Source organism: Rhinopithecus roxellana, chromosome 9 (assembly GCF_007565055.1).
Source record: "Rhinopithecus roxellana isolate Shanxi Qingling chromosome 9, ASM756505v1, whole genome shotgun sequence".
NCBI lineage: Eukaryota > Metazoa > Chordata > Mammalia > Primates > Cercopithecidae > Rhinopithecus > Rhinopithecus roxellana.
This window is the reverse complement of record NC_044557.1, coordinates 681399-821942: the sequence shown is the minus strand read 5'-3', so window position 1 is coordinate 821942 and position 140544 is coordinate 681399. Positions and strand designations below refer to the sequence as shown.

Below are 140544 nucleotides of genomic sequence, written 5' to 3'. Positions count from 1 at the left end.
GTAGCATTTTAAGGCTGAATGTGATAGAAGTCAGAATGTATAAACAGAAAATGTGCCAGGAATTTAGAAAAGAAATACCTCAAAGTGGGCCGGAAGAGATGGGGAGCATCTCATGAGGAGGTAGGACTTGATTGGGATATTGATAGATGAATGGATTGGATGCATAACAACTAATGGAAGCTGGAAGGATAACCTAGGTCAATAACAGCCAGAGCAAGTGTCACTGACATGATAAGAAAAAATAAATGTTTATCGGGCATCTACTAATACATGGGACTCTGTAAACCCCCAGTATACCAACAGGTGTATGACAAAGTTGGTGCCCTCCACTCTTGTTGGGGAGATACAATTTACGTGGTTGAAAGGAAAAACTCACTTTTCTCTCTCCTCTACTGTGATTCTCAATTCCGACACAAGATTGTATAGGGTTTTCCCCACACAATTAATTCAGTTATTTGGTGGACATCAGTTGGGTGTCTTAAAATTCAATAGATTATTATTTTTTTCTTTTCTTGAGACAGCGTCTCGCTCTGTCGCCCAGGCTGTAGTGCAGTTGCACAATCTCGGCTCACTGCAACTGCCACCTCCCAGGTTCGAGCGATTCTCTTGCCTCAGCTTCCCAAGTAGCTGGGACTACAGGTACGTGCCACCAGATCCGGCTAATTTTGGTATTTTTGTTAGAGACGGGGTTTCGCCATGTTGGCAAGGTTGGTCTTGGACTCCTGATCTCAAGTGATCCACCCGCCTCGGCCTCCAAAAGTGCTGGGATTACAGGTGTGAACCACCGTGCCCAGTTCAATTCAATAGATTCTGATACTATCTACCTGGAGTTAGCATCAAATTCCAGAGGTGAAGGACTCAGTTCTGCAAGACTGTATCCCACTTCAGATGCCAGTCACATATCCAGGGGTGTGACCTGCGCATCTGCTATAAACTGGGCGTTCCTACCACTCCTTCCTTGGGTTTGATAATTTGCTAGAACAATTTGCACATCTCAGGGAAATAGTTTACTTACTAGATTATCAGTTTGTTATAAAAGGATACAACTCAGGAACAGCCAGATGGAAGACACACATAGGGAAAAGTGTGAGGAAAGGGGCGTGGAGCTTCCATGGTCTCTCCTCCTGGTTCCCCCTCCCAGTTCCTCCATGTGTTCGCCAACCTGGAAGCTCTCCCAAACCCTTTAGTTAGGGGCTTTTAAGAAGGCTTCATTGCGTAGGCATGATGGACTGAAACACTGGCCGTTATTGATTAACTCAACCTCCACCCGGTCCCTCTCCTCTCCCTAGAGGTCACGGGTGGAGCTAAAAGGTCCAACCTTCTAATCACATTGTCAGCCCCTCCCACAACAAGTCAGCCATCCTTATGGGCTTTCCAACAGTGGTCTCGTTAACATAAACTCAGCTGTGGCTGAAGAAGTCTCATTAGGAATAATAAACAGTGCTCCTTTCACTCTACACTTCTTAACGCTTTGGAAATTCCGAGGGTTTTGTTTTATTTTTTTGAGATGGAATTTCGGTCTTGTTGCCCAGGCTGGAGTGCAATGGCATGATCTCGGCTCACCGCAACCTCCGCCTCCTGGGTTCAAGCAATTCTCCTGCCTCAGCCTCCCAAGTAGCTGGGATTACAGGCATGCACCACCGCACCTGCCTAATTTTGTATTATTATTATTATTATTTTTTTACTAGAAATGGGGTTTCACCATGTTGGTCAGGCTGGGCTCGAACTCCTGCCTTACCTCAAGTAATCCACCTGGCTCAGCCTCCCAAAGTGCTGGGATTACAGGTGTGAGCCACTGCATCCGGCCTCCAAGGGTTTTTACGAGTTCTGTGCCAGAAACTGGACAGAGACCAAGTCTATTTCTTATCATAAATTTCAATACCACAATGATAAAAATGTAGATAACAATAAAAGGTGACATGTAATAAGTGCTAATGACTGTTTTAGTAAAGGGTTACCCCAGGGGGACTTAGTTACCCAAACCCTGCATATTCCAAGGGTCTTCAGGACTGGGCCTCACTGGCTTCTGGGGTATGCATCCAGGCCCTTGAGTGTCCTACCCGGTAAGAGTATCTTTGTGGCTTAAGACTTTGGGATGCATCTATTAGTTTGACTTCTTGGGACTGGAGACTGAGCAGCTAAGCTCTGTTGTATGGGTACTGCATGACTGTGTAATCGATCCCCAATAAAAACTCTGGACACCAAGGCTTAGGGGGGCTTCCCTGGTTGGCAGCACTTCACACATGCTGTCACACACTGGTACTGAGAGAATTAAGCACTGTCTGTGTGAATCCACTCAGTGAAGAAAACTGGAATTTTGTGCCTGGTTTCTCCTGGACTCCACCCTGTGCCTTTTTCCCTTGCTGATTTCACCCCGTTGCCTTTCACTGTAATAAACTGTAACCACAAGTGTAACAGCTATGCTGAGTCCTGTGAAAGCCTGCAGGTGGCTTCAGAGACCTCCAACACACCCGTTCAATTAGATTCAGAGCTGGGTTTAGCAGGAAGATTCAGGCAAGCCCATTTTCAGCTTCCTTGCATCCCCTGAGGATTGCTCCTGCAGGGAGTACAGATAAGTGATCAGCCTCATAGGGTTGGGCTTGAGATCCCAAAACCTGGCTGCCAAGGTTAGTAGGCTCCTGCCTGGAAAAGAAAGTCCCCTTCCCATAGACTGTAATTCTTATGAGAGGTAGCAGAGTGATATGGTTTGGCTGTGTCCCCACCCAAATCTCATCTTGATTTGTAGCTCCCATAATTCCCACATGTTGTGGGAGGGACCCACTGGGAGATAATTCAATCATGGGGGTGGTTTACCCCATACTGTTCCCGTGGTAGTGAATAAGTTTCATGAGATCTGATGGTTTTATAAGGGATTTCCCCTTTCACTTGGCTCTCATTGTCTTTTATCTGCCACCATGTAAGACGTGCCTTTTGCTTTCCTCCATGACTGTGAAACCTCCTCTGCCACGTGAAACCGTGAGTCCATTAAACCTCTTTTTCCTTATAAATTAGTCAATCTCAGTATGTCTTTATTAGCAGTGTGAAAACAAGCTGATACACAGGGCATCTGAGTAGAGGTGATTGTGAGGAGGCTTGCAAGAAAGTTCATAGAACAAACATAGCCATCTCCTCTGGCTTCCTGTTTAGAAAAGGGTTTTATTTTGAGCCCCTGTGTTTGTCCACAGTCTCACGTTCTTCTTCAGGTCTTCTGATGGCTCCTTTGTCACCAGGTTCTAAAGACTGCTTGTCCCAATGTCAGAATAACTCTAGAGAACCCTCAGATGGCAGGTTTTAACTATTCTCAAAGGCATACTAGCATGAGGAGATAATTTATTCAGCCAACGTTCTCCCCACCCTCCTGAGCCTAAGACAATAATGGACTCTCATGTTATGGAGGTCAGAAGGCTTTGAACTACTAAAGCAAGACCACTGTCTTTGACCTTTCATACTAGTGGCTTACTTGAGACACAAGGATTTCTAGTGTACCCAGCCCAGGATGCTGACAGGATTTGGTAGAGAGACTGGTTGTCTTCTCAGCCTTTGTTCGTAATTGGCTTCCATACCCCACTATTGACTTCACACTCAAGATTCACTTCAACCTTTCTTGAAAGTTTTTTTCTATCCAAATCACCTCTTTTTTTTTTTTTTTTAATACAGAGTCTCGCTCCGTCACCCAGGTTGGAGTTCAGTGGCACGATCTTGGCTCACTGTAACCTCCTCCTACCGGGTTCAAGCAATTCTCCTGTCTCAGCCTCCTGAGTAGCTGGGATTACAGGCGCCTGCCACCAAGCCCAACTAATTTTTGTATTTTTAGTAGAGACAGGGTTTCACCTTGTTGGTCAGGCTGGTCTTGAACTCCTGACCTCAGGGGATCCACACGCCTCAGCCTCTCAAAGTGTTGGGATTATAGGCATGAGCCACCATGCCCGGCCTAAATCACCTCTTAAAGTTAGTTTCAGATACCTGGTTACTTTTATTTATGTATTTATTTATGTATGTATGTATTTATTTATTTATTTATTTATTTATTCTTGTGCTTTAGCCACCTGAATAGCTGGGACTACAGGGGCATGCCACCATTCCCGACCAATTTTTGTATTTTTTGTAGAGACAGGGTTTCACCATGTTGGGCAGGCTGGTCTCGAACTCGTGACCTCAGGTAATCTGCCCGCCTCAGCCTCCCAAAGTGCTGGGATTACAGGTGTGAGCCACCGTGCCTGACCTTTGTTTAAAGTATTAATGATTTAAAATGTTTTATTGTAAACATTTGCAAACACAGTAGGAAGAATTATGAGTCTCCTTATACCCATCATCCAGTGTCCATGATTGCATTGTAGGTAACCTTGAGGCTGCAGTGAGCAACGAAAATGCCACTGCACTCCAGCCTGGGAGAGAAAGTGAGACCGTGTCTCAAAAAAATAAAAAAAATAGGCTGGGCGCGGTGGCTCAAGCCTGTAATCCCAGCACTTTGGGAGGCCGAGGCGGGCGGATCACGAGGTCAGGAGATCGAGACCATCCTGGCTAACCCGGTGAAACCCCGTCTCTACTAAAAAATACAAAAAACTAGCCGGGTGAGGTGGCGGGCGCCTGTAGTCCCAGCTACTTGGGAGGCTGAGGCAGGAGAATGGTGTAAACCTGGGAGGCGGAGCTTGCAGTGAGCTGAGATCTGGCCACTGCACTCCAGCCTGGGCGACAGAGCAAGACTCCATCTCAAAAATAAATAAATAATAAAATAATAAAATAAAATAAATAAAAATGACAAGAGAATGACAATGGCACACTAGAAAATGTCTATTTAACACAAAAGGGCCTGGCATGGTGGCTTACGCCTGTAATCCCAACACTTTGGGAGGCCGAGGCAGGCGGATCACCTGAGGTCAGGAGTTGGAGACTTTTAATAGTCCAGTTTCAACAATGGGTAGAACAAAACAGAAGGTTAACAAGAAAACAGAAGACTTGAACAACACTACAAACAACCTAGACCTAAAACATGTCTATAAACCACTCCACCCAACAACAGAAGTGCATGCGAACATTCTCCAGTATAGGTCATAAAACAAGCCTCAATAAATTTAAAAAGATTGAAATCATATAAAGTATATTCTCCAACCACAATGGGATGAAATTAGAAATCAGTAACAGAAGGAAAGCTGGGAGATTAATAAATACATGGAAATTAAACAGCATACTCCTAAATAACCAATGGGTCAAGGAAGAAATCACAAGAAAAATTGGAAAATACTTTGAGATGAACAAATGTGAATATAACATAGCAAAACTTATGAGAGAAAGTAAAAGCAGTGCTTAGAAGGAAATTTATAGCTGTAAATGTCTATTTTGAAAAAAATAAATATGATCTAGCAATTCCACTTCTGAGATACAATTCAGTCCACAGCGGTGTGGCTTATATCAGATGACATGAAGTGAAGTAGCTGGCAGATATGGAGGGGGTGTTGGTGTGTTATGTATTTCTACATGGCTCTGTTTAACTAGGTGCCAGTTGTCTGTATTCACTTTCTTGCAGAAGAAACCACATATAAGTTATGCTCAAACTGTTCCCTAACATATCAACAGTATTGGAACAAATTCAGGTTTTCAAATCAAGCATTATAGCAGAACTGACTGAACCACCAGGATTTTTTGTAGATATTGACAGCTGATTCTAGCATTCACATGGAAAAGCAAAAGACCTAGAATAGCCAAAACTGTCTTGAAAAAGAACAAAGTTGGAATACTAACATTACCTAATTTCAAGTGTTATAAAGCAATAGTAATCAAGATAGTGTGGTATAAACATGGACAATCAGTGGAACAGAATAGAGGGTCCAGAAATAAACACATCTATATATGGACAACTGATTTTTGACAAAGATACAAATGCAATGCAATGAATAGTGCTGTAAAAATTGGATAAACACACGCAAAGAAGAAAGAAATTCAGAAAGGAAGAGAGAAACAAAAGAGCTTTAATTCATACCTTGCACCATATATAAAATTTAATGAAAAACTGATCAAAAACCTAAATGTAAAACATAAAATTATAACACTTCTAGAAGAAACAATAAGAGGCCGGGCGCGGTGGCTCAAGCCTGTAATCCCAGCACTTTGGGAGGCCGAGACGGGCGGATCACGAGGTCGGGAGATCAAGACCATCCTGGCTAACATGGTGAAACCCCGTCTCTACTAAAAATACAAAAAGCTAGCCGGGCGACCTGGCGGGCGCCTGTAGTCCCAGCTACTCGGGAGGCTGAGGCAGGAGAATGGCGTGAACCCGGGAGGCGGAGCTTGCAGTGAGCTGAGATCGGCCACTGCACTCCAGCCTGGGCGACAGAGCGAGACTCCGTCTCAAAAAAAAAAAAAAAAAAAAAAAAAAAAAAAGAAACAATAAGAGAAAAGTTTCGTGATCCTGGGTTGGGTTAGGCAAGTATTTTTTAGCTACAATACCAAAGTATGATCCATGAAAGACAAAAATAGATACATTTGATCTATTTTATCTATTTAATCAAAATTTAAAATTTCTGCTCCTTCAAGTCATTGTTAAGGGAATAAAAAGATAAGACAGAGTGGGAGAAAATATTTGTAAATTATATGTCTAATAACGGGCTTATATACAGAATATGTAAATAACTCTACAAACTCAGTAAAAAGAAAACAACACAATTTTTCAAGTGGGCAAAAGATCTGAACAGACACTTCACTGAAAAAAGAAGAGATAAATGACTGGCAAATAAAGCATATGAAAAGCTGCTCAACATCAGTAGTCAATAAGTAAACACATTTTTTTTGAGACAGGGTCTCACTCTGTCGCCCAGGCTGGAGTAGAGTGGTGTTCTCTTGGCTCAGGCTTACTGCAGCCTCCATCTCCTGGGCTCAAGGGATCCTCTCACTATCACACCTGACTAATTTTTTTCTTTGTTTTTGGTAGAGACAGGGTCTCGCTGTGTTGCCCAGGCTGGTCTCAAACGCCTGGGCTCAAGTGATCCACCCACCTTGGCCTCCCAAAGTGCAGAGATTACAGGTATAAGCCACCATGCCTGGCAGGAAATTAAAATTAAAAGACCAATAATCACACCAAGTGTTGGTGAGGAAGTGGAAGAACTGGAACTCTTTTTTTTTTTTTTTTTGAGACGGAGTCTCGCTCTGTCGCCCAAGCTGGAGTGCAGTGGCCGGATCTCAGCTCACTGCAAGCTCCACCTCCCGGGTTCACGCCATTCTCCTGCCTCAGCCTCCCGAGTAGCTGGGACTACAGGTGCCCGCCACCTCGGCCGGCTAGTTTTTTTTGTATTTTTAGTAGAGACGGGGTTTCACCGGGTTAGCCAGGATGGTCTCGATCTCCTGACCTCGTGATCCGCCCGCCTCGGCCTTCCAAAGTGCTGGGATTACAGGCTTGAGCCACCGTGCCCGGCCAGAACTGGAACTCTTATACACTGCTGCTGAGAATGTAAAATGATGCAACCACTTTGGAAAACAGTTTGGCAGTTTCTTAAAGAGCTAAACATATACCTACCATATGATCCAACTATTTCACTACTAGGTATTTGCCCAACAGAAAAGGAAATATATGTCCATACAGAGCCTTGTATATGAATGTTTATAGTAGTTTTACTTGTAATGGCCAATAACTGGAAACAATTAAAATGTCCATCAATAGGGGAATGGATTTTACTAGGTTAACAAATTGTGATGTATCTATAAATGGAACACTACTCAGCGACGAAGAGGAATAAACTGTTGATATACATAGCAATATGAATGGATCACAAAATAATTATGCTGGATAAAAGAAGCCAGACAAGGCTGGGCGCAGTGGCTCAAGCCTGTAATCTCACCACTTTAGGGGGCTGAAGTGGGAGGATTGCTTGAACTCAGGAGTTCAAGATCAGCCTGGGCAATATAGTGAGACTTCGTCTCTAAAAAGAAACAACAAAAAACCCACAACATAAAAAAAATAAATAAAGCCAGACAAAAATTAGTACACACTATATGATTCCATTTGTATAATGGTCTAGAAAATGAAAACTACTCTGTAGTGACAAAAAGCAGATCAGTGGTTGTCTGGGGAAGGGGATGAGAGTTTTGGGCAGGGGAGAGAGGGAGGGATCGCCAGTGGACAGAAGGAAACTGTACGGGTGATACATATGCTCATTACTTTGATTGTGGTGATGATGTCACAGGTACCTACATATATCAAAACTTATCAAATTGCACACTTTATGTAAGTGCAGTTTATTATATGTCACTTTAGCCACAATTTTAAAAAAAGATACTTTTACTTTAAAAAGCTCTTATTAACAAAGATTGCATTGCAGCATTATGTAATGAAAAGCTGTAAACATCTTAAGAGCCCAACAATAAGGGTATGGTTAAGCAATTATATCAATCTTTGGGACTACAATGTATCAATTGAGATGACAATTATTAGCCAGGCATGGTGGCTTGTGCCTGTAATCCCAGCTGTTCCAGAGGCTGAGATGGGAGAAGAGCTTGAACCCAGGAGCTTGAGGATGTAGTGAGCTATGATGGCGTCACTTCACTCCAGCCTGGGCGACAGAGTGAGACCCTGTCTCTAAAAAGATCCCAAAAGACAATTATTACAATCAGATAGCAACAACAAAGGAAATACTTGTATAATAAATGATAAAAGAATATGAAAGAATATAAAATTACATGGATGTAAGCCAGAGAGAATATGAAAGACAGAAAATAAATGATTTGTTAGGAATAATAAGAGGTGGTTAATTTTTCTTTTTCTTTTCTTTTCTTTTTTTTTTTTTTTTTGAGATGGAGTCTTGCTCTGTCATCCAGGCTGGAGTGCAGTGGCAAGATCTTGACTCACTGCAAGCTCCGCCTCCTGGGTTCACGCCATTCTCCTGCCTCAGCCTCTTGATTACCTGGGACTACAGGTGCCCGACACCACTCCCGGCTAATTTTTTTGTATTTTTAGTAGAGACGGTGTTTCACCGTGTTAACCAGGATGGTCTCAATCTCCTGACCTCGTGATCCACCTGCCTTGGCCTCTCAAAGTGCTGGGATTACAGGCATGAGCAAGAGGTGGTTAATATTTTTATCTGAATTTCCTCATGCTGGAGTGGAGTTAACATGGGAAGGAATATATTTTCATTTTTTGAACTTAGGGGCCTGTCCCCCTTAGCGACGTGGCCTAGGACACGGGAAACACAGGGACTTAGCTTGAGTAAATTGTTAGTGAATGCTTCTGGCTCTCACGAGGAATCCACATGGTAAGGGCCATGATTCCTGCTATTGTCAATGGTTTTCAAGTGCTTGCCCCAGCTGCGTGTTCTAAGCCTTTGTGTCCATCATCTCATTTAATGCTGACAACAATCCGATGAGATAGGTGGTTATTATTATTATCCTCATTTTATGTTTTTTTTAAATATTTATTTATTTATTTTTTGGAGACAAGGTCTGGCTCTGTTACCCAAGCTGGAGTGCAGTGGCTTGACTATAAGCTCCCTACATCCTCAAACTCCTGGGGTCAAGGGATCCTCCCGCCTCATCCTCTGGAGCAGCTAGGAATATAGGCCCAGACTACCACACCCTGCTTTTTTTTTTTTTTTTTTTTTTTTTTGAGACGGGAGTCTCGCTCTGCCGCCCAGGCTGGAGTGCTGTGGCCGGATCTCAGCTCACTGCAAGCTCCGCCTCCCGGGTTCACGCCATTCTCCTGCCTCAGCCTCCCGAGTAGCTGGGACTACAGGCGCCCGCCACCTCGCCCGGCTAATTTTTTTTTTGTATTTTTTAGTAGAGACGGGGTTTCACCGTGTTAGCCAGGATGGTCTCGATCTCCTGACCTCGTGATCCGCCCGCCTCGGCCTCCCAAAGTGCTGGGATTACAGGCTTGAGCCACCGCGCCCGGCCTTTTTTTTTTTTTTAATAGAATTGGATGGGGTTCTTACTATGTTGCTCAAACTGGTCTTGAACTCTTGGACTCAAGCGATCCTCCGGTTCTGGCCTCTCGAAATGTTGGGATTACAGGCGCGAGCCGCTGCCCCCAGCGAGCGTCTGTAACCTGCCCAACCAAGGTCACGCAAGAGGCACCGGTGGCGTCCATGTGTGGCGCCCTGACCCCTGCTATAGCTCTGTCTTCCCCATCCAGGCGGTCCCCCAGCACCCCTTCATTCCCGTCTCCAGGGGACAGGCTCTGCCCTGAGGAGATGTTAAGCACCCAGGGCAGGGCCCAGAGGAAGCCAAGAGCTCTTGGAGTCCGTGCACGCTAGGATTAGCCCACTGGACCACCTTGCACAGAGCAAAGAACGATGGAACTGCATATCCGCCGGCAGACAGTGTTCTCGGTGAGGGAGGAAAACTTGCCCACAGCGGGGCTGGCACAATCAAGGAAATGCAGGAACGGGCAGGAGGGAGGGGCGGGTCCACAGCCTTTCTTACCTGGAGGAATCCCTATGGAAAGGACAAGCCGGCCGGACGCGGTGGCTCACACCTGTAATCCCAACAGTTTGAGAGGTCGAGGCGGACGGATCATCTGAGGTCAGGAGTTCAAGACCAGTTTGGCCAACATGGTGAAACCCCGTATCTACTAAAAAAAATACAAAACTTAGCCAGGCGCAGTGGTGTGCACCTGTAATCCCAGCTACTCAGGAGGCTGAGCCAGAAGGATCACTTGAACCCGGGAGACAGAGGCTGCAGTGAGCCGAGGTCGCGCCACTGCACTCCAGCCTGGGCGACTGAGCAAAACTCCGTCTCAAAAAAAAAGAGAAAAAAAGAAAGGACAAGCAGCCCCACCAGCTGCGCACCAGCCCTCGCGCGCGCAGGTGGCTGCAGAAAGGCCCGGGCTCAAGGCGGTTTCAGCAGACAAGGTGACTGCGTTTTCTGGTGTCTGTCAGTTACCACGCCGGCATTGCTGACCGCCCACGTGGACCTGGCTGGCCCAGGCTTCTGCAAGTATTGGGGTGGGGTGTTGGGGAGTGGGGCGCCAAGCGGAAGTATTCCAAAGTGCAGTACGGGACACCCCAAACCTGCCGTCAGGGAGGTTGGTCTTCAGGTGAATTCGCCTTTGAAAGTGCCTGGCGGCCGAGCACGGTGACTCTTGCCTATAATCCCAGTACTGGCCGGGCGCGGTGGCTCAAGCCTGTAATCCCAGCACTTTGGGAGGCCGAGACGGGCGGATCACGAGGTCAGGAGATCGAGACCATCCTGGCTAATACGGTGAAACCCTGTCTCTACTTAAAAATACAAAAAACTAGCCGGGCGACGAGGCGGGCGCCTGTAGTCCCAGCTACTCGGGAGGCTGAGGCAGGAGAATGGCGTAAACCCGGGAGGCGGAGCTTGCAGTGAGCTGAGATCCGGCCACTGCACTCCAGCCTGGGTGGCAGAGCAAGACTCCGTCTCAAAAAAAAAAAAAAAAGAAAAGAAAATCCCAGTACTTTGGAGGCCTAGGCGGGTGGATCATCTGAGGTCAGGAGTTCGAGACCAGCCAGGCCAAAATGGCGAAACCCTGTCTCCACTTAAAAAAAAAAAAAAAAATTCCTGGCAGTTCCAAGGTTCTCTCAGCGGGGCACACTGGGATTCCAGAGGGTTCCAGAGGATGCTGGGGACTTGTGTCCCCGGTTGGGCATTGATCCCAGCAGTTTGTGGGTGTGGCACTGGCCTTTCCCCGCGTTTCTTGGGCTGGTGAGGTCTTCACACCCTGAACTCTCCCTTAGACACCTAAGTCAGCTGCCTTGCAAGAGCAGAATGCCTGGGCCCTCACACATGGCCTGGCACTCAGAAGAATAAATACCGAGTTCTGAGTCGAGGTGGGCCTCCCACAGCTGCCTGGGCCATCCCCTCTTTGAGACACACTCAGCACATCCCAGGGTTCCTGCAAAACTGGTCCCATCCCACAGCGCTGAAGCTGTCACGGGAACATGGAGAAGTGGATCTACCCCATATGGGAAATTTAGTAAATCCCCACTAGACTCCCCTGATCTACCAGTGGCCTTGTTTTCCTCCTCTTCCTCTTGCTTGTTTCTGTTAGAATCTCTCACATCTCTTAATGGCCTTGAGCAGATCAGTTCAGACCCCAAGGTTATACCCTCCCTTCGGTATAATCCTGCCTTTAGAAGGCAGTTCACAGAGCACACTTCCCTGGATACACAGCTGAAGGGCTTAGTTAGTAGTCCTCCAACGAAAGTGGATTTCTTTGGTCAGTGGGAGTATATTCTGTGCTTAAGAAAAATCAGCTTTTCTCCATTTTATTACAATTAAAAAGTGTAGCCTAGGGGTTAGGAGACTGCACTTTGGCATGAAACAGACCTGGGTTCACATCTGTGTTCTGCATTGATCTGTGGAGCCTTGGGCAAGTTCTCTATTCTCCCTAAGGCTTGGTTTTCTCTTCTGTAAGATGGGGATAAAAATCCCTACTTTAAGGTCAGCGAGGTGGCTCACGCCTGTAATCCCAGCACTTTGGGAGGCCGAGGTGGGCAGTTCACCTGAGGTCAGGAGTTCAAGACTGGCCTGGCCAACATGGTGAAACCCCATCTCTACTAAAAATACAAAAATTAGCCAGGCGTGGTGGTGGGTGCCTGTAATCCCAGCGACTTGGCAGGCTGAGGCAGGAGAATCGCTTGAACCCGGGAGGCAGAGGTTGCAGTGAGCAGAGACGGCACCACTGCACTCCAGCCTGGGTGACAGAGTGAGATTCTGTTTCAAAAAATAAAATAAAATAAAATAAAATAAAAAATTCCTACTTTTATGGGTTGTGGTGATGATGAATAAGATCATTTATGTAAAGAGCTTGGCACAGCTGGGCACGGTGGCTCACGTTTGTAATCCCAGCACTTTGGGAGGCTGGGGCTGGTGGATCACTTGAGGTTAGGGGTTCGAGACCAGCCTGGCCAACATAGTGAAACCCTGTCTCTACTAAAAATACAAAAATTAGTCGGGCATGGTGGCGCATGCCTGTAATCCAGCTACTGGGGAGGCTGAGGCAGGAGAATCGCTTGAACCCAAGAGGTGGAGGTTGCAGTGAGCTGAGATTGCATCATTGCACTCCAGGCTGGGTGACAGTGAGACTCCATCTCAAAAAGAAAAAAAAAAAAAAACACAGCTTGGTAGATGATAAGTGCTCAGTAAGAGTTATTATTAGCAGAGCTCTTCCAGAATTTCCAGAAGGTTCATTCATCACTAAAGTCCCCAGGAGGGAATTCAAGAAGCCACCATAGCCACTGTGGGTCATGAAAGGTTGCTGTGTAGCCTCTTCATTTCTCTGGCTTCCCAGGAATGTCTGCAGGTGAGAATCCTTATCTCACTATCCCACTTCAATCTTTCTTCCTAGCTCTTTGTTTAAATTTCCCTTTTGTGATGCCCCTATACTTTCTAATGTGTTCACTCTCTCCCTCCACAACCATGGGCACATATGAAGCAGGGAGTACCACTGGGCATTGTGAGGTTCACAGCCCTCAATTGTTCAAGGAAGGAGCTGGATACATGAAAGTCCTGATGCCAGTCTCCAATGGTATGTGTCAGTGCCTGTTAACATTTTCTGGGTCAGAGACCCTTTTAGAATCTGATGAAAGGTAGGGACTGTCTTTCTAGAAAGATATATATTCTCACATGCGCATGACACTTGCCTACAATCTCAGGGGCTCTTGGACGCAGGGAAGCCCATCCAGTGCCACTCAAGTGTTCCCAAGACCCAGGTAGCCCAGATGACACCTTCAGTACCTTCCCGGGCAGTCTCTCACAGAACTGCAGCAGCAGAAAAACAGACCTCAATTCTTTCCCCTTTTCCTGCCTTCCCTTTGTCAGGAGGTGCCAAGAGAAGGAAATAATAACTGCTCTAAGGGGATCAGGGAGAGAAAGAAACAAAATCAGGCTGAGTGAGGTGGTTCACGCCTGGAATCCTAGCACTTTGGGAGGCTGAGGCGGGTGGATCACTTGAGTCCAGGAGCTTGAGACCAGCCTGGCCAACATGGTGAAACCCTGTCTCCACTAAAAATACAAAAATTAGTCAGGCGTGGCAGTGTGCCCCTGTAAACCCAGATACTCGGGAGGCTGAGACATGAGAATTGCTTGAACCCCACTGCACTCCGGCCTGGGCAACAGAAAAAGACTCTATCTCAAAATAATAATAATAATAATAATAATAATAATCCAGCACTTTGAGTCAGGCTGTGAGCAGTGAGAAATGACCAAGCAGACAGGGGCATGATTTGTGAGCTTCCCGAAGATTCATGGTTTCAGTGAAAGATACATGGTGACCAAGAGAACTCTGCGAATTGCAGGAGAAATAGGGGTTGGAATGGGAGGAGGGGGAGAATGGCTTGGCAATGTTACTGGGGCTAAGAGGAAAAGAGCTCTGAAGATTGGTTACACAACAACGTCAGTGTATGTAACACTACTGAACTTGAATGTAAGACACTTAAATGCTGAGACAAAGTCTCACTCTGCCACCCAGGCTGGAGTGCAGTGGCACGTTCACAGCTTACTGCATTCTCGACCTCCTGGGGTGAGCCCAGGCCAGGCTAATTTTTAAATTTTTTTTAGAGATGAGATCTTGCTATGTTGCCTACGCTGGTCTCAAACTCCTGGCCTCAAGTGATCCTCTTGCCTTGGTCTCTCAAAGTGCTGGGATTACAGGCGTGAGCCACTGTGCCTGGCCTTTACCATAATTTTTAGTTACTGGCCATCACGTCCTCCATGAGAATGTTTAGGGTCTACCCTGCCAGACCTACCTTCTAGAAAGTGCAGAAGCTCAATGACAGACTTTGGTCTAGGGCCTGTTTTGTCAACGGTAAGTTGATGATGGTGTGATCATTGATGGTGCCAGTGGTGGAATTAGTGTAAAGCTATAGAAAATGGGTAAGTTTAATTGAAGGGCCAGGCACAGTGGCTCACGCCTGTAATCCCAGAACTTTGGGAGGCCGAGGTGGGCGGATCACCCTGAGGTCAGGAGTTTAAGACCAATCTGGCCAACATAGTGAAACACCATCTCTACTAAATATACAAAAATTAGCTGGGCATGGTGGGGTGCGCCTGTACTCCCAGCTACTCGAGAGGCTGACAGGCAAATTGCTTTGAAGCCAGGAGGCTGAGGTTGCAGTGAGCCGAGATCATGCCACTGCACTCCAGCCTTGGTGACACAGAGAGATTTGTCTCAAAAATAAATAAATAAATAAAATAAAGAAAGAAAGAAAAAGAAAAAAAAAGTGAGTTTAATTGGAGGGGCAGGAGGAGAGAGCACAAAGCTGGCCTGCAGGTGTATCCTGCCCTCTGCCTTTCCGGAGAGTCTCACGGGCGCACCCTAATTGGGAATCTGGAAGGTTCACATGGTCATTGCTACTTTCCAGTTGCATGACTTCTGAGGCAGCAGGTGGTGCTGTTTAGCAAACTTGGGTGCCAAGAAGAAGAAACCTGAACTTTTAACTTGAGACATTGGCCCCAGCACCCGGGTAACTCTCCCTTCCGTCTACCAGGCCAGAGGAAGGTATGGGAGGTGGGAGTCTTCTTCCTCTTTAAGCTCCTTAGAGCTCCTCTGCTGGCCCCAGGGAGGAGGGAGGGCTGAGATCTGTTTTCATGTGTGTTTCCCACGTGTGTTGGTATCCCAAACGTCTCTGGAATGCAGCTCAGGTGCAGCCTTTCTGGGAGGGGTGAGGAAATTCGAGGGCATCCTCACACACCCCTCTGTCGTCGACTGGGCTGACTCACCCTCTTCTCAGCTCAGGGTAGCTTCAACAGCTTTATGAGCTCCTCTTGACCCTAGGATTACCTCCTTTCCTTAGGAAGCTGGAATTGCTCTCAGGTTTCCAGGGCTCCACAGTAAAACAGACCAAACACTCGAAAAACCTCTACTTACATGCATTTTTAAATTTCAGATTTTTATCCAGTGAACTCAGGTTCCAGAACTGTGGTGCTTTCTGTGTGGGCAGAGCGTGGGATTAGGGAAGAGGTCTCCTTCTACCCTGGGGATCAGTATTTGATTGTTTCACTGGGCTTTGCCCCCAACAATGCTAGGATTCTGGGATGTGAGAACACAACATTGGTCTGGCAGCTTCAGCAAGTTTTAAAAAGCCCTGCACTCCAAAGCCCGTGGAACCTCACGGCACACTGGTGTCTCTCTTAGCATACCCCTGTGTCCCTACTCTTGTTTTCCCTTGGCCTTACTTTTCTCATGGTGTTCTAATTTATATTGTTTAACTTAATTTATGTGGTGTTGTAAACAACCTTAAATCTTTTTTGAAACAGGACAGGGTACAAAGAAATAGAAAGAAAAACACAGCGCTAAAAGGTTAGATGTTTTGATATTTGCTGAACCTTGTGCTGATGTAAGAAAATGACTACATCCCTCAGGAACCATAAAATCTAGAAGCCTCCAAGACTGGTGGGAGAGACATGAACTCCTTATGGGAAAAGACAGCAGAACCACATAGTCATGACTTTGGGCCCCTGGGATTCCCCATGTTTCCCCCGGGCATTTTTCTAGGGTTGCTGCTGTTACCACCAAGTTTTCGGGTGGGGTGGAGTGGGACGCTTTAACCATCTTGTCATTATGGATTCATGAACTTTCCCTTGATGCCCCTAGCAGAACTTCTAAAGCTCTGAACTCATAAGACTGAAACTTTATTATTATTTGAAGGGGTGGCCTGCCCCTCCACACCTGTGGGCGCTTCTCGTTAGGTGGAAGGAGAGACTTGAGAAAAGAAATGAGACACAGAGACAAAGTATAGAGAAAGAAAAGGTGGGCCCAGGGGACCGGCACTCAGCATACAGACGACCCGCGCCAGCACCGGTCTCTGAGTTCCCTTAGTATTTATTGATAATTATCTTTACTATCTTAGAAAAAGGGAAGTAGCAGGATAATAGGATCATCACAGGGAGAAGGTCAGCAGTAAGACATATGAATAAAGATCTCTGTGACATAAGTTTAAGGAAAAGTGCTGTGCCTCAATATGCATATGTAAACATCTCCATAAACCTTTTTAGTGCATAAAGAGCAGCATTGCGCTAGCAAGTCCCACCTTCAGCCCTAAGGCGGTTTTCTCCTTTCTCAGTAAACAGAACATACAATCGGGTTTTACACCGAGATGTTCTATTGCCCAGGGACGGGCAGGAGACAGATGCTTTTCTCTACCTCAACTGCCAAGAGGCTTCTTCCCTCTTGCACTAGTCCTCCTCAGCACAGACCCTTCACGGGTGTCAGGCTGGGGGGCGATCAGGTCTCTCCCTTCCCACGAGGCCATATTTCAGACTATCACATGGGGAGAAACCTTGGACAATACCTAGCTTTCCTAGGCAGAGGTCCCTGCGACCTTTGGCAGTGTACGTGTCCCTGGGTACTTGAGATTAAGAGAATGGTGATGACTTTTAACCAGCATACTGCCTTCAGGCACTTGTTTAACAAAGCACATCCTGCACAGCCCAAAATCCATTAAACCTTGAGTCACCACAGCACGTCTCTTGCAAGGACAAGGTTGGGGGTAGGGTCACAGATTAACAGCATCTCAAATACAGAACAAAATGGAGTCTCTTGTGTCTACTTCTTTCTATATAGACACAGTAACAGGCTGATCTCTCTTTCTTTTCCCCACAATTATTATTATTTTTTAGAGATAGGGCTTGCTCTGTCCCCCAGGCTGGAATGCAGTAGCATAATCATAGCTCACTGCAGCCTCGAAATCTTCAGCTCAAGTGATCCTCCTGCCTCAGCCTCCCGAGTACCTGGAACCACAAGCATGTGCCACCATGCCTGGCTAATTTTTTAAATTAAATTAACAATTTTAATTAACTTATTTAATTAAAATAAAAAAATTTAAAATTAAATTGTAGAGATGGGGTCTCGTTGTGTTGTCCAGGCTGATCTCAAACTTCTGAGCTCAATTGATCCTCCTGCCTCAGCCTCCCGAAATGCTAAGATTATTGCCATGAGCCACTGTGACTGGCTAGTTGATTCTAAAATGAATATGAAATGCAATGGTCCAGGTGGGGCACAGTGGCTCATGACTGTAATCCCAGCACTTTGGGAGGCTGAGGCGGTTGGATCATTTAAATGCAGAAGTTCGAGACCAGCCTGGGTAACGTGGTGAAACTCTGTCTCTACCAAAATTACAAACGATTATCTGGGCATGGTGGCACTCAGCTGTAGTCCCAGCTACTCGGGAGGCTGAGACAGGGGGATCACTTGAGTCCGGGAGGATGAGGTTGCAGTGAGCCGAGATTGTGCCACTGCACTCTGGGCTGGGTGACAGCATGAGACTCTGTCTCAAAAAAAAAAAAAAAAAAAAAGAAAAAGAAAGAAAAATTAAAAAAAGAAATGCAAAGATCTAAGAACAGCTGATAAATCTTGACAGAGGAAGTACAAAGCTGAAGACTTTACACTACTAGATATTAAGATGTGTTACGAAACTGTGGTAATTAAGACAGTATGGTATTGGTTCAGTAATAATGAAATAGACCAGGGAACAGAATAGAGTTCAGAAACATGATATTGACAAGCTGAAAGGGGAAAGCTGGGTTATTCAATAAATGGCACTGGGTCTATGGGATATTGTAGGGGCTGAGGAAAAACTTTCCCTCTACCCTCTGAAAGTTCACTGAAAAATCAACTCACAAAAGGCAGATTAGGAAGAGAAATGGCCTACAAATTTTTTAACATGAACAGGAATCTTATCAAAATATAAGATCTCAAAGAAAAATATCATTGATGCTTTTATACTATCTTGAAGTTACAGAAAGAATAGGGGCTATGCCGGGCGTGGTGGCTCAAGCCTGTAATCCCAGCACTTTGGGAGGCCGAGACGGGTGGATCACGAGGTCAGGAGATCGAGACCATCCTGGCTAACATCCCGTCTCTACTAAAAAAAAAAAATACAAAAAACTAGCCGGGCAAGGTGGTGGGCGCCTGTAGTCCCAGCTACTCGGGAGGCTGAGGCAGGAGAATGGCGTGAACCCGGGAGGCGGAGCTTGTAGTGAGCCGAGATCCAGTCACTGCACTCCAGCCCAGGCGACAGAGCGAGACTCTGTCTCAAAAAAAAAAAAAAAAAAGAAAAAGAAAAAGAAAAAAGAATAGGGGCTTGGATTGGTGGCAAAATAGGTTGTGGGAGGGAGAGAAGAGGGGACTGGCTAGCAAAGGTGTCTTGTTATACGGAGATCTCACAGGTAGGAGCCTTCAGAGAGAATAGGTGGTAAATGTTCCTTTCAGACCTTTAATGGTGTTCATCTTTCCTGGATCCAGGCAAGGAAGGACCTCAGAGAGAGCCTGACTTTATCACACAGATTCTCAACCGATGCAAATCTCCCTCATGAAAGACAGCTTGGGGCTGGGCGTGGTGGCTCATGCCTGTAATCCCAGCACTTTGGGAGGTCTAGGCAGGCAGATCACTTGAGGTTAGGAGTTCGAGACCAACCTGACCAACATGGTGAAACCTCATCTCTACTAAAAGTACAAAAATTAGCCGGGTGTGGTGGAGGGCGCCATAACCTCAGCCACTCAGGAGGCTGAGGCAGGAGAATTGCTTGAATCTAGGAGGTGGAGGCTGCAGTGAGCTGAGATGGTGCCCCTGCACTCTAGCCTGGACGACAGAGTGAAATTCCATCTGAAAAAAAAAAAAAAAAAAAAAAAAAAAGACAGCTTGGTAGGACTCCTTCTGTCCACAGGTCCTCTGAACAACCATCTCAAAATAGGCTGGTCAAACTAGGCTGGATGTGGTGGCTCATGCTTGTAACTCCAATACTTTGGGAGGCTGAGGTGGGAAGATCGCTGGAGCCCATAGTGCGCTGTGATTGCATCTCTGCACTCCAGCCTGGGGGACAGAGAGAGATGCTGTCTCAAAAAAGATTTAAGATTGGGCACGGTGGCTTACGCCTGTAATCCCAACAGTTTGGGAGACCAAGGCAGGTGGATCACTTGAGGCCAGGAGTTCAAGACTAGCCTGGCCACCATGGTGACACCCTGTCTCTACTAAAAATATAAAAATTAGGCCTGGCGCGGTGGTTCATGCCTGTAATCCCAGCGCTTTGGGTGGCCGAGGTTGGCGGATCACCTGAGGTCAGGAATTCAAGACCAGACTGGCCAATATGGCAAAACCCCATCTCTACTAAAAATACAAAAATTAGCCAGGTGTGGTGGCTCATGCCTGTAATCCCAGCTACTTGGGAGGCTGAGGCAGGAGAATCGCTTGAACCCAGGAGGTGAATGTTGCAGGGAACCGAGATTGTGCCACTGCACTCCAGCATGGGCAATGACAAAAAAAGCAAGACTCTGTCTCAAAAAATAATAATAATAATAATTAGCCGAGTGTGGTGATGCGTGCCTGTACTCCCAGCAACTTGGTAGGTTGAGGCAGGAGAATCACCTGAACCTTGGAGGCGGAGGTTGCAGTGAGAGATGGTGCCACTGCACTCCAGCCTGGGTGACAGAGTGAAACCCTGCCTCAAAAAAATTTTTTTTAATGCCAAAGTATATTTTGGAGTGAAATCTTTTGGATTCCTTCAGTATTCATATGGGGAAAAATGAATCTTGGTCCCAACAGATACTATTATGGTAGGGAAAATTTTGTGCTTCAATGGAAAACTGCATTATCTATAGCACATTCTCTGGATTATCTGATTTTGGTTCTGTGGTAGCTGTTTTACAGCTCTGTGTCTGGTAGACAATTGATAGCAATGCAAAATTCATAAAAGCAAATTGTCTAGTGGAGGGACACTCCCTGCCCCCTCCTCCAGAAAAACCAGCTTTGCCTCCATTTGCGTATTCGTTTCAATATTTCTGGTCTCTAAATGTGTCTATTCTTTGGATTCACCTTTGAACTGGTTGTAACACCTTACTAATTTTTCTTAATAATAAGTGAAATAAAATTTTAATGTGTTTATTTTCATGTCTGTATGAAAGTTCATAATTTTATCTTTTTTAAAAAACTAACTTTTGGGTTGGGTGCAATAGCTCATGCCTGTAATCTCAGCACTTTGGGAAGCCGAGGGAGGTGGATCACCTGAGGTTGAGTTCGAGACCAGCCTGGCCAACATGGCAAAACCCCATGTCAACTAAAAATACAAAAATTAGCTGGGTGTGGTGGCTCATGCCTGTAATCCCAGCTACTCGGGAGGCTGAGACAGGAGAATTGCTTGAACCTGGGAGGCAGAGGTTGCAGTGAGGTGAGACGGAGCCACTGCTCTCCAACCTGGGTAACAGAGCAAGACTCTGTCTCAAAAAAAACAAAAACAAAAACAAAACAAAACATTAACTTTTGCCCAGGAACAGTGGCTCACGCTGTAATCTCAGAACTTTGGGAGGCCGAGGCAGGTGGATCACTGGAGCTCAAGAGTTTGAGACTAACCTGGGCAATGTGGAGAAACCCCACACCTACAAAAACTACAAAAATTAGCCAAGCATTGTGGCTCATGCCTGTAGTGCCAGCTATTCACACTTGGGAGGCTGAGGTAGAAGGCTCACTTGAGTCTGGGAGGTTGAGGCTGCTGTGAGCCATGATCACGCAGCCTGGGTGACAGAGCAAGACCCTGTCTCAAAAAAAATTAACTTTGAATAATACAAAAAATTAAGTGAATTTCTAATATAAAGGTGGAAAGCAAAGCAAAATGCTTTTAGAAGACAATAAAGGAGAACATATTCATGACTTTGGGACAGCAATGATTTCTTAGCCAGGACTTAAAACCCTAACCATAAAAGCAAAGACTGATCATTTGGGTGTCATTAAAATTAAGAACTGCTTTTCATCAAGAAACACCACCAAGAGAGTGAAAAGGCATTCCACAGAGTGGGAGAGGATACTTGCATTACATTATAGATTTGATATCTCTATCTTTGTATTGACATCTACAAATCAATACAAAGACAGAAGAAAAATGGGCCAAAGATATGAATAGGCCCATCACGAGAAAATCATATCCAAACGGTGAAAAAGCTTAAGAAAAAGCATATAGCCTCATTAGTCACCAGGGAAATAAAAATTAAAACTATTGCACAGCCGCCAGAAGGGTGAAATACAAAAGACAATACTAAATGTCTTCGTCTGCTTGTGTTACTATAAGGAATACCCAAGTCTGGGTAATTTATAAATAAAAGAGTTTCATTTGGCTGCTGGTTCTGCTGGCCGTACAAGAAGCACGGCACCAACATCTACTTCTGATGAAGGCCTCAACCTGCTTCCACTCATGACGGAAGGCAAACAGAAGCCTGCGTGTGCAGAGACCATAGGGTGAGAGAGAAAGCAACAGAGACAGGGAGGTAGAAGCCTTTTTTTTTTTTTTTAAACAACCAGCCCAGGTTGGACGTGGTGGCTCACGCCTGTAATCCCAGCACTTTGGGAGGCAGAGGCGGGTGGATCACTTGAGGCCAGCAGCTCAAGACCAGCCTGGCCAACACAGCAAAACTCCATCTCTACTAAAAATACAAAAATTAGCTGGGCATGGTGGCAGGAGCCTGTAATCCCAGCTACTCAGGAGGCTGAGGCAGGAGAATTGCTTGAACCTGGGAGGCGGAGGTTGCAGTGAGCTGAGGTCACGCCACTGCCCTCCAGCCTGGGTGACAGAGCAAGACTCCGTCTCAAAGAAAAACAAACAAACAAACAAAATGAAAGAAAGCAATCAGCCCTCACAGGAACTTACAGAGCAAGAACTTACTACTTCCAAGACTGCACCAAGCTGCCCTGAGGTCTTGAGGGATCCGGCCCCATGACCCAAACACCTCCCATTAGGTCCCACCTCCGACACTGGGGATGACATTTTAGCATGAGGTTTGGTTGGGTCAAATATTCAAACCATAGCACTGAGGTTGACAACGACGTGGAGAAACTGGATCTCAAACATTGGTGGGAGTATAAATTGGTATAACCTATTTAGAAAATTGTTTAGCAATATCCCTTAGTGCTGAACATATACCCACCCTTTGATCCAGCAATTCCATTCTTGGGTGTGGGTGCACACTTATGTCTATGCACTGAAAGAGGAGAATGTAGAGCAATTTTATTCCCCATACCCCTGTATTCGCTTCCTGTGGCTGCTGTCACAAATTACCACTAACTGGGTGTCTTAAGACAAGAGACAGCCGGGCACAGTGGCTCACACCTGTAACCCCAGCACTTTGGGAGGCCAAGGTGGGCAGATCACCTGAAGTCAGGAGTTTGAGACCAGCCTGGGCAACACGCTGAAACCCCATCTCTACTAAAAATACAAAAATCAGTTAAGCATGGTGGTGGGCGCCTGTAATCCCAGCTACTTGGGAGGCTGAGGCAGGAGAATTGCTTGAACCTGGGAGGCAGAGATTGCAGTGAGCTGAGATTGTGCCACTGCACTGCAGCCGGGGTGACAAAGTGAGACTCCATCTCAAAAAAAAAAAAAAGACAACAGATACTTATTTTCTCACTGTCAGTTCTGGAGGTCGAAAGTCCAGAATGAAGGTGTCAGCAGGGCTGAACGCTGTCCAGAGGCTCTAAGGAGGTGTTGTCACTTGTGTCCTCTGGCTTCTGGTGGCCTTGGGCATTCCTTGGTTTGTGGATGCATCATTCTCATCTCTGCCTCCTCCTTCTCAGGGCTTTCTCCTCTTGTTTGTGTAGTCTCACTCTGCCTTGTTCTGTTAGGACACTTGTCACTGAAGCGAGGGTCCTTCTGGATAATCCGACATGATCGTCTCATATCAAGGGCCTTAATTTAATTACATTGGCGAAGACTCTTGTTATATATATAAAATTTATTTATTTTAGAGATAGGGTCTCACTATATTGTTCAGGCTGGAGCACAGTGGCTGTTCACAGGTGTGATCCCACTACTGATCAGCACAGGAGTTTCGACCTTCTCTGTTTCCAACCTGGGATGGTTCACCCCTCCTTAGGCAACCTGGTGGTTCCATGCTCACAGGAGCTTACCAGATTGATGCTGAACTTACTGCAAACACCAAAGCAGCCTAGTGCACTACAGTCCAGAACTCCTGGGCTCAAGTAATCTTCCAGCCTTAGACTCCTGAGTAGCTGGGACTACAGGTGCATGCCTGTATGCATGTGAGACTCTTATTTCTCACATGCCCCATAAGACTCTTATTTCTAAACAAGGCAGCATTCACAGATCTGAGGATTAAGACATGGACATATCTTCTGGAGAGCCATCGTTCAGTCTGCTGCAAGCCCTAGACTACAAATAACATGAATGTCTATCAGCTTTAGAATGGAAAATAAACTGTGGTATATTAATACCATGGAATACTATAAACCAATAGGAATGAAAAAATTATTACTACAGGAACAGCATTAGTGAATCTCATAAACATAATGCTGATTGAAAGAAGCTAGATTGGCTGGGCGTGGTGGCTCACACCTGTAATCCCAGCAGTTTGGGAGGCTGAGGTGGGTGGATCACCTGAGGTCAGGAGTTTGAGACCAGCCTGGCCAATATGGTGAAACCCCGTCTCTACTAAAAATACAAAAATTAGCCAGGCATGGTAGTGTGTTCCTGTAATCCCAGCTACTCAGGAGGCTGAGGCAGGAGAATTGCTTGAACGCAGGAGGCAGAGGTTGCAGTGAGTCGTCCAGCCTGGACGACAGAGCAAGACGCTGTCTCCAAAAAAAAAAAAAAAAAAAAGCTAGACCCAAATGTCTGATAAATGTTTGATTCACTTATGTTCAAAAATAGCAAAATGAAGCTGGGCGAGGTGGCTCACACCGTAATCCCAGGTACTTGGGAGGCTGAGGTAGGAGGATCACTTGAGCCCAGGAGTTTGAGGCTGCAGTGAGCTATGATCATGCCACTGCACTCCAGCCTGGGTGACAAATGAGACCCTGTCTCTTAAAAAAAAAAAAAAAAGCAAAACTTATGTATAAAGACAGAAATTAGGACAGGGGTAACTTTTGGAGAGGAGGGGGCCTGGGAAGGACTCACAGGCAGATTTCTGTAGGTGCTGATACTATTTCTTTACCTGGGTGGTGAAAATTCACCAAACCAAACATTTTGGTACACTTTATCTTTTTTTTTTTTTTTTTTTTTTTTTTTTTTTTTTTTTTTTGAGACGGAGTCTCGCTCTGTTGCCCAGGCTGGAGTGCAGTGGTGCAATCTCGGCTCACTGAAGGCTCTACCTCCTGGGTTCACACCATTCTCTTGCCTCAGTCTCCTGAGTAGCTGGGACTACAGGCACCCACTACCATGTCCGGCTAAGGTACACTTTTTCTGCATAGGATGGCTATAATACATTTTTCGTTTCATCCTCTTTCCTTTATTATAGCTATGCTACATTTTAATGAAGTTTGTTTTAAAAAAATCTTATTACTGGCTGGGTGTGGTGGCTCACACCTGTAATCCCAGCACTTTGGCAGGCTGAGATGGGCAGACCACCTAAGGTCAGGAGTTCCAGACCAGCCTGGCTAACATGGTGAAACTCTGTCTCTATTAAAAATACAAAAATTAGCCTGGCATGGTGGTGTGCACGTGTAATCCCAACTACTTAGGAGGCTGAGGCAGGAGAATCGCTTGAACATGGGAGGCGGAGTTTGCAGTGAACCAAGATCGCATCATTGCACTCCAGCCTGGGCAATAGAATGAGACTCCATCTCAAAAAAAGAAAAAAAAAAATTGTTACTATACAGGTGTGAGCCACCATGCCTGACTTACGATGAACAGATGTATTTTTAGCATCAGAAAACAAATAGATATAGATATAGATATAGATATAGATATAGATATAGATATAGATATAGATATATATGTGTGTGGAGTGGCACAATCTCAGTTCACTTTAACCTCTACCTCCTGGGTTCAGGCGATCCTTGTGCCTCAGCCTCCTGAGTAGCTGGGATTACAGGCACCCACCATCATGCCGGGCTAATTTTTGCATTTTTTTAGTAGAGACAGGTATTGCCATGTTGGTCAGGCTGGTCTCAAACTCCTGACCTTAAGTCATCCACTCTCCTCGGCCTCCCAAAGTGCCGAGATTATAGGCGTGCCCAGCCAAACAATAATTTTGAAATTTAAAGATAGAGATGGGGGTCTCACTATGTTACTACCCAGGCTGGTCTTGAATCCCTGAGTTCAAGGGATCCTCCCACCTCAGCCTCCCAAAGCGTTAGGATCACAGGCATGAGCCACTATGCTGGCCTAAACCTTATATTTTAGAAAGCTAATTATACACGGTGTAGTGCTAAAGGTGGCAAGGATTGAATGGACAGATGCTGAAGCTTTGCAAGTTATTTATGTCTGTTCTACTTAACTTGAACTGCCTTCTATTTACAAAGAATCAGGAGAACTAGAAATGGTGATAGAAAGGTGAAGTACTGGCCAGCTACAGTGGCTCATGCCTGCAAGCCACTGATTTGGGAGGCCCAGGTGGGAGGTCAGCTTGAGGCCAGGAGTTTGAGACCAGCCTGGGCAACACAGTGAGACCCCATCTCTACAAAAAATAAAAAAGCCGGGCACAGTGGCACATAGCTGTAGTCCCAGCTACTTGGGAGGTTGAGGCAGGAGGATCGCTTGAACCTAAGAGTTCAAGGTTGCAGTTGAAGCAGGAGAATAGGGAATTAGGGTAACTAAGGGTTAAGGCATAAGCAAAAGAACAACAGGTGCAGCCAGTTCTAGGCAAGATTAGGCAGCATCCAGGCCACATCCTCACTCCTGTGATAATACTTCAGACTCTGATTTGTTGTGTACCAATCCGTCATAGGGTATAACCAATGGAGGCCTCTAAAGGGCACCTGGGGTGTTACCAAATTCTTTTAGCTTAATAAAAACCCTAAAGAACATTGCAATCGGGGCTCTTGAGTCACTTGCTCGAGGCTGCTCCCACTCCGTGGCGTGCACTTTCACTTGAATAAATCTGCACTTTTGTTGCTTTTTCCTTTTGTTGCTTTGTGTGTTTTGTTCAATTTTTTATTTAATGCATCAAGAACCTGGACAACTCACAGTCAAGACTTCCCATCCCATAACACTGTGAGTGATGATTGCATCATTGAACTCCAGTTTGGGCGACAGAGTGAGACCCTGTCTCTAAAAACAAACTAACAGGCCGGGCACGGTGGCTCAAGCCTGTAATCCCAGCACTTTGGGAGGCCGAGATGGGCGGATCACGAGGTCAGGAGATTGAGACCATCCTGGCTAACACGGTGAAACCCTGTCTCTACTAAAAAAATACAAAAATCTAGCCGGGCAAGGTGGCGGGCGCCTGTAGTCCCAGCTACTCAGGAGGCTGAGGCAGGAGAATGGCGGGAACCCGGGAGGCGGAGCTTGCAGTGAGCTGAGATCTGGCCACTGCACTCCAGCCTGGGCGACAGAGCAAGACTCCATCTCAAAAAAAACAAAAAAACAAAAAAACAAAAACAAAAAAAAAAACAAACAAAACAAAACAAGAAACAAAGATGAGGTGCCCATTTCCTGCTTTTGAGATGATTCCAAGTGAATAAAGCAAGTCCTGAATAAAGCATAAGAAATCAACTAGGAAACAGAAGCAATCTGGCTAGGACAGGCCTAAAGGAGGGATTTGTGCAGTGGGAAGGGAAGGAAAGGGGTGCACATTTTCTACTACATTGTATTTATGGGATCCAGGGGTCTTCTTTGAGGGGACCTGACAAATTGGAAAGACAATACCTTTGCATTATCTATAACATAAGCTTTGTTCAACAAAGCCATGCTCTTAACAAGGTTGCAGGGGAAATGGTTAGCCACTTGCCTGTTGAGATCATTTTCTGTCCAGTTTTCTGTCCATGCCAAAGGCTTGCACGTCATTTATGGATCTACTTACCTTGAACTGCCTTCTATTTGCAAGCAATCAGGAAAGCTAGAAATGGCAATGCAGAGGTGAAGTACTGGCCGGCACAGTGGCTCGTGCCTACAAACCACTGCTTTGGGAGGCTGAGGCAAGAGGATTGCTTGAGCTCAGGAATTCAAGACCAGCCTGGGCAACACAACAAGACTCCTGTCTCTACAATAAACTTTTAAAAAATTGGCCAGGCATGGTAGTGTGTGCCTGTAGTCCCAGCTACTTGGGAGGCTGAGGCAGGAGGATTGCTTGACCCCAGGAGTTTGAGGCTGCAGTGAGCTGTGATTGCAGCACTGCGGGGACTGCAGTGAGTCTCAGGACAATGTGTTCTACCTTGGTGAAGGGGAGAAAACAGCCACCAAGGCGCCTGGGCCACGGTTTCAACCTCCACATTGCCACAGCTATTGGAGCAAGGGAAAGAGAACCCGATGTCAGGCACTTCGACCTCCCTGCTTCTCACTGACCCCACAAGGCAGGAAGCCCTTGCTCCTCAAACCTACACCTGGAAGGTGCCCACGGCCAACCAAGCAGGCAGGAGGCTGAGGCAGTTGGACACGGGGAAGCCCGATGCCTGTTCAGAGCCAGGTGAGTGAATCACCCTGTGTGGATGTTTGTCACCACACCCCAGAGTCTGAAGCAAAGCAGAAGGTCAAGGAGCCATTTCCAGTCCCTTTCTGCTCCTCCATAGGATAGCACAAGAGCCCACCTGGAGTCCCCAGAGATGGTTTCTGAGCTAGTGTCCCTGCAGCAGGGTGATCAGGGACAATGAAGGGCTCTGGGGGAGTGATTGCCAGGAGGGTTCTCTCCCTGGAACCCCTTTTCTCCTCTCCCCCAGCATGGCACCAGAGACTCTCCTATGCAAGAGGTGCTTCCCGCTGGCCTAGACACAGCCCTGCCTTCTCATCAGCTCTAACTGCACAGCTCGGCTGCCCAGGACCATCCAGGTGGCTGGGAGTCCTAGCACTCTCTGCTCTGCTGCTTTTGAAGTAGGACAGGTGTCTCACCTGTCCAGTCTAACCTGCCAGGCTTGTCCACGTGCTCAGAGCTGATTGAAACTCTTCCTCTTTCAGTCTGAGCTAGAGGCGGGGCAGGGTGGGAGGAAGGCGCAGCTGTCCTGTCCCGCCGCTGCACCCTGGCTGCGGGAGGTATTTACAAACACTCCTGGAACTCAGTGACCCTGTGCGGGTTCAGCCAGCCAGCATGGCCTGGCCTTTGGGAGCGCGGAGGGTCGGCCACGGTGGAGTCTTCCCAGGGCTGGCGGGGAGCCAGGGGCCTGCAGGGTGCCCGCCTTATCACTGCCCTTGCTGTTGTCCCTGTGCATCCCCTAGCCTGGATTCTGGGTCTGGAAAATTGGGAGAAGACAGTGACTCCTGGGCAGAGAGTCGTGGGGACAATGTGCTCTGGGCTGGCGGAGGGGAAAAAACAGCCACCAAAGCAGCTGGAGGCAGCAAGGCAGCTCTGTGGCACAGCTGGTGCTGGGGCTTTGGCCGCTCTCTTCTCTGAAAAATTTCCAGTTCCTGCCTTGGGAAGCCTCCACTCCTTTGAGCTAACCCTTGCCAGTGGCCAGTGTCCGATGAGAATGGTCTGGATTTCTCCTGGGTGGTGAGGCAGCTGTGCCCGCCTCCAAACTACCACATCTGCTTTCACCAAAGTCTATTTGCGTCTCACAGAAACTCAAACACATGAGGTCACAGGTCCTTCCCCACCCTCTTTGTCCTCTAATCCTTTCCATGAGTGGAAGACATGCTTTGTTTCATACTCAGCTGGGGAGGCTGTCCAGCTAGGCTTTATACCTTGTTCTCTTTACTGGGGGAGCAGCACTAAAAATGTGAGTGTTGGAGAGGAGGGGGGAGTAGAGCTGAAAAACTTCCTCCCAGGCTCAGTTGTTTGTTTGTTTGTTTTTAAAGATAGGGTCCCACTCTGTTGCTGAGGCTGAAGTGCAGTGGTGCAATCATAGCTCACTGCAGCCTTGAACTCCTGGGCTCCAGCAATCCTCCCACCTCAGCCTCCCTAGTAGCTGGGACCACAGGTGGACGCCACCACACTCAGCTAATTTTTGAAGTTTGTTTTATAGAGACAGAGTTTCAGTATGTTGCCCAGGCTGGTCTTGAACCCCTGGGTTCAAGTGATCCTCTAGCCTTGGCCTCTCAAAGTGTTGGGATTACAGGTGTGAGACGCTGTACCCCTACCTCCCCAGGTCAGTTTTGAACTGAAATCTGTGACTTTGTCCAGCTAGTGTGTAGTAGAACATTGGACAGGTAGGATAATCAAGAGGAAAGTGTATACCCTCTTATTTAATTCAGTACCGACTTAGAAGACACTCCAAGATGGGGAAGGGGTAGGCAGATTGGGGCAGAAGGCAGACAATCCCCAGGTGAAAATGAATGAAGGCATCTGGCTGTGACCTGCCTGCCAAGCTGTTGGCTGCTGGGCTCCTTCTGCTCATATCTCCCTTGCAATCTGAGAACAGCCTAACCAGGTCATTGCTCAAAGTTCTCTGAAGGCTGGCTCCCCGGTCTCACACTGTGGCATAAACTCCTTAGCCTGGTGTTCACGGTCTGAGCCCAGCCTGTCTTATTTCTGTCTTATTTCTACCACTCATTCTCAGTGGCCTCCTAAAGCATCCTACACTCCAGTCACAATGGGATATGTGAAACCTGGAAAGCCACGACTCTCTGGTCCCGTATCTTTGCATAGGCTGTTCTCCTGTTGTCTCCTGAAACTCTCTTCTCATATGTCTCCTCCTCTTTCTGTCAAATCTGATATATCCTTCAGGGCCCAGCTGAGCCCCTCCTCCTTCACAAAAATCCACCAACTTACAGAAATCGCTCTCTCCTCAAAACACCCAAAGCATCACAGTAATCAGGACTTTCTTTAGATGATGATGGAGTACCTTGGAACTGAGTCTCATTCAGCTTTGTGCCCTTGGTAGCACCTGGCACATGCCTGGCACAAAGCAAGTGCTCAATAAATTGTAACAGGGTCTCGCTCTATTGCCCAGGCTGGAGTGCAGTGACATAATCATAGCTTACTGTAGCATCAAACTCCTGGGCTCCAGTAATCCACTCACCTTAGCCTCCTGAGTAGCTGGGACTATAGGTGCGTACCACCATGCCTGGCTAATTATTGGTTTTATTTTTTATCTTTTTGTAGTAATGAGATCTTGCTGTGTTGCCCAGGCTGGTCTTGAAGTCCTGGCTTCAAGCGATCCTCCCACCTTGGCCTCCCAAAGCACTGGGATTACAGGTGTGAGTCACTGCATCTGGCCTCAAGAAGCCTTTATGGAAATTAATTGAGCCATAATGTTGAATGAGTATAATGGATCATCCAGAAGGGAAAATGGCACCAAAACAACATAGTTGTTAGGCTTTCTTGCCCCTTCTATGCCTGCTGGGTCCTTTCCCCCGCTCCTCCCATCACCTTTACATATTTCCAACATGGCCAGGTACAGTGGCTCACCCTGTAATCCCAGCACCTTGGGAGGCCAAGGTGGGCAGATCACTTGAGGTCAGGAGTTCAAGACCAGCCTGGCCAACATGGTGAAACCCCGTTTCTACTAAAAATACAAAAATTAGCGGGCATGGTGGTGTACACCTGTAATCCTAGCTACTTGGGAGGCTGAGGTACAAGACTCGCTTGAACCTGGGAGGCAGAGGTTGCAGTGAGCCAAGATTGCGCCATTGCACTCCAGCCTGGGTGACAGAGCAAGACTCTGTCTCCAAAAAGAAAAAGAAAAAAGAAAAAAAAAATTTCCAACATACTAAACAGGCCCTTCCCGCACTGCAGCTGGCCTCAGTGGCAAACCTGAGGCATACCTCTGTCTTCTAACTTCCTACATGGTAAAAGGAAACACTTGGTCCTCATGATTGGCCGACTTAACCTGCAAACTCTTCAGTTCAGTAGCACTTCCCGGGTACCTACTGTGTACCCAGGTTTGTGCTGGAGGCTGTGAAGGAGACAAGTTGAATAAGTCACCACCTGGTCCCTGCCCTCAGCAGGGCATAGGAAGTAAAATCTTGGAGAAATATGAGTGAACCCTAGCAGTGAGAGGTTGGCAAGGATAGTCAAGGGTACAACATAGAGGCCTGGAGGTAAAAAGTGTCTGGGCTACGGGTTTGTTTGTTCGGGAGATAGAGGAGAATGGGGTAGGGTAGGGCCAAAATGGAATGCCTTGAAATCTCTGTTCAGTCCGAAGATAATGTGGTTGCTGGTGAGGCACAGCAGGTTAGTGAAGCAATGTGCAGTGTGGACCAGAGGGAGGAGAGGCTGGAGACTGGAGGGACATGAGTAGCCATCCACGATTGGGTTTCTGTGGGTCTGGAAGAATCAAGAGATGCATTGAACAGCTGATTGGGAGTCAGGACACTGGGATCCCAGACCCAGCTCTGCAGAGGGACCTTGGACATGTCACTCCTCTCTTCTGAGCCTTTCCTTAACTGTAAAACTTTAAAACCTTCCAAGTGACCTTTCCAATCTGATGACTCAGTTGAACAGTTGAGCCTTTGAACTAGGGAAACGAAGGGAAGCAGCCAATCTATTAGGCATTTGGAACAAGAAAAGGACTGTCTGGGAGCCCAGGGATAGAGGCAGGGAGAGACTAAAGAGGGCCTGGCAAGGGAGAAATGGGGAACTGCGGGCTAGGGGCCTGTCACTGTCCCGATGTTCGATTTGGCAATCCCATTTTCAGTTCCTCCTTTCTTCCCTTTTTCTTTTTTTCTTTTTCTTTTTTTTTTTTTTTTGAGACGGAGTCTCGCTCTGTCGCCCAGGCTGGAGTGCAGTGGCCGGATCTCAGCTCACTGCAAGCTCCGCCTCCCGGGTTCACGCCATTCTCCTGCCTCAGCCTCCCGAGTTCACGCCATTCTCCTGCCTCAGCCTCCCGAGTAGCTGGGACTACAGGCGCCCGCCAGGTCGCCCGGCTAGTTTTTTTTTTTTGTATTTTTAGTAGAGACGGGGTTTCACCATGTTAGCCAGGATGGTCTCGATCTCCTGACCTCGTGATCCGCCCGTCTCGGCCTCCCAAAGTGCTGGGATTACAGGCTTGAGCCACCGCGCCCGGCCCTTTCTTCCCTTTTTCTAATTCAGCCTCGCCTTATCTGGTGAGGGGAGGGCAAAATAGGACACTCCCACATTGAACTCATGCCCCCCAGGATACTTTCACCTTTTCCGGCCCTCACAAGGTCCTCACCTTCCTCTGCAGCTGCCTTCCTCCAGAACAAGGCTTTCCAGCGGGAGAAGTAGGAAGTATAGTGAATTGGGTGGGCATCTTCCTTAGCACCCTCATAGTTACCAACTTTATTTTTTTGAGACAGGGTCTTGCTCTGTTGCCTAGGCTGGGAGTGCAGTGGCACAATCTCGGCTCACTGCACCTCGACCTCCTGGGCTCCAGAGATCCTCCAGACTCAGCCTCCCAAGTAGCTGAGACCACAGGCGCTTGTCACCACTCCCATCTAATTATTTTTAATTTTTTTTGTAGAGACGGGGATCTGGCAATGTTGTCCAGGCTGGTCTCGAACTCCTGGGCTCAGGAGAGCCTCCCGTCTCAGCCTCTCAACGTGCTGGTCATGGTTATTTACTGACAACTCACCATGAGCCAGGCACTGGGCCAAGAACTGTAATGCATTATTATTATTTTTTACAGCAATCCTAGGAGGTGCCTGTCAGGTGAAGAAATTGAGACTTGACGTTAGGTAACCCGCGCAAGGCCACGACTGGCGATGTGACCCAGGAAATGAGGTCTGACTTCCAAGTCAGTGCTTCGGCCAGCTCCTTCCCGCCGTGCGACCTTTGGCAGCTGGGGACCCCATCCGTCACCTACCACATCTCAGATCGGATTCTCGATGCACCCGCCCCTGCCCACGTGATTCCCCCGCCTGCCTGGCCGCGCCAGCCCAGCCTGCGGCGCCCGGCTGCCCGGAGCTGCCAGCTCTGCTGAGGCCGGCGGGGCGGGGCGTGGCGCGGCGCGGCGCAGCAGGTGGAGCAGGCGGCCCGGACAGGGGCGTGGCCTTGGCCGTGAGGGGCGTGGCCTGGCGGAGGTGTGGCCGGAAGCCTTAAAGTGGCCTGGTTGCCGGGGCGGGCCGTAGAGGCCGCCAGTCGCGGCGATCTTCTTCTCGCGTCTGGGTCATTATCGTCACCATGTCCCTAATGGCCTCGGCGGGCCGGGGCCTGGGGGCCGTGTGGTCCCCAACCCACGTGCAGGTGACGGTGCTGCAGGCGCGGGGCCTGCGGGCCAAGGGCCCCGGGGGCACGAGCGACGCGTACGCGGTGATCCAGGTGGGCAAGGAGAAGTACGCCACCTCGGTGTCGGAGCGCAGCCTGGGCGCGCCTGTGTGGCGCGAGGAGGCCACCTTCGAGCTGCCGCCGCTGCTGTCCTCCGGGCCCGCGGCCGCCGCCACCTTGCAGCTCACCGTGCTGCACCGCGCGCTGCTCGGCCTCGACAAGTTCCTGGGCCGCGCCGAGGTGGACCTGCGGCATCTGCACCGCGATCAGGGCCGCAAGAAGACGCAGTGAGTACGGGCGGGGAGGGGAGGGCCCGGCCTGGGGGCGCGGACCCCTCTGGCAGGGAGGTCTGGGCGCTGGACCCTTCGAGAGTAAGCCGGGCAGCAGCAGGGAAGGCCTTTCGGGACTGAGCCCTCGGCCAGTGCTGGTGTTCTCACCTGGCTTCCCCTTCTGCGGCTGTCCCGCCCAGCTCTCCCGGCTTTGGGGTTTTTTTGGAAGAAGGGGCCGTATCTGGGGCGTTTTTTTTTTTTTTTTTTTTTTTTTTTAGCAGAGTCTCTGTCGCCCGGGTTGGAGTGCAAATGGCAATGGCACGATCTCGGCTCACTGCAACCTTCGCCTCGCAGGTTCACGTGATTCTCCTGCCTCAGCCTCCCGAGTAGCTGGGATTACAGGCGCGCACCACCACGCCCGGAATTTTTTTTTTTTTTTTTTTTTTTTTGAGGCAGAGTCTTACTGTGTCGCCAGGCTGGAGTGTAGTGGCACGATCTCGGCTCACTGCAACCTCCGCCTCCCGGGTTCAAGCGACTCTCCTGCCTCAGCCTCCCGAGTAGCTGGGACTGGAGGCGTGCGCCACCATGCCCGGCTACTTTTTATATTTTTAGTAGAGACGGGGTTTCACCGTGTTGGCCAGGCTGGTCTCGAACTTCTGACTTCACGTAATCCGCCCACCTCGACCTCCCAAAGTGTTGGGATTACAGACGTGAGCCATCGCGCCCGGCCTGGGGCGCTTTTGAATCTGCAGGACGCCCCTCCGCGTCTGGCACACAGTAAGCGCTAAGTGAATTTGAGATGGGCAGATGGACCTCCAACTAAACATGGGCAGGTGCCTTCTTCCTAGGGTTGTAGTCCGTGTCTGATACTCGTCTTCGCTTGGGTGGAAGGCCTCCTGGGTATTTCACTGAATGGAAGAACACTTCGAGCCCAGAATGACTGGGCCAGGGCTCAGGGCAGATGAACCGGAGGCAGGAAACCAGCCGACACCCCTGCCCTAAAGGCTAACCCCGGGGGCAACGCCTTTACAATGCAGGGCGGGTGGAGGTTGGGGGAGGGGAAATGGCGTATGCGGGCTGTCACCTGACTGCTAACCCCTTCTACCTCCTACTTGCCTAGGGGGTTGGTGAAGAGAATTTGCCCCTCCAGAAAGAATGTTACAACAGTGTGGTGTGTGCCCTGGGCCCCACATTAGTAAATATTTCCCCGGGTTGGAGGGAGCCCGGATGGGTTGGCCGAGCAGAACTGGTCATTGTTCCTTTTTGGAGTTGGTAGAGTTCTTCTCTCTGGTCCTAATCCTGGTAGCTCCCAAAGATTGTGTCAGGGTATTTCACTTCCGCAGTAAAAACGGCAAAAACCATTCACTCCATGATATTACCGAATTACTTGTTCCCTTTCACAGGGAGTAATTCGGAAAGGGCAGTACTTCACCCAAAGGAACGTTTGATTATGTTCATTTAGTATACCAAAGCTAGCCTCGATTAGCTTAGCTGGTTACTTTGTTAGATCTTAAATATGCAGGCCAGTCAGCACCAAAAGCCTACAGTTTAGGAAGCACACTGATTCGCTTTGTGTGTTTTAGATATACATAGCCTTTTAACTTTTCCTTGTGAGGGAGACAGGAAAAGCCAGAGGGTTTGTCCTCGGAGGCTCCCTTTACTGTGGGGTGGGTTCTATTTCAGCATGTAGGCTTGCAAATGGAATATCTGATGATGCACTTACCTGGCCAAAGATGAACAGGCATTTCTGAACTCAAATCAGATAAAACTAGCCTTGACGTGAGGATGGATGTGGGGTATCTCACAGCATCAATTTATAAGCCATAGGTGAGCAGTGTTTTTGCTAAGGAGAGGCTGCAGCAATGCTGATCTTCCCTCTGATTAAATGACACTGGGTGCGGTGGGTCGGCTCCCTTCCAGCTTCAGACGGGTGCTGTTGGCCATCCATTGTCTTGCGCCATCCCAACAAGTGTGTATTCACTTCCTTCTCTGCCACCTGTTTCTTATGTGGACATTTTATCCCCTTGAGAGGTAGATCACATTTCCCTGCCAGAGATGGAGATTCCAGAGTCCTGGGTCCAGTGCCCACAGCAGCCCTGACTCATTGTTGGGCTTCTCTGTCCCTAAACAGCCAAGTTTCCCTATTTATAAATAAAGCATGTTGCCAGACCTAATTGATGTTTGTAAGATGTTTCTGGGTTCCTGGATTAATGGGGCCAGTGTATTCAAGAAGTGATTGAAAAGGTTCTGTAACTGCTTTGTGAAAGATTGAAACCTCCTTGAGCTCTTTTTTTCAGGAAGAGTTCGGTCTCTGCATCTTCATTTTTCTCATTTTATCCAATGTAACCCTAAACCTACACGATAATTCCCGTCTATTATATGAATCAATTACCAGCTAGTCACAGTATTGACTTCCAGGAAAATGGTGCTTAATTGATTTTTTTTTCTTTTTTTTTTTTGAGATGGAGTCTCGCTCTGTCACCCGGGCTGGAGTGCAGTGGCCGGATCTCAGCTCACTGCAAGCTCCGCCTCCCGAGTTTACGCCATTCTCCTGCCTCAGCCTCCCGAGTAGCTGGGACTACAGGCGCCCAGCACCTCGCCCGGCTAGTTTTTTTTGTATTTTTTTTAGTAGAGACGGGGTTTCACCATGTTAGCCAGGATGGTCTCGATCTCCTGACCTCGTGATCCGCCCGTCTCAGCCTTCCAAAGTGCTGGGATTACAGGCTTGAGCCACCGCGCCCGGCCTGATTTTTTTTTTCTTTCTTAAAATAACTTCAAAGGAAGGCTTCTTTGCATCTCTATGGGTAGATGAAATTGCAAGCTTTCCACTTTACATCTACAACTTTCTGGGACTTTCCAAGGTGCCAAGGGTGCTGTCTGATGCCCCGGTGCCCAAGATAGTTGAGCTTTAAAGAATAAGATATGCATTGAAAGGTGGAATTTTTTTTTTTTTTTTTTTTTTTTTTTTTTTTTTTTTTTTTGAGACAGAGTCTCACTCTTTCCCCCAGGCTGGAGTGCAGTGGCGCGATCTCGGCTCACTGCAACCTCTGCCTTCCGGGTTCTGCGATTCTCCTGCCTCAGCCTCCCGAGTAGCTGGAATTTCAGGCTCCTGCCACCACACCTGGCTAATTTGTGTATTTTTAGTAGAGATGGGGTTTCACCATGTTGGTCAGGCTGGTCTTGAACTCCTGACCTCAGGTGATCCACCTGCTTTGGCCTCTCAAAGTGCTGGGATTACAGGCGTGAGCCACCGTGCCCAGTGAAAGGTGGAATTTTAACAGAAGGAAATAAGGAAATGAGTTGTGCTAGAAAAGTCATTTGAACTGGTTATTAATGGTTCGACTCCATTTCAGACATTAAAAACAAGAAACAAAAGCTAAATCTTGGTCTCTGTGTGTGTGTGTGTGTGTGTGTGTGTGTGTGTGTCTGTCTGTCTGTCTGTCTGTCTGTCTGTCTGTCTTTGTCTTAATCTCTAGCAAAGAAGAATTGCTGCAACAGAATATGACTTTTATCTTGGGTCCAGAAGCTGAAACTCAAGGAGTTAAAAGCTAACTGTGCAAATATTTCCATTTGTTTTATTGATAAGACCCCAGTGTCATTTATTTAGAGTCAAGATGTGATGACATACACTTTTAAAACACCAGAGGCTAACATATAAATAGGATACATCTAATAGGGAAGAATGTGTGGCCCATTAGGAAAAATTGAAATGAATTGACTTTGCACTTACACATCTGCTAAGGACCTGGGGTCTCAGTGGGTCTCAGAAACTGGGAATCGGTCAAGTACTGTGACTGCAAAACAGACAGGAATCGAAGAGGTAGAATCGGGTGACCAATATGAGGGATTCTCTGCTCAACTCTCTAGTCTCATGTAGTTTGGGATCCTAGACTGATAGAAACCTTTTTAGGAGGCTAGACGTGGTGGTTCCTACCTGTAGTCCTAGCACTTTGGGAGGCCGAGGCAGGAGAATCACTTGAGCTCAGGAGTTCAAGACCAGCCTGGGTAACTTGAGACCCAAACTCTACCAAAAAAAAAAAAAAAAAAAAAAAATAGCCAGGCATGTTGGTAGGCATCTTTAGTCCCAGCTATTCCAGAGGCTAAGGTGAGAAGATCATTTGAGCTCGAGTTAAAGGTTAGGGTGAACTGTGATCAGGCTACTGCACTCCAGCCTGGGCAACAGAGTGAGAGCCTGTCTCAAAGAAAAAAAAATATGCTGGGCATAGTGGCTCACGCCTGTAATCTCAGCACTTTAGGAGGCCAAGGTGGGTGGATCACCTGAGGTTAGGAGTTTGAGACCAGTCTGGCCAACATGGTGAAACCCTGTTTCTATTAAAAACACAAAAAATTAGCTGGACATGGTGGCGGGTGCTTGGGTGCCTGTAATCCCAGCTACTCGGGAGGGTGAGGCAGGAGAAATGCTTGAACCCAGGAGGTGGAGGTTGCAGTGAGCTGAGATCGCATCACTCTGCACTCCAGCCTGGGCAACAAGAACAAAACTCCCTCTCAAAAAAAAAAAGAAATATATATATATGTGTGTGTGTGTGTGTGTATGTGTGTATATATGTATTTATGTATATATAAATCAAAATGAAAAACCTTTTTAGGATACTAAGAGCAAGAAAATTTAGGGAAATAATTTCTTAAGTATAGATTAGAGCAAATATTTATGCAGCCTGGTGACTAGAAGGCCGTTGTGTAACTAAGCACCATGAAACTTAATATTGCGATAGTCCTCCCCACATGAAGAGAGAGCATGAGTGATGAAGGGCCATGTTCTTATACCTATTAAAACTCAAGAGAGAATTTGGTTGCATATGAAAGGACGTAGGTATTATAAAGGGTTAGATACTTGGAAGAACTGCAAGTTTAATAAGATGATGAAATAAGTTGCCAACAGAAATGTGGGTTATTAAAAAAAAAAAAAGCAAGGGCTAGATAGTTGTTTTTCTGGGAGAGTTGGATGCAGAAAAATGACATAGATGACCATAGAGGTCCATAATTCACAAATTATAAGCAATGGGTGTTTGTTTTTATACCTTTAGGTTTCCTAAGAACATTTAGGTTTTGCTTAATAGGTTGGAAAATTCGAGTAATGTTATTACTGATTAAATTTTTCTTTTCTTGGAATTTCCCTTAAAGATAATATTGAGCCTTACTGGAAACCTCCCCAGGTCTTATGAAGCCACAGTCCCCTCCCACTCTAGTGTAGGAAACTGAGATAGCTCAGTGCTCAAGCCTGAATTCTCTGTAGGTTCTAGAATAAATAACCCTAAACTGCTTATAACAAAGGAATCAAATGACTAAAAAGGATGAGAGTCCCTCAGAGTTGTTTTGGTGACGTGGAAGATATTCCCTCATGGTTTTTTTTTTGATGGTATTGTTTATGATTTCATTTGTAACACATTCAGTTAGTATGGAGAAAGTTCTACCTACTTTTTTTTCCATCTTCTTGTTTCTAAAGTTCTTTTTTTTTTTTTTTTTTTGGAGACAGGGTCTCACTCTTTCCCAGGATGGAGTGCAGTAACATAATCACAGCTCACTGCAGCCTCAACCTCCTGAGTTCAAGCAATCCTCCCCCTCATCTTCCCGAGTAACTGGGACTACAGGGGTATGCCACCACACTGAGCTACTTTATTTTTTGTTTTTGTTTTTGTAGAGATGGAATCTCACTATGTTACAGGCTGTGCTTAAACTCCTGGGCTCAAGCAATCCTCCTGCTATAGCCTCTTGAAGTGCTGGGATTACAGGTGTGCGCCACCATGGGCAGCCTCATCCATTCTTGTAGTCAGTATTTTTTATTGTCTACTAAGTGCCAGGTGCTGGATATACAGTGTAAACAATGGTGAAGAAAACAGGGATGATCCCTGCTTTCAGGAAGCCCAGAGCCTTGTGGGGGAGTAGGCATTAAACAAATAGACATGTAATCCCAGCACTTTGGGAGGCTGAGGCAGGTGGATCACCTAAGGTCAGGAGTTCGAGACCAGCCTGGCCAACGTGGTGAAATCTTGTCTCTCCTAAAAATACAAAAATTAGCCAGGTGTGGTGGTACGCGCCTGTAATCTTGCCTACTTGGGAGGCTGAGCCAGGATAATCACTTGAACCTGGGAGGCAGAGGTTGCAGCGAGTTGAGATTGCTCCACTGTACTCCAGCCTGGGTGATAGAGTGAGACTCTGTCTCAAAAAACAAAAACAAAAAAACAAATGAACTCACAAATAAATAATCATATATTGTGGTAAGTACTGTGGAGAAAGAGGACAGGGTATTATAGAAGAAAAGGGCAGGAAGGACATGATTTAAAGAAGGAGATTGCAGATAGCCTCTCTGAGGCAGAGAGCTGAAGAAAGAAGAGGAATTTTTCTAGTGAGGAGCGGAGGAAGGGGGCCTGGTGGAGAAGTAGCAGCCTGGGCAAAGGCCCTGAGGCAGGAATACCTGGGAAGTGGGGGAGTGCTTGTGTAAGATGAGGCTGAAGAGGAAGGCGGGGCTTTGCTTAGGAGGAATGGGAAGCCACTGACTGCTAAAATTAAAAGCAGTGGGGGCCAGGCACGGTGGCTCACACCTGTAATCCCAGCCCTTTGGGAGGCCAAGGTGGGTGGATCACTTGAGGTCAGGAGTTTGAGACCAGCCTGGCCCAACATGGGCTCTACTAAAGATACAAAAATTAACCGGCCGTGGTGGCGGGCACCTGTAATCCCAGCTACTCAGGAGGCTGAGGCAGGAGAATCGCTTGAACCTGGGAGGCAGAGGTTGCAGTGAGCTGAGACTGTGCCATTGCACTCCAGCCTGGGAAATAAGAGCAAAACTCTGTCTCAAAATAAATAATGATAAATAAATAAATAAAAGTAGTGGGTTGATACGATCCAATTTATTTGTCAGAGATCGCCATGGCTCTTGGGTAGAGAATGGATTTGAAGCTGGCCTAACCTAGATTGGACAGACAAAACGGGAAGCTGTTGCAGTAATCTAGATGGTGGACGGTGGTGGCTTGGACTAGAATGATGTCTAAGCCACCTGTGGAGGTGGACAGAGGTGGGTGGATTTCAGAAATATCTTAGAGGTTCAACTGACCTGACATGTGATGGATTGGATATGGTAGGGCGGGAGGGAAAGGAAGTAATAAGAATGAACACATAAAATCAGGAGAGCTTGGTGTTGAAAGTGAACCAGGAAGTGGCAGCTGCTTTCTTTCCCTTACAGTCACTGTGATACCAGGGTGAGGTCACCATTACAAAGACAGCTTTGGGCTGTGACACCTGGCTGTGAGTGGAGATTTCTGTTGGAGTGAATTACTAGGAAATGCCATTGAAACCAGGGCGTGTATGTATGTGTCTGCAAGTGTTTACCCACTCAATACCGCCAAGTCTTTGTCTTGTAACAGCAGAGCTGCTATGATCTCATTGATGTGCTCTCACACAGCGGATGAAGTCACTGCTTTAAGGGATATAGGACTAAGAAAAGGAGAACATAATAATATGTAACATTAGTAAAGTTAGACCCATAAATGAAAAAAAATATTCTCAAGTAAGTGAACCAGTTAAATGTTTTTTGCATTACAAACTGTAAGCATAGAAAAGAGTCTTGTGCGTTTTTCATTTTACTTAAACTGCCTTTGGTTACAAAGACTTCTATTGTATTTCTGTAACTCCCATCAGAGGAAGATTTTTATAAAGAGTATCTGATATGTCATTTTAATTGTAGTTATTAACTTAAAAATGTTATAATTACATTACAAGCAATCCACATGCTTATTAAAATGCCATCAACTCCAACATGTATTTGCTGACATTACTTTTCCTCTCCTTTAACAATAATCTTAGATATCCATTAAGATACTATGGTTTTCATAGCTATACGCCCTGGAAAATTGTGCTTCTTAACCCTATACTTTTGAAGGAGGGACAGCTAGCTTTGGCTTAGCTCCAGAAGGATGAAGAAACTCTAGCCCTGAATAGAGAGAGTGATGGGAGGTCATTTTAGGCCTTCATCTCAGAGCACTTCCCTAGGTGGCCTTTGGTTCTGGGTCTGGCACAGATCTCCAGACCTAAGTGTCTCTGAATTCCAATGAAATTAACACCTAGACCCTTGTATTGGCAAAGAGAGGGGTTCTGCTCTCCATAAGGTGTCCTCGTTCAGATCTCATGCCCCAGCTGGCTCAGGAGGAGACCAAGCCTGACTTTGTCCTATTTTCCTCTGGGACAGGGACCACTTCTGTTGTGTCCTTTGCTGTGTGACCCAGCGCAGGGGCTCAATAAACGCATCTGCGAGGGAGGCAGTGGTTGTGGTTCCTGTAGGCACGGGGCAGGCAGTAGATTGCCTGGGTGAACGTGGAGACACATTTAATCTTATGTGTAGCCCGGCAGATTACAGACTGGGGATGTCCGAAGTATGAAATCAAAGCTCTGCTTCTTTCGGTTTCCCAGTTTGGGGTATGGCTTTGTGGTCAGTGCCCTTTTCTTTCTTTCTTCCTTTTTTTTTTTTTTAAGGCGGAATTTGCTCTTGTTGTCCAGGCTGGAGGGCAATGCAGCAGTCGGCTCACTGCAACCTCCACCTGCCAGGTTCAAACAATGATTTTCCTCCCTCAGCCTCCTGAGTACCCTTTTCTTCTTGAAGAAGCAGGTTACCTTCTGCGGCTTGCTGGCTAATGATGCCCGTGGCAAAGGAGGCAGTTTTCACCACTAATGAGACAGAAATTCCTCTCCTGCAGGGAGACGCCTGTTGATAATCTGTTAGAGGAAAATCCAGGGCTTTAGTCTCCAGGGTGTTCCTGGGGGACACATTTAGGAATGTGCCTGTAGAGAGAAAAAAGGCAATGGTAATTAAGTATCTTTTCCTGAATCCTGGCCTTTGAATGAAGTAGAGGGAAGGTATTTATAAGAAATCCCTAAAAAATATTTCTAGAGGTGTGACTGCCACACACCCTTCACTTTTTAAAAAGGACATGGCTAGGCTCTAGGTAAAACAACTAAGCCTCTAGAAAGCCTGGTCTAAAGAGGCCTCTGGTTATTATAAAAGAATAGGCATCCTGTGTGAAATACAGTAGCAGCCGTCTGGGGCCCCAGATGTTTCTTCAATCTGGCCCTTTCCCATGCAGAGAACTGTGACATGTGGTTCACCAAAATAGAACTTTACATTTTTACTAATCATTTGTTATTAAAACAGGATTTAGAAATGCTTTTGGTGAGGCCGGGTGCGGTGGCTCACACCTGTAATCCCAGCACTTTGGGAGGCCAAGGTGGGTGGATCACTTGAGGTCAGGAGTTCGAGACCAGCCTGGCCAACAAGGTGAAACCTTGTTTCTACTGAAAATACAAAAATTAGCCAGGTATAGTGGCAGGCACCTGTTATCCCAGCTACTCAGGAGGCTGAGGCAGGAGAATCACTTGAACCCGGGAGGTGGAGCTTGCAGTGAGCCGAGATGGCGCCACTGCACTCCAGCCTGGGTGACAGAGTGAGACTCTGTCTCAAAGAAAGAAAGAAAAAAAAGAGATGCTTTTGGTGTAATTATTTTCCCTTCATTTGGACTTACTTTGCTTATGGAATAAATCACAGATACTCTGTTCCTTGCCAGGAACTCTCATAGAAGTGTGGGAGTTTATGTGGTGAGGAAGGGCTGAGTGTTCCCTGATGTCGGTCATGCTGAAGTTTGTTTTCTTTTATCCTGGTTAAGAGGTGGTGAACCAAACTATTGCATTTTGTTTTTCCATTCTTAAAATCTCTGTGTGTGAGGACCCCATGGTTGCAACAAGACAGTATTCTTTGACAGAACAAATAAATGCATCAGCGGCAGTTGCATTTGACCAAGAGGTGAGATACTGGATTTGATGGTAGAATATTAACGTGTGTGGCTTTTTGAGATAGGATCGAGCTTTGAAAAAGAATTGGTAAGTCATGATGGTGAGTGTGGTAGACTTAAATGTTTAAAAATGAGTTAATTTTTCTAATTCTTAGAGAATTGCTAAAATAAAGATGCTTGGTATTTCCTTTAGTTTTCACCTACAAGAAATTTAGTATTGCTTTCCACTTAGAAAACCTATCTTGATTCACAGACTTAATTATGCCATCTTGGCCTATTTCTGAGAGTTTGAGAGCCCTCTGTTTCTTGTCTCTTTCTTTTCTGTGTAGAAACCCTGAAGGGGTCCATGAGGATCATGACATCTCTCAATAAGTTACAGAAAGTATACATTGAGGGGCTGGGTGCAGTGGTGGCTCATTCCTGGAATCCCAGTACTTTGGGAGGCTGAGGTGGGAGAATCACTTGAATCCAGGAGTTTAAAACCAGCTTAAGCAACATGATGACACCCTGTCTCTGCAAAAAAATAAAACATTAGCAGGGTATGGTGGCGCACGCCTGTAATCCTAGCTACTCTACTCGGTAGGCTGAGGTGGGAGGATTGCTTGACCCTGGGAGGTTGAGGCTGCAGTGAGCCGTGATGGCATCACTGCAGTCCAGCTTGGGCGACAGAGCCCATCTGAAAAAAAATAAAAACAAACACTTCTTCTTTTTTTTTTTTGAGACGGAGTCTCGCTCTGTAGCCCGGGCTGGAGTGCAGTGGCCAGATCTCAGCTCACTGCAAGCTCCGCCTCCCGGGTTCACGCCATTCTCCTGCCTCAGCCTCCCGAGTAGCTGGGACTACAGGCGCCCGCCACCTCGCCTGGCTAGTTTTTTGTATTTTTTAGTAGAGACGGGGTTTCACCATGTTAGCCAGGATGGTCTCGATCTCCTGACCTCGTGATCCGCCCGCCTCGGCCTCCCAAAGTGCTGGGATTACAGGCTTGAGCCACCGCGCCCGGCCATTTTTTTTTTTTTTAAAGAAAGTGCACACTGATCATGGTTTGTTAAAAGTTTTATATATTTTTTAAGTTTGGAAATTTAGCTAGTTGTGGTAGCTCATGCCTGCAATCCCAGCACTTTGGGAGGCCAAGCGGGGTGGATTACCTGAGGTCAGGAGTTTGAAACCAGCCTGGCCAACATGGTGAAACTCCGTCTCTACTAAAGATACAAAAATTACCCAGGTGTAGTGGTGGGTGCCTGTAATCCCAGCTACTCAGGAGGCAGGAGAATCACTTGAACCCAGGAGGCAGAGGCTGCAGTGAGCTCAGATTGCGTCACTGCACTCCAGCCTGGGTGACAGTGAGACTCCGTCTCAAAAAAATAGATAAACAGATACATCATTTTGGAAATTACGTAATACAAACCAATTTTGGAAGTGAGTCATTTCTATTCCCTTCAAATGCAAATCATTGTTATTTATATTTGGTCGATAAGTTAGGGTAGTTAGTAATACCGTGTGTTGAAACTATTAAAATCCTAAGTTCCCTTTTGAGAATTATCTGAATGGGTAGATAAACTATGGCGTATACCCATTTCACAGAATATCATTTAGCCATTCAAAATTATAAGTTTGACAATTATAAGGCAGTAATGTATGATGCACTACAAAGAAAATTGCATATGTACAGCTTAAGTAGTAGTTATAGCTAAGACTTATGGCCAGGTTACTGTTCTAAGCACTTTGCATACATTAAGCCATTTAATCTTCCTAACATTCTTATGAGGTGGGTGTTCCTAACCCTGTTTCAGAAGAGGAGCCTGTCCCACAAAGAGGTTAAATATCTTGCCTAAGGTTTCTCAGCTGCTAGTTGTTAAAATGTATGGGAAAAAGACTTCAAGAAGATTTATAAAAAGGCAATGTTCAGATTAGCATGGGACTGAGTTAATTTTTGCTTTTCTTTTTTTTTGAGATGGCGTTCTCACTCTGTCGTTCAGGCTGGAGTGCAGTGGCGTGATCTTGGCTCACTGCAACCTCTGCTTCCCAGGTTCAAGCAATTCTCATGCCTCAGCCTCCCAAGTAGCTGGGATTACAGGTGCGCACCACCACACCCAGCTAATTTTTGTATTTTTAGTAGAGGCGGGGTTTCACCACATTGGCCAGACTGGTCTCGAACTCCTGACCTCAGGTGATCTGCCCACCTCGGCCTCCCAAAGTGCTGGGATTACAGGCGTGAGCCTCTGTGCCTGACTGTCATTTACCAGTTCTTAGAATTCAGTTTGGTGGCTACAAACGGCCTTTGCATGCTGCTGGAGTGGCTGTTTTAGGAATTAAGGCCAAAAAAACGAGCCATGACCAATTTGCTACCCTCATGATTTACCAGTTTTTCCAAGTAGCTGACAATGGGCAGAGGGGAAGGTCTAGGGAGGCAAGCTTGGCTGATGGGTAATTCTGTGTTCAGAGTTAGGTTATGATGACTAGCTACCTTGTTCAATACCAGCACTCATTAAACTGCATAGCTTCTGGAAGGCACACAGCACAAACATTTTATAGGTCATAAACATTTCTGTTTGCTGTGCATTGCTTCTAGGTGACCAGAAGAAGAAACTGGATATTTTAGCCATGTGGAATCACTCCTTTTCAGACCCTTTTAAAAAGATGTTCTCAACTGCTAACCACATGATTTGCAGCCTGATTTTTTATTTCCTGGGGAAGACAGTTCACGAACTGCTTTTGAACTTTCTTCATCTAAGAAAGGTTAAGTGTGTCCTCTGTCCCACACTAGGTCAGGGGTGGTTCTGTTCTTCCTGCTTCTTTCCTCACTTGAGGCCATCATCCCCTGTGTCATGATGCCTGGTTAACGTGGAGAAGACTCGTGCTGTAAATCAGGACTGGGATTTTGTACAGCCAAGGAAGTAGGCAGTACTCACCGAACCAGGAGTCCAAACTGGATACAGAAACAAAGATCCCTTGAAATTAACACTGACACATGTGAAGTGTGGAGGTAACCCAGAGAGCTGGTGATCCTCCTTGCCTGGCCTTTCCTGGAGACTCCTGTGTTTAATATGGGGATGCAGTAGTTATTCACTCGCTGAACAGTCCGTAGATAGGTGGTTCTGATAGCCCGTTGGGGCTTAAATGACCTGAAACCTTATTTGTACGTGAGTCATTATTTGTGATGAAATTGTGTATTTTAGCAGGAGTTTTACCTCTAATTAATTTCTCTCATGCCTGAAAGTTAGAAAGTTGGAAACAGTTGCCCCAGTGTGACAAATGCTTGTTAATCTTGGGCGAGCCTGTTCCCCATCCCATTGCAGGGTAAGCTTTTTAGTCCTCTTCATTCTCTGTATTTCCAGCATCTGGCATGTAAAAACGTTGTAACTGAATCTCCGAAGGCATCATTTCTCTGCATATGTCTGCTCTCCAGAATGTTTTAAAGGGAAAAAACATGTTTGTTTCGGCTGCAGAAAGATTATTTTTGAGACATACCAGTCAGTCCTTTACCAGCGTAATCGTGAACATCTGCAGGGCTGCAAGGGAAGGCTTTTCATTTCCCGATAGCAAGAGCCGTGCTGCCCTGACCCCGCCACATTCCAACAGAAGGCCCCTGGGGTCAGCTCTGGGTGTGTCTGGGAAGCCAACTCCATGTTCTGAGGCACACCAGCCCTGAGAATAGGCATGGTTGAATGGTCTTAGCTGCTCCAGAAGGACTGAAAAGCCCAAGAGATTTCACAGTATGGATGCAGGCACGGGCTCCCCAGTGGGCTACTCTGGAGGTGGGCTGGTGCCCTGCACCCCGCTCTTGTGTGTAGGCACAGGCTCGTGTTTTTTTCTGCACTGTACTTAGTTCATTCTTTTTCTGTGTTCCCTTATTTCTCTTCATAAACATCTTTTTGAAAGTATAGAAAACTTAAATGACTTTTTGGATACTTTTATCTGTGCCTTGTCTTGTGTTTGACCAAAAAAATAAAATCCCCAAAAACAAAAACCGCAGGGTAGCCTATTTGGATAATACATAGTTTTGCTTGTCTGTGGTGAGACCACCATTTGGGCGTATAAAACTGATAATAGTGGTTGTCTCTGATACGGAGACTGAGGGGCATGGGATCAGGAGGGGTGGGAAGATGGAATTTTTCATCCTATACCATTTTGTGTGATTTGAATTTTTACCCAATGCCTGTTATTACTTAAAAATATAGGCTGGGGGCCGGGCGTGGTGGGTCATGCCCGTAATCCCAGCACTTTGGGAGGCCAAGGTGGATGGATCATCTGAAGTCAGGAGTTCGAGACCAGCCTGGCCAACATGATGACACCCTGTCTGTACTAAAAATATAAAATGTAGCCTGGTGTGGTGGCACACGGCTGTAATCCCAGCTACTCAGGAGGCTGAGGCAGGAGAATTGCTTGAATCCGGGAGGTGGAGGTTGCAGTGAGCTGAGATCGCGCCACTGCACTCCAGCCTGTGCAACAGAGTGAGACTCCATCTCAAAAAAAAAAATTAAAGAATATAAGCCAAGTGCAGTGGCTCACACCTATAATCCCAGCACTATGAGAGACTGAGGTGAGAGGATTCTGTGTGGCCAGGAGTTCAAGACCAGCCTGGGCAGCATAGCAAGACCCTATCTCTAAAACAAGACAAAAGACTAGCTGGCATAGTGGTTCACACCTGTAATCCTGGCATTTTGGGAGGCTGAGGCAGGCAGATCATTTGAGGTCAGGAGTTCGAGACCAGCCTGACCAACATGTCTCTACTAAAATACAAAAATTAGCTGGGCATGATGGTACATGCCTGTCATATCAACTACTCTGGAGGCTGAGGCATGAAAATTGCTTGAACTCAGGAGGTGGAGGTTGCAGTGAGCCGAGATCATGCTACTGGACTCCAGCCTGGGCAACAGAGCAAGACTCTGTCTCAACGACAGCAACAACAACAACTGGTTGGGTGTGGTGGCACATGCTTTTAGTCCCAGCTCCTCAAGAGGCTGAGGTGGGAGGATGGCTTGAGCCTAGGACTTCAAAGCTGCTGTGAGCTATGAACGTGTGCTGTACTCCAGCCTGGAAAACAGAGCAAGACCCCGTCTCAAAATATATATATGTGTGTGTGTATAGTTTATAGAAATTTTATGTTGGCCGGGTGCGGTGGCTCACGCCTGTATTCCCAGCACTTTGGGAGGCCAAGGTGGGTGGATCATGAGGTCAGGAGTTTGAGACCAGCCTGGCCAAGATGGTGAAACCTTGTCTCTACTAAAAATACAAAAATTAGACGGATGCAGTGGCGTGTGCCTGTACTCCCAGCTACTTGGGAGGCTGAGGCAAGAGAATCACTTGAACTTGGGCGGCGGAGGTTGCAGTGACCTGATATTGTGCCACTGTACTCCAGCCTGAGCAATAGAGTGAGACTCTGTCTAAAAAAAAAAAAAAGTCACTTTCTACATATCCAGATATCCTTTTAATTCTTGCAGAACTGAGTTTAATGATAAGCAATAATGATTTGCTTATTGAAGGAATATTTGATTTTTACTTTCAATAAATGGCAAGATTTTTTCAGAATATAGGCTTACAAATAAACTTGCTACATTGGGATTATGGCTGTCTTTTTCTGCCCTTTGGACTAGGGAAATGGACCCAACCCTGATTTCTGAGATAATTCAAGCTTTCAGGGCCTGCGTGAAAGATAATACAGGAACACACCCATGCCGCCATCACATGCTATGTTGCTAGGCTGGGACTTTATTATTTATGAGCGACTTCTGTGAGGTGCAGGAATTAAGTGAACTGAAAAACGCATGGGCAGTAACACTTAGAAACTGAGTTGATCTTAAATATAAAAACCCACAGATGTGTTCTTCTGGTTTGGGATTTCTTAGGGCAAGATATTCAAGCACTGTGGCTTTCACTATCTTATCAAAGTATGCTTGTATCAAACATCCCTTGCTTAAACTGTTTTTGAATTTGAAGATAATATTGCTAGTGAAAGAAACAATTCTTGGCCAGGCACAGTGGCTCATGCCTGTAATCCCAAGACTTTGGGAGGCTGAGGCAGGCGGATCACCTGAGGTCAGGAGTTTGAGACCAGCCTGGCCAACATAAAATTAGTTGGGCATAGTTGTACACACCTGTAGTCCCAGCTGCTCTGCAAGCTGAGGCAGGAGAATCGCTTGAACCCAGGAGGAGGAGGAGGTTGCAGTGAGCTGAGATCACGTCACTGCACTCCAGCCTGGGCGACAGAGCGAGACTCAGTCTCTCAAAAAAACAAACAAACAAACAAACAAAAAAAAACCGAAAAAAAAAAAAGAAGCAATTCTTGTTTTCCTTTCCAGCTTGGCAGTCGGTGACGTTTTTATTTGCACTTCCTAATGGTGTTGGAAGTTTCCAAAGCAAATCCCACTTTAGGACCCAGGGATTGGACCTGAGAATCAGGTAATAATTGGTCCCGAGGGAGGATTCTGGAATCGGTTGTAGCTTTGCTCAAAAACCATTAGGGAGTGCAAACAAAACCTCACTGATACTTTTGGAAAGGCAAGGCTGGCCCTTGGAATTGTCAAGTGGCTGTGTTACAGGAAAGGGGTCCTGATCCAGACCCCAAAAGAGGGTGTTTGGATCTCCTGCGAGAAGGAATTCAGGGCAAGTCTGCAGTGCAAAGTAAAAGCAAGCTTATTAAGAAAGTAAAGTGTTGAAGGTACAGCTACTCCATAGACAGAGTAGGACGTTCCTGAAAGTAAGAGGAGAACGCATCCACTCTAGGTAGTATGCTTATTTATATACAGGATAAAAAGATCATCAAGAGATGTGCCCTACTACAAGGGTTTGTGATAAAGGATTAATTTTCTTAATTACTATATTTTTCAAGAATCAGTATTAGTATCTTGAAAGCAAAATTAGGATTGCCTTTGTTCTCCAGATTTGGGATATTAGAACACTCCTAAGTCTGGGTCTGTTTAGTAAACGTTATCCATCTGTTCCCTTACCCATAAACATCTAGAGGCTAGGAATACCTAACTTTCTGGGAATGCAGCGCAGCAAGTTCCAGCCTCATTTTCCTACCCCTCACTCAAGATGGAGTTGCTCTGGTCTGAACGCCTCTGACAGCTACTTTGGAGGCCTGTCACATTTTTGCATCCCGGGGAAGGGCTAATAGAGGGGGCTATGTGGAAGAGCTGTGGAGGAACCCCTGCCTGATGCTCCTGCCTTGGGCGGGGAGGTGAAGCATGCTGTCTGCCTGCGGTTGGCGAGGTCATCGAAACCTCCTCGGTCAGTGTTCAGCAACTTCTCCTTTTCAAGGGCCTGCAACTGGTATTTACAAAAGCTAAACACCCTTCATCACCAAGGCTACCATTTACCACATGACTGTCAGAAGAGAAAAATATAAATAATCCTCTCAAAATCGAAGTGACAAATATGCAAACGATTCCAGGCCAGGCCCTGGAAAATGTATTGGACAGACACTAGGCTGGCAGGGGTGACATTGTCTATAAAGACCTTGCATCTTCCACTTGAGCCCAGGAGTTCAGGGCTGCAGTGAGCTATGATCGCACCACTGCACTCCAGCCTGGGCAACAGAGTGAGACCCTGTTGCAAAAAATAAAAAATAAAAAAAGACCTTGCATCTTGCAACACCCAACACTCCCCGCCTGCCCAGCTGTGGATTGGGGTTATAAAAACCATAAAAGATTTGTCTCCTAAAGGTCCAAAATTACAGCTCATGTAATTTTATCCTCTCTTTGCTGTATTATGTGAATTCATTTTAAGTTATTCTTCATGACTTTGTATACTAGCCTTTAAGTAATCTTAACGATTTATGACTGATGGCAAGATATGTTAGTTTCCTTCCTTTCTTCTTTTAGCTTTGAACATTTAAATTAGAAGCTTAAATGTTTCTCAAAAAGAATTTAAATTTGAACCCTCCTTTCTCTAAGTTACAAAAGATGACCCATCCAAGATAAATTAGAGAATTTAAAGCAGGAATCTTGGTGTAGAGGAAAGAATAGGAGCTTTGGGGAAACTGATTTGGAATCCCATTTGCAACCCCATAATGGTTGCAAGACCTTGTGCCAATTTTCAGACCTCTGAGCTTCAATTTCTTCATCTACCAAATGGGTATAATATCTACTCTGTGTCGTTCTTGTGAGGCTGAAATGAGGATGTCTCTGTGCGTATGCAGTGTCAGGTATGCCACAGGTGCTGTTTAGGTGTTAGGTTAGGTTTTGACTTTCCCCTGCGCCTTCCCTCTAAGTGTAGAAGGAGCCATAGCAGTGGGGGCAGGGATCTGCCCTGTGAGCGAGCCGCCAGCCATGGCTGAAGGTGAAAGAGGAAGTTGTGCTCATTTGGGCAAAACCATCATTTCCTTTAAGTCCACTACCCTCAGCTCTTAAATAGGTCACCGAAAAGAACATCAGAATGTGAGTTCTCAGTTTGTGAGGGTGACCTGGTAGACAGCTCGCTACAGACCAGGTATTTGGAGTTATTTGTCCCATTGTATGGTCTTGCTACTAGTGGGCTGCTATATATATATATATATATATTTTTTTTTTTTTTTAAAAAGATAGGGTCTCACTCTGTTGTGCAAGCTGGAGTGCAGTGGTGCAATCATAGCTCTTACTACAGCCTCGAACTCCTGGATTCAAGTGATCCTCCTGCCTCAACCTCCCAAGTAGCTGAGACTATTAAGTGCGCACCATTGCACCCGGCTAATTAAAAAAATATATTTTTAGCCACGTTTGGTGGCTCTTGCTTGTAATCCCAGCACTTTGGGAGGCCCAGGTGGGTGGATCACTTGAGGTCAGGAGTTTGACACCAGCCTATCTAACATGATGAAACTGTATCTCTACTAAAAATACAAAGAATAGCTGGGCATTGTGGCATATGCCTGTAGTCCCAGCTACTTGAGAGGCTGAGGCAAGAGAATTGCTTGTACCCTGGAGGCAGAGGTTGCAGTGAGCTAAGATCACACCATTGCACTCCAGCCTGGGAGACAGAGCAAGACTCTGTTTTTTTTTTTTTTTTTAGAGAAGTGGGATCTTGCCTTGTTGCCTATACTGGTCTCAAACTCTTGGATCCAACCAGTCCTCCTGTCTCAGCCTCCCAAAGCACTGAGATTACAGGTGTGAGCCACTGTACCCAACCGGGCTCACATTCCTACAGTTCACCAAAGGTAAAGGGTTCCTAAGTAGAAAATGAATGCCATGAGATTTCCTTTTTCTGAAGCTTGTCTCTCGGTTCAGTTGGACTGGTATAATGTCATTTTTCACATCTTAAAGTAGGTTGCAAATGACCAAGTGTAATACTTGGATAGTGTTCGAAATGTTCCTTTTTCTGATTATTAAGCTAGGGAAGAAGGCTTCCTTTCCAACTTCCCATTTTTTTTTTATTGTGGTAAAATATACATAACATTAAATTTACCATTTTAACCTTTTTTTTTTTTTTTTTGAGAGACAGAGTCCTGCTGTGTCACCCAGGCTGGAGTACAGTGGTGTGATCTTGGCTCACTGCAACCTCTGTGTCCTGGGTTCAAGCAATTCTCCTACCTCAGCCTCTAGAGTAGCTGAGATTACAGGCATGTGGCACAACCCCCAGGTATTTTTTGTATTTTTAGTAGAGATGGGGTTTCACCATGTTGGTCAGGCTGGTCACAAACTCCTGACCTCAAGTCATCTGCCAGCCTTGACCTCCCAAAGTGCTGGGATTACGGGCATGAGCCACTGCGCCTGGCCCCATTTTAACCATTTTTAAGTGTGCAGTTCAATGTCATTAAGAACATTCACATTGTCGTGTGACCATCACCGCCATCCATCTCCAGAACTTTTTCATTTTCCGCAACTGAAGCTCTATACCCATCAAATATTAACTCCTCATTCTGTCCGTCACCCCCTCTGGCAATCACCATTCTACTTTCTGACTCGATGAATTTGACTAACCCAGGAACTTCACATAAGCAGACTTACATAGTGTTTGTCATTTTCTAACTGACTGATTTCACTTTTTTTTTTTTTTTTTTTTTTTTTGAGATGGAGTCTGGCTCTGTTGCCTAGGCTGGAGTGCTGGAATGCTGGAGTGTAGTGGCATGATCTTGGCTCAATGCAATCTCTGCCTCCCAGGTTCAAGAAATTCTCCTGCTTCAGCCTCCTGCATAGCTGGGATTACAGGCGCTTGCCACCATGCCCAGCTAATTTTTGTATTTTTAGTAGAGATGGGGTTTCACCATGTTGGCCAGGCTGGTCTTGAGCTCCTGACCTCAGGTGATCTGCCTGCCTCGGCCTCCTAAAGTGCTGGTATCGCAGGTGTAAGTCACCATGCCTAGCCTAATTTCACTCTTTTAAAAAATTCTTTATTTTTATTTATTGATTTTTAGAAACAGAGTCTCACTTTGTCATCCAGACTAGAGTACAGTGGTGCAATGATAGCTCACTGCAGCCATAATTCCTAGGCTTATGTTGAGTAGCTGGGAGTATAGGTGCACACCACCATGCTGGCAAATTTTTTAAATTATAGAGATGCAGTCTTGCAATATTGCCCAGGCTGGTCTTAAACTCCTGGCCTCAAGTCATCCTCCTGTCTCAGGCTCCCAAAGCTCTGGGATTACAGGTGTGAGCCACCATGCCCAACCCCCTCCCCACCTTTTTAAAATTTTGTTTTTTAATTCTGTGTTGTGTATATATATATTTTTACTCCCTCCAGGGACTATTCCTTACTACAAACTCAATTTTCTCTGAGATTTAATTATACATAATTTGCACGCCACCCTTCTTAGCTATTTGTGTATGATCTTTGCTTCTTTTTTTTCCTTTTTGAGATGGAGTCGCACTCTGTTGCCCAGGCTGGAGTGCAGTGGTGTGATCTTGGCTCACTGCAACCTCCACCTCCCAGGTTCAGGTGATTCTCATGCCTTAGCCTCCTGAGTAGATGGGACTACAGGCGCCTGCTACCACACCCTGCTAAATTTTTATATTTTTAGTAGAGACGGGGGTTTCACCCATATGGGCCAGGTTGGTCTCGAACTCCCAACCTTTTGATTCACCCGCCTCAGCCTCCCAAAGTGCTGGGATTACAGGTGTGAGCCACCGTGCTGGCCCTGATCATTGCATTTTTACCCTACTGAAGGAAAACATCAGTCATCGGAAGTGATTCCATAGAATATTTTTTTTCTTTATTTTTAGAATGAGCTCTTTATTGAATCAGGATCTGAGGTGATTATACACTAAGCACAACATTGGATCCTATCTTTGTCTAGTGCATGTCTTCTCAAAAATAGAAGTGCAAAATAAAAAACTAAACAAAAGAAATAAAAGTGCAGGCCGGGCGCGGTGGCTCATGCCTGTAATCTCAGCACTCTGGGAGACCGAGGCGGGCGGATCATGAGGTCAGGAGATCGAGACCATCCTGGCTAACATGGTGAAACCCCGTCTCTACTAAAAAAAATACAAAAAAAAAAAAAAAAAAATCAGCTGGGCGTGGTGGCGAGCACCTGTAGTCCCAGCTACTGGGGAGACTGAGGCAGGAGAATGGCATGAACCTCGGGGGCGGAGCTTGCAGTGAGCCGAGATCGCGCCACTGCACTCCAGCCTGGGCCACAGAGCGAGACTCTGTTTCAAAAAAAAAAAAAAAAGTGCAAATTCTGCTGTCAGCCAGGCGCAGTGGCTCATGCCTGTAATCCCAACATTTTGGGAGGCTGAGGCAGGCAGATCACCTGAGGTCAGGAGTTCGAGTCCAGCCTAGCTAACATGGTGAAACCCCATCTCTACTAAAAATACAAAAATTACCCGGACGTGGTGACGAGCTCCTGTAATCTCAGCTACTCAGGAGGCCGAGGCAGGAGAATCACTTGAACCCGGGAGGCAGAGGCTGCAGTGAGCCGAGATGGCTCCATTGCACTCCAGTCGGGGTGACAGAGCAAGACTCTGTGTCAAAAAAAAAAAAAAAAAAAAAAAAAAAAAAAATTCTGCTCTCATTCTGCTTTCCCAAAGAGAAAGTGTGAGAATGCATGCATTGAAGAGGCTGCTGGTAGGAAAGAGGAGAGGCCAGTTCATGGGAATTGTGAACATTGTTGCAGTTGCTTCCATTCAAAAGTAACTCCTCGGCCTTTCTCCTTTCAGGTGGTATAAGTTGAAATCCAAACCAGGAAAGAAGGACAAGGAGCGAGGAGAAATTGAGGTTGACATTCAGTTTATGAGAAACAACATGACTGCCAGCATGTTTGACCTTTCTATGAAAGACAAGTCTCGGAATCCATTTGGAAAACTGAAGGACAAGATCAAGGGGAAGAATAAGGACAGCGGGTCAGACACCGCCTCAGCCATCATCCCTAGCACAACACCTTCGGTCGACAGTGATGATGAGTCTGTGGGCAAAGACAAGAAAAAGAAATCGAAGATCAAGACCTTGTTTTCCAAGTCGAATTTGCAGAAGACGCCTCTTTCCCAGTCCATGTCTGTCCTGCCTACTTCAAAGCCAGAAAAAGTGCTGCTTCGTCCCGGAGACTTTCAGTCCCAGTGGGATGAAGATGACAATGAGGACGAGTCCTCCTCAGCCTTGGATGGTGAGTTTCTGCCTCTTCCTGCTTCCACTTCCTGATATCTCTTCTTCCACTTACTAGGCTTCATTCTGAGAGAGAAGAAACAGACAAATCTTAAGAGAAAGAGTTTAATTCAATTCCTCAGTTACAAAATCATGGTGGTGGTGGTGATGACAGTGGTGGTTAAGATGCCCTCTCTAAAACCAGGCATGGTGGCTCACGCCTGTAATCCCAGCACTTTGGGAGGCCGAGGCAGGCAGATCGCTTGAGCCCAGGAGTTTGAGACTAGCCTGGGCAACATGGTGAAACCCTGTCTCTACAAAAAGTACAAAAATTAGCCAGATGTGATGTCACACACCTGTAGTCCCAGCTACTCAGGAGGCTAGGCTGGGAGGATTGCTTGAGCTCAGGAAGTAGAGGCTGCAGTAAGCTGTGATCGTGCCACTGCACTCCAGCTTGGGTAACAGAGTGAGACTCTGTCTCAAAAAAGAAAAAAAAAAAAAAAGCCCTATCTGTTTCTTTTTGAAAAATATTTTTTGTTGGCTCATGCCTGTAATCCCAGCACTTTGGGAGGCCGAGGCGGGTGGATCACGAGGTCAGGAGATCGAGACCATCCTGGCTAACACGGTGAAACCCCGTCTCTACTAAAAATACAAAAAAAAATTAGCTGGGCGTGGTGGCGGGCGCCTGTAGCCCCAACAACTCAGGAGGCTGAGTCAGGAGAATGGTGTGAACCCGGGAGGCGGACCTTGCAGTGAGCCGAGATTGTGTCACTGCACTCCAGCCTGGGCGACAGAGTGAGACTCTGTCAAAAAAAAGAAAAAATAGTTTTTGTTTGTTTTAGAGACAGGGTCTTGCTCTATTGCCAGGCTGGAGTGCAGTGGCACGATCATAGCTTATCGTAGCCTCCAACTCCTGGGCTCAAGCAATCCTCCCACCTTGGCCTTCTGAGGAGCTGGGACTACAGGTGTGCACCATCACACCTGGCTAATTAAAAAAAAATTTTTTTTTAGAGATGAGATCTCACTATGTTGCCCAGGCTGGTCTGAAACTCCAAGCTTCAAGTAATCCTCCTGCCTCAGCCTCTCAAACGGCTGGTATGACCCGTGTGAACCACTGCCCACAGCTGAGATGCCCTCTCTATTTCTAAGCCCTCTGGTTTCTTTCTTACTTTCTTTGAGATGGTGTCTTGCTCTGTCACCCAGGCTGGAGTGCAGTGGCGCGATCTTGGCTCTCTGAAACTTCCGTCTCCAGGGTTTAAGCGATTCTCCTGCCTCAGCCTCCCGAGTAGCTTGGATTATAGGTGCCCACCTCCACACCCGGCGAATTTTTGTGTTTTTAGTAGAGTCGGGGCTTCACCATGTTGGCCAGGCTGGTTTTGAACTCCTGACCTCAAGTAATCTGCCTGCCTCAGCCTCCCAAAGTGCTGGGATTATACCCTCTGGTTTCTAAGGATGCATAAATTCCTTTTCCAGAGTTTTTGGCTCTATAAATGATGTCCGTTAGTACAAGCTTTTAGCGCTAATAGAACGAGTATCTTCAAAGTTTTTGTTTTTTTTAAGGGTAAAACCATGAAACCTTATAGTAATTCTCATATTTCATTCATTCATCAGGTAGTTATTGAGTTCCTGTGATGTGCTTAACCCTCAAGGAATCTGGTTCCTTTAGCTCTGAGTTAATTATATATTTTGAACTTCAATTTCAATGTCTGAATCCCTCCCACTGGCTGGATTCTGCTACTCTACCCTCTACTGCTGCCCTTTTCATTGGTTTAATCCAGGGTTTCTCAAGCTCAGTACTGTGGATAGTTTGGACTAGATAGGCCTTTGTCGTGGGGGACTGTGCTATACATTGTAAGATGTTCAGTATCATCCTTGTCCTCTCCCTGCTGCATACGAATAGCAGCACACGCCCTCCAAGTTGTGACAACCAGAAATGTATCCAGACATTGACAGATGCCCCCACACTGCAAACCAACCGTTTAACATCTTATCCCCTTTCTGTTCTTTGTTTTTCTTCCCAAAGTCATGTCTCACAAGAGAACAGCAAGTACAGATCTTAAGCAACTGAACCAGGTCAACTTCACCCTTCCCAAGAAGGAAGGACTTTCCTTTCTTGGCGGCCTTCGGTCTAAGAATGATGTCCTTTCCCGCTCTAATGTCTGCATCAATGGGAACCATGTTTACCTGGAGCAGCCAGAAGGCAAGGGTGAGACCAAGGACAGCAGCCCATCCTCCTCCCCATCCCCCAGGGGCTTCAGAAAGAAGCATTTGTTTTCTTCTACGGAGAACCTGGCGGCTGGGTCTTGGAAGGAGCCTGCTGAAGGAGGTGGGCTGTCTTCTGACAGGCGGTTCTCCGAATCTTCCGCCAAGGACTCCTTTAAGTCTATGACCCTGCCGTCCTACCGACCTGCCCCACTGGTCAGTGGGGACCTCAGGGAAAACATGGCCCCCGCAAACTCGGAGGCCACAAAAGAAGCCAAGGAGAGCAAGAAACCAGAGAGCAGGAGGTCCTCTTTGCTGTCTCTGATGACGGGGAAGAAGGACGTGGCTAAGAGCAGTGAAGGTGAAAACCCTCTCACGGTCCTGGGGAGGGAGAAGGAAGGCATGCTGATGGGGGTTAAGCCCGGGGAGGATGCGTCGGGGCCTGCTGAAGACCTTGTGAGAAGATCCGAGAAAGATACCGCAGCTGTTGTCTCCAGACAGGGCAGCTCCCTGAACCCCTTTGAAGATGTGCAGATCACAGAACCAGAAGCTGAGCCGGAGTCCAAGTCTGAACCGAAACCTCCAATTTCCTCTCCGAGGGCTCCCCAGACCAGAGCTGTCAAGCCCCGGTGAGTTTTGGCTCTTCTCATGCAGGGCATTTCTACCTCGCCATTGGTGGTTTTCAGGCTTACGTTAGACCAGCTCTTGCTGGTTCCATGATGTCATAGTACCTCTACATGCCAAGGTTTGCTGGTCTAAATTCTTTTTTTAACGAGTCCCTACTGCCAGCCTGGCCTGCCCTGTACAAATTGCAGTGATGTTTCCTAGCCCAGAGCTACTGCCCCACAGGCATGGTCTGTCTCTTCTGTCAGCTTATCAGATCTCAGTGGAATGCAATGGTTTGTAGCAGATTCTGGGTGTTGCAAGTTGGGAATACTGGGTTTGGGTTGTAGTATATGCAGTACCTGTGTTTACGAAGTGCAGTACCTGTGTTTACGAAGTTCTTATCTCACATTTCCCCTTGACCTAGATGTTATCCTGCCTCGTTGCATTTTAGCATTGGTTCCTGGTATGAGAGACCCTTGGTCTCTTGAGTGACAGTGATGGTCCTTTCTCGAGTGACAGTGACAGTTCTCTGTGTCCACTTTGCCCCTTGTTGTGAGAGTCAGTGTGAGACTTGGGGACTGGCCTTGGGGACTTCTGCTTTTCTGTGTGACTCACATTGACACTGACAATATTTCTGTGGTCTGGGGAGTGAGAGATTTATTTTTTTAGAGATTCTGCTTACTTCGACATGCACACGTACACACATACACACTGTTCCTCTTAAACTTATCTGTGCCTGTTGCTTTGTGTTAACATCTTTAACCACTTTGAAACTTTTAGGTGCATTTTGTCCTGTAATAATCAAATGCTCGGGCCTCGTGTTAATCACAAGAAACCAGATCTTTACTGGGATCTGTTCATTTCTATTGCAACAGACTTGTGTGTGACAGGTCTGTTAAGTGTTAGTGTTCCTTTTGTTTTTTGAGACGGTCTTCCTCTGTCACCCAGGCTGGAGTACAGTGGCGCGATCTTGGCTCACTGCAACCTCCACCTCCCAGGTTCAAGCAATTCTCCTGCCTCAGTCTCCTGAGAGTAGCTGGGACTACAGGTGCACACCACCACACCCGACTAATTTTTGTATTTTTCGGTAGAGATGAGGTTTCACCATGTTGGCTGGGCTGGTCTCCAACTCCTGACTTCAGGTGATCCGCCCGCCTTGGCCTCCCACAGTGCTGGGATTATAGGCGTGAGCCACTGCACCTGGCTAGTGTTCCTTTTTTAACTTCTTAAGGTACTGCCCCACATGTAAAGACGTTCTCCCCTGGTGAATGACTTGATTTTTGTGTATTTTCTTTGTCTCTCATGATGCATCTGCACTGACCTGCAGATTTTATTTTGTCCTTTTTGCAGACTGGAAGTGTCTCCGGAGGCGCAACCCACAGCCAGGCTTCCTTCCCCCACTGACTCCCCTTCCTCTCTTCCTCCTCTCCCTTCTAGTTCTGGCCAGGCACCTGTCCCCTCTGAATTGGGACATGGTACAGACACACAGTCTTCTGAGAGTCCTTCTGTCTTCTCCTCTCTCTCATCTCCCATAGCGGCTCCCATTTCCACATCCACTCCAATTGAAAGCTGTCCTCTTATAGATAGGGGCCAGGCCAAGTCTGAAGAACCACCCTTGCTCCCTAAGGCAGAGATGCAAATGGAGAGTTTAACTCCAGTTCCAAATTCTGGTTCTTCTGCCCTGGGATCCCTTTTCAAACAGCCATCCATTCCAGTGAATAAAGGGACAGAAAATTCTCTGATGGGCAGGACCCATGAGACAGGCACAGAGAAGAACACCAGCAGCCTTGAGTTGGAGGAATCTCTCCCGGAGCAGCCTGAAACGGGGCAACAAGAGGAAGAACTTCCGAGATTCCCCCGCAAAAAACAAGACTACAGCCCATCATCTGGAGAGGCCCAGGAAGTACCGTCTGCCTTTTCACTCAGCAGTGATAGAGCTGCGAGCCCCGTTGGGGAGCTTGTGGCAGGAGGAGACAGAGACTTGGAGAGTCAGGCTGGGTCTCTTGTGGGGAGCAAAGCTAGGGATGCAGTTGAAGAAGCAGCACCCCCTCTTCCCATGGGAGAATCGGTCCCTTCCATTGATTCCACGATGCAGAAGCTGGAAGAGATGGGTCTGAACCTCCATGAGGGCCAGAAGAAAACCAAGAAGCGCGTGTCATTTTCTGAGCAGCTCTTCACAGAAGGGGTGGTAGAGAGGGCCGTCCCGCTGGTGGAAGGACACAGCAGTTGTACCCAGGAGCTGACCCCTGCATGGGCTGTTGCTGGAAACGCGTCTGATGGAGAGCCTCCTGGATCTCCCCACACAGAGGACTCAGAGAGGGAATCAGTGACCACACCTGGGCCAGCAACGTGCGGTGCGCCAGCCTCCCCAGCGGGTCACCTCCGCCTCCCCTCCCAGGAGGAGAGTTTCTGCGAAGCCCCCATGAGTGAAGCAAGCTCAGCGAAAGACACTCCACTCTTTAGGATGGAGGGAGAGGATGCCCTTGTGACTCAGTATCAGAGCAAAGCCAGTGACCATGAAGGTTTATTGTCTGACCCCTTGAGTGACCTTCAGTTGGTCTCGGATTTTAAATCTCCAATCGTGGCTGATCTGAACTTCAGCCTTCCTTCCATTCCTGAAGTCGCATCGGATGATGAAAGAATAGATCAGGTTGAAGATGACAGAGATCAGGTTGAAATTGATGGAGAGACAGCAAAGTCGTCAACTCTGGACATAGGAGCTTCGTCCTTGAGCTTGGTAGTCCCCTGTCCTGAGAGGGGAAAGGGGCCCAGTGGCAAGGCAGATAGGTTGGCACTTGGGGAGGGCCTGCGTGATTTCAGCCTGCAGGCACCCAAAGCATCTGTGACAGCTCCTTCAGAGCAGACCACAGAGTTCGGAATTCACAAATCACATCTTGGCAAGAGCTCAAGCTTGGATGAACAGCTGCCAGGCCCCAGTGGTGGCGAGGAAGAAAAACTGATGGGAAATGGGAGTCCAAGTCCGCCTCCTGGCACGTCCCTGGACAATCCTGTACCCAGCCCCTCCCCTTCTGAGCTCTTTCCTGCCACATACTCTTTCCCCAGCTCTGCACATTCTGACACTCACCACACCAGCACAGCAGAATCTCAAAAAAAAGCCACAGCAGAGGGCTCCGCTGGTAGAGTTGAAAATTTTGGCAAGAGGAAGCCACTCCTCCAGGCCTGGGTCTCACCCTCGGAGACACATCCAGTCTCAGCTCAGCCAGGCGCTGGAACTGGGTCAGCCAAGCACAGGTGAGAGATGGGGGAGATTGTCTATGTAAATGTCAGCAATGTTCCCCTTTGCTTCCTACCTGCAGAGGTTACGGCTTTCTAACCACACAGACGTCTGACAGGACAACCCGCCTGTCACTGTCCTGCTGGTAGGGCTGCCCCTTGTGGTGGTAATACCTCAAGACGCTGCCGCGTTTATAGCAAGAACATAATAGTAGTCTGTAAATATAGTTTAGGAATTATTCTGCACAGTCAGATTTGGAGCGCTCACATTGCAGAAACGCAATGCCACCAGTATCTTAACAGTGTCAGAACTAACTGGCATTGAGCGGTGGTAGCATCTAGCAGTGTCAAAAACTTCTTCAAGCACTGCCCAACGTGAAGCTTGTATGTTTGTTTTGAACTCTCTTTACTGTGGAGGGACAGAAGCCTCTGCAAAGTTTTACAGTGAACGCCTAGGCTCTAGTTGACTTAAAAAAATAAGAGACTGCCTTTAATGTTCTGATGTTTGTAACAAGACCAAGGGTCCCGTGAAGATATGAGGACATCTGGGCAAGGACGTGCTTTGCTGGCTTGCATGTGGCGGCCCAGTCCTGACTACTTTTGTTTCCACAGGAACTGAGACATTGGAGTGTGTTGGCCCGGAGATGAGGGCAGCATGTGATCCACCTGCCCCTTGTCTGGCTTACTGGCTGCCATCTTTGTGGTGGGCAGTTGCTCAGTTTTGCCATGTCAGGAGGGTCTAAAGATCCTTTTTCCCTTCTCTTTAGACTTCATCCTGTGAAGCCAATGAATGCAACGACCACCAAGGTTGCTAACTCGAGCTTGGGAACTGCCACCATCATCAGTGAGAACTTGAACAACGAGGCCATGATGAAGGTATGTCTTCTGGGAAGCTGGTGCATTCGTTAGGGATTGACAGAGCACCTGTTTCCATAGTCACCATCGTATACCTCACCCTGGGCAGCTGGTAGTGCCAGGAACCACTTAGTCATACATCTGGAGTCTTTGAGTAAACTTTGGAAGCCCCCAGACATTCCACTGGATAATTACTTTATTCCCTTATACTTGTTTACTTGTTTAGTTATTGTTAAATTTTTTTTTGTCTCAAGCAACATGATTGACGCTGGTCCTTCTTTTTTAAAAAAATTATTTAAACATTTTCCTTCTTAATAGAGATGGGGTCTTCCTATGTTGCCTAGGCTGGTCTTGAAATCCTGGGCTCAAGTGATCCTCCCACCTTGGCCTCCCAAAGTGCTGGGGTTACAGGCGTGAGCCACTACACCCAGCCTGGCACTTCTTTTTAATGAGAAGAAAATGTCACCCACAATCTGGCCCATTCAGGTCAGGTATTTTCTTTTTCCCTCGTTTCCTTTCCTTTGGCAAGAATGTAAAATTCTGATAATTGCAATCATTGCATAGATATACTTCTCTGGTAACTTTATTTTGAAATAATTTCAAATGTTAAAAAAAGTTGCAAGAACAGTACAAAGAGCTCCTGTAAACCCTTCCTCCCAGTTTGTTAGTGGTTAACATTTGACCACATTTGCCGATCAGTCTCATCCTCTCTGCTTCCTCTGCCCAACCTTCTCTCTTTCTGAATATACACATGCAGATGTACGCATAATTTTTTTTTTAATCATTTGGAAGTAAGTTGTGTACCTCATGTTCCTTTTAACCTTAAATACTTAACTGTGTAATTCCTAACAGTAAGGACATTTATCAAAATCAGGGAACTTTTTTTTTTTTTTTTGAGATGGAATCTCATTCTGTCACCCAAGCTGGAGTGCAGTGGTGTAATCTTGGCTCACTGCAAACTCCCCATCCTGGGTTTGAGCAATTCTCCTGCCTCAGCCTCCTGAGTAGCTGGGACTATAGGTATGTGCCACCATGCCCAGCTAATTTTTGTATTTTTAGTAGAGACAGGGTTTTGCTATGTTGGCCACGCTGATCTCGAACTCCTGACCTCAGGTGATCTGCCTGCGTTGGCCCCCCAAAGTGCTGCGATTACAGGGATGAGCCCCTGTGTCCGGCCTACCCTCATGCTCCTTTTACCCCTAAATATTCCTAACAGTAAGGAGGTTCATCAAAATCAGGAAATTTTTTTTTGATACAGGATCTCACTCTGTTGCCCAAGCTGGAATGGAGTGGCATGATCACGGCTCATCATAGCCTCGACCACCTGGGCCCAATCAATCCTCCTACCTCAGCCTTCCAAGTAGCTGGGACTACAGGCAAGCGCCACCACGCCCGGCTAATTTATGTTTTTTTTTTTTTTTTTTTTTTGAGACGGAGTCTCACTTTGTCACCCAGGCTGGAGTGCAGTGGCCCACGGTCTCTGCTCACTGCAAGCTCCGCCTCCCGGGTTCATGCCACTCTCCTGCTTCAGCCTCCCAAGTAGCTGGGACTACAGGCGCCTGCTACCACGCACAGCTAATTTTTTGTATTTTTTTTAGTAGAGACGTGGTTTCACCATGTTAGCCAGGATGGTCTCGATCTCCTGACCTCGTGATCCGCCCGCCTCAGCCTCCCAAAGTGCTGGGATTACAAGCGTGAGCCACCGCGCCCGGCCTAATTTATGTATGTTTTGTAGAGATGGGGTTTCACCATGTTGCTCAGGCTGGTCTTGAACTCCTGGGCTCAAGTGATCCACCTGCTTCGGGCTCCCAAAGTGCTGGGATACAGGTGTGAGGCACAATGCCCAGCCTGTTTTCTGTTTTTCAGTATGAATTAACACTATAGTCAATAATTTTCTATATGGAACTTTTTCTCCTCTTTTCGATGATTTCCTTAAGCTAAATTTCCAGGAAGTGTCTTGCTCATTTGGAGGGTCTCTTCTCTTTGAAAAGTATGGGCTCATATTAAAAAACAACTCTCCACAAAACAAAACCAGCCTCCCAGATGAACTCTACTTGGGAGTGTCTTCATCCTGCCCTTTCTGGTTCTAGAATCTGAAGGATTTAGAATACTGCCTTGCTGCAAATCCCTGGTCTTCAACTCATTATCTGGACTAGAAGAGAATGATTTACTGAGGGATTGGTGACCTTTAGTGGGCAGGATATGTTGTATTTCAAATATGTAGAGAGGGACTTCCCAACTGACACTGGGAACTTCAGTCTATAGAAATACACTTTATTTTTATTTTAGTTCAGAGCAGCTAAAATTTCATTCCATCATAGATTTTACAGTCCCAGGGACTCTGGATATTGAATAGTTTTCTTTTTTCTTTTTTTTTTTTTTTAATTTTTTTTGAGATGGAGTTTTGCTCTTGTCACCTAGGATGGAGTGCAATGGCGCCATCTTGGCTCACCACAACCTCCACCTCCCGGGTTCAAGCAATTCTCCTACCTCAGCCTCCAGAGTAGCTGGGATTATAAGCGCCTGCCACCATGCCTAGCTAATTTTTGTATTTTTAGTAGAGATGGGGTTTTGCCATGTTAGCCAGGGTGGTCTCGAACTCCTGACCTCAGGTGATCCAGCAGCCTTGGCTTCCAAAAGTGCCGGGATTACAGGCATGAGCCATCATTCCTAGCTTTGTTTTATTTTTTAATGGAGATGGGGTCTTGCTCTGTTGCCTAGGCTGGCAGGTAATGGCTATTCATACATGCAATCATAGCTTATCGCAGCCCCGAACTCCTGGGCTCAAGTGATCCTCCTACCTCAGCCTCCCAAGTAGCCAGGACTACAGATGCACCACCATGCTTGGCTGAAAGTGTTTTTCAAGTGCTGGATACTTGTTATTCCCTCTGGCTTCATTGCACGTCTACCAGTAAGAGCTGGGATAAAGGTTCACAGGAAGCTGGAGGTCCAAGTTTTTGGTAAAAGAAGCCAAGCAATCATAACTGATGATTGCTGAAAACAAGTTAGCATCTTCTTGCTGTCTTGCCCCACTTTTTTTCCTTCCTTCCTTCCTTCCTTCCTTCCTTCCTTCCTTCCTTCCTTCCTTCCTCCCTCCCTCCCTCCCTCCCTCCCTCCCTCCCTCCCTTCCTTCTCTTCCCTCCCTCCCTCCCTCCCTCCCTTCCTTCCTTCCTTTTTTTTGGTGGATTTTCGTTCTAGTTGACCAGGCTGGAGTGCAATGGTGCGATCTCAGCTCACTGCAACCTCCACCTCCCAGGTTCAAGCAATTCTTAAACCTCAGCCTCCCAAGTAGCTGGGATTACAGGCATGCACCACCACACCCAGCTAATTTTTTTTTGTATTTTTGGTAGAGACGGGGTTCTACCATGTCGGTCAGGCTGGTCTCGAACTCCTGACCTCAGGTGATCCACCCGCCTTGGCCTCCCAAAGTGTTGGGATTACAGGTGTGAGCCACTGTGCCCGGCCCCCACTCTTTCGTTGTAGAACACATTGACAGGGCAGGTGGTAAGCATTGATCTCAAAATTGTCAGCCACAGCCAGAACTGTGTACCTACTACATTTCAGCCCTAGCCTAAAAATGTACAGTATGTCAACCAGCTTGCCTGGCTTCTGTGTGGTTGTCGCAGATAGAAGAGGCAGCACTTGTCTTCCTGGAGTTAATGATATTTATCAGGAAATGGGATAAAAGGACAGCAATGAAAACCAGAGTCATTCAGCAGCTTCCCATCCATCTTCCTTTTACTGTGGAATGCAGTGTGGCTCCAAAGAGAAACAAACACCTTGTTTCTGGGAAGTTAGCAAGACCTTTAGCTACCATGTTATTTCCTCTTCAAAGCTCATTTAATTCAATGGCTTATCTCCTGGCCCTAAGAAAATAACTTAGCTCAAAACAAAGGCAACTGCTGCTTATTTTGCTCATGATTTGTAAGCCTGACTGCCGCCCTGCTGCCTGCCTGCAACACATCTCTTGGTTCTGGACCATGCCTAGTAAACATTCTGGGTAAATATGGGACATTTCCTGGAGACTCTGCTATTGGCCTGCCGCATGATAGATGTTGTGTGTTAAGGCATAAGACAGTATTTATAAAGATACTTAGTCTTTGGAATGTTGCAAAGTAAGAGAGGTTTAAGGGAAAGAAATTGCATAGCTAAAGTTATGAAAAGCTAGCTGGATCATTACTACAGTGATATTTTTTTTCTTTTCTTGGTTGTTGTTTTAGGGCCTCCATCCTTTATAGATGATTTATAACTGGGAGTGTCTTATTTACCCAGGTGGCTTTAACATTTCCGTTTTAAAATAAAGCCAACTAGATCCAAAAATCATCTGTGATATGAAAAAAGGTGGATGCACATTTGAGTGTATGTCATTATCACAACTACGTAAAAGGAAAAGTCCAGGGTAAGAATCCTGGTGAGAAATACATGACAATGGGCACCATTCTTTCTTGCATTTGTGGGTATTTTCTCTGTGCTTTTTCTTCAAGGCCGTTACTCACTTTTTATGATGCTGGATTATTTTATGATTTTTTTTTTTTTTGAGGCAGGATCTCACACTGTTGCCCATACTCAAGTGCAGTGGCACTATCTTGGCTCACCGCAACCTCCGCCTCCCGGGTTCAAGCGATTCTTCTGCCTAAGCCTCCCGAGTAGCTGGGACTACAGGTGCCCGCCACCATGCCTGGATAATTTTTTGTATTTTTAGTAGAGACGAGGTTTCACCATGTTGGCCAGGTTGGTCTCGAACTCCTGACCTCGTGATCCACCTGCTTCAGCCTCCCAAAGTGCTAGGATTACAGATATGAGCCACCATGCCTGGCCCTGTTTTATAATTTTTTAATATCGCAAAACTAAGCTCTTCCAATGATTTTAAAGTCCTTTATATTCTTTTTCCCTCTGAATTACATAATCCAAATTAAATAGCTGTTTGATGGTTCGAATGAAGTACCTTAAGTGTGTACACATTTTCAATTCTAGGCATTTATCTTCAGGAAGTACTTAGAGATGTAGCCAAAGATTTATGCTCATGCATTTTGATTAAAATGTTATATATAATTGTACAAATTGAAAACAACATAAATATCCAGCAATAGAGGAGTAGTTAAAATATAATGGGATTTTAAGCATCCACTAGAAAAGCAATTTTGCTAAAATGTTATGATGGAAAAAATGCTTACTAAATAGTACAAAGCTGTAAAACTATTACTTTGTATGAGGCTGACATTATAAAACATATCATCAAGAACCCCAGGAAGGTCAGGCTCAGTGGTTCATGCCTGTAATCCCAGCACTTTGGGTGACTGAGGCGGGAGGATCACTTGAGGTCAGGAGTTCAAGACCAGCCTGGTCAACATGGTAGAACCCTATCTCTACTAAAAATACAAAAATTAGCTGGGTGTGGTGGCACGTGCCTGTAATCCCAGCTACTCGGGAGGCTGAGGCAGGAGAATCACTTGAACCTAGGAGGCAGAGGTTGCAGTGAGCCGAGATCGTGTCACTGCACTCCAGCCTGGGCGTCACAGTGAGACTGTCTCAAAAAAAGAAAAAAAAAAGAATCCCAGGAAAAATAAAGAGACCCAAATGTTAGGTGTTGGAATTAATTATATGACACCCTACAGGTGTCAGCCTCTGTATCCCTCTCTCTTTCAAATTCCATGCAGAATATCTTATGTATTGCAACTTTAAAAAATAAATAAATAAATAAATAAGATCCTTATATGACAGAAATATAATCTAAAATCCCTTGAGGACATACTCTTTGCCATGATTTACAAAGGTGACTCTTTTTTTCTTGATATAAAATGTAAGGCTGAGTGTGGAGGCTCATGCCTGTAATCGCAGCACTTTGGGAGGCCATAGTGGGAGCTTGGGTTTGAGACCAGCCCAGGCAACATAGCGAGACCCCGTCTCTATGGGGGCAAAAAAAAAAAAAAAAAAAAAAAAAAAAAGTCATTAAGTACATTCACATTGTTGTACAACCAATCTCTAGGACTTTTTTCCAGACATGCAACTTTTCAATGAAATATTGTTTTGGAAGTCACATCTACAGTGACTGAGGTCCAGAGAAGGTGCGCTATGAATGCGTGCCTTCAAAGTTTTCAAAAACAAAGATTAGGGGAGAAGCAGGTTTTGGAAAAGCAGTCCAGTGTCTCGCCTCTGAATGTGCAGCCTGTATGGGGTTGAACTCACTCTGTCTATGGAAACATTGGTGTTGTGTGTCTAAGTTAGTACCACCATCATCGTGCTTTTGTTCCTGGCCAGGATGGGAGGGCTGGGATCCCTCCTTTGACTTCTGGCTCGTGTCCAGGCAGTTTGCGTCACTGGACTGAACTGGGGCTTCTATCGTGTCACTGAGGAGCAAGTGTTGATTCTTCTTGGAGAAGGTAGTCTCTTGGCCTTCCTGGTAGACAGTGAGACCGTTAGACCCTCAGGGCAATAAAGCTATTCCTGCCTCAGAACTTTGCCAGCAAATCATCTTGATTCTTTAAACATGTAAATCTCAGGCTACAGATTTCAGGAAAAGTCACTTTTTTTTTCCTTACTGGGGACTTGCACAGCGTGTGACTTTTCATTTAAGCTTTATCTTGCGTGTCCTCCTGGTTCAGGCTGCTTGGGCTGGCAGGGGCCTCAGATCACAAATGCTGATAAAGCACAGTGACTCCACAGGGTGTGTGCTCTCCTGGGGAGCAGAACACTCAGCTCTGGGACAGGCCGCTGTGTACCCAAGGGCATGCCTAGATGGCCACGGGTGAGGACAGGGCATGATGGCACCTGGCTCTGACTCCGCATATTTTTCAAGTATGAAGTGATGTGAACTGGAGTCCCTGGGTGTCCTCTGCATCCACCTGCTCACCGAGTCCTTCTGAGCACAGCTTTGGCAGGAGCAGACAGTTGGGCTAGACCTGGACCTGCTGCCCTGCAAGGAGAGCCCTTGCCCCCTGCACCTGCTGTCACAGCTATGTCTTCCTGGGCCCCCTCTGGCTTGGGAGTCGTCTCCAGCTCTGCACTGGTGTTTGGTTGTGTGAACTCCTAGTGTTCCCAGAAGAGTGAGCACTCATTTGGAGAACGGAGTCCTCTCATGGTGGCATTGCTTAAAATCCAAACCCAGAGTCAAGTCCAGAGGTCCTCGACCTGTGAGCCAAGTATGGTTTTTACATTTTTGAAAGGTCATACAACAAAATAAAACAAAACAAACAAATAAAAAAAAAAAACAAGGAAGAATATATTAACAAAGGCCATCTGTGGCCTGCAAAGACTCAAATATGTGCTATCTGGCCCTTTCCAGAAAACTTCATCAGTCAACAACCTGTTTTCACCATAAACTGAAAATGGATTCCCTGGCTGGGCATGGTGGCTCATCCCTGTAATCTCAGCACTTTGGGAGGTTGAGGTGGGCAGATCACCTGGGGTCAGGAGTTCAAGACCAGCCTGGCCAACATGGTGAAACCTTGTGCCTGCTAAAAAAACCCCACAAAATTTAGCCAGGCATGGTGGCACATGTCTATAGTCTAGCTACTCAGGAGGCTGAGGTGGGAGAATCACTTGAACCCAGGAAGCGGAGTTTTCAGTGAGCCGAGATCATGCCATTGCACTCTAGGCTGGGTGACAGGGTGAGACTCAGTCTCAAAAAAAAAAAAAAAGGAAAGAAAATGGATTCCCAAGAAACCCAGATCACTAGTCACCTTTTCCTTGTTTGTACTTCTTTTAGGTTTTAGATTTCTGTGCTGATTTTGTAACTCCTTTTTCCCAACTTTCTCCCCCTCTCCAAAGAAATACAGCCCCTCAGACCCTGCATTTGCGTACGCACAGCTGACCCATGATGAGCTCATCCAGCTGGTCCTCAAACAGAAGGAAACGATAAGCAAGAAGGAGTTCCAGGTCCGCGAGCTGGAAGACTACATTGACAACCTGCTTGTCAGAGTCATGGAAGAAACCCCCAATATCCTCCGTGTCCCGACTCAGGTTGGCAAAAAAGCAGGAAAGATGTAAATCAGCAGGAAAAAAAACACCGAGACGTTTTTGTGACTTCACTTTCACCTGCTCTAGTGGTCAAGGAGTCGCCCTGCCCGATAACCACCAGCAGGCTCCAAATCATCGTCTCCCTCACATGTTATCTGGCAAGAGTGAATTCTACCAATGGAAGCCAGGTTAATGATTACAATGAATCTTTTACTATACATTCCCAGGGCTTTATTTTTAAATGCCACTGTGCCTTTAACTAGGTTGTAAATATTTTATGCCCACGAGAGACGTGGTCATAAGATCTGATCCTGAGCCAGAGATTCAGATGGCACAGGAGGTATTCATGTATTTTAACACTGGGGTTTTCTTTCTTTCATACTGAGATTTTTTTCAATATGTATCCTCCAGCTCTTAAAGCTTACCTGAGAAAGCTTTAAATGAAAAAAGGACCATGCCATTGGTGCTGTGTTACATACACATACTTTCTTGGCTTTTGAGTAGCTCAGGTGTGGTTTTTGGCTGCAGATGTTAAATTTTGTACAATGTAAACCTACCCAGCTTCTCAAACTTGGGTCTTGTTTTTTGATGGGAGCAGGGGTGTTTAGAGTAAGCCTCTGAGTGTGCCTTTCGGATTTCGAACAAGCGGCCTTTTCTAAACATCAACTTCTACTCTCTAGCCTTAAAATATGTTCTCCTTAGATCCAGGGCCCTTTTACTGGAGACTGGAAAAGTAGAATTCAGGAATTAAAAGAATTACTCTTTATTCAATTCGAGGAACTTGGTTAAAGCCCCTCTTCTTATGAACAGCCAGGTTCCTGCTGGCTAGACCAGCCTGTTCAGCGCTTTGCTTGGGTGGTCCACGCACTCGCTAATACAGTTCTGGCAGGTGTGGAATGATGTCAATAGGATTGTTTAGCCTTTTCCCCCTGTGCCTTTGCTCAGTACCCTGGTTTCCTCAGCAACACTCCTTGTGAGGGACAGAGACAGGGTCCACCAACTCCCCAAGATGAAGAAGCCCCTTCAGGCCAGGGGCAGTGGCTCATGCCTGTAATCCCAGCACCTTGCAAGGCCGAGGAGGGTGGATCACTTGAGGTGAGGAGTTCGAGGCCAACCTAACCAACATGGCAAAACCCTGTCTCTACTAAAAATACAAAAATTAGCTTGGCGTGGTGGTGCGTGCCTGTAATCCCAGCTACTTGGGAGGCTGAGGCAGAAGAATCACTTGAACTTGGGAGATGGAGGCTGCAGTGAGCCAAGATCATGCCACTGCACTCCAGCCTGGGCAAGAGGTTTTTTAAGACTCTTAAAGAGCCTGGGCAATTTTTTTAAGATTCCGTCTTAAAAAAATAAAATAAAAAGAAAGAAAGAAGCTCCTTCACTGTGCAGGGGACAGGAGACCACGGATTGGACCACAAAGGGATTGAACTGCATCTGCGTGTCTGTCCTTTGAACACTTTCTCTCCCTGCCCAAAAGGAAACCCAAATTATTTCTGGGATACTGGGGAAATTGTAGTGAAGGGCTTACTGTAGTTAATAAAAGTGAAAAGTCAGTAGAAAACAGAAATGCCTCAGCCTTCAAATGGTTGCTTTTTTTTCCATTTTCCCTCATGAATAGACTCACCAGTATTTTACCCCCTTGTTATAAAATTGTGCAGAGCAAGAAGATGATACTTATTTTTGAATTTGTATTTTTAAAACTAGATTTATAGATTTTTTTAAAACTAGGACACTTGCTTCCTTCTTAGCTAAAAGCACCAGTTCAGATTTTTCAGGTAATTTTGTTATTACTCACTTAAGACTGGAATTAGTATGTTTCTGGTATTGCTCATTTTTTCTCCTGGCTATGATAGAATCTCATCTAACCTTGACATCTCTCCCAGGGGAAGAATATCACAGGCCAATAGTGTGGGCAGGGGTGGAAATGATAGCAGTTATTAAATTGGGAATCACTTTTATGTATGTCCTTGTTACATTGAGGTTAAAAGGCAAAATCATTGGCAGTGCAATCCCTTTCCAGGATTTTGTTTGCTGTGGCATTGGTTGTATCAGAGCACTTTAATCTGAAGGATGATACTGTAACTTGATTTATCTAATTAGCTTTTAATTATCTACAGCTATTTTATTTCTCTCCTACAGTACTGGGATCACTGCAACACTGTAAACTTCTCAGATGACTTGTATTTTTGTAGTGCTATGAAATTTATTTACATACTTATAAAGAAAACTGTATATTCACTTGAACTCTGAAAATGTACATGTATGGCTGGACGCAGTGGCTCATGCCTGTAATCCCAGCAGTTTGGGAGGCCGAGGCAGGTGAATCACTTGAGGTCAGGAGTTCGAGACCAGCCTGGTCAACATGGCAAAACCCCATCTCTACTAAAAATATAGAAATTAGCTGGGTGTGGTGGCAGCCACCTGTAATCTCAGCTACTCGGGAGGCTGAGGCACAAGAATCGCTTGAGCGAGGGAGGCGGAGGTTGCAGTGAGCTGAGATCACACCATTGCGCTCTAGCCTGGGCAACAGGTGAGACTCTGTCTCAAAAAAAAAAAAAGAAAGGAAGTATACATGTATATATTTTTCCTACATTATGTTTTTTACTTGATATAAATGTATTTTTACTGTGATAGCCCAAATGCACTGGGGGGCAGTTGTGCTCTGCGTGGTTCTTCTTCCATTGGAGAGCTGGAGTAGAGACCTGCAGTGTTCATAAGGATGTTGGTTTGGAGATGTCTGCTGCTAGGACCTGGGGTGTGTGACTCAGTCCCCATATGAGAGGGACATCTGGGTGGAGGAGTGAATTCCTGTGCTCTGAAATGCCACTTGGGAGCTCTGGACAGTGAAGGACAATTGACTCAAGGGTACCTGGCTTCTGCTGCTGCTGAGAAAAAATTCAATTTATAGCATTTCTGCACCTCCCAAAGTAGATAACCTGGAGATCATTCAGTCAACAACTGTCCCTGAGGACTCAGTTTTCGGGGAGGGGTTATCTGGTAGAAGCTTTAGCTTGTTCTGAGCCATTAGAAGACATTAGTGAATTGGAGCACTGGAGAATCCTACAAATGGACTGTATCTCAGAAGAGGTGGGACCTCCTTCCAACTGCTGCAGATGCTGACAGACCCTGGGAGGCAGCTGTGCTCTGGAGAAGCCGGAGCAGCTCATTTCTTGGCCTAGCCTGGCTGCCTCAGAAAGAGCAGTCAGGACTTGAAGGAAGCATCAAATTCTATACCCGTAAACTGCAGTTGGAGGTCAGCTTTTTGAAATGTCCAGCATTTGCCCGATTGTTTCAGATCATCTAATTCCTCAGGCTTTGGCAGGTATCCTGCCCTCCATCTTATTCCAGTGTGTTCACCTCATCAAGGCAGCAGAGTGGATGAAGGAGCAAGCCTGCCCTTTGCCATACTGAAGAGCTGTGGGCCCCAATTGGTGACGGCGCTGCACATGCCTGTATGAAGGAGATACAGGTGTATGTGCACGTGCCTGTATGAAGGAGATACAGGTGTGTGTGCACATGCCTGTATAAAGGAGATACAGGTGTGTGTGCACATGCCTGTATGAAGAAGACACAGGTGTGTGCTTCTCAGTTTTGCTAACAGTGGGAGCTCAACGGGGCAGAGAGGGAGGAAGGTCCATGATACTCAGCCATATACTGGAGAGGCAATTTAATGTTAAATGACACGCCATTCTTCCTTCCTGGGTCCCTTCTCCCAGTCAACTTTTCTTTTTCTAGAACTAATAATTATCTCTCACGACTGAAAAATTAATTGCCTTAAGTAGAGAACTTAATTCCTAGTATCCACCAAACTTAACTCCGTGGTGTCTCCGTATCTACTATGTGAGCTACTTAACTGATGCCCCCTTCCTCCAACTGAAGGATCGCCCAATGTTTTTGGATTATAGAATTATTATTTCCTGCTTTCTTTCTTTGAGACTTTTGAATTTCTTTGGTTTCGTTTTTAAGAAGTAACCCAACATTTCCTACAACACTAAATGAAATGGTACTACCTTTCAAAGATTTGTGTCTGTAGTTTGGTATGGGTGTAATAAAAATTTATTCTGTCTTCCTGGAAAACCTCTCTTGGTGGGGGTCAGGGGATGTCCAGTGTTTCTCATCCCATGAGGGTCTCTCACTGGGATTTCTGCTGCTGCCATCTTGCCTGGTGCCCAGGAGTCCCAAGGTCCTTTTTCTCAGAGAGGACAGACATGTCTGGTCCCTTCGGATGCACCCTTCACCTTGGCCTGAAGAACCATGGCACTGGCCAGAGAAACTGAGTTGGAATGTGTTGCCCCCTTTTCCTTTGCAGCCAGCACCCTTGGCTGAGCATATGAACAGGGTCTTTCCTCAGTTCCCACCCCCACCACACACATAGGTTCCCACAGAGTAATGTCTTCACTTTGCGGGCATGAGTTGAATTCAGGCTGGGCTCAACTGCCCCATCTGGGAACCAGGTCCTTGTTCAGTTGACTTTGTTGGTCCATGTGTGAACAGAGGGTATTAGGGATGCACAGGAGTCTCCTGGAGCTCATCTCGCCAAACCCCAGGCCCTTCCCAAGGAGGTGAGAGGTGTGCCTACCCCGCAAGCAGTGCACGTGTTCCACACTCCAAGGTCCCAGACCTCTTGGAATGGAGGCAATGCTTTTGCTCTTAGAGATGAGTCACATTGTAGAGAGAGAGAGGCAGGTGGTGCCTGTGAGACTCCTGGGCCGGGATGGGGGAGCTTCCCTGAAGCCTACCTGGTTTTGGTGGGGAGGCCTGGTGATTCCAAGTGGACGTCGACCGCCATGTGTAGTGACATGAAGACACTAATACATGTTATTTTATTTATTAAATCTCTTAATAAAACAGCCCTCTAAATGGAAGGTCTTCAAGGAAGGAAAGTTTAATTACACAAATGACCCCAACTTTTCTTTCTCAGATTTATTCCCCTTGCCTTTGGAGTTTTCTCTGGTTCTTGCTACTGCCACCAAACCCAGCCGTCAGGGCCAGGCGATTGTATTTTTCAAATTCCAGCCCAAGGAGGGAGACACAACCATCTTTTCTCTTGAGTCCCCTTAGCCCAGTAGCTAGTCATGGAAAGTTTAAAAAATAAATAAATAAATACCAGGCCTGGCACGGTGGCTCACTCCTGTAATCCCAGCACTTTGGGAGGCCGAGGCAGATGGACCACCGGAGGTGAGGAGTTCAAGACCAGCCTGGCCAACATGGTGAAACCCTGTCTCTATTAAAAATACAAAAATTAGCCGGGCATGGTGGTGCATGCCTATAATCCCAGTTACTTGGGAGGCTGAGGCAGGAGAATTGCTTGAAACCAGGAGGCAGAGGTTGCAGTAAGCCAAGATCATGCCATTGCATGCCAGCCTGGGTGACAGAGCCAGACTCCATCTCAAAAAAAAAAAAAGGGGGGGGGGATAATTATAGGATATATGAACAACATAAAAAGTGAACTTTCTTTCCCAAATCCAAAATTCTGAGGCAAAGTCAAGCCCCAAAGGTCTGGAGGCGGCCAGCCACTCGGCTAGGTGGCCCCAGTTGTTCTTAGGTGACCTGAATTCCCTTGTGCTCCATTCTGGAGGAGCAATAGACACTGTTCCCCTCCTCTACTCCTGACTGCTGACTCATTCTAGATTTTCCCTTTTTTTCTTTTGCCTTTTTTTTCTTTTTTTGAGACGAAGTCTCACTCTTGTTGCCCAGGCTGGTGTGCAATGTCGCAATCTCAGCTCACTGCAACCCCCGCCCCCCAGGTTCAAGCAATTTTCCTGCCTCAGCCTCCTGAGTGGCTGGAATTACAGGCACCCACCACCATGCCTGGCTAATTTTTGCATTTTTAGTAGAGACGGGGTTTCACCATGTTGGCCAGGCTGGTCTCGAACTCCTGACCTCAGGCAATCCCCTGCCTCCGCCTCCCAAAGTGCTGGGATTACAGGCATGAGCCACGGCTCCCGGCCCTCCAGATTTTTCTAAGTAACATCATAACATGTTTGTTCTTGGAAAAGAAAAAAGTTCTAATTTCCCCACTACCAAGAGGTAACCACTGTAGTTTTGACTTGTCCTGGCATTTTTCCTCTCATAAACAGCCACGCTTTACAAGGAAGATAGGATCACACAGTCTGTACTGTTGTGAACGTATCTCCATGCCTTTCAGTAGCGGGCAGCTATGTGTGTTCTGCAACAAGGACTGATAGAATTCCCAGGAGAACCTTTCCTGGCTAACAATTCCCCTTGGCAAAAAAAAAAAAAGCTACAGCAGTCACAAAGACAATCTAGGTCCCTTCTGGCCCAGGTTACAATTGTAGCCACCTGTGGATCAGAGTGGGGACTTGCCGGGGAACACCCTGCCCACCCCCAATCAGGAAAATAGTCACTTACCAGGCATGGTTACCATTCTTTAACTGGGGCCAGTGGTCAGCACAACAGCCTCCATTAGCCCTTGGACCCAATCTCAACAAAGGCAGCCTGCCCCCTGGGCTGCTCTGCGGGTGTCAGCTTTTGGGCCCGGCACTTTTCTCCTACTGGGACATCATGAACTATCACTTCTGACTTGAAACTGGCTTCCTTGAGCCCTTTGAGGGCAGGGTTTTCCAGTGCCAAAAAGCCTCCTGAGGGGTTATGTCCTTACTTGGCCTTTCGACTTTCTGTTACTTTACACAGATACCTGTGTCTTGAACCTGGGAAAGAGTCGCCTTGGGGACATGATATGGCTCTCACAGAGTTGAGAAAAAGCTGCCTCTGTCCTTATGGACCGCTCACTTCAGGCTAAATCCTGATTGCAAAAGGAAGGCCTGCTTCTTAAAGCAGTGAGATGTACTATTTTTAATAATTCTCATCGAGGTCAATAATGTCTCCATTGTGCAGCTGAGCAAACAGACCCAGAGAGGCAGCAGCACTCTCATTTGCCTAAGTCACACTGTGAGTTGTTAAGAGAGGATTTGATCTTATAACCTGTCTGACTTGCAGGCCTAGAACAGGTCAGCCAACTACAGCCTGCCTCCTGTTTTTGTATAACCTTCAAGAATGGTTTTTACTTTTTTTTTTTCTTTTTAATGCTTCAAAAAAAGTCAGCTGGGTGCAGAAGCTCACACCTGTAATCCCAGCACTTTGGAAGCTGAGGCATGATACCGTGAGCCCAGGAGTTTGAGTCCAGCCTGGGCAACACAGTGAGACTCCCCCGCCGCCCCACCACCATCTCTACAAAATAGAGAATAACAAATGAATAAGCTAGGCATGGTGCACATCTCTAGTCCCAGCTTCTTGGGAGCCCAAGTAGGGAGGACTGCATGAGCCCAGGAGTTTAAGGCTGCAGGGAGCCTGGGTGACAGAGTAAGACCCTATCTCCAAAAAATAAAGAAAAGAACCAAAACAACAGTATTTCATAACATGCAAATTATACGGAGGGCTGGGAGCAGTGGCTCACATGTGCAATTCCAACACTTTGGGAGGCCGAGGTGGGCAGATCACCTGAGGTCAGGTGTTCAAGACCAGCCTGGCCAACATGGTGAAACCCCATCTTTGGCCGGGCGCTGTGGCTCATGCCTGTAATCCCAGCACTTTGGGAGGCCGAGGCGGGCGGATCACAAGGTCAGGAGATCGAGACCACGGTGAAACCCCGTCTCTACTAAAAATACAAAAAATTAGCCAGGCGCGGTGGCGGGCGCCTGTAGTCCCAGCTACTCAGGAGGCTGAGGCAGGAGAATGGTGTGAACCCGGGAGGCGGAGCTTGCAGTGAGCCGAGATCGCGCCACTGCACTCCAGCCTGGGCGACAGAGCGAGACTCCATCTCAAAAAAAAAAAAAAAAAAAAAGAAACCCCATCTTTACTAAAAGTACGAAAATTAGGCCGGGCACCTTGGCTCATGCCTGTAATCCCTGCACTTTGGGAGGCCGAGACAGGCGGATCACCAGGTCAGGAGATTGAGACCATCCTGGCTAACACAGTGAAACCCCGTCTCTACTTAAAATACAAAAAAATTAGCTGGGCGTGGTGGTGGGCACCCGTAGTTCCAGCTACGTGGGAGGCTGAGGCAGGAGAATGGCGTGAACCCAGGAGGCGGAGCTTGCAGTGAGCCGAGATGGTGCCACTGCACCCCAGCCTGGGCGACAGAGCGAGACTCCGTCTCAAAAAAAAAAAAAAATTCAATTTCAGCACCCATAGATGAAGCTTTATTGGAATACAGCCATGACTGTTCGTTTGTTTACGTAACTGTCTATGGCTGTTTTCACATTGCAACAGCTGAGTTGAGTAATTGCAACAGAGTATCTGTTGTTCGAGAAACCCAAAATATTTACTATCTGACCTTTTATAGAAAAAGTCTGATGGCCAGGTTAGTCTGATGGCTGGGTGTGGTGGCCCCATGCCTGTAAATCCAGCATTTCAGGAGGCCGAGGCGGGAGGACTGTCTGCGCCCAGGAGTCTGAGACCAGCCTGGGCAACATAGTGAGATCCTGTTTCTTAAAAAAAAAAAAAAAAAAAAAAAAAGTTTTTTAATTAAAAATATTTTTAGAAAATAGAGAAGAATAAGTTTGTCAACCTGTAGGCTAGGATCACTTTGAGGGGCAGGAATGTAACATTCCATCATTCACTTGGAATTGTGGAGGAGTGGGGCGGGCATGGAAAATGGAGGCCATATGACTCAATCCTCTCTCAGGACTTTCCATAAGGCCAGATGAGCCTCAGCCTCCCAGCAGAGAGGAGTTCCAGGTCAGGTTGCCCTGGCCTACGCAGTGCACCAGGTCTGTGCTATGACCACCTTCCTGGAGTTACCAGATGCCTTTGTTCCTAGGAGTTCAAGAAATTGAACATGTGAATCCTTAGCCCGGAGAGAAGTGGCTGGGAGGGGCAGACTAAACTATGCAGAGGGGAAGCTGCATATGAGTGAGGAAAAGTGCTTGGCACAGAGATTTGGGAAGCCCTGGCCATGCTCTGCCCTGAGGCTATGTCATCAGGAAGTGCCCACTAAAGAGCGTTGGGAAGGAAGTCCAGTCAGAAAGGCTCCAAGGCCTGAGGCGACTGCCAGGCCCAGTGCCACAGTGCGAGCTGTACTCAGGGCTCGGTGAAACTGGGTCGGGGTTGCAAAGCATCGTCAGCTAAGCTGAGAGGAGCCCAAGGCTGAGGCTAGAAGGCAGGCCTGGATAGCAACCCGCTCTCAGCAGTCACTTGCTCTAGATGGAAATGGGCCTGCTTCAGAGGAACTGGGTCTATGTGGTGCTCCTTCTTCTTCATCTTTTTTTTTTTTTTTTTTTTTTTTTTTTTTTTTTTTTAAAGAGTCAGGGTCTCACTCTGTTACCCAGGCTGGAGTACAGTAGTGCGATCATAGCTCATGGCAGCCTCTTAACTCCTGGGCTCAAGTGATCCGCCTGCCTTAGCCTCCCGAGTAGCTGGGACTACAAGTACACACCACTATACCCTGCTATTTTGTTTTTTTTTGAGAGGGGGCGGGGTCTCACTTTGTTGCCCAGGACAGTCTTGAACTCCTGGCCTCAAGCTATCTTCCCACATCAGACTCCCACAGTGTTAGGGTTACAGTCATGAGCCACATGCCCGGCCAGTTTGGTGCTTTGGACAGGCCCACCTAGGACAGGAATTCACAGGAGTTGAACTCCTCTTTACTGAATGCCAGCCTTCACTTTAGGAGGTACTCCTGGGGACACAAGAATGAGAAAACCAGATTGTTCCCACAGACACTTCCATCCAAAGAGAAAGTCAAACAACGAACTAGAATGTACACAGCCAAAGGAGGGAGGATGCACAAAGGACTTCATTCAGGTGCCAGATCCTCCTCTTCCTCAGTGCCTTCCTCTACTGTACCCTCTAGAAAGAACTCTGGCCTCAACGTCAGCATTACACATCTGGACCACAGCTGGGCTGCTGTTCAATGGCCTCCCTATGACTAGCTTTCTGCTCTGGCCAAGCCCACCCTGGGCACTTGGGGCATCTGTTAAAAAGATAATCACTGCCAGGCGTGGTGGCTCATGCTTGTAATCCCAGTACTTTGGGAGGCCAAGGTGGGCAGATCACCTGAGCTCTGAAGTTTGAGACCAGCCTGGCCAACATGGTGAACCCCGTCTCTACTAAAAATACAAAAACTAGCCAGGCATGGTGGTGGGCGCATGTGGTCCCAGCTACTCGGGAGGCTGAGGCAGGGGAATCGCTTGAACCTGGGAGGTAGAGGCTGTAGTGAGCTGAGACCGTGCCACTGCACTCCAGCCTGGGTGACAGAGGGAGACTCTGTCTTAAATAAATAAATAAATAAATAAGATAATCACTACCACGAATAATGGTAACTCTTAGATGAGTTGGGAGCAGTGGAGAGGGCACCAAGGATGATTTCCACGTCTGTCTAGATTTCCCGGAGCAAGGCAAATACATTTCCCAAATAAATGGACTTCTGAGAAAGTGCAGAACCCCAAACGTACACATCTTAGCAGAGGGCGCCATCTTCTGGCCTGCACCCTGCCGCCTCCCAGCCTGTGTGTGCCTGAGGACAAGGCTCTCCTAGGCTCCCAGTAAGTACACACCACACGTGTGACTGGGAAAGACAACAAGCTTTCTCCTTCCATGGCTGGCTACAGGATCATAAAACTGCTTTTCCACTTTACAATCAATCAGGTTGGGTCAGGCAGAATTTCAAGGCTTCTGTCATAGGTAGATGGGCTCTGTAACGTCACGCTTAAAAAAAAAGTGGAGGTAGGTTCAAGATCTGCACACAACTGGGGATGAGGGGAGTCTGATGCTCTGCTGTGTGATCATGCAAGAAACTGTTCCCAGGGCAACTTATGTCGCTTTTAGGGACACCTTCTTCGTCCAAGTAAGAATGTCAACCACACTGTCTAAAACCAATGCATGTCTCTGAGTGGTGTGTGTGTGCGCGTGCACATGTGCAAATGTATCTTAACAGTCAGACAGCCAGAAATAAACTCTCATCCTATATCTCACACTAGTGGGGAGGTCTAGAAAAGGGTGGGGGGCTTGGACTGCCAAAGCCCACCATTATTAATGTGCTGAAGCCCCCTTCTGTTATGATGCTAAAGTAATTCAAATTGAAGAGAAAGGACCCTTGGGTATTGTGTTCCTTGGCCCTCCAATGTGATCAAGCCCCATGGGAATGGATGGGATGTCTTTGAAAAGGAGTAGTGATTCTCACACTCTGAGAAAGCAGTCTCTTAGGGAGGGGATGGTGTCTTTAGGTTTGGATATCACGCGTTAAAAACTAGGTGTGGAAAAGAAGGGACTGGCACTTCATAAAGGTCTGTTTTGTTTTGTTTGAGACGGAGTCTCGCTCTGCCACCCAGGCTGGAGTGCAGTGGCGCGATGGCTCACTGCAACGTGCGCCTCCTGGGTTCAAGCGATTCTCCTGAGTCGGCCTCCCGAGTAGCTGGGATTAGAGACGTGCACCACCACGCCCAGCTAATTTTTGTGTATTTTCAGTAGAGATGGGATTTCACCATGTTCCCCAGGCTGGTCTCAAACTCCCGAGCTCAGGTGATCCACCTGCCTCGGCCTCCCAAAGTGCTGGGATTACAGGCGTGAGCCACCACGCCCGGCTAGCTCAAGGTTTTTTTAAAAAAAAATATCTGAATCTGCGTGCTTGCACTCCTCCAGGTTGCCAAAAGCTCCATCACTCCACATTCGTTCACTCCAAACTCCTTTAGACATTCCTGCCTAGCCTCCAAAAGCATTTGGGTTTGCCACTCTGGATTTTATTTCAACTTCCTCATTTTACAGTTGAGAAAAACAGGAGGTAAAGAGAGGAATGTACCTGCTTTAGGAAGCAGCTCTGGAAAGCTGAACACAGTTTCCTGCTCTCGCTCTCTCTCCACTACTCTCCCTTTAAAAAATATACTTTCTTCTATGGCCAAATCAGACATTCATTACCAACTTGCGATTCCCTTAGGACTTTAAAAGGAGGGTTGTTCAGGGGTGACAACAATCTCCTGTCTATTATACGTGTCCATGTAGGCAGAAACTTACCCAAATTCAAGCCCCAGTCTGTGTCCCAAAAACTAACTACACAGAGCAGGGAAACCAGAGAGCTACAGTTCAGACCAGGAACCTCCTCTCCTAACTCACGTTTCTACCCGAGCCCGCGAAGGAACGGACCGGAAGTGGCGCTCAGCCTCCCCGCGGAGGAAACCGCCTATCCCGCCGTCGCGCTGGCCGGAAGACGAGGGTGCAATCCTCTGAAGGGTCCCCTCCTACTTCTTGCTGCCGCACGCTTGCTGTTGCAGACGCAGGAGTCTCCGAAGGTTTCTGCAGCTTTGGGGCCGGTTGTGAGATGCCAGGCAGAGGCCGCTGCCCTGACTGCGGCTCCACGGAGCTGGTGGAAGACTCACACTATTCGCAGAGCCAGCTGGTGTGCTCCGACTGCGGCTGCGTGGTCACCGAGGGGGTCCTTACCACTACCTTCAGCGACGAGGGCAATCTCCGAGGTACTTGTGGCCCCGGGGACAGCCTGGGGCGGTGGAGGGATTAACATCAGATTCCTTTTGTCTCCCCGCTCCCTCCCATACTCCTAACTGTAACGCGCACTCCTAATATGAGAGAAAATGACCTAAAGTGAGCGAGGGAGCCGAAGGAGATGGGGGGCTGCCATTCATCTGTTTTCCTAGCACTTAGTATAGGACATAGATGGTGCGGGTAATAAATGTTGAGTAAGTGAAACAGAAAGTTCCACTCATCTTGCCATGTCTGGTCATTGTGGAAGGATTGCCGATATGATTACAGCATGTATTATTACTCTGAAATAGTTTTAAGCACAAACTGGAAAAACATTACTTTGCTTTGCTTTCCAAGTTTCTGACCAGTGCAGCCCTCAAAATCTGCAGCCATTGTCTGGGTGGAGTGGCTTAAGCCTGTAATCCCAGCGCTTTGGGAGGCAGAGCCGAGAGGAATGCTTGAGCCTAGGAGTTCAAGACCAGCCTGGGCAACGTAACGAGACACTTGCCTAAAAAAAAAAATTAAAAATTTAGCCAGGTGTGGTGGCATACACCTGTAATCCCAGCTACCCAGGAGTCTGAGTTAGGAGGCCTACTTGAGCCTGGGAATTGAAGGCTGCCATGAGCTATGATTGCACCACTGCACTCCAGCCTGGGCTATAGAGGGAAACTCCTTAAACAACAAAAAAATCTGCTACTAGAAAAATTGTCTGTATGGAATGTACTGGAAGGATGACTGGAAATTTGGAACACTTGGAGCTGCTTTAGTGCAGTCCTAACCTTTCCCAGTCTCTGTGTATTCAGAACCGCTTGTAGACAGAAAATCAGATGGGGCCTTTAACTGTGCAGCAGCAGATGCTCAATGATTTGAATTCTGCGTCCTGGTTTTGTGTGGTGGGAGGGCATAAAGGCTAAGCACACTATTTGTTGTTTATTATTTTACAGAGGTAACATATTCCCGAAGCACAGGGGAAAATGAACAAGTTAGTCGCAGCCAGCAACGAGGTGAGAATTGACTTTTTACAACACAGTGGCTTTAAAGAAAACTATCCTAGGCTGGGTGCTGTGGCTCACGCCTGTAATCTCAGCACTTTGGGAGGCCAAGGCAGGTGGATCACCTGAGGTCAGGAGTTCGAGACCAGCCTGGCAAACATAGCGAAACCCCATCTCTACTAAAAATACAAAAATTAGCCGGGCATGGTGGCTCGTACCTGTAGTCCCAGCTACTTGGGAGGCTGAGGCAGGAGAATCACTTGGACCTGGGAGGTAGAGGTTGCAGTGAGCCGAGATTGTGCCACTGCACTGTAGCCTGGGTGACAAAGTGACACTCTGTCTCAAAAAAATAATAATTAAAAAAAGAAAACTATCCTGGTGGCCTAGTCCAGCTTTTCACTTTTCCTATTTTCAGCATTGCTGGTGTGAGGTAGAGTAGAAGAGAATGGTAATTAGGAATTTAAAATGGGGATGGTGGCTGACACCTGTAATCCCAGACTTTGGGAGGCTGAGACAGGCAGATCGCTTGAGGTCAGGAGTTCAAGACCAGCCTGGTCAACATGGTGAAACCCCGTCTCTACTAAAAATACAGATATTAGTTGGGCCTGGTGGTGCACACTTGTTATCCCAAGTGTCACTCCTGTCTATGCAGAAAGGTACATATTTTGTGCGTCTGATATCTGAGGCAAGTTTAGCAGATCTAAATAAGTCCTAGCAGAATTTTCTAGGAGGTGCATGATAGCTCCTTTGACCCCTCTAACTCTTGCTGTGGGTTTTTCCTAGGTCTCCGCCGAGTGAGAGACCTTTGTCGAGTTCTGCAGTTGCCACCAACATTTGAGGACACCGCGGTTGCCTACTACCAACAGGCATACCGGCACTCTGGCATCCGAGCGGCCAGGCTGCAAAAGAAGGAGGTGTTGGTTGGGTGCTGCGTCTTAATCACCTGCCGACAGCATAACTGGCCCCTAACAATGGGAGCCATCTGCACGCTGTTGTATGCAGATTTGGATGTGTTTTCTAGCATTTACATGCAGATAGTAAAGCTCCTGGGACTGGATGTGCCATCTCTGTGCTTGGCAGAACTGGTGAAGACCTATTGCAGCAGGTACCTTCCTGGTGGGAGACAGTAGGATGGGATGGAATGGGTCCTTAGACCTGAATCCTTTGACCTTTGGCCATCTCTTTTTTTTTTTTTTTCTTGAAACGGAGTCTTACTCTTGTCACCCAGGCTGGAGTGCAGTGGTGTGATCTCACCTCCCTGCGACCTCCACCTCCTGGGTTCAAGCTATTCTCCTACCTCAGCCTCCAGAGTAGCTGGGATTACAGGTGCCTGCCACCATGCCCGGCTAATTTTTCTTTCTTTTTTTTTTTTTTTTTTTGCATTTTTAGTAGAGACAGGGTTTCACTATGTTGGCCAGGCTGATCTCAAACTCCTGACCTCAGGTGATCCACCCACCTTGGCTTCCCAAAGTGCTGGGATTACAGGCGTGAGCCACCACACCTGGCCTTGGCCATCTCTTTTTGACCAAAGCCCATGTAAAAGGATGTGGGAGAAAGATCTTTAGTTTATACTTGTACTAATAAGGTTAATATTGTTTTACATTTTTATAATGCTTTAATTTTCTTTCTTTCTTTTTTTTTTTTTTTGAGACCAAGTCTTGCTGTGTTGCCCAGGCTGGAGCATAGTGTCATGATTTTGGCTCACTGCAACCTCCACCTCCCGGGTTCAAGTGATTTTTGTGCCTCAGCCTCCCAAGTAGCTGGGACTATACAGGTGCGTGCCACCTTGCCTGGCTAATTTTTTGTTTTTAGTAGAGATGGGGTTTTGCCATGTTGCCCAGGCTGGTCTTGAATTCCTAGGCTCAAGCGATCCACCCATCTCAGCCTCCCGAAGTGCTGGGATTACAAGCGTGAGCCACTGCACCCTGCCAAAGAATGCTATAATTGTCAAACCCCTTTGCCCTCACAGCAACCTAATGACGTGGGGAAAATAGGTCTGAGCCTTGGCACAGGGCTGTTGAGTTGCGGCACTCATGTTATGTGCTCTGTGCGTGGCAGTTCCTAGAGTTGTGCTGTGCCATGGCCTTTGTGGCTGAATGCCCAGCTCCGTCTGAGCAGGATCATCTGCAGAGGAAGCTGAAAGGATATTAGTTAATGACAGAACTGGGCTTAGAAGCTAAGCCTTTTCTAGTTTTTTTAAAGACAGGGTCTCATTCTGTCACCCAGCCTGGAGTGCAGTGGTGCCATCATAGCTCACTGCAGCCTGGAATTCCTGGGCTCAAGCGATCTGCCCACCTGATCCTCCCAAAATGCAGGTATTACAGGCATGAGCACCGTGCCTAGCTCTTTTCTTGTTTGAAGTAGCTATGTTCTTTTCTTTTTTCTGATAAACAACGTTAAAAGCAGAGGCTGTTGGTGTCAAATAGCCTTGTATCTGAAGCTTGGTTACTGCTTGGCTGGATGACTGGGGGAAAGTTTTTCAACTATACATGCACATAAGATGGTGTAGATTAAATGAGAACGTTGTAAAGCACTCAGAATAATGGCGACTGGGAGGCGCCCTATAAATGTTTGCGCTCTCCTGCATCCCTCCGCCTTCCCCTAACGAGCGGAGGATGCCCTGTTTTCTCTCACTGCCTTTATTAACTTGCTGCCCAGTGAGCTTGAGTATTCCTGAGGGCAGAATAGCTTCCCCATCTTGAGTGGGCTGCCTTTCCTCACCGTGGGAGAGCAGCCCCTGTATCATTAAGATCCAACTCTCATTTTGTTTGTTTCAGCTTCAAACTGTTCCAGGCTTCACCTTCTGTGCCAGCCAAATACGTGGAAGACAAAGAGAAGATGCTGTCTCGAACACTGCAGTTGGTGGAGCTGGCAAACGAGACGTGGCTGGTGACTGGGCGGCATCCCTTGCCTGTCATCACTGCCGCGACTTTCCTGGCTTGGCAGTCGCTGCAGCCTGCAGATCGGCTTTCATGTTCCCTTGCCCGATTTTGTAAATTGGCAAATGTGGACCTGCCCTACCCCGCGTCCTCCCGCCTGCAGGAGCTTCTGGCTGTGCTGCTGCGGATGGCTGAGCAGCTGGCCTGGTTACGAGTTCTGAGACTTGACAGACGGTCTGTGGTGAAGCACATCGGTGACCTTCTCCAGCACCGCCACTCACTGGTCCGCTTGGCCTTTCGGGATGGGACAGCAGAAGTGGAGACCCGAGGGAAGGAGCCACCGGCGTGGGGACAGGGGCAGAGAGAAGGGGAGGTGGGAAATAATTCCTTAGGTTTGCCCCAGGGGAAGCGGCCAGCCAGTCCTGCCCTTCTCCTGCCACCCTGCATGTTGAAGCCCCCGAAGCGGATCTGCCCTGCACCGCCTGTCTCCACTGTCACTGGAGATGAGAACATTTCTGATAGTGAAATAGAACAGTATTTACGTACCCCTCAGGAAGTTAGGGACTTTCAGAGAGCCCAGGCTGCTAGACAGGCTGCCACGAGTGTCCCTAACCCTCCCTGATGGATATCCATTGGGAGCACTTCAGCCTGTTCTGACAGCTTGATAACAGTCCTGTCATAACCAAGGATGGAAGTGTACACAAGTCCGTAGGTATTGCCTTTCGTGTTTCAAGGAACCAAGATGGGCTCTGCCATTCGTTGGACCCTGGGTCCTGGAGTAAAGTCAGGAGTGCAGGGATGACTATAGGTAGGAGAGGCTCCCATCCTTTGGTGTGGGAGAGCAAGTTGCCTATGTCCATGTTCTGTGAGATGGCTTTCCTCATGGATGGATGGGAAAATGTCAGGCTCTCTGCTGCTGGTTTGAATTGGACACACTGCTGCTGCTCCTCCTGCAGGCCTGAGGGGGTGTCCCTCTGCTTGTGGAGCAGTTGCCATTCCCAGCAGTATCAGCCTTCAGAGGAGTGGAAACTGGGGAATTCCTGGCCCTACGTCCATTCACAGGCATTGGTGGGTTTGTGTGTGTGGTGTCATGAGATCCTGTACCTCATAAAAAAAGGACAGTGGGTAGACTAAGGCAGTAGCTCAAAGGGCTTTGCAAAATTTTAATATATTAAAACAAGAGGCATCTGCTAGAAAACATTCTATTGTATAAAACCCGAGCTCTTAAGAACATGTTTTCTTTGGCACTTTCATTCCCTCCCTCCCCTTTCCCCAGCGTATTGCAAAAAGCTCTCCAGTGCTAAGGCATTGGCAGGGTGTGTAAACAGCAGCCAGCATATGTGGAAGAATAATACAAAGCTTTTTTTTTTTTCTTCTAATATGTCTGTGCAGCAAGCATAAATAACAGGACCCATCCCAAGGAATGTGTGTGGGTTTTCCCCTCCCCTGTGTCCTCTGTCACCTTGGTGATCAGGCCAGGGTGATGTGAAGACTGGGAGGGAACCTAGGTCAGACCTTGGTTTCCTGTTGCTCTTCCCAAGACTCAGGGTTCCCTCTGTTTCCATTTGGTCCTGTAGTGAAATGCTGGTGGTTGGTTTTAGGTTGGGGAAAAGATGGGTGCTGGTGTTTAAGAGTAGTAAAGGCATAGGCCCCTTATGATCTGCAGGGACCCCAGCCACTGCCTCTGGGCTTGGCTTGAGCTCCTGGGAGTCAGGAAGCTGGTTTGACATTTTGTAGGTTTCTCTCTACTATGGAGCTGGAGATCAAATGATTGGGATGGTTCTTCCATCTGGCCTCATGGAGGCAAGGAAGTACTCTTCCTTAGTCTCTTGGTGTTGTAAGGCTGAGACTGGGGAGATGGGTCTTGTAACTGAAAAGTAACTGCTTCTCCAAACACCACCTGCATCTTTATGGGGGCGCCACTGTTTACAGGACTAGCTTTAGGGCATGACTAGATTCTGCCCCTGTTCCACCTGCCCGCTCACTCTACTCCCCTCAGTTCACCCACAGGCACCTGGCAGTCAGCTGTTGAGGTGCAGGGCCTCGGCTTTGTCCCGGTGTGCCACCTCTGAACCCTGCTGTCTGGTTTAAGTACTACTACTGTGAGAATGGTGAGTTTGTTCCTAGTTGTGCCCGGTTCCCACTCCCCTCCCCCAGGACTGGTTGATGTCTAGAGCTGCCTTTCACATGGCCCCGCCCTCCCCTCTTGCATAGTTGATCTGAAAAGCAGCACCTTGTGACTTCGTATCACCTGCTTCATGTGCTGGGCTGGCTGTCGTGCCAGCCAAACCCTGGAGGAAAAGGGACTTAGGATCTAGGCAGGGGCTGGGCTGAAATCAGTAGAGGGCAGGGAGGAAAGGACACAGTTCCCACGCTCTCATCTGCTTTGCTGGTGAGGCTGATGGCCCCCAGTGAGGCCACATGGACAGTAGGTGGGGGTGGGAGTACTTGGGGAGGGTCCACCTGGGCTGTGCTGTGCCCTTTCACACAGACGGAGGCCTTCTCCCTTCCTGGGAGGGCACCGACAGTCCAGACTGCCCCGGGCTGGACGGAGATGTATTATGCGTGTTTCTGGGATTGTCTGTCGCTACCCCAGAGGGATGCCCTCTAGGCAAGTGGGGGAACATCTGCCTGTGGGCTTCCTCCAGCCATCGGCTCCTCCACCTCCAACCTGCTACTACGCAGACGCAGACGCCTTCGAGGGCCCTGAGCCGCGTAGCCAGCCCGTTTATCGCGTCGTCCGCCCCACCCTAGACGGTGGTCTCGCTCTTCCAGAGTCCGGTCTTCATGCAGCCGCCGCTGGCCACCTCCGCGCCCATCATGGTGACATCGTCGTACTTGCCCCCCTTGGGGACGCCGTTCAGGCTGGCAGCGTTGAGCGGGTACGAGCGGCGCTTGCTCTCCTTCTCCAGCGCACCGCCGCCCTTGAGACTGTCGCGGCTGGCGCTGCGGCGCTGGCCTGGCCGGCCAGCCTCAGAAAGCGGCGCGGCGCTGGTGTCGCTGCCTTCGGACGGCGTGAGCATGGGTTCGCCTTCCAGCTGCAGGCCGGCGCCCGGGCTGTTGCGGCTGCTGCCCAGGTAGCTGTCGGTGGGGCTGTTGTGCAGGCTGCCGCTCTCGCTGGACAGCAGCTCGGGAGCCCCCGCCGCGCCGCCGCGCAGAGCCTTGAGCCGGTTCTTGCCGCCGGCCTCACCGGCGCGGTGCCCCTTGGCCCGGCCCTTGTGCGCCCGACGCCCATGGTGCACGTTGTTGGGGTGGCGGGGGCCGAGGCTTCCCCGGGGGCCCGCGGGCTCCGGCTCTTCTTCCCCGTGGGCCGCCGCCCCCGCCTCGCACACCTGACTCTGGGCTAGCTGCAGGTTGGTAAGCTTGCAGGGGCTCAGAGCCAGCGGGTGGCAGCTGCTGCCGCTCACAGAGGACTTGAGGGAGGGGGGCGCCTCCCCGAACACCGGGGAACCGTCCTCCGCGGCGGCGGGCAGGGCCCGGGGCAGGGAGTGGGGGGCCGAGGGAGAGGCAGGGGGGCAGCAGGCGCGCCACGAGGCTCTCACGTCCCTCCTCCTGGCACAGTGGTGGGTGAAGACGAAGAGGCCCAGAGCGGAGGCTGCCGCTCCGTACAAGCAGCTGCACACCACCCGGGGCAGCCAGCGCTGGGACACGGCCAGAGCCCCGCAGGCCCACATGGCCAAGTACAGGAAGTGCGTGGTCACCAGCGCTCCTAGCTGGACTCCCGGAGAGTAGAGGCTGTCACCATCCTCCGGGGGCCCGGGCGTCCCCACTCGCCCGCTCCCAGTAGCAAGAAGGGAACCTGAGTCACTCAGGAGGGGGCCGCTGCCCCTGAGCCTGGTAGAACCCCTCAGCTCCTCCCCTGCCTCCAAGGAGGCCCTGCTGTTGCCTCCCTTCGGCCTCTGCGCCAGAGGACCCCGTAAGCGCAGCCCTGCGCACAGGAAATAGATCCAGGTGATGAGCAGAATCAAAGCCACCGGGATGTAGAAGGCGCCAAGACTTGGACGCCACACCAGCCAGCAGCTGCAGGAGACACAGAAGCAGTGATGAGGCCAGAGGGCATGGCCGGGGTGGGGCTGGGGGCCAGGGTGGTCGGGGAGACAGGATATGGTGAGTGCAGAGACAAGGATGGCTTGGTCAGCATGCATGGGCTTGGGTTGGGTTATGGTTGGGTGGACCTGGCAGGTGGCCCTTTCAGTGGAGTGGAAGGCATCCGGTGTTAGGTAGGTGGGCTTGGGGCAGGAGGGAGGGGTACTCACTAGGGGCTGTGGTCCCGGTAGTTGTGGATGTTGACTGCAGCCGTGATGCCACAGATAATGAGTGGAATCCCTCCAGCTATCAAATAGAACCTGGAGGGAATGAGGGATTGGAGGTCCCAGAGGTGGGGAGAGGGAAGGGAAGAACCGGGTGTTCAGAGCCCTTTCCTTGGTGTCTGTCCCATCGTTTTTCCCCTTTAAATTGTCAGAATTTTTTTGCCAGGGATGCAAGGTCCCTTCAGGGACTACTTGGACTTGGCCATGACTGTTCTAAGGGGCAACGGCCAGAATTGCTCTCTCACCCTAAACACTGCAGAAGCTGGAGGTGCCACTCAGGTTCCCAGGATCCTTGCTATGACATCTGGAGTCATCTCCTTCCCTGGCTTTGTCATGACTCAGAAGCCCACAGGATGTCCCCTACTGCATGGTCTTGTGGGACCTGCTGAGTCTAGGGCCTAGCCTCTCCTGTCTTTGGAGAGTGATCTCCCAGGGACCTTGAACCCACCCTTCACCCACCCTGGGAGGTTTCCTACGCCTGCCTTGGAGTCCCTCCTCAATTGCAAAGCTGGAATTGAAAGTATGTACCGGAGCATAGGACTGGGAGCAGGCAGGGCGGGGTCCCCTTCTTGCGGAGGGGGTGCCCTCCAGGTGAGCTCCTTGTGGAACACTCGCGCCTTCACCCCCATCCAGAGCAGCGTGGACAGGGAGGAGTAGTGCAGGGTGATGCCCACCTGCAGGGTCAAGGCATGGAGGCTGGGGACCTGGGGGCTATGACTGGACCCTCCCAGAGCCTCAGCCCTGCTGGTGCCCTCCCAGGCTTCCAGCCTCCATTCCCCAGCTTTTTTACTTTACCCAGCTCACTCCTCCTACACTCGCCAAGCTTCCATCCCTGCTGCCACCCTCTGCCTCCACCCCAGGGTTCTCTCCCACTGCAGGACTTCCCATGACCCTGATATGGCTATCTGGCTGATCCCCCACCTCCCTATCACTGCAGGTCCCCATTTCCACTTTGAAGCCCATCTCCCCATTCTCTCTGATCTGGTTCTTACCCCTACTCTCACTCTCCATGCCCCACCATCCCTGCCTTCCAAGGCTGCTACAGAGGAAGCCATGGAGCCGTGGCCTATGAGCACCAGCCATTTTCTTCCAGCGCGTCTCCCCACTCTATGCCTAGGTGCCAGCACTCGTCTTGAAGCACCACCCCCTGAGCCCCTTTTCCTGCTTACCGCCTGGCAGACCATCTGGTAATTGGTGAGTGTGATGCCCCCCGCAAAGACGGCAGAGGTCATGGCCATGTGGAAGCACAGGTTCAGCAGCATGTGCCAGCCCTTCCGGGACACACGGATGGAGCTGCCCGGAAACAGTCTCGAATTAATGACCGTCCAACCCAAGGTCAGGCCCATGGGGTCTCCAGGCCATTGGGAGAGCCACGGGGGGCAGGCACATATCTGCATGTGTGCATGGGTGGGAATGTGACAGAGGCCACAGGGCAGGGAGTCCTTAACCCCTCAAAGTGATTCCAACCCCAGAACCTTCAAATGGGTGAGAGGCTGAGAAAGTCATGTGGACCTACCTGGGGAAAAAACCCCTGCCAAGTACTCAGTGAGCCCACCCTGCACCTGCGCTGGGAGGTTTCCTACACCTGCCTCGGAGTCCCTCCCCCATTGCAAAGCTGGAATTGAAAGTATGTACCGGAGCACAGGATGGGGAGTGGGCAGGGTGGGGGCCCCTTCCGTGCCTGCCAACCACACCCTCCCTCCTGCAGGAGCGCCTACCTGTGGTTGAGGATGTAGGTGATGATGGTGGCGAAGAGGCAGAGCAGCAGCAGGGCTGTGCAGGGGTATACCACAGGGTGCAGCCCTGCCCCCGCGCCCCCCACCTCCCTGGGAAAGGCGCTCAGCTCCTGGGAAAGAGCAGGAAAGAGGACATGGGGAACATGGACACTTCACTAGGCCCCCAGGCCAGCTTTCCTCTTCCCAGGCCCCTTCAGCCTTGGTCCTGCACTTTGGTGCTTAGTTCATCTGGGCAGGGAGAAAAGTTTCAGGCTTTCCACTATTAGGAAGCCGGCCCCATGGAGCCAGCTACTGCTGCCCCTTCCCTGCCTCTGGTCCTGCCTTGCTGGGGACTCTTCACACCCCCAGACTGAAAGACCAGAGATAAGGAGAGAGGGAGCAGGTGCTGCCTGTGACCAGCAGCAGGCCTGCAGGACTGGAGAGTGGCGGTACCACGTGCCACAAAGGAGGGGGTGACCAGGAAGGAGAAGGGTTCCCAGATTATTTTTTTCTACTTTGTAAGAATCTGGTCTGGGCTGGGCACGGTGACTCATGCCTATAATCCCAGCACTTTGGGAGGCTGAGGCGGGCGGATCATTTGAGGTCAGGAGTTTGAGACCAGCCTGGCCAACATGGTGAAACCCTGTCTCTACTAAAAATATAAAAAATTAGCCGGGCATGGTGGCACATGCCTGTAATCCCAGCTACTTGGGAGGCTGACTCAGGAGAATCACTTGGACCTAGGAGGCGGAGGTTGCAGTGAGCTGAGATCATGCCACTGCACTCCAGCCTGGCGACAAAGCCAGACTCTGTCTCAAAAAAAAAAAAAAAAAAATCTAGTCTCAGAAAGTGCAGGATGTGAAGGCCAGGCTAGGGAGTTCCTGATCCATCAGATCCATCTATCTGGTTATAGGCATGGAGGCCGGACCTCCCTGCCTGTCTCCTGAAAGATGGAGAGGTGGGAGAGGCCAAAGGGCCATTTCCCCACATCCCGCCAGTCATGGGGCCCAATAGGAGTGCTGTCCTTTCTGTATTTCTCCATGGTCCCAGGTGGTCAGAGTACCCCCACCCCTATTTTCCACCCAATGCGTGTCCCTGCACCCCTCCACCTCTCACCCCACCGCACACCAACCATGAGCACGGCCACGTTGCCCAAGTGCTGGCAGTGCAGGGCACTGACGTTGGGCTGGCTGGAGCGGAGCTGACAGCCCTCTGAGGTCCAGCCCCCGGCCCCCCCGGGCCCCTCCTGGCTCCACCAAGCGGCCACAGGTTCGGCTCCCTCAGCCCAGTGCCGCAGCGAAACGGCCACTGGCTCTGTCAGGTTTCCCACGCCACAGCCACCTACAGGGGGAGAGGGACGTTCACACAGACACACACAGGGTGTCAGGGAGGTGGGCTAAGCTGGGACTCAGCAGCAGCAGCGGTGGCAGGGTGTGTACTAGGCACCTGCCAGGCAGAGCACAGTGCTGGGCTGGGGGCATGCGGTGAGATGCCACGGACTGCCTCAGTCTAACGGGGGACCCTGGAGGGGGAGGAGTGCAAATGATGATGGAAAATGTGAGCCCCGAGTGGTGGCCCGCCCTGAGTGCTGGATGAGCAGTGATGTCATGCTTCATGGTGAGGACTCAGGTTTGGGGGCTCGGGGACAAGAACACAGAAATGCAGATGGAGGGAACACAAGCCAGGTACAGGGAGGAGGGACGCGGGCGGGATGGAGGGAGGACTAGGAGGAGGCATTCCCAGTGGGAGAGGGGCTCCCGGAGCAGGCCCTGGAGTCCACAGACCCCTCACCTACCCACCTCTCCCCACATACTCCCACAGCCCACGCGGCTGCGGACACAGGGCTTTCACCTTCCTCAGGCCACTGTACTTGTCCTTTAAGTCTTAGTGGTTTTTGGGAAAGGCCTCCCTGGCCTCCAGCTAGGTTGGGCAGTCCCTCATCCTGTGCCCTCCAAAACACTTCGTGCAGCTGCTCACTTACAATGAGCTGCACTTACAATGACTTGTCCACTGCCTGTCCTCTCTGCTGAAGGGTGTGTTCCTCAAGGACACAGCCATAACTGTCTGTGCACAGGTGTGTCAAGCTCAGGCACAGTCTGGCACATACCAGATACTCAGTGAGGACGCATGACCTGACAGCAAGAGTCTGCACTAGGAACAGGTCGGAACCCAGGATGGGGTGGCAGCGCCTTCTGGGTGGGCAAAGGGGGTACAGCCGCATCACTAGGACCCTAGAGGGCTCATGGAGGGAGGTAGACGTCCTGATGATGGGAAATGGCCCAGGACTTTGAAGGGGCTCTCTGATGCGCAAAGTGCAGTTTGCGGAAGGTGAATCTGGTGACGGCATGAGGGATGGACTGAAGGTGGAGGTGCGGGGGCCAGAGATGGGCTGGTGTCAGCGTGGATGGTGAGAGCAACAGTGGAATCACTGACAGAAAGAAGGCAGGTGTGGGGGTCGCTGGTCCCGGGGGAAAGATGGAACGATAAGTGGGGGACTGCAGGTGATCCATCTGCTTTCTGGGTGCCAGGCCCCCAGCTGGGTGGTGAGTCAGACACTCAGTGTCTGCTTATGTTGTTATTCCTCTGCCCTGGTCTCCACCCTTCCTTGGTGTCTCTGGAACTCCTGATCATCCCTCAAGGCCCATCTGTGTCAGTCCCACCTCCGCCACGACAGCTGGAGCCATGTTGCCTTTTCAGAATGCTGCTCACCTGGGCTACCTGTGCAGCAGCTGCCTGGAACCTCTCCTATGGCTGCCCTGGGAGGTTACTTCACCCTCTACTGCTTAGGTGGCTTCTGGGAGCAGGGACCATGGCCTGGATGTTTTTATTCCTTCCAGCACCAACGACAGCACTGTTTCTAGCAGGCGCCCATTCAGCATTACTTGTCTGCATTGGGCCCGTGGGGTGTGTGTGTGTGTGTGTGTGTGTTGGAGGGGGCTGTGCTCGTAGCCCTCTTGAAATTGAACAAATCTGGGATATAGAAGGCAATGTCTTCCTGAACTTTTCTCCTCCAAACCCTTTCTTTATGGGGTATCTCTGCCCTCTGCCCTGTTGGGAAAAGGTGAGGGACGCAACATCCTGTCTCAGTTCCACTAGGGCACTGGGGGGCTGTGGGCCAGGGAAGGGCAGGATGAAGGGGTACAGGGCAGACACACGAGAGGCAACCTGGGCAGGGCGGGGAGTTCAGTCCCTTACTGGTTCCTGCGAAGATGACGGGGGTGGCCACGCCACGCCTCTTGCCAGGCCCAGCAGCTCCAGGGCGGGAGGCGTTGCTGTGGCTGCGGAACAGGCGGCCATTTCGGAAGATGAGCAGTTGTAGGGTGCAGTCTGGAGGCACCGGGGGAGCCAGGGCAGCCGGAAGGGATGAGAACAGACTCGGGGGCAGCTGGATGGAGGCCAGGGCCACGCTGTTCTGGGGGGACATAGGAGCTCCTCAGAGACACCAGGACCCCCTAGAGCACTGATGTCTTGCAGCCCCCTCCTCCCACTCCTCTCACTGCCCCCACCAGGTACCTGCATCTGGGTGCCTCCCGTCTCCCAGCCCCCTCCCTCCCCCAGCGCCCACCTTGATGTGGAAGGATGACAGAGAAACATTGGGCCTCCCGGTGGTGCAGCGGAAGCGGAGCTGCTGGTCAGCTGGGGGCTCGGGCTCAGGTCGGGGGTTCTGGCCAGGGCTTCCTGGCTGTGCGCCCGGCACCCCTCCCTCCCTCCTCTGGAAGGCTGTGCAGGTCAGGCCCACGTAGCTGTGCGGCTTGATGAGGTAGGCCTCCAATGCCACGTTCCTCGCATTCTGGGGACAGGGACCTTGTCATCCCACCATTTGAGATGGTGGCCTTCTGCTTGAGACTGCACATTCCCTCTCAATGGACCTGCTCAGGCTGTAGTCCTCCCCTTCAATCCTCAGTCTTTTCAAAGCCACCTCTCTCTTTTTTTATTTTTTAAAGAGGAACAGGTTCTTACTGTGTCACCCAGGCTGGAGTGCAGTGTCACAACCATAGCTCACTGCAGCCTACAAATACTGGGCTGAAGTGATCCTGCCACCTCAGCCTCCTGAGTATCTGGGACTACAGGCATGCTACCATGCCCATCTGATTAAAAACTTTTTTTTTTTTAGAGATGTGGTTTCACATGTTGCCCAGGCTAGTCTCAAACTCCAGGCCTTAAGTGATCCTCCCACCTTGGCCCCCGGAGTAGCTGGGACCACAGGCGCATGCCAACACTCCTGGGTAATTTTTATATTTTTTATAGAGACCAGGTCTCTCTTTGTTGCCCAGGCTGGTCTCCAACTCCTGGCCTCGGGAGATCCTCCTGCCTCGGCCTCCCAAAGTGCTGGGATTACAGGTGGAGCCCCTGCACCCAGCCTCTTGCTCACCTCTTAACTATGCCAGTTCCGTTGCCCGACTCAGCTGTACAGCAGGCTCCATGTCTCGCCCCTTTGCATTGCCCCAAGGGCCTAGCACAATATCTTGCACATACAGGATGCTCTACTGTGGTTATCGGATTGGAGCCCTCGCCTTCTCTCAGGGAACTTCCATTACTCTTCACTCAATCCCGAGTGCTGTCTGCCCTGCCACCAAGCCCTGCTCCCATCCCTTCTAATCCTTTCACCCTTCCTCCTGCTTATTCCCATCAGGCTGGCCCTTTGGCTCAGTTCCCCACCACGGAGTCTGGCATCACTTCTCCAGGGTCACCGGCCACCTCTCCTAAGCACTGCCCCTGACAACTTGGAAGTGAACCCCGCAGCTCAGAACTTTGTCACGTCTGCTGCTCTTGCTAGCTGGGGCACAGCAGGTGCATGCCTGAGAGGGAGCGCCTCCCTCCTCTGTATGCCAGGGTCACCCCCAACGCTGACCCCCATTACCACCGAGATGTGCTGGGCATTGGGGCTGAGGGCAGCACCCCCGATGCGCTCCAGGGCGCCCACGATGCGGCTGCAGGCCTTGTCCTCGCGCTGGGCCAGCCACAGCAGGTGCTCATCCACCAGCATCAGGTTGCTGGCCATGTCCACCATCACCTCTACCAGCTGGGGGGACAGGGGAGTCGCTGAGGGCAGGGGCAGGGCTTGGGACCCAGGGGCTGGAGTGAGAGATAGGCTTGAGCAAATGAGGGATGGGGGCGTTTTGCGAGCTCCCGAGGTCCAGCTGAGTCTCACCTCTTTGATCTGGTCGACATAACCCAAAAATTTCTGGATCATCTGAGCCACATAGACTACATCCATCATGTCTGAAAAGCTGGCAGCCTCGGCTGTGTACACGCGCAGCTGGTGAGCCAGGGTCAGCGCATTGGAAGCATTGATGGGCATCTGGAGATTGGGGGAAGACAGAGGATCATCCTGCCTATTCCTTCTGCCCCTGAACTGCCCCTGGGGACCCTCTGCTCTGTACCAGTGCTCAGTGCCTGGGGACAGGAGTCCAGCCTACCTGCGGGGTCTCATCAAGCTAGGAAGGCAGAGGAGGCTGAGACCATCACAGCCCAAGGCCACCACTGCCAGCACCCCTGGTGTAAGGACAGTGGGACTCTGCTTTTGGTGTTAGTGAGTAAAGGGGCGTGAGGTGTCCGGATGGGGACAGAGGACTGGTGCCCTTCCCCACTGTGGCCTCTGTGTCTGAATCCCTCGGCAGAGGGTGGCTAGAGGAGAGGAGCCGGCTCCTGGCTCTGCACAGGCAGGGACGAGAGGCACAGCCCAGCGGCCCAGAGACCAGGCTCCCCTTGCCCATTAGGTTGGCTTCTCCCTTCCCTGTGCCCCCGAAGCAGAGCTGGTGGGGTGCCCCAGCCCCTCCTCACCAGCACGAAGGTGTACAGCACCCTGGTGATGTCGTTGGTGTAGAGACAGTGGGAGTAGTCCCCAGGCTCCCAGCGGCCGGCACGGTCACACCGGCGGGAGGCTCGGGTGCCCGGGGTGCCTCCGCCCAGGGGCACTGAAGTGAAGGGATACTGCAGGCAGGACTGGTAGGCTGTGATGCCAGCCAGAGTTCGGGGCCACCTGGGGGCAGAGGCAGGAAGTTGCCAATGAACCAGGCTTCTCAGAACAACAGCCCTTCTCCTGTCTTTAGAACTGTGAGGCCGGACTCCTGGGGGCCCTGGGGAGGGATCCAGGAGTGGGGCTCAGATCAGCCTTCCAGGGGTTCCCAAGTTCCACTCTCTTTGTTCTGACTGGGCTGTCTCAGGTGATAGGGGGCTGGACTTTAGAGTTCTGAGTTTAAATTCAAGTTCTGCTACTTATTTGCAATGGCTTAAGGCAAGGCATTTATCCTTTCTCGGAGTCAGTGTTCTCAGCTGTACAGTGGGGAGAATAATAGCTTCCCTGCATAACAGAGAGGGTCACTGGGATCATAAAAGGTGATACTCTTTGTGGACGAGCTTTTGCAAACTATGAATGTAAGGAAGCAAATAAAAGCCTTTTTGTGGCCAGGCACAGTGCTTGAGCCCAGGGATTTGAGACCAGCCTGGGCAACAAAGTGAGACCCTGTCTCTACAGAAAGTAACACAATAAGCTAGGCATAGTGGCTGCGCCTGTAGTCCCAGCTCCTCAGGAGGCGGAGGTGGGAGGATCGCTTGAGCCCAGGAATTCGAGACTGCAGTGAGGTACGATTGTGCCACTGCACCGGAGCCTGGATGAAAGAGCAAGACCCTGTCTAAAAAAAATCACAGTGGCTCAAACCTGTAATCCCAGAATATCGGGAGGCCGAGGCAGGTGGATCACTTGAGGCCAGGAGTTCGAGACCAGCCTGGCCAATATGGTGAAACCCCATCTGTACTGAAAATACAAAAATTAGCTGGGCGTGGTGACACAGGCCTGAAACCCCAGCTACCGGCGAGGCTGAGGCAGCAAGATCATGCCATTGCACTTCAGTGTGAGACTCTGTCTCAAAAAAAAAAAAAAAAAGTCTTTTTATGCAGCACATCTCAGATGGTAATTTTGTTTGTTTGTTTTTGAGATTGAGTCTTGCTCTTGTTGCCCAGGCTGGAGTGCAGTGGTGCAATCTCGGCTCACTGCAACCTCTGCCTCCCAGGTTCAAGGGATTCTCCTGCCTTAGGCTCCTAAGTAGTTGGGATTACAGGCGCCCACCACCATGCCTGGCTAATTTTTGTACTTTACTAAAAAGTAGTAGAGACGGGGTTTTGCCATGTTGGTCAGGCTGGTCTCCTGACCTCAGGTGATCCGCCTGCCTTGGCCTCCCAAAGTGCTGGGATTGCAGGCATGAGCCACTGCGCCCCCACCTCAGATGTAAGTTTATACATAAAGTCTATCTATTCGATAGCAAGGCTTCAGGCTGAATGACAAAAGGAAGTGTTTTCTCCATCTTTAGGACCCAATGGAGACAGCGGATGGGGAAACTCTGGCCACCTGTGATGTCAGGTGCAAGGGTGGGGTTGGGGGCTGGGCAGCCCTCTACAGGGCGGAGCAGGCCAAACCTGAAGTCCCCGCGGTTGTTGGCGACACGCTCGGCCGGGCAGTAGGAGGCAGAGGTCTCCAGCACCACGATCTCCACCTTCTTGCTGGCGTTGCCCTGGGCCGTGGACACGGTGCACTCCCACTCGCCTGAGGCCCACACGCCGATGTGAGACAGTGTCAGCTCACTACGGATGGCAGGCGGAGCTGGCTCATGAGTCATCCTTGGGCCCAGCCACGTTGCCCTCCCTCAGCACCACCCTACGACACTAGCTGCAGGTCCTTTTTTCTTTGATGAAACAAGGGATGCAAGTATGCACTCCTTTTATTCTGATTGGCTTTATGATACTGTTTTTTTGAGCTTCGATTTCCCCCTCCTTATCATGGAGCCGATAATATCTCTCACAGATTTAATCTCTACAGTAGAGATTAAATCTGGTGCCACAGATGGGAGCCACTCTATACTGTGTAAGAGCACTAAAGAGATGTCAAGTATCATCATTTTGTTCTATCAGATATTTATTTCTAGCCTCTATCCAGACCATTGATAACTGAGTCCAAGCTTTCCATAAATATACATGCACATTCTCCCAGGAACACATCTGGGCGCAGCTGTTTTGTGGGGTACAGTAGGCACCCCCATCCCCATGCTGAGGCCTGAGGAGGGGCAGAGCGGCTCCTACCTGGTGATGAAAGTGCAGTCGTGGATGAGGCTCTCGGCCAGGAGGATGCCCGCCTGCTCATCACCCTCCACAGGGGCTCGGTTGTGGTACCAGCGGATGCGGGTGTCATTGCCCAGGTAGCTGGCAGAGCACTGGAAGGGCAGCCGATCCCCCTGGAACACCACTTGGCGTAGGGATGGGATGAGATGGTGTGTGTGCAGCTCCAGGGCCCCCTCTGTGGGAGGAGACACCAGGCGTGAGGCCCGAGTGCACACGCGTGTGAGCGAGAGTCCAGCAGGATGGGGTGGGACGGGGCGGGGCCTTCAGCCTGTAGCCTGCTCCAGCTGGGAAGGAAAAGGGGTCAAGAGAAAGTCTCCAGGGATAAGGGTAAAGGGGAAGGAAAGGCAGTTTTTGGACATAGAATGCTCCTTTCTCAGTACACATGTTACCCCAAGAGGTGGGGCCAGATGAAAACATGAACAAGCAGCCCCAAGGGGGCTTAGAAAAGCTGATGGAAGACTGACCCTGAGACACTGAGGGAAAGGGGATGCCCTGGAGAACACGCCCAGCACACAGTCATAGGCGGAGTGGGGAGAATAACACCAGCCCCGCCTCACGGGGAGGGTCACTGGGATAGTAAATGTGATTCTTTTTGTGGGAGAGTGGTTGCAAGCCAGTAATGAAAGAGAGCACAGAAAAGCCTTTTTGTGCTGGGCAGCACATCTCAGATGGTGATTTATACATAAAAATAAGGTGTCCCTAAATGCAAGAGCAGGACTCAGTGTTGTGGTCTTTTGCAAACTGCAATACAAAGGTAAAAATCTGTGGGTCTGAGGGGAGGCTCGTGTCTGGGCCCTGGGTTGGTGGAGAGGCAGGGTCCCTGGTAGCTGTGTAGTCAGGGGGAACTTGCTCACCGCAGCAGAGCTGGGCCTCCTGGAGGCTGCCCAGGGCCTGGGCATGCAGGGCACTGGGGTAAGCACAGAGTGTGCGCTCCGACAGCTGCAGGGAGCGATTCTGGGCCCAGGGCAGCAGCCAGCGCAGGCGGCAGTCGCAGGTCAGGAACTCGGTGCCCAAGTCCCTGCAGGGTAGGCAGAGGGGTCACAGAGCAGAGCAGAGGGGGCGTGGGCTCATGAGTGGCCTGGCGCCCCAGGGAGGGACGAGGCTGGAGGGGTAATCTTGGGTCTATGTGCGCCGTCTCTGCCCTGGGCCATCGCAGGAAGGTGATCATGGGGGCATTTCAGGCACTGTCTGCTGTGCCCACTCGTGAGGCCAGTCACAGTGGTCACGATGCTTATACATCCCTCCTGGGCAGAGGAAGGGACAGGGGTCTGGGTCCTTGCGTTAGGAAGAGATACTCACACAACCTTAAGGGCTGGCAGCTCATCAAAGACCCCAGGTTGCAGACTGGAGAAGATGTTTCCAGATATGTTTCTGCAGGAGACAGGGGACAACTAAGATGGGGTCTTAGGGTCTCCATGGGCTGGCAGAGGGGAGCAGGTGCGATGTGGAAGGGTTGGAGGCCACCTTTTGCTTCCTATGTGCTTCCTCCTTCTCCTCCCTCCCCACTTCTCATCCCATCACTTACAGTCGGAGAAGCCTGGGGAGGCCCCGGAAGGTCTCAGAGGTGAGACAGCCAATCCGGTTGTTGGAGAGATCTCTAGAGAGACACAGGCAACCTCAGCGAGTCGGCCACGCGGCAGCATGCGGGTCCACTTGTGAGGGACACATGGGTGGGGCCAGGGCTTGTGAGGGGGGCGGGATGAGAAAAGAGATGAGGTTGGGGCCAGGGCCGCAGCTGGACTGGAAATGGCGGCTCCTTGGACCCCAGCCAAGGCACCTGAGTGGAAATGAGGGGCAGGTGTGGGTGGGTGAGAGGAAGCGGGGGGGCATGGAGCAGGAGGGGTGACTTTCTCCCTCGGGAGGGGCATGCCACTCACAAGCGCTTCAGTTCCCCCAGGCCCAGGAAGGCGCCGGGCTGCACTGTGCTGATGATGTTGTTCCTCAGGTCCCTGCGGAGGCAAGCAGGCAAGCGCAGAGCCCTCACACCTCTCCCTGCTGGGGCCGCCCTGCTCCCCTCCCCGGGAGGGGTCCTCACTGCCACCGCGGTGCTGCTGCTGGGTTTCTCAGGGACTTGACTTCCTGCTAAACCTCTGCTTTCCTCAGCACTGGGTGGGAGGTGGGATTAAAGAACCACTCCCGATCAAGGCCATCCTGGCCAACATGGTGAAACCTTGTCTCTACTAAAAATACAAAAAAAAAAAAAGAAAGAAAAGAAAAAATAAATGAGCCGGGCGTGGCAATGCACACCTGTAGTCCCAGTGCACCTGTAGTCCCAGCTACTCGGAAGGCTGAGGCAGGAGAATTGCTTGAATCTGGGAGGCAGAGGCTGCAGGGAGCCAGGATTGCACCACTGCACTCCAGCCTAGGCGACACCTGCAGTCCCAGCTACTTGGGAGGCTGGTCAGAACCGAGAGAGGACGAAGAAGCCAAGAGATGGGATCAGAAGGGCCTCGGATGACATGGAGAACGCCCTGGATTGGGAGTTAGGAGGCCTCCTTTCCCACCCTGCCCCACCTCCGGGCTGCCCTGCAGGTCACCGGGGTTGCCCTGGGAAGCATTTGAAAATAGGTGTCATAGTCCTTTGTAAATTGCTATACAAAGGTAGAAGCTTCTTGAGCCTGGCCTTTGTGGGCAGGGGAGGGGGTGCATGGGAGGGTAGTTTTTTTGTTTTGTTTTGATTTTGAGGCAGGGTCTCTCTGTCACCCAGGCTGGAGTGCAGTGGTGTGATCATGGGCCATTTGTATCCTCAAATTCCTGGGCCCACGCCATCTTCCAACCTCTGCCTCCCAAGCAACTGGCACCACAGGTGTGCACCACCACACCCTGCTAATTAAAAAAAATTTTTTTTTTGTAGAGACACGGTTCCACTATGTTACTCAGGCTGGTCTTGAACTCCTGGGCTCAAGTGATCCTCCCGCCTCGGCCTCCCAAAGTGCTGGGGTTACAGATGTGAGCCACCACGCTCAGCCAAGGGGGGTATTTTTTATGGTTATTTTATCCCTGTGCCCGTGTCTGTCTGACAGGTGAGGAAACAGGTGAAGCGGCCGGCTGAGGCCCAGGTGGACTCTGCCTGGCTCCTCTCCAGGGCAGGGGTGTAAGTCCTGTCCAGCCTCCTCCTTCAGATGAGGAAGCCAGTGAGGTGACAGCTTGTTCAAGGTCCTCAGTCCTGTCTTCTCCATGGGTCTCCGCAGGAGCCCACAGTGCTGAGAGACAGGATAGAAGGGGGCTCTGACCCCCCAGGGATCCCAGGGGCCAAGCCTGGCCTGGAGGAGTGAGCTGCAGGTGAGTCCACAGGCTTCCAGCCCTGAGTCTGTGGCTCAAACTCAATGACGGCCATGGCACAACTCTCTGCCCCCTTTGTCACCTGCCCCTGGGGCTGCAGGGACAGTGCTGAGGAGACAGTACCCACCCACAGGGGACCTGCCTGCCCTAACCCCAAACCTGCCAGGGCAGCCCCCTGGGCTCTTGGGGCAGGCAGGACCACAGAAGACCAAGGTGGGTGCCTGCTCAGTGGCCTTCTCCCTCACCCTGCACAGCCAGGGACAGGTGCCTAGAAGGCAGGGTGGGCGGGGCCAGTTGCCCACCTACTCAAAGGCCAGCCGGCTCTTTCCTGAGCTAAACCAGGACGGGCTTCAGGCCCCATAGAGCTCACGAGGCTCACAGCCCAGCCGGCCTCCCTGTCCTGGGTCTGAGATGGAGGCAGTGGCCTCTTGGCTCCCACCCAGTGGCAGGAGATTGTGAGGCAGCAGGCAAGGCTGGGTGGACCCCTGGAGCAGGCAAGGCTGGGAGGACCCCTGGAGCAGGCAAGGGTGAGGGACTCCTGTCTGAAGGTCTGTGGCGGGAAGACAGGAGATCCACAGAGATGTCTGGGGCCCACCTGCTTTCCCAGGCCCTGCCACCCTTCAGCCCAGATGGAGGAGGGGGTCAGGGTTGGGGCAGAGGGGGCTCTTGGCCCTGCCACCCCTCAGCCCAGATGGAGGAGGGTGTCAGGGGTAGGGGGCTGAGGAGGCTCTTGGCGCTGCCCACCACAGCCTCATCGATGTCTTTGGATTACCGGGCAGGAGGGGGTTAACCAAGCCGGCTACCCGCTGGGAGGAGAGGAAATGGGTGTTCTGGACAGGGAGATACTGTCCCACCAGGGGGCCTGTTTGTGCACTGAGGGACAGAAACACTGTGCACAGCCCTTCCCACGGCCAGGGGAGCCCTCACTCTCAGCTCCTTCCCATAGGAAGGACTCGAAGGACTCAGACGGCCTCCATGACCCCAAGTCCCTGGAGAAGGAAGGGAAGGGGCCACCAGAAGGGGCCAGTTCCCTAGAGGAGGGATGGCTTCCACACTGGGGTGTGCTGGGAGGTGACCCCCAATGAGGCGCATGCAGGGACTGTGCCAGGACACTGACCCTAGGCCCCTGGCCGAGGGAGAGGGATACAGGATAAGTATCCCGGCTGCCAGGGGTGCCCCTCTGGCCCAGCCCCCACCGTTTGCCGCCAGACCCCATCCTCACCGCCGGCCCCACGGCCCCACTCCGGGGCTGTCCCAGCATGTGCCCTCTGGCCCCTGTTGGGGTCTGGCCATTCTCAGGGCTCAGCCCCCCACCCCCACGTGGGGGACGGGCAGAGGGAAACACATTCCTCATTGTGTCACTTCCCTTCATGGGCTGCCAAGGGGCTTAGGCGCAGCCCCCCTTCCCTCCCCGCTCACTTGTGTTTATTCTCATTTCCTCCTTGGCCCCCCTTGAAAGCCCCCACCCGCCTGCCCCACTGATGCTCTGCAGATGGGAGCAAGGCGGCGCCCAGGCCCCAGCCCCTCTTCCTGCCCTCGATTTCCTGCAGCCCAGCCATGCTGGGGCCTTGGAGAGGGCACCTCCACCTCCACGGAGGGTGGGCATGCCTTCTCCCTTGCCTCGAGCCCGCCTGGGGAGGAGCCTCGGGGTGACCAAAGCAGGCCCCAGGAGTGCCCTTGGGAGCTGGCCTGTCTCGGCTCCCTGGGCTGAGCTCTGAGAGTCTGAAGGACCCATGGGAAGCCGATGCTGCCTGGTTCCTCTGGGTAAGAAGCTGTGTCCTCCCTCGGGGCGGGAGAAATGCTACCACAAGACTTGGACATTTTTGGGACCTGCAAGTCTCCTATAGATTGGCTGTTTTGAGCCTTTCTTGCTTAGCACATCCTTTTGAAGATCTGTGAAGGCCATGAACTTCTGCTCAAGAAAAACTCACTATACCTATCACTGTGCATACAATTTCCAGAGGGGCGCAGAGCCCAGGTTAAGAAGCCCCGGCTGGGCGTGGTGGCTCACGCCTATAATCCCAGCACTTTGGGAGGCCGAGGTGGGCAGATCACCTGAGGTCAGGAGTTCGAGACCAGCCTGGCCAACATGGTGAAACCCTGTCTCTACTAAAAATAAAAAAATAAAAAATAAAAATTAGCCGGGTGTGGTGGTGGGCACCTGTAATTCCAGCTACACAGGAGGCTGAGGCAGGAGAATTGTCTGAACCTGGGAGGTGGAGATTGCAGTGAGCTGAGATCTCGCCACTGCTGCACTCCAGCCTGGACGACAGAGTGAGACTCTTAAAAAAAAATGATAGAAGTCATTTGCTGGATGGTCTGATCTGATCCCTCCGTTTCTCAGGTGAAGCTACAGTAGCTTGTGAAAGCATGCACAGATCTGCTTCCACAGAGCCCTGTTCTTGGAATCTGGGAAAGACGCAGGGTGTTGATGGCACTTCCCCTCCCTGCTACCCACTGCCCCTTGACTCCAGGCCACCCCCTCCCTGTATCTCTGTCAATATGCAGAAGGAGGATTCCCCTAAGGCTGATGTGGAGGGAGGATTCCTGAGAGCAAATCATGCCCCATGCCCTTGTTGGGAAAACAGAGGCTTTGGGAGCTGAGTGTGTAAGAGTGAGTTTGTCAGCAGAAGCAATGAAAGGAGGAGGGAATAACAGATGAATAAAAGTTCAGAAAAAGCAAAACGGGGTGAAATAGGAAACAAAGCAAAGATTGTTAAGTTGGGCTTAATAACAACTTAAACATTTTACACCTTTGGCCAGGTGCGGTGGCTCATGCCTGTAATCCCAGTACTTTGGGAGGCTGAGGCAGATGGATTACCTAAGGTCAGGAGTTCGAGACCAGCCTGGCTAACATGTTGAAACCCTGTCTTTACTAAAAATACAAAAAAATTAGCCTGGCATGGTGGCGGGAGCCTTGTAATCTCAGCTACTCAGGAGGCTGAGGCAGGAGAATCACTTGAACCCGGGAGGTGGAGGTTACAGTGAGCCGAGATCACACCATTGCACTCCAGTCTGGGCAACAAGAGCAAAACTCCTCTCAAAAAAAAAAAAAAAAAAAAAAAAAAAAAAAAAAAATTGCACCTTAAAGGATACCATCAAAAAGTGAAAGAGAACCACAGAATGAGAAAATATTTGCAAATCAGATCTGATAGGAGATGTGTATCTAGAATATATACAGGATTTGTACAGCTCATTAGCAAAAAGACAAAAAATCCAGTTGAAAAAAATGTGCAGGCTGGGCACGGTGGCTCATGCATGTAATCCCAGCACTCTGGGTGGCCAAGGTGAGCAGATCACGAGGTCAGGAGTTCGAGATCAGCCTGACCAGCATGGTGAAACCCTGTCTTTACTAAAAATACAAAAATTAGCCAGGTGTGGTGGCATGCACCTGTAATCCCAGCTACTCAGGAGGCTGAGGCAGGAGAATCACTTGAACCCAGGAGGCAGAGGTTGCAGTGAGCCAATATCATGCCATTGCACTCCAGCCTGGGCAACAAGAGCAAAACTCCATCTCAAAAAAAATAAATAAATAAAAATAAAAATAAATTGCATCTTAAAGGATACCATCAAGAAAGTGAAAGAGAAGACAGAATGAGAGAAAATATTTGCAAATCAGATCGATAAGGGATGTCTATCTAGAATACATACAGGATTTGTACAACTCAATAGCAAAAAGACAAATAACCCAGTTGAAAAAAATGGGCAAAGGATCTGAATAGACATTTTATCCAAGAAGACACAAATGGCCAATAAGCCCATGCAAAGATGCTCAGCATCACCAGCAGTAAGGGAAATGCAAATCAAAGCCACTTTACACCTACTAAGACAGCTATAATAAAAAAGAGGGACTCCAGCAAATGTTGATGACAATGTGGAGAAACTGGAACCCTTGCACATTATTGGTGGGAATGTAAAATGGTGCAGACACTTTGGAAAACAGTTTCACATTTGGGTTACCATATGACCCAGAAATTCCACTCCTAGGTATATATCCAAGAGAAATACACATACATCCACACAATAACCCATAGCTGAATGCTCACAGCAGCATTGTGCATAGTGGCAAAAAGTAGAAACTGGCCACATGTGGTAGCTCAAGCCTGTAATCCCAGCACTTTGGGAGGCTAAGGCAGGAGGATCACTTGAGACCAGGAGTTCGAGACCAGCCTGAGCAACACAGTGAGACTCCTATCTCTACCAAAAACAATTGGCCAGGCATGGTGGTGCATGCCTGTAGTCCCAGCTACTCAGGAGGCTGAAGCAGGAGAATTGCTTGAGCCCAGGAAGTCAAGGCTGCAGTTAGCCATGATCATGCCACTGCACTCTAGCACTCTATCCTAGGCGCCAGAGTGAGACCCTGTCTGTCAAAAAAAAAAAAAAGACTGGGCGCGGTGGCTCACACCTGTAATCCCAGCACTTTGGGAGGCCAAGGCGGGCGGATCATGAGGTCAGGAGTTCGAGACCAACATGATGAAACCCCATCTCTACTAAAAAATACAAAAATTAGCTGGGTGTGGTGGTGCGCGCCTGTAATCCCAGCTACTCAGGCGTCTGAGGCAGGAGAATCGCTTGAACTCGGGAGGAGGAGGTTGCAGCAAGCCGAGATCATGCTGCTGCACTCCAGACTGGGCAACAGAGTGAGACTCCATCTCAAAAAGAAAAGTAGTATCCACCCAAATACTCAAGAGATGAAGGGATAAACAAAATGTGGTATAGTCGTACAATGGAATATTATCTGGCCATTAAAAGGAACGAAGTACTGATACATGCTATAACATGGGTGAACCCTGAAAGTACCATGCTGAAAGAATCGAGTTATGAAAGATCACCTATTGCATGATTTCATTTATCTAAAATGTCCAGAACAGGCAGATTTAGAGATCTATAGACAGAAAGCAGATTAGTGTTTGCTTGGGCCTGGGGAAGAGCGGGTGGAGGAATAGGCAGTGACTGTTAATGATTCAAGGTTTCTTTTGTGGATGATGAAAATGTTCTAAAATTAGATTATGGTGATTACACAATTCTGTAAAATATACTAGAAACCACTGGATTGCACACTTTTTTTTAAACGGGTGAGCTTTTATGGCACATAAATTATATCTCACTAGAGCCATTAAAGAGCATGTGAGTTTTTTTTTTTTTTTTTTTTTTTTTTTTTTTTTTTTTTTTTTTTTTTTTGAGACGGAGTCTCGCTCTGTCGCCCAGGCTGGAGTGCAGTGGCCGGATCTCAGCTCACTGCAAGCTCCGCCTCCCAGGTTTACGCCATTCTCCTGCCTCAGCCTCCCGAGTAGCTGGGACTACAAGCGCCCGCCACCTCGCCCGGCTAGTTTTTTATATTTTTTTAGTAGAGACGGGGTTTCACCGGGTTAGCCAGGATGGTCTCGATCTCCTGACCTTGTGATCCGCCCGTCTCGGCCTCCCAGAGTGCTGGGATTACAGGCTTGAGCCACCGCGCCCGGCCGAGCATGTGAGTTTTTATGACCGTGTCTGTGTGTGTGTGTGTGTGCGTGCGCCCACATACAGGCAGGGTGGGGTGGTAGAGAGTCAACTCCCTCTGGCCCCCACAGACCTCCCTGCTTGTGGGTTTGAAAACCAAATTATAGGTTTGGAGGCCACAAAGCAGCCTTCCCTGGGCCTACGAGACTTCCAGGGTTCACTAGAAAGTGGGGGCTGGCTGAGAAGTGGGCCAGGACACCCTGCAGGTATAGAAGTGTCTAGGGGAGGAAGGGAGAGGTTCTAGTCCCATCCTTCAGGTCCCTCTCGTCTCTGATCCAATCCACAGGTTATTTATTGAGCATGTACCCCATGCCAGGCACGGGGACTAGCGGGCACTATGGCCAACAAGCGGGCTGTCCCTGAACCCATCAGCCTCCCCTCCTGGGCTTCAGTGGTGCCGGAGTCCAGGCAGCTTCTCTGCAGCATTCCTCCCCGGTGTTGTTGGGGACGGGAAGGGGAGGAGGGACAAAGCCCGGCAGCCTTACCCTTGGCCCCGCCCATAGATTAATGGAAGCCACCTGGCGTGGGGCGAGCCGCACTCCACCCCCAGGCCCCCACTTCGTTCGTTCCCATGAGCATCTGCTTCTAATGAGCGTCTCAGCACCCCTGCATACCAGCCCCTGGGGCTCATTAATCTCATTAAGTAATGACAAATCATCCCAGGGCTGACCGGGCTCCCCTCCCCAGCCTCTTTCCTTTAGCCATGCACAAGCCTCTGGGGGCCGGTGTCCACACCGACCCACACGCTGGCAGGCATGCAGTCTCACTCCCTGGGCTCTCTTGGGGCTGTCTGCCCTGGGGCCGGCTTGGTCCCTGGTCTAGAGGCATCTTACTGTGACTGACACCCTCAGAGCCCCCCCCAGAAAAGTCTTCCTGCGGCCTGCTCCCCATTGCATGTGCTTGGTGGGGGATCCCGGGGAATGAATCACCAGCTGTACTTGGAGCATGTATATTTTTCAGCTACACAATTGCCTGCTCAAGGCGGGGAACTCTAGGCAAATCTATGCAAATGACAGGCGGCCAGGGTAACATCTAGCAACTGGGAACTCTTCAGAGGGGAAGGGAACTGCCTGCCATGTACTGGAAGCCTGTGCTGCCCTGTGTTCTGTGTAAGGAACTCCTCCTCTGTTCCTGTAACAACTCCTCATAGCCCCGTTTTCCAGGTGAGTAACCCGGGGCTGGGAGAGGCACTGGAAGGTAAAAGAAGGAGGGATGATTCCACTCCAAGCTGCTTTTCACACCAAATGGAGTCCAATGCTCTTTCATCAGCTCCTCTCTGCCCCAAAATTCTTTCCTTTAAGAAACAGGCTCGGCCATGCTGGAGGGTGGTGGGAGAGAGAGAGGGCCCAGAGGTGCAAGGTGGGGCTTCTGTACACTCCCTGGGCAGCCCAGGAGGTGTTTCTGCAGGGCTCTGTTTCCTGTCTTTTTTTCTTTTGGAGATGGAGTCTCACTCTGTTGCCCAGGCTGGAGTGCAGTGGTATGATCTTGGGCTCACTGCAACCTCCACTCCCAGATTCAAGTGAATCTCCTGCCTCAGCCTCCCAAGTAGCTGGAGTTACAGGCACTCGCCACCACGCCCTGCTAATTTTTTGTATTTTTAATACAGATGGGGTTTCACAGTGATAACCAGGAGTGTCTCGATCTCCTGACCTCATGATCCATCCACCTTGGCCTCCCAAAGTGTTGGGATTACAGGCGTGAACCACTGCGCCCAGCTCAGGTCTTCCTGTCTGTCCTACCTGGCTGATAAAGGTGTGTGCCTCCCATCTCCACCCCTACCCCCAACCTCTCTGGACCCAAGTCCTCCATACGATCATGTCTGACACATTCCCACTGGGCATCTGCTCTGTGGCCCCTTCCTTGCCCACCCTGCCCACGCTGGCCTCAGGATCCTGCATTACAAAATGGACACCACACAGATCTACTCCCAGCTCCTGTCTAACAAGGTGACCCCCTCACATACACACAGCCCATTTGCAAAGGCCCAAGGGACTCTCAGCCAAGGAAGCCATGCAGGCACATTCTGCAACAGCCTGGACCTTCCGTTTCAGTTGACAGACTGGGCCCCAACCCTCCCATGGGATGTGCTGCTTATATACTGTGGGATGTTAAGTTGCCATGGCCTCAGCCGCCCAAGCCTAGACATCTGAGTTTGACAGGACAGAGGGATCAGTGTTTCCTGAGCACCAACTACATGCCAGCCTACAGAGTCTTATTCCTGATGAATAGGCCCTCAGTCTAGGGGTCATCTTGTCCACTGGCACCTAACCCTGGATGAGCATGAGAATTGCCTATATAGCGTGTAAAAAATTCCCAAGCCCCATGGGACAGATGAATTAGAATCTCCAGGAGGGAGGCCCAGCATCTGTATTACCCAACGGCCCTCTCCTTCTGGGAGGATAGTGGTTGTGATGGTTAGTTTTGTGTCAGCTTGGCCAAGGCTATAGTACCCAGTGGTTTAATCACACATGAATCTAGATGTCGCTGTGCAGGTATTTTGTAGATGTGGTTGACATCTTCCATCAGCTGACCTCATATGAAGGAGATGCTCCTGTATGATGTGGGTGGGCCTCATCCAATCAGCTGAAGGCCTTAAGAGCAGGCACTGAGGCTTCCTAGAGAAGAAATTCTGCCCCAAGACTGCAGTGTCTGCTCCTGCTTGACTTCTCAGACTGCTGGCCTGCTCTACAGATTTGGGGTCTGCCAGCCCCCATAACCATGTCAATCAATTCTTTTTTTAAAAAATGTCTTTGTGGCCAGATGCGGTGGCTCATGCCTGTAATCCCAGCACTTTGGGAGGCGGGTGGATCACTTGAGGTCAGGAGTTCGAGACCAGCCTGGCCAACATGGTGAAACCCCGGCTACTAAAAATACAAAAATTAGCCAGGTGTGGTGGCACGTGCATGTAATCCCAGCTACTTGGGAGTCTGAGGCAGGAGAATCCCTTGAACCTGGGAGGTGGAGGTTGCAGTGAGCCAAGATCGTGCCACTGCACTCCAGACTGGGCGACAGAGTGAGACTCTGTCTCAAAAAAGAAAAAGGCCAGGTGCGGTGGCTCATGCCTGTAATCCCAGCATTTTGGAAGGCCGAGGTGGGCGGATCACAAGGTCAAGAGATTGAGGCCATTCTTATCCTAGCCAACATGGTGAAACACTGTCTCTACTAAAAATACAAAAATTAGCAGGGCGTGGTGGCGTGTGCCTGTAGTCCCAGCTACTTGGGAGGCTGAAGCAGGAGAATCGCTTAAACCTGGGAGGTGGAGGTTGCACTGAGCCAAGATCATGCCACTGCACTCCAGCCTGGTGACAGAGTGAGACTCCATCTCAAAAAAAAAAAAAAAAAAAAAAAAAGTATTTGTATATATAAATACAGCAGTGATCAGTGACCATGTTGGAGACCCTTAAGTCCTCCAGCCCCAAACAAGCACCATCCCTGTCCTGCTGCCCACGGTGCACCCTTCTGCCTAGATGGCCCCTCCTCTGGAAAGCCTGGCCCTGTCACTGGGTTCTGTGATCATCTTCTCCCTATGGGCACTGTGGGTGTCCCACACACATCCAAGGATCATAGAATTTTAGATCCATAATGCACATCCCGAATCACCCCATCTACCCCAGCTCTTCTGACAATGAGGAATCGAAGGCCACCCCGGTGGCCACCCCAGCATCACACCCTACCTGTCTCCTGCCACATCCCCCTGGCTCGCTCTGCCAGCTCACACTGCCCTTCTGTTTCTCAGACTCCCCAGGCATTCCCTGAACCCAGGGGTCTTGGCAATGCCTGCTCTCTTCATCCTTCCTGAGAGCTCCAGGCTTCCTTTCTCGTCCCTTCAGGTCTCAGGCCCAGGCATGTCATCAGCAAGGCCTTCCTGACCTCACTACATAAAATAGCACCCCTGGCCCTCCGGCTTTCTCTCCTCCTTACCCTGTCTTGTTTTTCTCTGCTGCATTTTGGCCTCCAGACACACCACACATCTATTTGCTATTTTCTGGGTCCTATCAGTAGAGGTAAGGACCAGGAGGGCAGGTACCTGGTCTCCTGTGCTCACTCCCAATGCCTAGAACAGAGCCTGGTACATAGAAGGGCTCAGTGAGCACCTACAGAATGAATGGATGGGGTGACCAGCACAGAGCAGGAGCTGGGACTCAGTGTTTAGAATTCCCACTCTAGTGCTGCTCCTACATCGCACGACTTGGCATCAAGCCAGATGCCGCCCCTCATGAGCTGCTGTTGCCCTGGTTCTTCTGATTGCCTGCCATGCTCAGGGTGTACTTTTTATGCAGCCTCTGGAGCCTTGGTGCTAGAGAAGGACAGGCCATCTTTTCATCTTCATCAGAAAAATGTGCTCTCATGAGACTGAAGGACGAGGAGACAGGAGCAAGGCTGAAGAAGGGGAGATGTCAGTGAGGCCACCAGGGGCTCTGAACAGCACCGTCTTGCTTGTGCTAAGGAGGAGGAGGAAGAGCCACTGCGGAAGGTGCCAGCCTGAGAGGGGCAGGGCAGGGGCTGAAGAGGCCACTGAGGCTTGCCTTCCTCCAAAGACCCCTGGAAGGACATCTGGTTTCCTGTGACTCAGCCCTCCAAGAATAAGCCTGGGCTAAGCAGAGGATGCAGAGCTCTCGAATGCTTAGCCACTTTCCCTCTTTGTTGACACCCAAGAGAACTTTTATTTTTATTTATTTATTTATTTAGAGACGGAGTCTTGCTCTGTCGCCCAGGCTGGAGTACAATGGCACAATCTCAGCTCACTGCAACCTCTGCCTCCCAGGTTCAAGCAATTCTCCCTGCCTCAGCCTCCTGAATAGCTGGGATTACAGGCACCCACCACCACTCCTGGCTAATTTTTGTATTTTTAGTAGAGAGAGGGTTTCACCATGTTGGCCAGGCTGGTCTCGAACTCCTGACCTCAGGTGATCCGCTGGCCTCGGCCTCCCAAAGTGCTGGGATTATAGGTGTAAGCCACCACGCCTGGCCTATTTATTTATTTATTTATTTAGAGAGACAGAGTCTCACTCTTTCACCCAAGCTGGAGTGCAGTGGCACAATTATGGCTCACTGCAGCCTCAACTTCCCCAGCTCAAGTGATTCCCACTTCAGCCTCCCGAGTAGCTGGAACTATGGGAGTGTACCACCACGCCTGACTAATTAAAAAAATTCTTTTTTCTAGAGACCAGGTCTCATTATGTTGCCCAGACTGGTCTTGAGCTCCTGAGCTCAAGCAATCTGCCTGCCTCCCAAAGCTTTGGAATTACTGGCATGAGCCACCACGCCTGGCACCAAGGAGACTTTTAGGTAGCAGCTTGATGGCAGCCCTTTCTCTGTATCAGGACCGCTCTGTCTGTGAGCCACAGAGAAGATGGTCAGAGGGACCTGGGCATGGAGCTGTGTGCGCCACAGAGAAGATGGTCAGAGGGACCTGGGCATGGAGCCATGTGCGCCACAGAGAAGATGGTCAGAGGGACCTGGGCATGGAGCAGTGTGTGCCACAGAGAAGATGGTCAGAGGGACCTGGGCATGGAGCCGTGTTCACCACAGAGAAATGGTCAGAGGGACCTGGGCATGGAGCCGTGTGTGCCACAGAGAAGATGGTCAGAGGGACCTGGGCATGGAGCCGTGTGCGACTCCACTCACTGTCACCATCCCAGGTCCCCTGCTATCCCCAGCTTGTCCCAGATTGGTAGACAGCCTGCTCTGCCTTTCTGCCCAAATATGGGATTTATGCCTTCCCACTCCCAGGAACCCAGCCAGGCCATCACTCTTTCCTCACAGCTTCAGGGGTTTGGGGCCAGAGGCTTTCCCTTCCACGGTGGAATGGGTGTCATGGAGGCTCCGTCATGAGACTGCTGTCATGGTGAGAGATCTCAATACCATGTCACATCCATACTGTGTCTCCATTACCTGTGAACACTTCTTTGGACTTTGCTGACACCTCCTTTGAACTTGACAGGACCCCTAATCTACGTGTGTGTGTGTGTGTGTGTGTGTGTGTGTGTGTGTGTTTTGCTTTTTTTGAGACAGAGTCTTGCTCGGTTGCCCAGGCTGGAGTGCAGTGGTACGATCTCAGCTCACTGCAACCTCCACCTCCTGTGTTCAAGCGATTCTCCTGCCTCAGCCTCCTGAGCAGCTGGGACTACAGGCACGCACCACCATGCCCAGCTAATTTTTGTATTTTTAGTAGAGACGGGGTTTTACCATGTTGGCCAGGCTGGTCTCAAACTCCTGACCTCGTGATCCACCCACTTCGACCTCCCAAAGTACTGGGATTACGGGTATGAGCCACCATGCCCGGCCGTGTGTGTGTGTGTGTGTGTGTGTGTGTGTGTGTGTGTGTGACGGAGTCTCGCCGTGTCACCCAGGCTGGAGTGCAGTGGTACAATCTCAGCTTACTGCAACCTTGGCTTCCCAGGTTTAAGAGATTCTGGTGCCTCAGCCCTCTGAGTAGCTGGGATTATAGGCATGCAGCACCATGCCCAGCTAGTTTTTGTATTTTTAGTAGAGGTGGGGTTTCACCATGTTGGCCAGGCTGGTCTCGAACTCTTGGCCACCCACCTCAGCCTCCCAAAGTGCTGGGATTACAGGTGTGAGCCACTGCACCTGGCCTAAGTGTGTGTGTTTTTAAGAGACAGGGCCTTACTCTGTTACCCAGGCTGGAGTGCAGTGGCACAATCATAGCTCAACCCCACTCCTACTGCAGTCTTGAACCCCTGGGCTCAAGCTGTCCTCCAGCCTCGGCCTCCCAAAAGTGCTGGGATTTACAGAACCACCATGCCCAGCCCCCAATATACTTAATTCTAAAATACATAGCATTGTTTGTGGTCTCCCCTGGGCTGCAGTCGCCTGGGCTCTTTTTGAGCAGGCGTCACACCTTACTCTTTTGTGTCTCCCACTGCACCGACCCAAAGCTTTTGGTCAAAATGGTGCTAGAGGGGCCAAGGGCCCTCCCTGGCAAAGAAACTAGGAAAGCCTAGCAGGATGGGAGCAGAGATGGGAGAGGGGATGGGGCCGTGAGAGAGAAAGCAAGAGTCAGGCTCTAGGAAAAGGTGGGAGGCCCAGGCTTCCTCTTTGGAGGGGCAAGGACCCAGAGCTGTGGTCCAGGCTGTGGTCCCTGGAGTGTACCAACGGAGCAGGGAACTTAGACAGAGGATGGTTCCATTCTCGAGTCTGGCAGCTTCAGTGAGTAGCCCAAGTGGCTGAGTGAGGTCTCCCACCCAGAGCTTACCCTACCTTTCCACCAGCTCCCCATATGGAGAGGGCAGGGCTTCTGTGTCCCCCCATTTCCCTAACAACTCATAGCCACCAGCTCCTCCTCAATAACCCTCTTCCCCACTCTGGCCCCACCAGACACAAGGGCCACAGCTCTGGGAATGAGGTTCCAGCCGGCTAGCAGGGCCCTGGCAGCCCCAGGGCCAAGGCCAGCCTGAAGACTGCTGCTGCCCAGGCGGCTCTGAACCAGGGTTGGGTGGGCTGGAGTCCGCGAGAGGCTTGGAAACGATCAGCCTTCCCCACCCTCAGCCCCCTAGGGGCTTTGTTTGTTGATTTGTTTGTAGGAAAGGCAGAAAAGGGCCGCAGTCAGTCGCTTTAAGCCGCCTTCAGCCCTTTTATGCTGGACCCCCAGCTGGGAGGGGGAGGCCAGCTGAGGGCTCGGCCCTCACAGCTTATTGCTCATTAAAGAGCGTTAATGAGCTTCTCAGAGCCCCTCCCCTCTTCTCTCGCCCTGTCGGGCAGAGGAGCTGGCCTCTCGTTCCATACCAGCCTTTCTGGCTTCTCCTTGTTGGCCAAGCCCTGGGCAGGGTCCCATTGGGTCGAACTCCCGGCCCTGCTCGGCCAGCAGGTTCTGAAGTCACTCAGCGACCAGCGTTCCTCCTCCTCCCCTGGGTGACCCCTTGCCGTCATGGCCAGCCCGCTCCTCCGCCCCACCTTCCCCAGCACTTACAGCTTCTCCAGCAGCGACAGGCCCAAGAAGGAGCCATTGCGGAGCCCCGTGATCTTGTTGTTGCTTAAGAGCCTGAAGGGACAGAGAGAACACAGACAGGAGAAGGTGCTGTTACATGCTGGGCATCCACTTTCACCACTGGTGGGGCCAGCATGCATCTATGTCAACGGCGCCCCCTGGAGTTGTGCGAGGCAGCAGCCCCACCCTCTACTCCCGGAGATTATAGGGAGAAGCCGGCCAACAGTCCACCCAGCCCCAAGTCAGACCTTTCTGCCCTGAGTCTCCCCCAAGCCGGGCTCCGACGTGGGGCTCTGTGTGCAAGTGGGAGGTAGGCTGAGCAGCTGAAGGTGATGCTGGGATGCCCCGTTTCCACTCTGGAACCACAGGGTTGACCCTCAGTGCCCCGTCATGCCCTTCACAGTTTCATCTTTGCTCAAGCCCTTCACCCAATATCCCAAGAAGAGTGGTGGGGAGAATGGCTTGAACGGGGCCAGGATGCCCAGCAGGTCTGGAGGCAGGCGTGAGCTGCCCTTCCTCAGAGCTTTGCACACTCTTACCTGTGAGCTGAGGACCTCACAGGCCCCCATCTCAGAGGGCCTGCGTGCACAATGGCCGCACCCTGACCTCCCAATCCTTCTGAAGCCTTGGCAGAAAGCTGATGGAGCCCCGAGTGTAGGGGAAGCCAGGCCTCAGCCTCAGTCACTGTGCCCTCCGGGTTCCATTTATTTATTCATTTGTATTTAGGGGAAGAGGAAAGGGGCCCCAAGTGACTGAGAGAGACCGAATATCTCATCTCCGCCCACCCACTCAGCCTTTCTCTGCCAAGCTCCCTGCTGGGAGGAGGGAGATCCAGTCCAGCCAAAGGGCTCATCCCCCAGTTAATTGCTTATTAGAAAGCTTTAATGAGCCTCTCCGCCCAAACTCTTGCCTGCCCTGGGCTGAGGCAAAGGGTCTCCCTTCTTTGGTCTTAAGGGTAGAGAACTGACCTGGGAAGGCCAGAGGTGCAGGCCCTGGGCCTTTCCTTGAGCGAGCAGCCTCCAAGCTGGACTGGAAGGGAGAGGGAAGTGGGAAGGAACAAGCCCCCAGAGGAGCTGGCAAAGAGATGAGCCTCGAAGCTTCTTAGAAGTGGTGGGTGAACAGATCAGGGGCAGTGGGGAGACCCCTGATGGCTAACATTCCAGCTGCTCCATCTTCCATTGGCTCGTGGAGAAGACAGTGGCCAGGATGGAGGGAAGCATGGAAAAGTGTGGAAGGGGCTTTCTAGGACCATGGGAGGGGTGGAGACCTCATCTCCTTCCTTCCTTCTCCCCACTCCATAGATCCCTCCTACCCATCCAGTGCCTGCCTAATGGTCCCTCCAATGGTGACATTTCCTGGTGGGAAGTGATAGGTAGGGAGGTAGGTTGGCTGGGTTTCCAAAATGCTTACACACACACAAACACACACACACATGCACAATGTTGATATGTCAAAAAGTACATCACAGTATTCATTATATGAGATATTAGACCTTCTATTAACTCATTTTATTATTGTATTTATTATTCTCATTTTACGGGTTAGGATAGTTTTATTTTCACTTCACACATGGGGTGTTCGTGGTAATCATAATCTTGACCATTCTTAGGGCCTCTAAGAGGCCTTTAAAGATCTTATTAGGCGCTGGTGGGGCTGGGGTGGCCTCTGAGCGGTGACAGGCTCTTTAAAAAATTAAAAAAAATTTTTTTAGAGACACGGTCTTGCTCTGTCAGCAAAGATGAAACTGTGAAGGGCAAGACTAGAGTGCAGTGGCACAGTTAGAGCTCACTGCAGCCCCACTCCTGGGCTCAAGGGATCTTCCTGCCTCTGCCTGAGTAGCTGGGACTATAGGCGTGAGCCATCATGCCTGGCAGGTGACAGGCTCTGACTTTAAAGTCAAAGCCTGCCTCACTCCACCCCCAGTTCATGCCCTTCCTATACCCTAGAGTTTACATTAAATGTTGGACAAGGGGCTGGGTGCAGTGGCTCATATCTGTAACCCAGCACTTTGGGAGGCTGAGATGGGCAGATCACTTGAGGCCAGGAGTTCAAGACCAGCCTGGGCAACGTAGTGAAACTCTGTCTCTACAAAATAAGTAAATAAAAATAAAAAAAATTAGCTGGGCCTGGTGGCATGGTACCTGTAGTCCTAGCTACTCAGGAGCCTAAGGGAGGAGGATTGTATCGCTTGAGCCCAGGAGTTCGAGGCTGCAGTGAGCTATGATGGCACCATTGCACTACAGCCCAGACAACAGAGTGAGACCCAGTGTCAAAAAAAATAAAATAAAATAAAAATTCTGCAACTCCCAATCCTCAATATTAAAACCTGAGATCTCAGTTTGAGAGCTCTGCCCAGCCTGGGGCAGAGGTGGTGTTGGTGGGGGTGGTTCCTCACATTTTCCCAACTCTTTAGCCTTTAACCCACTTCAAATACCCCAGATTCTTTAACAGAGAGCTGACAACGACAACAACAACAACAACAACAACAACAACTATTGCAAGTGCTTGTCATTTTCTATTTTCTTTTCTTTTTCTTTTTTTTTCTTTTTTTTTGAAACAGAGTCTCGCTCTATGGCCCAGACTGGAGTGCAATGGTGCGATCTCGGCTCACTGCAATCTCCGCCTCCCGGGTTCAAGTGATTCTCCTGCCTCAGCCTCCAGAGTAGCTGGGATTACAGGTGACTGTCACCATGCCTGGCTAATTTTTGTATTTTTAGTAGAAACAGGGTTTCACCATGTTGGTCGGGCTGGTCTCGAACTCCTGACCTCAGGTGATCCGCCTGCCTCGGCCTCCCAGAGTGCCGGAATTACAGGTGTGAGCCACTGCGCCCGGCCCATTTTAAATTTTCTAGTAGCCACATTTAAAAAGTTTAAAAGTTGGACGGTGCGGTGGACTCACGGCTATAATCCTAGCACTCTGGGAGGCTGAGGTGGGCGGATCACCTGAGGTCAGGAGTTTGAGACCAGCCTGGCCAACATGGTGAAACCCCGTCTCTACTAAAAACACAAAATTAGCCGGGCGTGGTGGCACATGCCTGTAATCCCAGCTACTCGGTAGGCTGAGGCAGGAGAATCACTTGAACCCGGGAGGCGGAGGTTGCAGTGAGCCGAGATTGCACCATTGCACTCCAGCCTGGGCAACAAGAGCGAAACTCTGTCGCAAAAAAAAAAAAACTTGGCTGGGCGCAATGGCTCACATCTGTAATCCCAGCACTTTGGGAGGCTGAGGCAGGCAGATCACCTGAGGTCAGGAGTTCGAGACCAGCCTGGCCAACATGGTGAAACCCCATCTGTATTAAAAATACAAAAAAATTAGCCGAGTGTGGTGGTACATGCCTGTAATCCCAGCTACTTGGGCAGGCTGAGGCAGGAGAATCTCTTGAACCCAAGAGGCGGAGGTTGCAGTGAGCCAAGAACGCGCTATTGCACTCTAGCCTGGGTGACGAGAGTGAAATTCTGTCTCAAAAAACAACAACAAAACAAACAAACACACAAACACACACAGTATAAAAGTTCTTTTTTTTTTTTTGAGACGGAGTCTTGCTCTGTCGCCCAGGCTGGAGTGCAGTGGCACGATCTTGGTTCACTGCAAGCTCCACCTCCCAGGTTCACGCCATTCTCCTCCCTCAGCCTCTTGAGTAGCTGGGACTACAGACGCCTGCCACCACACCCGGCTAATTTTTTTGTGTTTTTTAGTAGAGATGGGTTTCACCATGTTAGCCAGGATGGTCTCGATCTCCTGACCTCATGATCCACCCACCTTGGCCTCCCAAAGTGCTGGGATTACAGGCAGGAGCCACTGAGTCCGGCCTAAAAGTTCATTTTGAGAATATATGTTATTTAGGCCTGGTGCAGTGGCTCATGCCTGTGATCCCAGTGCTTTGGAAGGCTGAGGCAGGAGAATTGCTTGAAGCCAGGGGTTTAAGACCAGTCTGGGCAACATAGCAAGACCCTATCTCTACAAAAAATGTTTTAAAAAGTAGTCAGACATGGTGGCCTGCCTGTAGTCCTAGCTACTTGGGAGGATAAGGGAAGAGGATCACTTAAACCCAGGAGTTTGAGGCTGCAGTGACCTGTGATTGCACCACTGCACTCCAGCCTGAGTTCCTCCCTCCCTCCCTCCTTTCCGTCCTTCCTTCCTTCCTTCCTTCCTTCCTTCCTTCCTTCCTTCCTTCCTTCCTTCCTTCCTTCCTTCCTTCCTCCTCCCTTCCTTCTTCTTCTTTTCTTTCCTTCTTTCTTTCCTTCCTTCCTTCCTTCCTTCCTTCCTTCCTTCCTTCCTTCCTTCCTTCCTTCCTTCCTTCCTTCCTTCCTTCCTTCCCTCCTTCCTTCCTTCCTTCCTTTCTTTCCTTTCTTTCCTTTCTTTCTTTCTGGTTTTGCTCTGTCACTAGGCTGCAGTGCAGTGGTGAGCTCTCAGCTCACTACAACCTCCTCCTCCCGGGTCCAAGCAATTTTCCTGCTGCCGCCTCCCAAGTAGCTGGGACTACAGGTGCACTCCACCACGCCCAGCTAATTTTTGTATTTTCATTTCAATATATAATCAATATAAAATTATTAATGAGATACTTTCATTTTGATTTTGGTAGAAAGTCTCAGGACTCTGGAATGTCCTACTACTCTATTCTCTGCCAACACATCTCAATTCAGACCAGCTGCAGGCCAAGTGCACTCGTATCCGTGTGCAGGGCGGAAGCACAGCGACAGATCGACAGATTGGGGACCTGCCCCAGAGAAGAGCAAGGACGAGCCTCTGGCCCTGAATATCTTATCTCTGGGACCGGCTCCCATCCTTCCCCAGGCTGCCCTGAGCCGAGACTTCATGCAGGCCCAGTCTCTCTCTCTCTCTCTTCCCTCCACCCCACCCCTCTCTCTCTGAGGCAGCCTCTGTGTGTGCTGGGAGGCAAGGGCTGGGTTGAGTGGGGGGCAGCTGCAGCCCACGCTTCCGGTTTGGCTAGCCCGGCACCAACTGCAGCCCTGAAAGTCTTGAAATGAGATATTTTCTTGCTGCAGAGAACATGGTCCTGATGCCCCACACTCTGACCCACTCGCAGACGCAGGCACCAGGCAAAGGCCTTTCTCATCCTTCTCCTCCAAGGGCCCCCCTTCTTGCGGAATTTCTAGCTCTTGAAAAGACATCAGGCAGATCACTGTGTGATTCCAGTCCTCAGATCCAGCATTGGATCTTTTGGCCTTAACCCGGAGAGGTCTGAGGAAGTTTTCTCTAGACCTAGATTATCCAGAGAGGGGCCTCCACTGACATTGAGCTTGATGGTTCTGTTCTCCAGAGGGTGCCTTGTGGTGGGTCTATCTGGGGAGAGGAGGGAAGGCAGTTTTAGACAGACAGTGCAGGGTTTTTTTGATTTGTTTTGTTTTGTTTTTTAAGAGAGACAAGTCTTGCTCTATTTCCCAGGCTGGAATGCAGTGGCATGATCACAAATCACTGCAGCCTCCACCTCTTGAGCTCAAGCAATCCTCTCACCTTGGCCTCCCCAGGAGCTAGGACTACAGGCATGCACCACCAGGACTAGCTAATTTTAAAAAAATGTTTTTGTAGAGGCTGGGTACAGTGGCTCATGTCTATAATCCCAGCAGTTTGGGAGGCCAAGGTGGGTGGATCACTTGAGGCCAGGAGTTCAAGACCAGCCTGGCCAACATGGTGAAATCCCATCTCTACTAAAAACAAAAATTAGCCAGGTCCACACCTGGCACGCACCTGTAATCCCAGCTACTCTGGAAGCTGAGCCAGGAGAATCGCTTGAACCCAGGAGGTGGAGGTTGCAGTGAGCCAAGATCATGCCACTGTACTCCAGTTTGGGCAGCAGAGCAAGACTCTGTCTCAAAAAAAAAAAAAAAAAGAGAGAGAAAGAAGTTTTTCTAGAGACGGGATCTCACTATGTTACCCAGGCTAGTCTTGAACTTCTAAACACAAGAAATATACTTGCCTCAGCCTCCCAAAGTGCTGGGATTACAGGGGTGAACCACTGTGCCTGGCTGGGTCTGGCATTTTTATGGGCAGGTAGGAAGCTGGGCATTACAGCACTGCTGATGGGGATGAACATGCGCGCACGCGCGCGCACACACACACACACACACACACAGCTTCATCCAATGGGCAGAAAAATGTTCCCACCACTCTAGGCTGTCCCCTGGGAGGCAGGCAGGCAAAGTGGCCACAATTGGGCAGGGAAGGAGGGAGCTTTGGACCCACAGCTCCATCCAGCACAGACACAGGGTCAGCCTCAGCCTTCTTCAACCCCCTCAAGACAGACACCTCCTCAACCTGCTCCATCCTCTGGCCCTAAAACCTCACGGGGGCCAGCCAGGTGGATTTCCTGCCCAACCACACTACCTCTGCCCCAGAGCCCTGGCTGGCCTGGCCAGGCATCTTTAGCGTCTTTCTTCCCTCCCTCTCACGCCCTTCTCCCACTCCTAATGTCAAGCTTTTCACAGAAAGGAGGGCCAGTCCCTGGAGTCTCCTGTGCTCTACTTGAGAGTTTGAAATCTGGCCAGAGAGAGAGGGGGCACACCAAGTCCATACCAGAACTCTCTCCCGGCTGGGGTCCTATTTTGCGGGAGAGAAGCAAGTAGAGTTCCCACTAATGAGGCTGGAGGCCAAGGGAGCGAGCGGCTGGCGTCTACAGAGAGGCTCTGTGGGCTCTGGGCAGCCGCAGGAACATACCAGATACCACCCCGACATCAAAGATGACCCTGCAGGAGTCACGTGGGCACATAGCACATGCCTGAACTAAATGTTTCTCACATGTGCAGGAAGAGTCATGCGTGTCAGCCCCCTGCCAACCACTCAGACCCAATGAGCTCCTCTCTGTAACTGGGGTATCCATACTCCCTAGGGAGTCTGACCCTGGAGCCTCCGTCAGTTCAGGCCATCACTAGGTTCCTAGAGGTTTCTAGAGTCTGGGAGGCCCCGTCTCCAACACCTCCCACTGGCGGCTTGGCCGTGTCTTAGGGAAACCATCATAGAGCAGGTAGGGGGCGGTCTGCTTGCTGATGCCAAAAAGCCCTGGGGCTCGAACCCCCACCGAAATCAGAGCTCTCAGCCTCCCCTGCAGGCGCTGTGCCTTTGAGCATTTCCAGGGCCCAAAGAGACGCTTAAAACCTAAAAAAGAAGCATTGCCTCTAAAATATAGATGCCACAAAGATGGAAATTAACAAATGCTTAATGACATAATTACCCAATGTCATACTATGTCATTAGCAATAATTATTATGTTCGACGACGGATGTGGGTACATTTTAGTATGGTTGATACGACAGTAAGACCTCCAAAAGTGAGGATGCTCGCCGGGCACAGGCCCTGCTTCAACACACAACCTCAGGTGAAAGGCTGGCCTGTGGCTTCTCATCCCTCCGTGGCTGCCTTCACATGCATTTAGCCTGACTGCAAGGGACATAAATGTTGGTGAGGACATGTAAGGTGTCCTGCCCACTCCTGCACTTCCCTGCCACCCTTCCCTGGGCTGGACGCCTGTCTGGTCAGCCCTGAACACCGACTGGCAATAGAAGGAGGCCTAGGGAGGGGCTTTAGGGGGTTGGGTCCTAAGACCGCCCCTGAACCCAGCCTGGAAGCTGAGTTGTCCAGGCAGGGCTGGAGGCCCAAGACATGAGAGAAAACAAACCTGCATTGAGTCCTGCTCCACCCTGCCTTCTCTCATAGGTCTGGTCTCCTTTCTGTAACCTACCCTTGCTACACGGGCACCCCCAACTTTGTGGTGAGCAGGGGAACCAAGAAACTGGGGCTTGGATGGGAAGGGAATCTGTGACTTTGGGACGTAACCTGGAGGCAGAAGCCTAAGAAAATGGACTACGTGCCAGGCGCAGTGGCTCACATCTGTAATCCCAGCACTTTGGGGGACGAGGCGGGTGGATCACTTGAGGTCAGGAGTTCGAGACCAGCCTGGCCAATATGGTGAAACCCCATCTCTTTTAAAAAATACAAAAATTAGCCAGACAAGGTGGCATGCATCTGTAGTCCCAGCTACTAGGGAGGCTGAGGTAGGAGAATCGCTTGAACCCAGGAGGCAGAGGTTGCAGAGAGTCAATATTGTGCCACTGCACTCCAGCCTGGGCGACAGAGTGAGACTCGACTTTGTCTCAAAAAAAAGAAAGAAAAAAGAAAGAGAAAATGGGCTGCGGGTATTCATTGGGGGTAATCAGTATGCCTTGATGGGGATTTGGGGGTTACAGCATCCTGACTTGAGCACAAGGAACATAGTCTGCTGTAATTACCCACACTTATGTATTCATTCATTCATCCATTCATTGCTCAGAGCTACCTAACAGTCACTGCACTCAGCCTTGTGTGACAGGCTAGTCCTACAAACATAAATCATATATTGCATATCTACAAACTTCCACTCATAGGAGGTGGAGGGAGATGTGTCCAACAGGAAGATGGAATGTTCATCTACGTGTGTTGTGTCCCCCTGATTTGTGCAGGCTGGGATATTACCCCCAATTGACCTTACACATTTCCTCCATGCACAACCTAAAAGCCCCCCAGCGGGGAGCCAAGCCTCTAGGTGAAGAAAGCAGACCTCTTTGAGGGATGGGTGGTGATGGAGGTCTCACTGTGTTGCCCAGGGTGGTCTTGAATTCCTCTTGCCTCAATCTCTGGAATAGCTAGCATGCCACCATGCCCAGCTAACAAAAAAATTTATTTATTTTATTTTATTTATTTATTTTTTTGAGATGGAGTCTTGCTCTGTTGCCCAGGCTGGAGTGCAGTAGCACGACCTCGGCTCACTGCAACCTCCGCCTCCCAGGTCCAAGCAACCCACCTTCCTCAGCCTCACGAGTAGCTGGGATTACAGGCGCGTACCACCAGACCCGGCTAATTTTTTGTATTTTTAGTAGAGATGGGGGTTTCATCATGTTAGCCAGGATGGTCTTGAACTCCTGACCTCGTGATCCACCCTGCCTCGGCCTCCCAAAGTGTTGGGATTACAGGTGTGAGCCACCCCGCCTGGCCAAAAAATAAAAGAAAAAAAAAGAAAAAAAAGAAAATTTAGACATGGATCTCTCTGTGCCCAGACTAGTTTTGAACCCCAGTCACACTATGTTGCCCAGACTGGTTTTGAACCCCTGGCCTCAAGTGATCCTCCTGCCTCAGCCTGCAGAGTAGCTAGGATTACAGGGAAGTGCCAACACACGTGGCGCAGACCTCTTTTAAAATACAAACAGACCCAAAAGGATTGAAGTTATCAGTCTTTTCTACCTAAGTAGATACTCATCCTTGACCTTTCCTCCCTAGAAGCTATATTTGCTGCCCTGATCCTGTCTGGCGTTGTGAGCTGGTACCTGTCTCCAGGAGACTGTAAGGACAGAAGGGCAGAGCCTGGGTCTTTTGCCTCCTCCCACAGGGCTAGGATACACTGTAGGCATTGGCTGAGTGACAGAGGCAGAGTTCCAGGATGGAGGGGCTGTTTGGTCAACAGAGTTCACTGCTGAGCCCTGGGTTTCCCCAAGCCAAATGGCAGTTTTTTTTCTACCTCCAATTCCCTCTCTCTCCCCAACACCTAGGAGACAGCATCCTTCCTTCTCTGAGTGAGCCTGGCTCCACAGTACAGCCTTTCTGGGACGCCACACCCATAGGGGTCACACTGTCTGAAGCTACCCAAGGTGGTGCCAGAGAGGAAGTGGAAACAGTTGGAAGGGCGTTTTAGAGACCATGGGTTGTACATTTGCTGGGTCAGAGTGATTTCAAATACTCCATGCAGTGCTTCTGGACAGGGACCCCGTGAGTACGCTTGTTCTTGTTAGGCCATTATGGGATCGGGGGAGCCCCTTTTCCCTGGCTCATGTATCCATGTGGAGGAAAACGGATTAGGGCATCTGCCCTGTCCCATCTCCAGGGATGGCTCCTCTGATTGGTGAGTGTACAAAGAGGCCCCTGAACTTCCTGCCTGCAGAGCTGTTTAATGTGGGGGCTCTCCCTCAGTGGGGCTGGGAGTGGGACTCAGACGTCCCCTGGGTGGGCAGCTCTGACTAAACTCATTGCTGCTGAACCTCTAAGCTAGGTCTTCCAATCTAGCTTTTATCAACAATAAACCTGTATTTTGATCTCCTGTCTGCTAACCTATTCTATAGCTCAGCAACCCTCCTCAAGTGAAGACAGGAAGTACTATTTTTGGGGTCAGGCCCCTTAAACTCCCAGTCCCACGTGCCCGCATTTTCATCAGAAAACACCCTTGCCATCAGCAGAGTGGGGAGGTGTGGCCTCCGGGGACCCTGCTGCCTGGGGCAGTGTCACTGTTTGAGACTGAGGGTTGTGAAGCTTTCAAGAGGTCTGAGAAGCTTCAGAGTCCCCAGATCTCTTTGTCCTGCTTCCTCTCCCTTTCTCCTGTAGATGCAGCTGCCCTTGGTGGCTTTGTCTCTGGGTTCCCACCTGCACAGACTAACAGCAGAGGGGATGGGAGGCAGGAGCCCTGGGGTCTAGTTAGAGCTGCCTGGCTAAGAGCAACGCGTGTGTGTCTCACCTCGGGCAGGTGGGCCCCTCCCTGGGGGCAGACTGGAGACCCCACACCTTATCTTTGATGGCCTTTCCCATCCTGGACGCTGAGTCTCCTGAAGCCTGAAGTCATAGTTTCTGCCTCCATACACAATTCCCCACAAGGCTGGGAGCCCTGGCAGGGGAAGGGAGGAGGAGAGGGAGGAGCAGAGGCGGTAGAGGGGGCCCTGAGACTTTTTCTTCCCTTCCCAGCTGGGAGATGTCTGGCCCCTCGGTTGAGGCTGGAACTCCCTCCCCAGGACTCGCTCTCCCACCCTGTCCATTGCCTGCTCCTCTGTGACGGATGGGGCTCCCGTGCCTCACCTGGCCCCATCCATCCTGCACACCTCCCTGGCTCCCAGGAAAGGGCTGGGAGAGCTGGGAAGTCTCCTGGGAGGCTGCTGGAGTGACCTACACTCCACGGCTTCTCTGCCCCCTCCCCCCATAACCCAATCCTGAAAGCAAAGGAATGTTCTGGAGTTTGGGAAGGATGGGGGCCCCCGGAGGAGGGAGGAAGGGGGGGGAGGCAGCTTCGTCCTGTCAGTGTCTGAGCTGTAAATAGAACAGAGCGGCTGGGCTGGGGGAATGAAAATAAACAGCCCCTCTGAGCAGCCCTTCCCAGCGGTTACCGGATCTTCCTTCTGGTCCCCCAGTCCAGGGCCATTTCCCTCTTCTCCCCGCCCTTGTTCTCTGGCTGCTGCCAGGGAGGCTGGGGCAGCCTCTACCTCTGGGGTGATAAGGAAGCTAGCGGTGTCTGGGTCCAGACTGTGTGGCGTCTGGGAACTCTCCTCCCCTCTCTGGGCTTTGCTGAGGGGAGCAGCCTGTGCCTCCACGGAGTGGAAGGACAGTGATCAACTCAGAGGTGGCTGGAACTTACTCTCCATCAGGAAAGGGTTCTTCTCTCAATGACTCCCATGTGGGATAAACTTAGAAACACTCTCTTTCTTTAAAAACATGACCCCACATTGAAGGGTCAATTTATGGTCAGGTTCAAATTACATTGGTTTGCCTGTGCCTTTGGGGGAAATTCTCAGACTCCCCCCCAGGACGAGGGGTTGCCACTCCCCCCACCACGCCCTAATCACAGAGGGGAGATGGTAGCCAGCAGAAAGGGACTTCGCTGGCTTCAGGGGTGGCTGGGTTCATGCACATGCAGGAATAACTCTGGCCAAATAACACATTCGGGGTCTTGGACCCACTGGGGGCGGAGTCACAAGTGCCCCCTTAGGAGCCAGCATGATGGCCTCTGCAGTGTCTTTCATTCAACCAGTGAGCCCCAGAGCACTCTGAGCTCTGCCCAGTGTTCTCCCTAGGATGGGACCCTGACTCTAACATTCTGCAGCAGAGGGAGCCCTCAGGGGAGCAGCTTCCAGGCCCCAGAGGACGGATGTGTAGAATCCCTGGATCCTGAGCTAGCGACCTCCAGCTTCTCCAGTGGGTGGTGGGGAAGAGTCCAGGAGAGACTGAGGTTTCTGCTGGGCCCCTCCCTTTGAACAGGCAAGGTCCCAGAGCCCAGGTGGGTGTGCCGCAGCTGAGACCTGCACCCCTCGGTGGGGAGGGGAGTGGGTGCTGGAGTCTCCGGGCTTGCCCTTGCCTTCTCTGTCTCTGGCCTCTTCCCTCTCTTCTTTCCTTCTTTTTCTTCGCTCTTTCCCCCTCCCCCTCTTCTCTCACAAAAGCTCTCTGTACACAGCCACTTCCTCTGGCTGCTGTCTCTGCGCCCAGACCTTATGAGAACCATATGGGGGAAAGCTGGTAGAAGAGAAGGGGGTGGGGGCGCCGGCCTGGGCCTGCCCCTCCACCAGCATCCTTGTCCTGCCCTCAGGCCATGTGCACGACGCTTGGCACGCTTTGCCCAAATTCCCCTAACTGGATCCCGGTGGCTGTAATAAGGGGCCCTGAAGGGAGTCCCAGCCAGCAGCTGGAGGTCCAGAGGGAGACCTGTGCTCAAGAACTACTTCCCTGAGGCCCATCTTCCTCAACTTCTCCCACCAAGACCACTGAACTCCCAGCAGAAGAACCCAGCCCATGCTGGGCACACCTGCGGCAGACAGCCTCTTCCCTAGGTGGGCATCCTGCATGGTGGGCACTCCCGCCTTCCGGAATGGTAGGCAGAGCAGGTTGAGGGTTTGCCTGTTCTGGAGAAATTCAAAGTGACCTTTCCTTGCCCAGCCTGGAATGTTCCCAGGTCAAAAGGGCTCAGATCCTGCTGGGAAGGAACCGGGTTTTTTAACGCATCTTTTGTGTCTAATGGGTCCCAAGTCCAGCCAGGTGAGCAGCGAGGCGGTCACCTGGCAGGAATGAAATGCCCATCCCGGCGCCAGCCCCAGGCTGGCTGTGTGACTGTCAGCGAGGCACCCTTCCTCTCCTGGCCTCAGTTTGCTCAGCTGTAAGATGTGGGACTGGACTTCCTTATCACTAAGATCCTTTGGAGCCCAGGCTGTCTGGGAATTTATGACACTGGCTGGTATCCTCGGAGTGCCTGCTCAGATGTCCCAGGAGGTCTTTATAGATTTCCTTCTGGAGTTATCTACAAACAGTCCTTTCCTGGAATTCCTTATCCTCATCCCCCTTCCCCCTCACTCACTCCCAGAGCTGAGAACCTCAGCCCTCAGCTGCTGCCGAGTAATAGTAGGGCTCACAGTGGTCTGCACCTTCCTCCCACACCCAGGTTCTCCCTGTCAGAAGCCACCCCCTGTGGGATCTTTTCCCTCGGGGAGGCCCACAAAGGCTCCTGCTCTCTCTGTTCAGAAGCATGGGTGCCCACAGCTGCCCTGCAGACTGGGCCGGGAGCCTGGTGGTGGTGGGGTGTGGGACAGAGGGATCAGGAAGGAAGCCAAGAGCTCAGCTTTCCTGGAAAACTGCGAATGAAAATCCACTAGAGAAAAAAATGCAAAGGATGGGGGAGAGGGAGGATGCAAAAACAGAAGGCAGAGTTCAGATAATGGGTGGAGGTGGCGGGAGGGCTTTCCATGCGGTAAACAGGACTGTGAATGGGGTCGCCTCCGACTGCAGGAAGGTTTTCTCAGAGCGCAGGAGGAGGCTCTCCGGAGACAGGGACCCCACCTTCGTGCCTGAACAGCCCCCAGCACTTGGGCTCCCCAAGGATCAATCCTGAGTGCCCCGGGGCCCCATCTTGGAGGAAAAATCCATGGGAATGTTGGGGAGATGGGGAGGGAGGATAAAGCCAAAATGCAAAAATGAATGGCTCCAGTTTTATTTGCACCAGGTGACAAGCTAAAAGGTGAAAAGGAAAATGTTCATGGCAGAAAAAATATATATATATACGAAGCACGAAGGAGGAGTTTGGAAGTGAGTCTGGCTATTTGCGTGCGGCGGCTCTCAGCTCTTGTCTGGCTTTGCTGCTGGGCAAAAGAAGCGGCAGCCCCCTCCTTCCCAGATGCAGGGGCTCAGAGGGCGATACCCCAAAGACCAGGCACTTTGACACACTGAGAGACCTTAGGGGCCTCAGAACTTGGAGCTCAGAACCAAGATCCTGCTAATTTATCTTGTCCCCTGTTCCCCCAGCGCAGGGACAGGGCACTCTCCCTGGAATTCCCTTACCAGATGGAGTAAAACGTCTCCCTGAAAGAAAGGCAATGGTCTTAATACCTCCTCCCTAGAGATCTCAGCAAATAACCAAGAAAGAGCAGGAGAAGAGTCTGGGAATTGTCACAGCACCCAAACAGACTTCTCATCTACTCAGAAAGCTCTGAAAGATCACCTGAGCAGCGTGATCCACATAAATCCGCATAATGAAACCACCTTTGCTTCTGCGCAGCTCACCTTCTCTGGAGTCCCATCACCTGCCAGCCACCTCCCACCTCCCAGTCCATACATCTCTGCCCTGTGAAGAGAGCATTTCAGCCTTACTGACTCCCGTGCACACGTGTGTGCATAACAGTAATACATGAGTTACGCTTTACTCTTGTTAACCTGGGGTTTTTGTTGTTGTTAGAGGGCTGTTGGCTGTAACCCTTCTCCATGGGGAGGAGACAGATCATCCCCTTTCAGCCCCTACACAGACCTTCTCCTTCTCCTTCCCTCAGGATGCATCCTGGGGTGGGTGTGGGGGTGCTGGAGGGACTGAGCCTCAGAGGAAGGAACCCTTGCCCAGCTTCTGCTGAGGGAGAGCCCGGGTTCTTTTTCTTTCTGAACCCAGCTGGTGGGGATTAGGGGGTGCCGTGAGGATGAGGATTATGCAGAGTCTGGCAGGAGAGCTAAGCAGTAAGTCTGTGGCTGGGGATTCCATTACCCTCCAGGCTGAAGGACCCGTGGGCTCTCCAGGGCATTCCTGGCCTGCCCTGTCTGTGTCCCTGTGGGGACATCCAGAGCCAGGCTCGGGGGCTGCTCCTTAAAGGGTATCCTATCCCAAGCCTGATGGGTCAGTGGCCTGGGAGGATTCGCGATGGGAGGGTGAGCTAGGGGTCACCTTTGCTGCCACCCAATTCTAATGTATTCTTAACGAGAGTTGGCCCAACTTTCTCCTAGGAGTGGCACGAATAGGAATTAACCATGGCCTGATCATTCTAAGATGTACTGCAAAACTGCCTTTCCATCCACTGCCTCCCCCACTTCCTTCTGCCTTTGATATGTTAGGATTCCCCAACCCTGACACAGAGACACGCAGAGAACACACATCCCACATATGCGCATGAGTAGACACAAGAGCATGCACACACGCACGCACAGCTCTCAGCTCTGATTATGATGCAGCTGGGACTCACGCAGATGCTACCGACTATTCCGCAGAGCAAGCATTTTTCTCCTCCAGAACTAAGTGAGCTGGGGAATGCCCAGGCCTGCCTGGACCCTCAAACCCCAGCGGACACTCAGAGAGAGCTGCCCTGAACAGCCACAGGTGCCTTCCCTGGCCATGGCCTTAGCCCTGAGCAGCAGGGAGGCAGCAGCGAGCAGACACACCGCCTCCACCCCCAAGGCTTACACATGCACACACACACACACACCCGGGCCGGGGAAAATGCCGGCCGGGCAGCCAGCGTCAGAGGCTGACCAGTTGTGTCCTGTCAGGAAGCGGGCAGCCTCTGAACTCACCCAACCAGAGGCGTTACTGTATTGTTCTGGACACAATCGAAAAGACTGGGCCAGCCCCGACTCCGGGCAAGGGACGGTGGAGAAACGGTTGCCACTGGGGTCAGGAGGACAGGGAAAGGGAAGCGGCTCTTAGGCTGGATTTGGGACAGGAAAGGAAGCGGCGGTCGCGGGGGCCAGACCCTCAAGTCCACGGCGTGCGTGGAGCTGCGAGCACGTGGTCGGCGCAGGAAATCTCTGCGGTGGGGAGGGGTCGCCAATGCTCGCGCGGCTGCTGGGACTTGCGACCCCCTGTAGGAGGCTCGGGGTCGGGTTGCGGCGCTGCCGCGCTCGCTGCCGCGCTCGCTGCCAGCAAAGCAAGGGCGTACTGAGGCCCTGACTGAGAGGGAAGTCGCCGAAGGAGGCCGGGGTGGGCTGCGGTGAGGCAACCCCGCTTCCCCAGCCGCGTTTCTTTACTCGCAATCTTTGCGCGAAGTCAATGGAGAAACAGCCAAAGCTCGAGTTACTTCCAGGGGAGGCAAAGGAGAGGCAAGGACGCGGGACTCAGCACAGAGCTCACTGCACAAACTGCGCCGCGGGAGAGGGGCCTCTAGAGGGATAGGGACGCCAGGGTCTCCTGCAGCCCAGAAGCGCCCGCATTCCAAGGGCCGACTTTTCCGAGCCTAGCCTCCCCTTGTCCTAAGGAGACCGGCTGGAAGCGGCGTTGGCAGGCCAGGGGGTATGGATGGGATGACCCCAATTCAAGGGACAAGGCCAGCCAGGTAAATCCGGAGACTCCTCCAGCCCGGTCCGGGACGCGTCCGCAGTGGTTAGGACCACAGCCCCCTCCTGGGCCACGGGCGTCGATCTTTCCTGAGCATTCCCCGCTCTCACCCTTCTCGGGTCCCCCAGAGTCCGCAACCATAGTCCAGGCTGGAAATCTGGGGCGTGGGTGCCCTGCAGGCGTGCGCTCCACTTCACCTGGGCAGGTGAGTGGGCGCCTGCGGTGCCTTTCTCTGGGGTGCGCCTGACCCCCGCAGTCCCTTCCCGCCTCCGCGCTCCTGGAGCCCCAGCCTCTCTCCTGCTCCTCCAAGCTTCCCCTGTGGGCGCCTGGACTCAGGCCTGTCCGGGAATCTCTGAAGTGGGGGGATAGCCCCCTTCCCCCTGCTTCCACCCCTCCCGTCTCGCTTCCCTTCGTCCCCCGTCCCAGCTCGGGCGGAGTTGGCCTGGTAGGGTACTCACAGGGTAACGGTGCCATTAGGCAGAAGGCCGGGCTCGGGAGGCTCCGGGAGGTCTCCGCCGCCGCACACCACCCTCCGGCGAGCCGGGCCAGGGACGCCACCGCTCAGCCCCTTGGGCCGCTCCCCCGAACACTTGCAGCTGCGTATGGGTAGCGGGCAGCCGGGCGAGCCCCGAGCCTCGGGCGCCAGGAGCAGCAGGAGCCACAGCAGCAGCGGCAGCAGCAGGCGCGCGGGCGCCCCCCGCATCCTGCGTTCCCCGGCGCCCATCAACCCATCGCCCCGCGGGGACCCACAGCGGTGGGGCCGGGCTGCGCTCCGGCCGGAGGAACCCAGGCGTGCGGGAGGAGTGCTCAGTGGGGTCCCGGGGCGCCCGAGGGCGTGGAGGGGGGCCCTGGGCGGAGGCGAGCCCCGGGGTCCCCGCCGCCGCGCCCCGGGGGCATGTCCGGCGAGCGCCCCGGCGGGGAGGACGCGGGCGCGGCTGTCAGCGCAGGGCGGGCAGCCCCCAGCGGCGGGACCGGAGTCTCAGCACCCGGCCCTCGGGCCAGTGAAGGCCCGGCCCCTCCGCGTCGCCTGCTCGCTGGGCGCTGGGCTGGGACCTAGCGGATCGCGCCGGGCTCCTGCTGCCGCCACCGCAGCCGCTCCGTGCCATGGATGGAGGCAGCTCCGCGCCGCGCCGCGCCGCTCCCGCCGCCGGTCCCCACCCGCCCGGGCCTTCCGTGGGGCCCTAGCGCCGCCCGACACTCCGCCAGGCCGAGGCCCTCCGCCGAGTGGGGGCGGGCCAGCTGGCTCGAGGACCCTGCGTCTCCGCGCCCGCCCTGCACCAACACTCCTTTCCCGCTCGTCCCCGTCCCCTGGGCCAGGACCCTTCCTTTCCGCAACCCATCTCAGACCTCTGAGCCGACCACCACCACCTTCCACAAAATTTCCCACGCCTGTGCTGGTGCAACTTGCACCTCCAGGCTGTTGGGGCCCTCCTGGACCCGCGGGCTTGGACAGAGATGTCTGGGTCGCCCTGTTTTGGGTTGAACTTGGTAGACGGCTCTGGGGTTTCCCTTGGCCCCTGACACGATGATCAGTCTGGAAGTCGGCTCTCACTCTCCCTCCAGCCCTGGTGGAGGCCGCCGCAGGAGGATGGCAGCCGAGACGAGGAGGCAGCAGACCCTCCTCCGCTGCGTTGACCTCGCTCAGCGGGGGGTGCATGTCATTCGGCCAAGGAGAGGTTAAAGGCCAAGGCAGACAAGGCTAGACTGGGCCTCTTACATTTTCCACAACGCTGTGTGTGTGTGTGTGTGTGTGTGTGTGTGTGTGTGTGTTTCAGGGACAGTGAGTGGGAACAAGGGAAAAGTAGATGAGCAGGGCTTTGCAGCAGGGTGAGGAAAGAGCCCCGCGCAGTGAGTCTGGAGACCCCTACTCCAGACTCGGCTCTGCCTCTTATTACTTTCTGACCTTGGACACAGCCCCTAGCTTGCTGGGGTAGCTGATCTCTGGGGTTGAAATGGGGCTCTGGCTGCTCCCCAGTTTATAGATGTAAATCGTGGCATTAGAATGAGAGAGTGTGGTGGGGGGGAGGGGCACGTGGTTTCCAAAGGCAGAGGACTGGTGGTGGCAGGGGTGACCTTGACAACTAGTGGTGGGTATAAAGCTGCCTGCAGGCTGGGCACGGTGGTTGACACCTGTAATCCCAGAACTTTTCGAGGCCAAGGTGGGCAGATCACTTGAGGTGAGGAGTTTGAGATCCACCTGGCCAACATGATGAAACCCTGTCTCTACTAAAAATACAAAAATTATCCGGGCATAGTGGTGGGTGCCTGTAATCCCAGCTACTTGGGAGGCTGAGGCATGAGAATGGCTTGCACCCAGAAGGCAGAGATTGCAGTGAGCTGAGATTGTGCCACTGTACTGCAGCCTGGTGACAAAGTGAGACTCCATCCCAATAAATAAATAAATAAATAAATAAATAAATAAATAAATAAATAAAAATTTTTTAAAACTGCCTGTAGTACACTGGAACCAGGACTGGAGACAGGCAATAAGAAGTGCAGCCCAGGGTTCTGCTTCCTCTGTTTTCCCATAGAGGCTCACCTTTCTGCTGCTTAATAGAGCTGCCAGGATGGGGCAGGACTCCTGTTCCCCCTCCTTCACTCATGATCCAAGCGGTCCCCAAGGTGAGCGCCACCTTCTTTTGTGAGCTTAGCCCTGCTGGTGTGTGCGGTGCCTTTTCCAGGTCCCCTGTGCCTGTCAGCCAAGCCTACCCTGACTATGCAGGTAAGTCTTTCTTGCCCGTTGGTGTTGGCAGCAGGCAGGGGCCTAGACGTTGGCCTCTTCACTTTCCCTCCCTGGCTCCACAGATCTCCCCCAGTTGCAGGCTCTCTGTTTCCTTGAACTTCCAAAGATAAATAAATAGTGATTGCAAATGGAGAAAGGGAGAAGGGGAATGGACTCCCCCAGCAGGAGCCCTCGCAGGCAGCAGCCCAGGCTGCATTCCTCAGGAAAGAGCTGACAGCAGAGCCACAGCCCATAGGCAGGGCTGTGCAGCCCTCCTGTTCACAGGCGAGGAAGACTCCAAGATCTCTGGCCTGGGTCATATAGCTTTTCTGTGATTTCCTTTTGCTAAATGAAGACACTCAAAGTCTAAAGAGGAATTCTACTGGAACACCCACTCCTGGAGGCTGAATAGAGGCCAAAGGCCATTTAATGAGGCGAGGCTTCCCCACCGCTAGGAATGAAATGTCTGGCGGAGACATTTACAAAACACTGGCCTGTCTTGAGGGTCACCACATTTGACTTCTTACCCACCCAGGGAGGTGATGAAGTGGAGGCTACTTTCTTATTTTGCAAGTACTGATGAAGAAACGGATTCACTGAGACTAGAGCCCAAGGGTAGGAACTTACTTTCTGATTCCTTTTTTTTGTGTATGTGTGAGACAAGGTCTCACTCTGTCACCCAGGCTGGAATGCAGTAGCAAGAACACTGCAGCCTTGATCTCCTGGGTTCAATTCTCCCACTTCTGCCTCCCAAGTAGCTGGAACTACAGGTGTGTTATTGTACTCGGCTAATTTTTTTAAATGTTTTGTAGAGATGGGGTCTCACCATGTTGCCCAGGCTGTTCTCAAACTCCTGGACTCCAGCAATCTGCTGGGCGTGGCCTCCCAAAGTGCTGGGACTACAGGCGTGAGCCACCACACCTGGCCATAAGCATGTTCATCTGTTTGTTTGTTTGTTTGTGACGGAGTCTCGTTCTGTCACCCATACTGGAGTGCATTGGCGCAATCTCAGCTCGCTGCAACCTCTACCTCCTGGGTTCAAGTGATTCTCCTGCCACAGCCTCCCAAGTAGCTGGGATTACAGGCGCCTGCCACCATGCCTGGCTGATTTTTGTATTTTTAGTAGAGACGGGGTTTCACCATGTTGGCCGGGCTGGTTTCGAACTCCTGACCTCAGGTGATCCACCCGCCTTGACCTCTCAAAGTTCTGGGATTACAGGAGTGAGCCACCGCCCCCTGCCATGAGCATGTTTTAATCCCTTTTTGTGCATATTTCTAGTATACTGTGCCCAGCCATGGTTCCTTTTTAAGTGCTTTCTTCTCTGAGCCACAGAGAGCCTTTCCCCAGGGAAGCTTCCTACAGACCTCTTTTTAGAGATGCAGGGAGGAGTGAATGAATTGCTCACATCAAAATATTTTTGTTTTGAGGTTTGTTTGAGACAGGAGAATGACTCAAATTTAGTTCCAGACCTCAAAAAATCTGCTAGGAAGCCTGACCAATTAAACACACTTTGATCGGAGGTGATAAGCTCTTCAGTGGCGATCACAGAGACCAGGCTGAATTAATTCCGACCAGAGCAAGGGAGAGAGGACTTTCCAAAAGTGTCTGTTTAATCTGGGTGAGAATGTAATCTACCAGACTCTATGAGGCCTTATTCCCCGAAGAGTCTAGGGGCTCATATCTGCCATCTCCCTCTTGAAAGAAGTTTGCCTTTGCTGGGAGCTAGCTTTTAGCTGATCTCTCTGAGACTGAGCAGATTGGAGCTACCATGGGAGGTACATAAGGAAAGCAGACATCCACTGAGTGCTCATTATGTGCCAGGCACTTGTTGAGTACATTTCGTAAGAATTAGCTCATTTAGCCAGGCATGGTGGCTCATGCCTATAATCCCAGCACTTTAGAAGGCTGAGGCGGGCAGATCACCTGAGGCCAGGAGTTCAAGACCAACCTGGCCAACAGGGCAAAACCTCGTCTCTACTAAAAATACAAAAATTAGCTGGGCATGGTGGCGGTCCGTGCCTGTAATTCCAGCTACTCAGGAAGCTGAGGCAGGAGAATCACTTGAACCTGGGAGGTGGAGGTTGCAATGAGTCGAGATTGCACCACTGCACTCCAGGCTGGGGGACAGAGTGAGACTCTATTTCAAAAAAAAAAAAAAAAAGGAATTAACTCATTTAGTTCTCAAAACAGAGTGAGGACCATTTTTTTTTTTTTTTTTTTTTTTTTTTTTCAGTCAGAGGTTTCCCTCTTGTTGCCCAGGCTGGAGTGCAATGGCATGGTCTCAGTTCACTGGAACCTCTGTCTCCCGGGTTCAAGCAATTCTCCTGCCTCAGCCTCCCAAGTAGCTGGGATTACAGGCACCCGCCACCATGCCCGGATAATTTTTTTTGTATTTTTATTAGAGACGGGGTTCACCATGTTGGCCAGGCTGGTCTCAAACTCCTGACCTCAAGTGATCCGCCTGCTTCAGCTTCCCAAAGTGTTGGGATCACAGGCGTGAGCCACTGTGCCCAGCAGTTAGGACAATTTTTTTTTTTTTAACAGACAGGGAACCCAAAGAGTACCTCATCCAAAAATATATGGCTAGTAAGTAACAGAACCAAGATATGGACTCCTGGAGCCAGAGTCGAAAATTTTTTTGAGATAGGGTCTCTGTTGCCTAGGCTGGAGTGCAATGGTACAATCATAGCTCACTGCAGCCTTGAACTCCCAGGCTCAAGCAATCCTCCCACCTTAGCCTTCTGAGTAATTGGGACCACAGGCATGTGCCACCATGCCCGACTAATTTTTTAATTTTTTGTAGAGATGGTGGCTCGCTATGTTGTCCAGGCTGGTCTCAAACTCCCAGCCTCAAGTGATCCTCCTGCCTCAGGCCCCACTAAGTACTGGGATTACAAGCATGAGCCATGGCGCCTGACCAAGAGACCAAATTTTTAACTGCTGTACTGTGTCATTTCTAGGGAGGAGAAGAGCTCGCAAGAAATCTCCCAAGAGTTTTACTTCCCCTTGTG

General features: G+C 50.0%; 3 protein-coding genes across 5 annotated transcripts; 2 read left to right on the top strand and 1 right to left on the bottom strand.

The window, feature by feature from the left end:
- The first annotated feature begins 33772 nt into the window (after positions 1-33772).
- On the top strand, positions 33773-75337 carry RAB11FIP1 (RAB11 family interacting protein 1). 3 transcript variants are annotated; one of them, XM_030937607.1, is made up of 6 exons: positions 33773-34203; positions 56046-56488; positions 58490-59297; positions 60625-62526; positions 63276-63384; positions 71131-75337. In XM_030937607.1, exons 1-6 carry the CDS (start codon positions 33833-33835, stop codon positions 71347-71349), a joined length of 3852 nt encoding a protein of 1283 aa, XP_030793467.1. In that variant the 5' UTR covers positions 33773-33832; the 3' UTR covers positions 71350-75337. The 3 variants fall into 3 exon arrangements, with proteins under 3 accessions (XP_030793467.1, XP_030793469.1, XP_030793468.1); XM_030937609.1 differs by lacking the exon at positions 60625-62526; XM_030937608.1 differs by lacking the exons at positions 63276-63384; positions 71131-75337 and having other exon boundaries at positions 60625-62530.
- An 8120-nt stretch (positions 75338-83457) lies between these two features.
- On the top strand, positions 83458-88853 carry BRF2 (BRF2 RNA polymerase III transcription initiation factor subunit). The gene is made up of 4 exons (XM_010385304.2): positions 83458-83747; positions 84699-84758; positions 85530-85851; positions 87524-88853. Exons 1-4 carry the CDS (start codon positions 83594-83596, stop codon positions 88245-88247), a joined length of 1260 nt encoding a protein of 419 aa, XP_010383606.1. The 5' UTR covers positions 83458-83593; the 3' UTR covers positions 88248-88853.
- Positions 88762-136001, bottom strand: ADGRA2 (adhesion G protein-coupled receptor A2). Its single transcript, XM_030937891.1, has 19 exons — positions 135269-136001; positions 118477-118548; positions 103643-103714; positions 103291-103362; positions 103065-103136; positions 102620-102783; positions 101727-101940; positions 101067-101231; positions 99435-99633; positions 98803-98952; positions 98512-98673; positions 97216-97440; positions 96846-97062; positions 94783-94991; positions 93654-93781; positions 93105-93228; positions 92464-92609; positions 91882-91971; positions 88762-91645 (listed from the first exon to the last, which is right to left on the bottom strand). Exons 1-19 carry the CDS (start codon positions 135532-135534, stop codon positions 90376-90378), a joined length of 4017 nt encoding a protein of 1338 aa, XP_030793751.1. The 5' UTR covers positions 135535-136001; the 3' UTR covers positions 88762-90375.
- Positions 136002-140544: the final 4543 nt, after the last annotated feature.

Bases quoted from the DNA above. Each gene is read 5' to 3' on its own strand.
- RAB11FIP1 (XM_030937607.1), top strand. From the start codon at position 33,833: ATGTCCCTAATGGCCTCGGCGGGCCGGGGCCTGGGGGCCGTGTGGTCC. The intron at 34,204-56,045 runs GTGAGTACGGGC...TTCTCCTTTCAG, and splicing joins CAGGGCCGCAAGAAGACGCA to GTGGTATAAGTTGAAATCCA. The intron at 59,298-60,624 runs GTGAGTTTTGGC...TCCTTTTTGCAG, and splicing joins ACCAGAGCTGTCAAGCCCCG to ACTGGAAGTGTCTCCGGAGG.
- BRF2 (XM_010385304.2), top strand. From the start codon at position 83,594: ATGCCAGGCAGAGGCCGCTGCCCTGACTGCGGCTCCACGGAGCTGGTG. The intron at 84,759-85,529 runs GTGAGAATTGAC...GGTTTTTCCTAG, and splicing joins TAGTCGCAGCCAGCAACGAG to GTCTCCGCCGAGTGAGAGAC. The intron at 85,852-87,523 runs GTACCTTCCTGG...TGTTTGTTTCAG, and splicing joins GTGAAGACCTATTGCAGCAG to CTTCAAACTGTTCCAGGCTT.
- ADGRA2 (XM_030937891.1), bottom strand. From the start codon at position 135,534: ATGGGCGCCGGGGAACGCAGGATGCGGGGGGCGCCCGCGCGCCTGCTG. The intron at 102,784-103,064 runs GTGAGTATCTCT...CCTACCCTGCAG, and splicing joins CTGCCAGCCCTTAAGGTTGT to GGACTTGGGCACCGAGTTCC. The intron at 97,441-98,511 runs GTAATGGGGGTC...CCCTGTCCCCAG, and splicing joins ATGCCCAGCACATCTCGGTG to AATGCGAGGAACGTGGCATT.